General features: G+C 33.7%; 1 protein-coding gene and 1 long non-coding RNA gene across 2 annotated transcripts; both read right to left on the bottom strand.

Annotated features, from left to right (window-relative positions):
- Positions 1-60,600: 60,600 nt before the first annotated feature.
- LOC108218343 (uncharacterized) lies at positions 60,601-62,230 on the bottom strand. Its single transcript, XR_001806366.2, has 3 exons — positions 62,008-62,230; positions 61,871-61,923; positions 60,601-61,780 (listed from the first exon to the last, which is right to left on the bottom strand). It is a non-coding gene; the product is annotated as an uncharacterized LOC108218343 (long non-coding RNA).
- Positions 62,231-79,827: 17,597 nt separating this feature from the next.
- Positions 79,828-81,147, bottom strand: LOC135152012 (uncharacterized). The gene is made up of 4 exons (XM_064091337.1): positions 80,950-81,147; positions 80,779-80,871; positions 80,381-80,518; positions 79,828-80,266 (listed from the first exon to the last, which is right to left on the bottom strand). Exons 1-4 carry the CDS (start codon positions 81,112-81,114, stop codon positions 79,886-79,888), a joined length of 777 nt encoding a protein of 258 aa, XP_063947407.1. The 5' UTR covers positions 81,115-81,147; the 3' UTR covers positions 79,828-79,885.
- Between the last annotated feature and the right edge of the window lie 23,864 nt (positions 81,148-105,011).

Below are 105,011 nucleotides of genomic sequence, written 5' to 3'. Positions count from 1 at the left end.
GGAGGTCCTCCTTTTCTTTTTCAACATCATGTCCTTGAACTTAACGTTAACATAGATTTTTTAACGAAATAGTGATTACGGGTTATAATTTGCAAGCGAATATTAAATGTAGAGTGCATATTGTCATGTTTTAAAGTCCTGGTACAAAACTGTGTTTGGAGCAAACTTAAAGGTTTCAAAGTGTAATTAACTCTTTAAATAATTAATGGTAACTATTTTATAATTACAATTAATAAAGTATCAAGAGAGCATGAGATCTAGAAAGAGAATCGAAAATGATAAAATACGGTTTGGATGTAAATGGTATGAAAATCAAAGAAGCAAAGGTTATGATTTAACTTTAGCATTACCAAACATGAAGAGCCTTTAGCTAAATAAAAAATATAGTCAATCTCTTCGAAAAATTCACACTCCAATTATATCCACCTCTTATCTATAATTTTAGCCAATCATGACTATATTTATCGAACCTCTGTAGGCATGTAAGAAGATTACACATCATTTATTATCATATTAAACTGATATATTTTATTTATAACAATCTAAATATTAATATCATACCATTTTTAAATTATAACCAACGAATATAGCATATTCCATGAAAGGCACAATGTGTTACAACAAATTTTATATAATGTCTTGCAAGTTAAATTTCCAACGATTATAGCCAACCTCATCAGAGATACTCTGAAAATATTGGAGTTCCCATTCCATACCATCAAAGAACTAATCCAAATAGTTAGGTCGTTCTCATTCCATACAATCAAATAACTAATTTAAATACTTATGTTATACATATGATTGAAGTTCCAATTCTCCTTAATCAGGCTTATTAATCATGAATAAATATCTTTCAAATGTTATATCAGGACCATGTGGTTTAACTTAAAAAATTGTTTATTATTTATAAGTAAAATGGTATTTAAAAATAAAAATAATTTTTATTTCATTTGATTGGAAAATTTATTAATATTTATATTTTTTTAGATATAATATCATTAATATAAAAATTAAATTATAAACCAAGGATATTAATAGACTAATTCCAACTTGTAAATCACAAGTCACATAAAAGAAGTTTAGTTTAACAACCCATTTCTTTAACTTCATTTACATTATTATTAATTATTATAATCCTTTTGGAAGTTAGAGATTTGAAAATGATATAAAATAGAGATTTTGGTCATACTAGAGATTTGACCACACTAATAAGATAATATTAGTAATATTAGTGTTTGATAGTTAGCATATTGACATAACTTTTTGGACTCAAAAGAGTAATTTTCAAAAAACTAATTGGAATAATTTTTTGGATCAGAAAATTGATATATGTTTAGTTGAGATATAAAAAACTAATCTAACTGCTATTTACCAAACAGTTTCATAAAAAACAACTAATTGAATCAGTTAGTCAAAATATTTAATTTAACGGTTTTTCTCGTAAATACCCATGTACCAAACTTTTTTATGCAAAAATATTATATCTTTTTCAAATATTTTGCAAAAATACCAAAATTTGAAAATATTTGTAAAAATACTGTATGCAACTCGTTGCAACTACAAGCAACTATAGTTACAACCAGTACACTTGCAACCGGGTCAATTACTTAAACTTGCATCTCGTCGCATTTAGTTGCAGATAGTATTTTTACAAATATTTTCAGAAAAAAATTAGTATACTTACAAATATTTTCAAAAGATTAGTAAAATCACAAAAAAACTTAAAAAAAGTGGTAGTTTTGGTAAATTTCCTTAATTTAATTCTCTAATAACTAAACACTAACCACTATATTGTACAATATTATAGAATTATTTAAGTAAAAATAAAGAGAAAAATGAGAGAGAAGGTATTGAATTTTTTATTTTGAAAAAGGTATTGAAATTTTTTGTTGAGTGTGAAACTTTAAGCTTAAAATTCATAATAATGTTTTAATTAATCAAGATGCAATTTACATGATAAATTTAAATAATTACATGTGTAGTAAGATCAAAACTATTTTTTTAAAAAAATTGGGGGCCTTAGCTGGGGTAACTAATAAAGAAAAATGAAAACAATTACCTCATTCCCTTTGTTGGTAGTATTTGTTTTATAAAAGAATCATTCTCTTCTCCTATCTTGAGTTTTAGGTTTACCCAACATCTCTCATAATCCATTCCTCGCCTTCTATCAGGTATTTTTTTTCCCTTTCATGTTTTCTTTTTTATTTTTATTTATAATTTATTTTAGAATTCATTGAAATTAAAAGTAATATGTAAAATATTTTTGAAAATCAAAAATAAATTTTAAGTTTTTTTATATATTTAAATTAATTTTTATATAATTTATAAGTCAAGATATGTAAAACATTAATGATATTTCTAAATAATAATTTGTATTAAATTATGAACATATAAATAAACTATATTATTATAAATATAAATATATATGAATCTTTTGATATTATTTAATATCTAAAAAATCAAATATAGTTCCGTTTCTGACTGGTAGTACACTTCTAACATCCTGTTTCACTGGGTCGAACATCACCTTATATATAATAAATGAAAGATATACTAGAAAATTGAGGATGTATTAACAAGAGTACATTCTAACAATGACATTTTTTCTTTTTTGAATTCTGGAATACAAAATAATTCTATTTCTTTCCTTTTCTTGTAAATTTGACAGATATAAATTATTTTTATAAATAATACTATTCTCTTAATGTCCTTTCTCCTTTCTTTTCTAAATAATAAAAGTGTAAATTAAGAGTACAAACTTGTAGATATTCATATATCTTTAATTTCAAATATATACGTTTAAACAAAAATATCTTCACATCAAACATTAAATTTTTATTGTAAATCTGTAGCTCTTCTGCAACAATGTTAAATTATGAAATGTCATAAAAAATTAATCACCATATATAATTAGCTACCACTCACCCACCAAAATGAGACACATAAGTTAACAAAATAGTTATGAATAATATTTATATATACCAGCATTGTTAGCAACACGACTCCATTTGCCTGAGCATTTATATTTAATGTTCTTGAATGTAAGACGGCAGCTTGTGATCCTGTATAGGAGTCCCATTAGTGACGGAATCTGAGGGTCGCTAATTAAAATACCAAACAAAATATTCAAAAACTTATTTAGATGTATTAATTAATTATCACAAAACTATTAGTCTTTTTAAGTATATCCAAAATTTCGGGTTTCAGATCGGGTCTTTTTGCCATCCCTATATATTATATTATTCAGCAAGATTGGATTGTATCTAAATTCTTTTGAAATGCCGACTACCTTTTAATACACATGGAGAAGTAATGAATAAAAGAGAAATTTAAGAGAATGGAGAAAGAAAGGGGCCGAGAATGTACTTATGAGAGAATGGAAATTTATAGGTGGAGAATTGGAGGTTGGAACATATATAAAGTAATTTATGGGGCAGGATATTAAGAGATATTATGAAATTTAAGAGTTTTAGATATTTTAGAATATATACAAAATCTATTGGCATTAAATTATAAAATCTCTTTAATCTTTACATCATTAATAATTTGGGAAAATTCTTTACAAGCGAAATAAATTATACATATTTGATTTTATGGTTTATATTTTAGAAACTGAAGAATATAAGAACTCTTAAATCTTTAGATTAATAATAATTTGAAAATATAAATTCAAATATAAACGTAACAACTAGTATAATTAAGTAGTATCACTATTTTTTTTACTCAAAAAAAAAAAAACCATCACTATTATTTGGCCAATCTCTTATTTTTCTGCTCGACTTTTTTCCTCTTTTTTGCTCTCTCACTAGTATTATTTATTCATCTATTGGGAAAGGGAGTTCATCAGATCGGATGAAGGTTTCAAATGGATGGTTGCCTAACTTTTAGGCCGCAAGGGGTTGAAGGATATGGCAATTTACTACCGACGGAGTTGCAGAGGTTGAGAATGGAAAGATGGAGGGTTGTTGTGGATCGGAAAGGATGAGTGATTACAGTGACAGCAATGCTGCGAGGTGTTAAGAATTAATGGTTACCGTACCTCACGGGGGACGGGGGGCGGGGCGGGGAGAAGGATGGACCAAGGAAGTGGCATTGGTAGTTTCGTCTAGTAGGCGGGAGTACCGTCGCCGTCCCAGACAGTTGGTGAGGCAGCGAGAAATGTCGAAAATAATTAAATATCTATTTCGTGACCATTGTTTATATTAGAGAGATGAGTTAGAGCGGTAGATTATTTTTGGGTGGATGATTTTCCGATGGTGAACTGGAGTCATCCAGCTGACGTAGAATTAAGAATGAAGGAATTAATGTGTCTAATTAAAGTGATCTAAATTGATTCAAATGAAATGATATAATTAATTGGGCTCAAGGATATAAACTATCATAAGATGACATAAATAAATATGTTATCGTTAACTTTACACATTTTGGGCTGCACATGTATGGGCCCAAATTTAGTATACTTATGTAAACCCTAAATTGTTATCTTTGCCCCCAAATACAACTTATATACCGCCCCACATTACATCTGAACAGATACATAGCATTGGTTTTTTTCTTCTATTTCACTTAATCACAGCCTGCTTCCTCTCTCCTCTAATCAGTGTGATAGAAATCACGTAATTGCAAAATCCGCCGTTCTTCACCGTGAAAGACGAATCTTTTGTTGGGAGATCTGGGTATCAAAACTGAGTTTAGTCTGGCGTTCCATGTTTACATGACTAGACATCTTCTCTTTGGCACTCTCTAGAACAAGTTTAGTATCTTCAAGGCTATTCTACTATGTTGGTGATTTTTACTTCCTTTTTAATTAATTGAAAAAGTATAATACAATTTCAGGAAATAATGAAGAAGATGCTCCGAATACATCGACAAACAACACATGTTATGAGGTAATATTTTTTTATTAAAGTTTTATGTAGTATCTTCATATGACTAATTGATCACAAGGTTACCAAGTTATTTTCATATTTAGATAATTTCATTTTTTGTCATTTAAATGTTTATTATGTATGAAATAGATAGTTTTAAACAAGTCCCACCAACGGTTCAGAAATACAAGTGTCAAGGGACTTCACTTGGATACATTGTAATTTTATGTTATTCACTCTCAGGCGATAGCATTCTGAATAAGATTGGGGTTTCGGCGCCTCCATCTTGCCATTGTATGCACAGGAGTAGTTGCTTACAAAAGTGAGGCGAAGGAAAGAGAGAAAGCAACGACCAAGCATTTGGGATTCATAGGAACTTTTTTTATGTTCTTCATCGCCGTTCTTCACTTGTATCAGCCGTTGGATAAGTGACCAGAGTAAGATCACCAAATTGAGACCGGAGAGAGAGAGAGAAAGACGAACAAGCGTTCTTGAGCGGGATACGTTGGGATTCGAGCTTTTTTCTGTTTCTGTGCACTGTTCTTCACTTCATTAGCTGAAAATCATGAATCAAAATGAAGCTCTCGCTGCTGAGGACAACATCGAAGCAGTTTTAGAGAAAGTGAGGGATATGACCTCAGAAGAAGCTGATGCAGCTGTCCACAAAGCACTTGAAAAGTGCTGTGTGGCAGTGCGGGCGGCGCAGGACGCAAGCAGCAAGGCAAAAATTTAATGGCCTTCTTGTCTAGTGACGGAATGTATGCCAAATAAGATATTCAAAGACTTATTTAGATGTATTAATTAATTATCACAAAACTATTAGTATTACCAATATTAATTAATTAGGTGTCCAATCGAATGATACGGGAATCAGGAGGACAACATTTACAATAAAACATGATTAATCCCGTCCACGGGAGAGATTGAAAAACTGCTCCTTGAAGATCCTTCTGCTCCTTTTCCTACTGTTCCTCTTCCTGCTCCTGCTCCTAGTACTAGTACTGGTACTGGTACTGCACTTAAGCATGAGTATCATGACCAGCTGCTTGTTGGGAAATTAATCTAAACTTGTGTTATTGTTTTAATTGTTTTAAAGTTTTATGTGTTTTGTTTTATCAATAACACTAGGTCTTAGGAAGTTGAGGGTTTCTAGGAGTTGAGAAAAATAAGGAAACTTGGTTTACTGAATGGGTTGGTTCCTATCTTTTAGTCACCACCTCCTGGTAGTTAGTTTATTTTTTGTTATATTAACGTTGCTTGTAATTAGTTCAGGGTGTTACAACAGAATGTAATTTTCTTTCATCTCATATGTACAAAAACGAGCTTGCTCATTCTTTGTGTTCTGTTGCATTTACTCTTTTGTGTCATGACTGGAACTCATTCAGCCTAGTTTACTGATCACTGGATCAGTAAATTCATGTGCTAGTAACTCAACATTTATAAATGCTACGAGGTCTGGATTTCATGGCTAAAACTTTCTTTTCAAGTTGTAGTTGGTGGGTTAATGCCCTGGTGGTTATATTTATTTACTTTTTTATTGCTGTTGAATTTTGATTTCCCAGGATTATTACCAATAACCAAAATAAACATTCAAGTATAGTACCTTTTAATCAATGAAAGGAACTAAGCATAATATTTAAGTGTAGTTCTTTTCTTTTGGTTAATTATGGATTAATGGTTGTTTATGGGGGGACGAATTATAGTTAATCTGTCAAAGCACCCAAATAACAAAAGAACTAGTATTCACAATTGTTGTGTTAAAATATACATGGTGTCTTCTCTTCTTTAAATCAGCTGAGAATTCAACACTACTGCATTTCAACAAATCTAAACAAAGAGTAGACTGTCACTTGTTAGTGCAGCTGAGAATTTAACATTTCTACATTTCATGAAATGTAAACAAATAATAGCCGGTCAATTATTAGTCTGACTTAAGCCACTTACAGCTATATATACATAGCATGCATAATAAAAGACCAACAAGTGAGTTACAAAATTGCACACAGCGAGACTTAAAACCTCACCCTTATTCGACAAATCATCTAATACCATCACTATTACACAATCCAACAAGTGCACACCAAAGTGAAAATAATATATGGGCGTACCTGGATCGATCGTGAGCTTGCCTAGGATTTGAATGAGAGCCTTGACCACTGGCCGGAGCGCCATGGTAGCTCAGGTGCTACCAAGTAATATCAGATGTAATAGTGTTTTATTTTAGAACTTGCTCATCACTTAATATTATTTAATTAAAAATGAAAAGTATCTTTAGTTATGACTTATGAAATTTTATATAATATGTAAGTTGTACAAGGAATAAAAATGAATATAAATAATTTTATAAAATGAAATAATTTAAATTAAAATAAGTCAATTCAAAAAGATATATCTTATAAAAAGGATATTCAATTTAGATAGATTCTCAAGAATTATGTAACTAGGATTAAAAGTGTTGATCATAATCCTATGGTATTGACTAAGAAATAATCTTGTAAAATCCCGAGAAATCTAATAAAAATATAAATTATTTTTAAAAATCTCAAACATTACATTATGAATTTACAATTTTTTTTTAAAATTGATGATATTCAAATAGCGACGAATTTTGTGTGTGTTATAATTATGAATTCTGATGTATTTGCTAGTGCATTTTATAGTCTTAAAGATCTCTCCAAAATCTAAGAGATTTTATAAAAATGTGCTAAAATCGATGAAACTCATGTTTATTATACAAGATTTTACGTCAACTCTAGATTTTAGGTCGAATCAAAATAAGCTACAATTCCTATAATGTTATTAATCAATAAAAATCACACTTTCTTATTTCTTATGCCAGAGACAAAAAAAAAATTAGGTAAAACCGATTCCTTAAACTCAACACGTACCATGTATGGAATCGACTGACGTTGCTCGGTTAGTTACGACGTAGACCATTGTGCTGACTTGTCGATGGCGGGTTTCAATATTGACGTGTCAAGATTTAAACTCACCACCATAAGGGTTAGTTATATGTTTGATGGCTAAATTGGTTTTTTGAAATTCAATTTCAATGAATTAGTAAGGTCGAATTACGTTGTTCGATTTTAAACACGGAATCGACTGTCGCATATGGGTGGTTATAAGTATTTAAGTAATAATTTTATCATATATAATTAGTTTAAAAAGGAAAATATATACATTGTAGATGGGGTATGATGTTGATTTATGTTAAATCTCATAACAGACCGCTTGATTTAGACCGCTAGTCGATTTTGTACTGACTAAAAAACCACCTTTTACTTTGTTCATTTATTGACACTCTTTAAACATTAAAAAAAGAGAGAGGAGAAAGTGGAGAGGATATGAGAAGAAGAAAGAGGTGGAAAGAGAATAAAAAATAAAGTAGATATGTTAAATTCATGATTTGTTCGAATTTGTATGCATGTTATTTATTTCATTTTTTTAGATAATTAGTAATATATTTGATGTTCATGCGCTTGTGCACATATTGATCGATGTTAGATATGTAATCGGTTACAAGCAGATAGAATTATTATAAATCATGAATCAAGAATATTGAGAAGGTGTAGAGGATTATTTATAAATTTTCAAGTTTAAAAATGGAGGGGGATATGATTAATAGCCTTGTAAAGGTGATATCAAACGGAATGATGGAGGGTATACCAAATGAACTTTACACCGTGAAGCTTTACGAAAAAGAGATAGTTAAAAATCATAACAAACTCGAGAATATCAGAAGGTAAACCAATCGTCTGATATCAACCTTATGTTATATATTTCGGTTAGAGCAAGTCCAAGAGATGCCCTATATAATGTCCTAAGTTATAATTTGAGGCATTAGATGAAAAAGGTTGATCCAACAATGTCCTAGTGATGCCTTATATCACTAGGACAACCTCCTAAAGCCCTATTTTTGAGGCACATCTCTTGTTGCCTACCCTATATTTTATTATATATTCTCACGAAAGCCAATTAAATGTCCTAGCGACCTTTTTGCCAGTTATCCATCGATTTTACACATCATCTTTTACGCGATAAGTGAGGTGGAGTCAAACTCTAATCAATGGCCATGAATTTTTATTAATGTTTAGTCCCTAGTTTGCAAGATTTAATTGGTTTTGTGATGAATTTGAAAGATTTTTGAATTTGATGATCCACTTGCAACTTGGATGTCAGTAGAGTGATGAAAATGCCATTTAACTCGATGAAAAAGATTATGAAAAGTCTGAGTGTGGAATATGAAAAAACTGATTTATGCGAGAATGATTATATGCTATTTTATGGAATTGACAAAGAGATTTTTTTTTTTTTTTTTGTGATATATGTAGTTGTAATTGTTATTGGGTAAATCAAGAAAGTGATTGAAATTTTCGAGACATATTTTAAGACATTTTCTCTTGTTCCTCAAGTACAACGGTTATATATGTTGGTACATACATTAAACCATTTGAGGTGATACAAAAACCAAGAGGTAAATGAAGGAGAAATTAGTCATCCCGCGTATGGAGACAAATGGAAGAAATTTGACCTCTATATCCATCAATGACTCATGATATAAGACTTGGCTTTCTAAATGATGGTTTCAAACCATTTGGTCAAACGGGTAACAAAATATATAGCGTATGGCCGTTGATATTGACATGTGCAATCTTCGAACTTCTATGTGTATGAAGAAACTATATATGTTCTTGACCAATATTATACTAGATCTGGATATTATCAGTAAGATATTAATATATATATATGAAAACTCTCATTGATCAATTGAATTTTTTTAATACCAGAGTTCCACAATATGACCAGTCTCTGAAAGAAAATTTTACAGTGAAAGCGGCCCTTATGTGGACCATTCGTGATTTCTTCGCCATGAGTATGATTAGTGGTTGGTCAGGTTAGAAAGCGTACAGGGGTTTCATTTAAAATATCACGAGAAATGTCCTTTTTCACGGAATAATCGAATTTTCCTCGAACCTAATTGATCCATTGCGTAAAAATAATGGTTTGTTTGACCATCTAGAAAGAAGGCTATTTCATGGACGTTTATTCTGAGAGGAAGTCAGAGATTGTATTAACATTATAATTTCCCCCACCTAAAAGATTAATATATAAAAAGACAAGGAGTTATGAATATGGGGTTGATTATCATTGGGCTCATGCCCCATTGTTCTATTAGCTCCCTTATTGATCATCACATAGTTTGGGACATTGCATTAAAATCATGCATACAAAAAAAGTATGCTTGAAAACATATTTTTTTTACCATTGTGAATGGTAAGAAGTCAAAAGGTCACTCCAAAGGGTTGCAAAACTTTGGTGTGTTGCCTTATTTGTGGGTTGATGAAAATGGTAAAACATCGAAATCATCAGACTCCCGTACTAGAAAACGACTCAAACTTTTGTGTCAGTGGACCGAGTCATTAAAATTTTCAAATGGTTATATTTGAAATATATCTTGTTGTTGTAATGTGAAGGAGTGTAAGTTCTTTGTAATTAAAATGTGTGATTGTCATATTTTTCTTCAAAATTTATACCTATAGCAATTTACGAGCTTCTACTAGGACCTAATCTGGTGGCCTAGACAACGATTTGCAATTTCTTTCAAGATTTATGCTCATTCATGATTATGAGATCCGACTTTGAATTAATTAATAATGGAATCGGTCATAGAGCATTATGCTTGTAGAAAACTATTTTTTCCTCAAACGTGTTTGATTCAATAGAAGATATGTTAATATATATAAAGAAGAAATTAGACTAGCAGGACCCTCTTATTGGCATTGGATGCATCTAATCAAGCGCTTGTTAGGAAAATAATACAAAAAAGTTGTCAATAAAGCGTGAGTTGAGGGTTCAATTATTGAACAATATACGAACAAGGAGATTCTAACTTTTCTTTTCCTTTTCCTTTACCTATGACTTCGTTCATAATAAAATTACAAGTTTTTTAGTATCCAATTGAATATATTGGTAAATAAGGAACTCGCTATATGGACGATAAAGATCGAATGACGGATAACTTATGACAAATCTACTGCGCGTGTGAACTTAGGATATAAAATAGGAATATGTCATAAGATATTATGACGGAAATCAAATTTGTCATAAGTAAAGTATTTTAATCATGAAATTATGGCGTAAAGCAATAAACAATACGAATTTTTACCATGAGGAAATACGACATCATCGTGTACTTATGTTGAATGGTCCTTCCCGTCGTCGACACAATTGTGCACCATTTATGCACGATGGGATAAATTCTTTATATACATGTATCCCTCAAGTTCAGGTTAGTGGTTGTCGAATATAAATAGTCATGTTTTATTTTTTTATTAGTTTCAGTTTTCTTTTATCTATGGTTATTTAGAACTTTATCTAAAAATCTTTTAGAGAAATGCATAAATATTTTTTGCTAATTATAGTCATTACAAATAAACATCATATATCACGAATATGTCTCATATGCTAAGTTCTCACTTGCCAATATTTCAAGATTAAATATCCAAAAATGTTGTGTAATTTATTCGTAATCACATGTATGTTTTAGCCATATGGTTGTGAGGCACGAGAGATATCTATAAGAAATCTCCAAATTTCTGGCATACATGTACTTATGAGTTTTTGGTGTATCGTTTCTTTATATATCTTTTTAATTTAATCTAATTCTATCAATATATATCGTGATTGTTAATGGTCCATATCTTTTATTTTTTAGCGCTACTACACATGGAATCCAAAAGTTTCCATTGAAAAGGAGGCAATGGCTTCTATACCTGCGTCGAACAGTTGCTAAGAAAGGGAAAGAAATTATGGGTGGATTTCTATTAAAGGTGGGACTTAAGAAGATTATTGGACTCCTTATATGTAACCCGATATTGGGTTACCGAAGAATTCAAAAAGAAAAGTAGGATGCTAGCAAGGTAGCTTGGGGGGTGGGGGGGTGTGCGAGAACCTCACACCTCAGCGCTTTCCTTTGAACCTGTTGCATGGATACTGCTTTATTTTATTAAATATTTTTATAGTGTAAGATAGACTAATAATATATTCGCGGCGCCACCACCTCATTATTGCTCAAATTCGTTATTTTTCGTATTTCATGGCAAATCGAAAAGAAAAACAAGTATATCTTTGCATTAATCTTTCACGTTGTTATGCACCCTCATATCCTATTAACTTGCTTCTTTTATAGAGTTGTCCTTTTGAATATCTTAAACATGTCAAATATTTTGATATACACAATACATGATATTAATATTACTTAGTAAAAAGATATTTATGCAAAAAAATATCTTTTTTAAGTACTTGTTTGTATATCCATTAAGAGTTTATTTATTAGAAATATTATCAAACATTAATCTTAATTTATAGATGACACTTTTTTGGGCAATATCTTTTCTCACAATACTAGGAGTCTAAATAACAATCACTGAAGGAGGCTTATATTACAACTTAAGATTTGAGTTGGATTTCTAATATTATGCAATTCTAATTATTTTAATATTAATTTATTAAAATAATTTGGTGACACATTTTCGATAAGTTTAATATTGGATTTTCTTGCCTAAAAACATTTTACTGTAGATTAACTACATGTCTCAAACATTGGTTAAGAAGCCAATCTATTTGACACAAATTTGACATAAATGGATAGTGGGATTGAGAGGTGAATATGCATCATAATTTATATATGTATACATTGTTTATTTTGTTTGTACAATGAAGTTGTATATAAAATTAATGCACCTTAAATAATAACGCGGCCAACAACGAGAATATAATACCTGCATTAAAAATGATAATGACATCTAAGTGTCGCCATTTCAAGGTCTCGGACTGAATTAAAGATGTACTTAATGTAATTTAGGAAAACATTTATAGATTATAAATTTGTGGAGCATTGCAATCACTAATATGTTGAGAATCTTTGTCAAGGATGGGACATTTCTATGCGGTCATTTTGTAACAATTTTTTGATTTGAATCGGTTTTCAAGCATTGCTGTTAGTAATAACTGTCTGAATTGTAAACAACAACCACCACATGCCATACTGTATAATCTCTCGCATGTGCATCACGAAAGGGATCAAATCCATCAGAAGAAAGTCCGAGTCTCACATTTCGAATCTCTTTTGAAAATTTTGGAAACCTGCAGTCAAATTTTTTCCACTCATCTCCATCTGCCGGGTGACTTAATTCACCTTCAACCACATTTCTGTCATGATGCCATCTCATACATTTTGCAGTCTTCCCAGCCATGAACAAACGTTGCAGTCTCGGGGTAAGAGGAAAATAGCGCAAGACTTTCCGTGGGATCTTTTTTTTGTTAAGATCTTTTGGTTCTTTGTATCGACTTTCATTGCATATGTCACAATGCATCTTCTCGCTATTTTCCTTGTGAAATAACATACAGTCATTCTCACAAGCATCAATCTTTTCATATCCCAAATTCAATCCCTTAAGCATATTTTTCACAGCATAGTAGGTTTGGGGCAGTTTATGATTGTCAGGCAAGACTGATCCAATGAGCTTAAGCAACTCATCAAAGCCATTGTTACTACAATTATGCTTGTTCTTGAAATGAAGTAACTCGTTCACAAACTCAAAGGTTGTATAGTTGACATTATTTGGATAAATCGGTTTTGAAGCACTATGCAGCATCTTATAAAATTCTTTGGTGTCTGGATTCGGTTCATCCTCCACATTCTCACAGTACTTATTTGCCTCCCCAAAATCTCTTAACATATCATCGGCGTCATAATACATATCATCATCCCCATCACCAACATTTCTACTACTCGTCCCGATATTTTCTGCCGGCATTGTCTCCCCATGTGCAGTCCATATGGTATACCATTGCATCATACCATACCGATACAAATCAAGTTTAACGGCAATAGGAGTCTTGTAGTGCTTATTTTTACAATGTCCACACGGACACCTAATAACCCCACCATTTCTTTCACGAGAATTTTCACAAGCAAATTTAATGAAATCTTCAACATCATTTTTGTATTAATTCGTTAAATATCTTGACTCGTTATATCGACTACGACTAATCCAACTACGATCGGATGCCATCTACAAAAAATACATACATTGAATTTATTTTAAAGCATTTCAACACAAATACCCTAATTAAAATGTGCAAATATATCATAACTATAGAAACATGAAAATTCATAAACATATGAAAAAAAAAATCTACAATTACAACAATTGACAAAGATAAGTACATATATAGATATTAAGTGACTAAAAAAGATTACTTGATGATTTATGAAGATTTCATATGGAATTCATGAGCTTGGGGTGCAAAAAGAGAGAGAGAATGGGGAAAGCTAAGTTGGACAACGGCTACTGGAGAGGAAAGGGGGAGTGGTCTTATTTTTATGCGCATATTTTCGACCGTATCTGGTCGAATTTATAAATTTCGACCGAATTTGGTCGAAACCGAAATTGCGACAATATTTGGTCGAATTTAAACCTTCGACCGGATACGGTCGCAATTATATTTTCGACCAAAAACAGTCGAATTAATATTGTCGGCTAGATATGGTCGTATTTATTCCTTCGACCAGTTACAGTCGCATTTATATTTTCGACCGAATTTGGTCGAAAATATAATTTCGACCGAAACGCGCTACACGTACAAAAAAATTCAAAATTCAAAAGTGCGGCAATTTTCCCGCCCACGAAATATTTTCGACCGGAGATTATTTTCGACCAAAACCATGGCGGGAATAAAATGGAGGGACCGGTCGAAAGCATGCGGTCGAAAATAACTTTTTTTTCGACCGGCTTTTTTCGACCGGTTTTATTTGCGACCATATACGGTCGAATTATTTAATTTCGACCACTTATTTTCGACCGGAAATAATTTCGACCGAAAACAGTCGAAAAAATGTTCCAATCGAAAAAAACAGTCGAAATTACCCTTTTTTCTTGTAGTGTTAAGTAGCTACTGCCTATGCCTATGTTTATACAACTCGTAATTCATAATTCTATTAAATAAAAAATATAATATTTTCTATATAATATAGAATATATATATATATATATATATATATATATATATATATATATATATAATATTTCATTTCCGAATTATTAAGCGAATAGCGAATACAAATATTTATCTATTCGAATTTGTATTTGTTAATTACAAACCAAATATTTTTTAAGATTTGAATTCGTATTTGTATTTGTATTTATTAATAAGCGAACACGAATAATATTAAACGAATTCGAATACCAAATAATTCATTAAATATTCGTTTCGTTAACAACCCTCGTGTTATAGTATGAGGGTATTTATTAAAACTACTATTTCTAATAAGATTTTTTTTTTACAATTTTACTATCTTTTGAAAATAATTGCGAAAATGTTGTTCAACTCAAAACAACCAAATGCAAAATTTGTATTTTTGCAACCGTCAGTATTCTACAAACTTGCTATCCCCGATTCAACCTACAACTATACAATTTTGGGTATTATGTGTGAAGTGTGAACAAATGAATTCAACGAGAGGTAGAGAGAGGGAGATAGAGAAGTCGAGATCCAAGCAGTGCTGGGGAAAGCCCAGCAACAAATGCATCGCTCAAAGCTCCCAAGCAGGGCCGGCCCTTGAGTAAGGCGACCAAGGCGAACGCCTAGGGCACCACAATCTCAGGGGCACCAAAAAAATCTATGCGTAATTAGTATTAAAACAATGTTTTTATCATGTTAATGTATTATCTGAATTTATTGTGTTATTAATATTAAAACAATGTTTTTATCATGTCAATGTATAATTTGAATGTATGTAAATTTTTCTTTTACGATTTTAAAAAGTAGGGGCACCATTTCAAAATTCGTCTAGACACCCAAATCTATAGGGCCGGCTCTGCTCCCAAGGATTTTAAAATGAAGGAAAGCACTGGCAATGACAATGACAATGCATGGGTATGTTGGAATCATCTTTACTCATAGTGAGAGACTTGGTAAGTGAGGTGAGCCAGGGCTGACCCGCTAGCCTTGGACTTGGGTGGCTTGTTGTCGAGTGAAAATTTGACGGAGAGCGTAAGTGAGTGAGGTGGTTGATGAAATGGTGGGTGGTTTTTGGACAAGTTTTAGGGGATAGGAATGGGGAAGAGTGACAGAGATGAGATAGAATGGTAACTCAAATTTTTTGTTTAATTTGTTTTGGCTTGTTTATTTTATATAGTTACTTCCATGTAGAGATACTTATTTTTGGACATTTGCAATCACTTGCAAGTTATTATGCAATTAAACCTAATTTTGAACAAAGATTTTTAAAATTTCATTTGTGGTTGCTGACATATGATTGCCAATGCAACTTCCATATTTTTGCAAAAAGATTGAAAAAATAGTATTTTTACAATTTTTAATTGGAAGATTGTAATTTTCCAAATTTATTAAAAAAAAACTTACATTATTTTTACGAAACTTACAATATTCTTATAAAAAACTTTCTAGGCTTACGTATATATAAAAAAACCGTTGTAATATATTGAGTATGACAATGTGTAAAATGTCAAGGTGATTTAAATTTATTTTTTTGACAGAACTAAGGTGATTTAAATTGATTCAAATGGAATGATATAATTAATTGGGCTCAAGGATATAAACTATGAAAATATGACATAAACAAATATGTTATTGTTAACTTCTACACATTTTGGGCTGCACATGTATGGGCCCAAATTTAGTTCTCCTCTAATCAGTGTGATAGAAATCAGGTAATTGCAAAATCCGCCGTTCTTCGGAGTGAAAGAGACGAATCTTTAGTTGGGAGATCTGGATCACAAAACCGAGTTAGGTCTGGCTAGACATCTTCTCGTTGGCACTCTGTGGATATTTTGAAGACTTTTATTTCCTTATTAATTGAAAATGCATGTATAATACAATTTCAGCGAATAATGAAGAAAATGCTCTAAAAACATGGACAAACAACACATGTTATGAAGTAATATTTTTATTAAAGTTTATTCATGTAGTATCTTCATATATAGGACCTATTAATCACAAGGTTACCGAGATATCTTTCATATTTAGACAATTGCCTTTTTTGTCATTCAAACGATTATTATGTATGAAATATATCATCAATTAGTTGTTAAGTATTGTTTATGGGAAGAAAGTTATATGGAGTTCCATCATTTTTTCTGGAGTTCCCGGAGTCCCAATCCCGACTCTCCATTTACTCTCATCCAAAGGCTATAGTTTAATATAAATTTTATAATATTTGAATCAATAGGTGCACTATCTTTCCAAATTGAGCGCGTCTCTTTTTATGTTTTGACCCAGTTTGCTCATCTCTACCAAGATTGTAGCAACATTTTTTTGTTGCTTAGTTTGTGGGAGAGAGATTATCTTGCCATTTGTTCTACAACATTTTCGTGAGTTATTTCTTTCTGTGTAGGTTTCTCCAACGGCATACTTTGTAAGAAACGACAACATGTCTAACAATGAAGAAAAAGCACGTATGTTAATCTCTTATGGATCGTAAATTATCATACCTTCATCGGATGTGTGTCTCATGAAAGTCAATTAATTAATCTAAATTTGCAAAACATTTTGTTTCACAATGTTCCACGAGTATTGACTTTATGATATGTATCAAAATGCTGCTAATGATTTCGCAATAATGAAGTTGTTATTTTGCATTGTGTCTTCAAGTATTGTCTTTTAATTTTATTCCATTCATGTCTTAAACGTTTATAGGTTTGATGCCACATATAGAAAGCTCAGACTCAAAACATTCATACATTGATAGTTCTTGATAGCTTTGCTGGGGTTTTCTCTGACGATTCGTCTGGAAGTTCGAATCTAATGATAGTATATCTGTTGGAAGCCAATATGCTGTAGAATTTAACCTTCCAAACATAGAAGAGCCACCTGTTTTTGTATGTCCAAATGGTGTTGTTTACTCCTAATTAAAAAATTTATAAACCTGACACATCAACATTTTCCTACCATCATACGAGATGCTTTTACTTTTTAGCGGGAAAATGGGAAGCAATGCGGCCTTGATGTACGTAAGCCTTCTAAAAAATCCAATCGAAGGGGTAAACTGGTGTCAAAGGTACTTCAGTGTAGCTGCGGTGGATAACATTGTGAAAGCTGAGATTGAGCCAACTGAGAAGCTTGAGCATCAAAAGAAGAGCATGCCAATGTTGTTCCTTCGATTCTAGTGACCACAAATGACTAGTCTACTGCAAAAACATCCCAAGTTGAAGCTCAAGACCTCATATAAGAGAAAGAGGTGTCGGCGAAGGTTGATAGTTGGTTGTAGATTCTAGCCGGTGTACATTTTTCGCGATTGTTTGGATGCATATGTTTTGTACCCCGTCTCTCTCAAGTCTCAACTTCCAACAATATTGTTAATTGTTTATAATGCTAAAGAATAATACCGATTGTGTTTTGATCTGATGTACTCTGTTTATGAAAGTCTCCTCAGTCTGCATTTTGTAATGTATGAGGTGCTTATATATGTATATGAATCTATATATATTTATTATATTGTATACTCTTTAGAGCAAATGATGTCCATCTATATATGAACACATGGAAGCTCTGCTCAAAAAATAATTTTTTTTGTATGAACCAACTAAAAGTACATTGTATTACTTTATAAAAACACTAGGACCTATTCCTGCTTATTTAATTAAACTAAACATAATTTAAATTTTTATGTATCTTTGTTTAATTTTTGCATAACTATTTTTTCTCAAAAATAGATTCAATACAACTAGTAAGGGGTGTAACTTAATGAAAGAGATTTGTTACTTTAAGAGATTAAGTGTATTATAGTCATAAGCAAATATTTACATAAACTTTATTGAGTATTTCATAAATATAAATTTTCCATTTAAATAAATTATAATTTCTTTTAGTATCAAATTATTTAATACATAAAATTTTCGTCAAGACTTTAATATTTAATTGCAGTATGGAACCCAAATTACTAAAACGTGATAATAGTAGCAATAAAATCATTAAAACTACAAAAATTACAACGAAACAAAACTTAAATTTAAAACATTTGAATTTATAATTAAAACTAGATTAAACAACATAGATGTTGAACAAGAAGGCCTGTATAATTATACAGGATTAAGTCATATTGACAGTTCTATATTTTTTAGTTTATTTGTTATAAAGCCTAGAGATCGCTCAAGGTGAAAACCCAAAACTTGAGTTGTCCATAAAAGAAAACTTCGTTCATACCAAATTCTCAAGCACATGGCATGGTCCAATATTGATTTCGAGTTTTACGTATAGTGTAATCTAGGGGTGAGCATTCGGTTAACCGAAACCGAAATAAGCAGAAATTAGCTACCGAAAACCGAACCGAAATTTTTTCGGTTTGTAACCGAAACCGAAATTATTATTTCGGTAATAACCGAAAACCGATATTTAAAACCGAACTTTAAAGCATTTATCTGCTGGTATCTACTGCAACTACTGATATTTTATATATGATACATCCAGATTTACAACACTAGTTCACTTGTCCAAAACTAAGCAAATACTAAGTGATATCTTATGCAATTAGAGCTAACACACGAACGTCAGCCAGAGGACTACTCCAAGTTTCAAATGCATTGCTCTGTGCATCGGTAAAATCTGAGCAGAGTGATTGCAAAATGAAGCTACTGAAGATAGTGAATTGCAAATGAATTACAGCTGGATTGACGATACAGATTATAACAACTATAAAAAGTAGAATACTGCTTATATATGACTCATATGTATATATTATATATTATTAACACTAATAATATATTATTAATATTAAAAATTCTGTTAACTGTGGTTAAAAACCGAATAACCGAGAAACCGAATTTTTGAATTTTTCCTACCAAAAACCGTTGCGAAATATATAATTCGGTTAACCGAACCAAATTTTTTTTGGTTATTCGGTTAACTGAACCGAATGCTCACCCATAGTGTAATCTATAGAAGTCTTTGTAGTTATGTAAGTAAAGCTTGTAGGAAAGTGTGGGGCTCCATCAAATATTGTTACTTATGCTTGCAGGAAAGAGAAGTGTATTACAAGTCAAGTGTCCTACTCCAAAGTCAAGATATTGCCACAAGTCAAATGCACTACCACCAAGTCGGAGTTTACAACATGAGTATTCTCCAAAGGTGTTGTGTAATTTATTCGTAATCACATGTATGTTTTAGCCATATGGTTGTGTAGGCATGAGATATATTTATATGAAATCTCTAGATTTCTGGCATAAATGTACAAAGGAGTTCTTGGTATATCATTTCTTTGTAAATCCATTTTATATAATTATATAAATATTTATCTTGATTGTTGATGGTCTATTTCTTCTATTTTCTAAACTACACATGAGATCATATCAAAAGGTTTCCACACCGAGGGGTTCTAAATTGATTCAAATGAAATGATATAATTAATTGGGCTCAAGGATATAAACTATCATAAGATGACATAAATAAATATGTTATCGTTAACTTTTACACATTTTGGGCTGCACATGTATGGGCCCAAATTTAGTATACTTATGTAAACCCTAAATTGTTATCCTTGCCCCCAAATACAACTTATACACCGCCCCACATTACATCTGAACAGATACATAGCATTGGCTTTTCTCTTCTATTTCACTCAATCACAGCCTGCTTCCTCTCTCTTCTAATCAGTGTGATAGAAATCACGTAATTGCAGAATCCGCCATTCTTCACCGTGCAACACGAATCTTTTGTTGGGAGATCTGGATAACAAAACTGAGTTTAGGTTGGCGTTCCATGTTTACATGGCTAGACATCTTCTCTTTGGCACTCTCTAGAACATGTTTAGTATCTTCTTGGCTATTCCACTATGTTGATGATTTTTACTTCCTTTTTAATTAATTAAAAACGTATAATACAATTTCAGGAAATAATGAAGAAAATGCTCCAAATACATCGACAAACAACACATGTTATGAGGTAACATTCTTCTGGAGAAGACAGATTGTTCTGCATCCTTTACTTATCTGAGGCTCAGCAACCCCTTAATATCTGACATCTTTATAATAGGTAGCAGTAACGGTCTTGTGTGCGCTAAACTTGAGACCCTCGCGGATCAAAGTGAATAAAATATGTTGATCTGGAACCCTGTTACCAGAGAAAACCGATTCGTTGCTGAACCAAAGAGTCATTCCCGGCCTACCAAGCGAAACCGGTGGTTTCTTAGACACGGCCAGCTAAAGCTAAAGAATGATGGTTCACACTTTAAAATGTTCTTGCTCATGCATTTGGTTTCACACCCGGAACCAATGATTACAAAGTGGTAAGAATCACTTCTTATAAGGAGCCCGGTGAGGCTATAGACATTAAACTGGAGATTTTTAACATGAGTACTGACAAGTGGAGTACGTACCAGATAAAAACTCTACAATGTCGTGAGATCGATCATATGCCCCCGCAGGTAAATCCCTCTATGCTCTTAAAAATGATTCGGTCCCACAATACCCGGTGTTTAAAAGGGGCATTTCATTGGCTTTGTGATGCCTCACTAGGTGCAAGTGGGAATGATACAGCAATCTTGTCATTTGGCCTTGAAGAAGAGCAATTGAGATTGTTCACAGTGTTGGATTCTAATAAAATTCCTCGTCTAAAGTCTGGGAAGCTAGATTGTATGAATGACTCGCTATCATTAATTGTTCCTTATTATTCAAGTCCTTTCACAATCATTGATATATGGGTGATGAATGAATGTGGGGATCGGAACTCCTGGGTTAAGAAGTACTCTGTCGATCAGTTTCAAGGACGTGGAATGGAGCCAATAGGATACTCATACAAGATGCTTTTACTTTTTAGCAGGAATATGGGAGGCAATGCGGCCTTGATGTACGTAAGCCTTCTAAAAATCCAATCGAAGGAATAAACTGGTGTCAAAGGTACTTCAGTGTAGCTGCGAGTGGATAACATTGTGAGAGCTGAGATTTAGCCAACTGAGAAGCTTGAGCATCAAAGGAAGAGCATGCCAATGTTGTTCCTTCAATTCTAGTGACCACAGATGACCAGTCTACTCCAAAAACATTCCAAGTTGAAGCTAAAGACCTCAAATAAGAGAAAGAGGTGTCGGCGAAGGTTGATAGTTGGAATTGTAGATTCTAGCCCATCTGCATTATGTAATGTATGAGGTGCTTATATATGTGTATCAATCTATATATATTTATTATATAGTATACTCTTTAGAGCAAATGATGTCCATCTATATATGAACACATGGAAGCTCTGCTCAAAAAATAAATTTTTTGTATGAACCAACTAAAACTACATTGTATTGCTTTATAAAAACACTAGGACCTAATCCTTCTTATTTAATCAAACTAAACATAATTTAAATTTTTATGTATCTTTGTTTATTTTTTGCATAACTATTTTTTCTGAAAAATAGATTCAATACAACTACTAAGGCAGTCTTGGGTGTAACTGTGATGACCCAGATTTTTGAAAATTTATTTTGTTAGTTTATTTGTGATTCTTTAGAAAATATGGAATAAAAATTTAATATTAGAGTATCGAAATTATGTTGTCTGTTTTGAATTGAATACCATGTTAAATATGTGAATTACTTGTTCTATGGTTTAAGTTTATCATCTGAATATAATTTATGCATGTGTGTATTTTTTTTTACTAACTGCTGTGTTGTTTTATGATTATTTATGATTTTCTTAAAAACGGATTTTAGGAAAATGAATTTATAAAAATACAAAAAAAATGATTTGTAAAATTCATTTAATTACTTGAAAATGATAATGAATATTTTAGGAGTTTTTAAAATATTAAAAATATTATGTTTGTTAAAGTTTGACTTTTAAATTATTTTTTTAGAATGCAGTTAATTTCTAAATTGTGTATAAATTTCATATGTACTTGATAAATCTCAAAACTTTTGTTTTATTAGTTTTGTCATATTCCGAGATTTATAAAAATATTTTGATAATTTTTAGAGAAAATTTGAAGACGAGTTATTCCGTAAACTGAGTAATTGCGGGTATATTCTGGAGGCCAGTAACTATATTCAGATACATGGCAACCTTATGTAGAGCCACGTATCACCCATTCCTTTTCCACCGCCTTATTACTTCGTTTCTTCATCTTTCCGCACCTTTCTCTCTCAATCTCTCAACTCTCCCGACCTCTCTACCCGATCTCTCTCGATCAGTCTCTCCGCCTCTATCCCTTCAACCCTGATGCTACCTCTTCTCCACTTTCTTTCCGGCCAGTCGCCGCTTCTTTCCGGCCAGTCGCCGCCGCTGTTTCTAACGAGCAAACTGAATCAGGTCATTCTTTGCATTTCTGCCGAATCACTCCATCGTACTTTCTATTCGAATATCAATGGGTATAAAGTTTATTCTCCCCTTGTTGAATCAGTGCATATATGCGTGTATTTACATGTCGGATAATCGAAATTATATTCGAGTGTACGGTGTTTATACGTGTATAATATGATTTATGTGTGTATAATCTGATTTATATGTGTTTGTATGTATATAAACTAATTATATGCTTGTTATACGCAAAAATCACCATGAATACCCGGCCCATAAAAGAAGACTATGATGGGCTCAAGAGTGGACCAAGCCCAAGCTAGGCATGTCAGTCACAAGGGACCACTACAAGAAGATTGGGCGTGCCCCATCTTAGGGCGCACCAAGTTGAAGCTTACAGAAAAAGATCATCATTTGAAGGGCAGAAGGGGACATATTTTACCTAGGGGGACGCCCTTGGGTGTGTATAGATCCTACTGTTAATTTGTCGAAGACTCTACCTTGTAGTATGAGGAGTTGCCCTCCTTAGGAGATAGAGAATGAAGATTAGAGGAGGCCTTGCCCTGTAGTCTGACGAGTTTTCCTTGTCGGGGAGCTTGTGGAACCTTCTCGAAGATCACCTTGAAAGGCTCCATCTCTGTAGTCTGGCGGGTTGTCCCTCTCGGGGAGTAGAGAAGCGTCTTTGCATTTGGGGTAAGTCTTGGGTGCTCGAGAGTTTACAAGGCCCAAGTCTAGGCCTCATCCTATTGGGCCCCTTTCAGGAGGAAGACAGGAGAAGGGGAAACCTAATCCTATTAGGTTTCTTAGGAGAAAAAAACTACGTACTGGCTTGATCCCCTATAAATATAGGGGTACATAGGAAAATTAGGGGGACATGAGTTGGGAGCATCTGGAGGCAACTCGAAACCCTAATCTCAGCCACCCCTAAAATTTCATCACCGCCGCTCAGCCACCATCATAGATCTTGTTTCCGGTCACGAACCTCGAATTTTGTTAACTACCAAATTCCTCCGTTAACACTTGTAATTGAAGGATTGAATTTTTGAAATTGAGATTGGTGTTAGTAATTGTATGATTTAATTGTGTGCTTAATTGATATTTGAATTGGTTGTTGTAGCTTGATTATAATTAGTACGCAAACTAGTAGTATAATCGGATGACTCATGTACATGAATTATGAGGATATATAACAGAGTATTCAAGCTTTCAGGTTAAGATTTTGTGTAAATGTTTTCAAAATGGTGTTTTAGGAGTTTAAGTATTGGGCTAAAAATTTAGATTTACACATAATCCGTTAAATTCTAGGTTGCTGCTGATCTGTTTTGCAGTACAATTCCGGGCTCATAGAGTCAAATTATATGCTTAATATTTGTGTGGTTATGTGCTCCTCAGAGTCTAGTTTATGTGCTCGAAAGAATCAAATCGATTCGATTAGCGAGCTAGGAGATATGACCGTTCTAATATGGTGTGCGCTTAAAATTCTGGGCAGGTTTGTCCTGTTCCATACCCTGTTTTACTACTTTAAACTTGGAGTTTATTTCTGAAAATTTTACTGTAGGTTGGAATAATATGTAGGAGTGTCTCATAAAAATTTCGTATTGAAACGATAAATTTATAATTTATTAAAAATCATAGAGTGAGGGCTGATTGAACCATTTGTTGTAGTTTTCTTTCTTTCTTTGTTAGTGCATTGTATGAAGTTATACTTGCTTAATTGCATATAATTGATTACTAAATTTATTGGCTCGTTTGACCTTGTATATCTTATTAAACGTATTTTATATATAACAAATTAGCAATCCTGCGAAATTTTTTTATTATATGTTTACTGCAAGTCAAGGCAGATTTTCTTATGTGATTACTGCAAGTCAAGGCAGATTTTCTTATGTGTTTACTGCAAGTCAAGACATATTTTTATAATAGTAATTCATGTGTTAGCAACGGTATTGGCTAGTTGTTGGTATTGCAAACAGGTGGATAGTCCGATAAACAGAAGAAATGCTGCCGAATTTTCATTAGAAATTATATGTATTTAATGGCTATAAAAAGAGTAATTGTGCAATTATGTGCTATGTGTTTATCTGCCTAAGTGGTATGTATATGCGAAGGGTAGATATATATAGGTCTTAATGCTTTTCAGAGTTAGTTAATCCGTCTGATTCGACGATTAAAATACTATTTTACTATCGTATAGAATTGAAGACATTGACCGAGTCATTGATCGAGAAGTGATTGAAATGGGTATCCAGAATTAGCCAAGTAGTGTTGCAAGTTGAAGTAGGGCGAAGATTTGTTATAGATAAAAGCTTGTCAGTAGCCGGCGGAAGGAATGATATGGCACTATATAGTGTTAGTAGAAATCTGAGCTCGACACCGGAGTTAAGGCAAGTATATATCCAACCTACTTTCTCTTTAAAAGATTTTGCTCCTGCAATGCTTTTGTTATGCTTTGAATATTGAAAAACTCTTTATAGAATTAGACTTCTGCTAATTAACTAGTATTCTGGAATTACCCAAGTATGAAATGGAATACCCTTTGTCACTTATATCTTGCAAATATATCAACTTAATTATCATCCTTATCTTCTTCAACTGCCAGTTACTTAATATTGAGCTTAGAACCTTTTCTTACCTCCCTCTTAACTACAAAAAATTGTGTTCTTGCTTAATTATAAATTAGTTCGCTTGTTTGTTTCTGACCCATAAATGAAACCCCATTACTTGAAAGACCTTAGTTATCATCATACAACCTACCCTGCCATTATTATAAAATACACTGATACACTTGATTCAGTAACCTATACCCTTGATAAAGAATACTTAATTAGTAGAACTCTAATGCTAAGGTGTTGAAATGAATATTTGGTTGAGAATCATTGTTGCTTACAGATTTTGAACCTTGGTTTTGAAATGAAAAATGATTTGATTTATCAGTTTTAGAAAGGGAATTGGATGAAAATGTTTTATGACCGAGGCGCCGGTCCCAATTGAATTATTAAAGGCCAAAGTGTGCCTAGGATCCTTTATATTTGAGAACTCGTATTGAATATGCGGGTTCGGAGCTATGTCGTGGGCTGATCACCCAGCTTAGCTCGTAGCGTCTTATTTGGTTCCAATTCCATAAAGGAGAAACTGTTTTGTTTAAATCATATTGTGTTGGTATCATTATCTTTATATCATTGTCAGGTTTTACATACTGTTTGATTTATTGTTGGTTTGGATATTATATACTTGCTGAGCATTCTTTTGCTCATTCTTGTTATTTCTTCTAACCCCTTTGAGATAATATTAAAGATGGTTCGCCTATTTAGGCTAAGCATAAGAGTAAGGCTAGGCCAGGATTGCAAGTGACTAAGAAGAGTATCCAAGATCGAGTCTTTGGGACTAGTGGTAATTAGAGTTGTCTAAATTTGATTTAGTTGTAAGAACATGTAATAAGATTTATTAGTTTTACTTTTTTGATTTCAATACTATACCCTGTTTGCGATCCTCTTTTAAAGGGGGTTAAACTTTGTTCTTTTAAATCTTTTATTAAAGCTTTTAGGTTTTAAATTCTTTGATTTTTATTAGCTTTTCAACAGTACATGTTTCAAAAGTGTAAATCATTTTTTTTAATATCCAGGTTTGAAATACTTGTTTTTACTTTCTTTAAAAAAAATACAGGTTTTCAATTATTTTTTGGCACCAAATCCAGACCACCGGATTTGAGGGCTGTCCCGGTAACTTAAAGAAATATATTTGTTACTTTAAGAGATTAAGTGTATTATAGTCATAAGCTTTATTGAGTATTTCTTAAATATAAATTTTCATTTAAATAAATTATAATATCTTTTAGTATCAAATTATTTAATACATAAAATTTTCGTCAAGACTTTAATATTTAGTTGTAGTATGGAACACAAATTACTAAAATGTGATAATAGTAGCAATAAAATCATTAAAACTACAAAAATTACAACGAAACACAACTTAAATTAAAAACATTTGAATTTATAATTAAAACCAGACTAAACAACATAGATGTTGAACAAGAAAGCCTGTATAATAACAGGTTAAGTCATATTGACATTTCTAACTTTTTTTAGTTTATTTGTTATAAAGCCTACCTATCCCTCAAGGTGAAATCCCAAAACTTGAGTTGTCCATAAAAGGAAACTTCGTTCATACCAAATTCTCAAGCTTATGGCATGATCCAATATTGATGTCCAGTCCTTTTACTTATAGTATTATCTATTATGTTATATATAGAAGTCTTTGTAGTTAAGTTAGTAAAGTTTGTAGGAAAGTGTGGGGCTCCATCAAATACTTATGCTTGCAGGAAAGAAGTGTATTACAAATCAAGTGTCCTACTCCAAACTCAAGATATCGCCACAAGTCAAATGCACTACCACAAGTCGGAGTCTACAACATGAGTATTCTCCAAGGGCGTTGCGTAATTTTTTCGTAATCACATGTATGTTTTAGCCATATGGTTGTGTGGGCATGAGATATATTTATATGAAATTTCTGGCATACATGTAGAAAGGAGTTCATGGTATATCATTTCTTTGTATATCCATTTTATATTATTATATCAATATTTATCTTGATTGTTGATGGTCTATTGGTTCTATTTTCTAAACTACACATGAGATCATATCAAAAGGTTTCACTGAGCAAGAGGCAAGGGCTTCTAAATTGATTCAAATGAAATGATATAATTAATTGGGCTCAACGATATAAACTATCATAAGATAACATAAATAAATATGTTATCGTTAACTTTTACACATTTTGGGCTGCACATGTATGGGCCCAAATTTAGTATACTTATGTAAACCCTAAATTGTTATCCTTGCCCCCAAATACAACTTATATACCGCCCCACATTACATCTGAACAGATACATAGCATTGGTTTTTCTCTTCTATTTCACTCAATCACAGCCTGCTTCCTCTCTCCTCTAATCAGTGTGATAGAAATCACGTAATTGCAAAATCCTCCGTTCTTCACCGTGAAAGACGAATCTTTTGTTGGGAGATCTGGATAACAAAACTGAGTTTAGTCTGGCGTTCCATGTCTACATGGCTAGACATCTTCTCTTTGGCACTCTCTAGAACAGGTTTAGTATCTTCTTGGCTATTCCACCATGTTGATGATTTTTACTTCCTTTTTAATTAATTAAAAAAGTATAATACAATTTCAGAAAATAATGAAGAAAATGCTCCAAATACATCGACAAACAACACATGTTATGAGGTAATATTTTTTTATTAAAGTTTTATCTAGTATCTTCATATGACTATATAATTGTTCACAAGGTTACCATGTTATTTTAATATTTAAATAATTTCATTTTGTGTCATTTAAATGTTTATTATGTATGAAATAGATCATCAATTGGTGGTTTAGTATTGTTTATGGTATATAAATAAGTCTAAGGTTCTTGTTGTTGTCAATTAAGGATCAAGATTTTAGATCCAATTTTTATTATTATTATTATTTTTTTGTTTTATTTAAAGGCTCATGGATAATGTAAAGGAGGTGATTAGATGCAAAGATCAGCTCTAGATTCGGGAATCATGTGAATTTGAGGTGGATGGACATTTGACATATAATAGCACTAAAAAAGAGGTTGATAACGTTAAGAAAGCTGAGATTCAGCCCACTGAGAAGCTTGAGCATCAAAGGAAGAGCAGGCCAATGTTGTTCCTTCAATTCTAGTGCCCACAGATGACCAGTCACCTCCAAAACTACATTCCATGTCGAAGCTAAAGACTTCAAATAATAAGAGAAACAGGGGTCAGTGAAGGCTGATTGTTGGAATTGTAGGTTCTATAGTATGCCCCTGTACATTTTTTGGGATTGGCTGGATGCATATGTTTTGTACCCGGTCTCTCTCAAGTCTCAACTTCCAACAATATTGTTAATTGTTTATTTATAATGCTAAAGAATAATACAAATTGTGTTTTGATCTGCTGTACTCTGTTTATGAAAGTCTCCACAGTCTGCATTATGTAATGTATGAGGTGCTTATATATGTATATCAATCTATATATATTAATTATATAGTATGCTCTTTAGAGCAAATGATGTCCATCTATATATGAACAAATGGAAGCTCTGCTCAAAAAATAAAATTTATCTGTGAATACATTGTATTACTTTATAAAAACACTAGGATTTGTTGGTCCTTATTTAATCAAACTAAACATAGCATTTGTTTGGGAAGCAAAAGCAACTTCTACTTCTGGCTTCTACTTTTCCTGACCCATTTGTGTAAAGGAGTAGAAGAACTTTTAAGATACTGAGAATGCTAGCTTCTTTCTCACAACTTCTGCTTTTTTTTCAAACCCGAGTCAATCCATAAAAATACTCTCTCACACAAGAGCGATCCGTATATTAGAACATAATTTGGTGGAAGGTTACACTTCATTTCCTGCTCACCATCCAATTATGACATGCAATCATTCGAGTGGCAGTTGAGGTACTCGATAATATGTACAAGACAAGTGGACCGGGAGCTGCTAAGTTAAATGTCAATTAGTTATTTTCTTTTCCTTTGAATTCACATGTAAAGAGTGGCTAGTTATTATATGTAGTCATTCTTTTTCAGTGTTCACTAATTGTTACTTATGATTACACGTATGGTTGTAGAAATCCTCCAAGTAGAAGACAGTCTAGCACTTAATTAGGTGCTATGTGAAACACTTTTATTTGTATAATATGCATGTTACACAAGTTTAATTGGAGCAACATAGTGTTAAAGATGTTCCATAAAATATAAGTCAAATGGTTGTTAGTTAAATGTAAAGTGTAACCAGGTCTAAATAAAGTATATCCAAAATTTCGGGTTTCGGATCGGATATCCGTGAGATCGGGTCTTTTTTGCCATCCCTATATATTATTCAGCAATATTGGATTGTATCTAAATTCTTTTGAAATGCCGACTACCTTTTACTACACATGGAGAAGCTATGAATAAAAGAGAATTAAAGAGAGTAGAGAAAGAAAGGAGCCGAGAATGTACGTATGAGAGAATGAAAATTTATATGTGGAGAATTAGAGTTTGGAAAATAGATAAAGTAATTTATCGGGCAGCATATTAAGAGATATTATGAAATTTTAGAGTTATAGATATTTTAGAATATATACAAAATCTATTGGCATTAAATTATAAAATCTCTTAAAATCTTTACATCATTAATGTTGAAATATAATCTCAAACTAGGTGTTTTAGTTAAATAATTAACGTGTCATTATGTTTGCATGTGTTTTCAGTCATTGCAGTGCTGTATGACTTGGTCATATCAGGAGTAGTTATTTTGTAGGATCGTGCAGAATAATGGGCTTGTGACAGAGGCCAGTTAGCAAAGCAGTTTTCATGTGTCCTAGTTTTTAGGCAGTTGCTTTTTATTCCTTTACATCATGTATTGTTCCATTATTGTTTTTTAAGGCAAGCAGTTCTCAGGCAAGCATCTGGTGTTTTTGTTTTATCAGTTTCAAATCAAACACTTATATATATATATATATATATATATATATATATATATATATATATATATATATATTATATAGTACTCGATTAAGCAAACTGTTTACAAGAATTAATACTATGGGAAAATTCTTTACAAGCAAAATAAATTATACATGTTTGATTTCATGGTTTATATTTTAGAAACTAAAGAATACAAGAACTCTTAAATCTTAAGATTGATAATTATTTGAAAATATAATTTCAAATATAAACGTAACTACTAGTATAATTAACTATCACTATTTTTTGGCCAATCTCTTACTTTTTGCTCTCAACTTTTTTCCTCTTTTTTGCTCTCTCGCTAGTATTTTTTTTTCATCTGTTGGGAAAGTAAGTTCATCAGATCGGATGAAGGTTTCAAAGGGATGATTGCCTAATTTTTAGGCGGCAAGGGGTTGAAGGATATGGGGATTTACTATCGACGGAGTTGCAGGGGTTGAGAATGGAAAGATGGAGGGTGGTTGTGAATTGGAAAAGATGAGTGATTGTAGTGACGCCAATACTGCAAGGTATTAAGAATTAATGGTTACGGTACCTCGGAGGGAGGGAGGGATGGATGGAGGGAGAGAGAGGGGGAGGGAGTGAGAAGGATGGTCCAAGGAAGGAAGTGGAATTCATAGTTTTGTCGAGTAGGCGGCAGTGTCGTCGCCGTCCCAGACAGTTGGTGCCGCAACGAGAAATGTCGAAAATAATTAAATATCTATATCATGACCATTGTTTATATGACAGAGATGAGTGAGGGCCGTAGATTTTGTTTGGGTGGATGATTTTCCGATGGTTAACTGGAGTCATCCATGAATTAATTGTGTCTAATTAAAGTGATCTAAATTGATTCAAATGAAATGATATAATTAATTGGGCTCAAGGATATAAACTATCATAAGATGACATAAGTAAATATGTTATCGTTAACTTTTACACATTTTGGGCTGCACATGTATGGGCCCAAATTTAGTATACTTATGTAAACCCTAAATTGTTATCCTTGCCCCCAAATACAACTTATACACCGCCCCCACTTTACATCTGAACAGATACATAGCATTGGTTTTTCTCTTCTATTTCACTCAATCACAGCGTGCTTCCTCTCTCCTCTAATCAGTGTGAAAGAAATCACGTAATTGCACAATCCGCCGTTCTTCACCGTGAAAGACGAATCTTTTGTTGGGAGATCTGGATAATAAAACTGAGTTTAGTCTCGCATTCCATGTTTACATGGCTAGACATCTTCTCTTTGGCACTCCCTAGAACATGTTTAGTATCTTCTTGGCAATTCTACTATGTTGATGATTTTTACTTCCTTTTTAATTAATTGAAAAAGTATAATACAATTTCAGGAAATAATGAAGAAAATGCTCCAAATACATCGACAAACAACAAATGTTATGAGGTAATATTTTTTTATTAAAGTTTTATCTAGTATCTTCGTATGACTAATTGATCACAAGGTTACCAAGTTATTTTCATATTTAGATAATTTCATTTTGTGTCATTTAAATGTTTATTATGTATGAAATAGATCATCAATTGGTGGTTTAGTATTGTTTATGGTATATAATGAAGTCTAAGGTTCTTGTTGTTGTTAATTAAGGATCAAGATTTTAGATCCAATTTTTATTTTTATTTATTTATTTTGTTTTAATTAAAGGCTCATGGATAATGTAAAGGAGGTGATTAAATTCAAAGATCAGCACTAGATTCGGGAATCATGTGAATTCGAGGTGGATGGACATTTGACATCTAATAGCACTAAAAAAGAGGTGGATAACGTTAAGAAAGCTGAGATTCAGCCCACTGAGAAGCTTGAGCATCAAAGGAAGAGCATGCCAACGTTGTTCCTTCAATTCTAGTGCCCACAGATGACCAGTCACCTCCAAAAATACATTCCATGTAGAAGCTAAAGACCTCAAATAATAAGAGCAACAGGGGTCAGCCAAGGCTGATAGTTGGAATTGTAGGTTCTATAGTATGCCCCTGTACATTTTTTGGGATTGGCTGGATGCATATGTTTTGTACCGTCTCAACTTCTAACAATATTGTTACTTGTTTATAATGCTAAAGAATTATACAAATTGTGTTTTAACCTGCTGTAATCTGTTTAAAGTCTCGTCTGTCTGCATGCATAATGTAATGTATGAGATGCTTATATATGTATAGCAGTTTATATATATATTTATTAGGAGTATATAGTATGCTCCTTTAGAGCGAATGATGTCCATCTATATATGAACACATGGAAGCTCTCTTAAAAAAATAATTTTTTTTTTAAAAACCAACTGAAACTACATACCTGCTAGTTTAATTAAACTAAACATAATTTAAAATTTTACCTATCTTTGTTTATTTTTTGCTTAACTACTTTTGCTCAAAAACATATTCAATACAAATATTAAGGAGATTTATTAGTTTAAGAGAATAAGTGTGATATAGTTATAAGCAAAATTAAATTTATTGAGACAGAAATATAAAATTTCATTTAAATAAATTATAATTTCTTTTAGTATCAAATTATTTAGTATATAAAGTTTAAGGCAAGACTTTAATTTTAATCGCAATGCGGAATTAAAATTACTAAAACTTGATAATAGTAGCAATAAAATCATAAAAACTACCAAAATTACAATGAAACACAACTTAAATTAGAAACATTTAAATTTATATTTGAAACCAAACTAAACAACATATGTGTTAGAACAAGATAGGCGTGTATAATAACATTGTTAATTCATATTGACAGTACTAATTTTTTTAAATTTATTTGTTATAAAACCTACCGAACGCTCAATAATAATCGGTTAAAAATACTCGGTTTTTCTTGTTGTGAGTTGAGGACGCGAAACTTGGGTTGTCGATAAAAACACTGCATCACATGTATGGAAGTGTATGTGTGTGTGTGTGTGGCGGTGTGTGTATGTGTGTTGACTGGGAGTGTGGGTCGAAGCCCCACCGCAGGTGGTGGTGGGGAGGGGAGGAGGGAGGGAGAGGCGGCGGTGAGGCTGTTGGAGTAGTTCCGGGTGACAAGGAAAAGGAAGACGGCGAGGAAAAAGGAAGAGAGGAGAGAGATGAGGGTAGAATGGTAATTTCACAAATAGAAAAAATAATAATTAAAATGAATTGTGATCATAGAATATAAGGAATAACATTGTTAAGGAAAAGAATAATGAAATGGTTGAGAATATTGAAAAGTGAATAATGAAAAAGAAATTTAGGTTGTTAATATATTTAAAAAGAATAATTAAAGCCTCTAATAAAGATCAAGAGATAGAAGAGATTAATTATCAAATAATAAATAAATAAAGGCTTTAGCTTTTGAGAAAAATGATGGAATATTTGGTAATGTTTGATAAAGAGAATTATAAAATATACTTCGGATCTAGTTTGTAATTCTTATCTTTTTAATAACAGTGTATATATTTTAATATTTCTATATAATCAAGTTCAGATATTAAACTGAAAGAGATTACTGAAATCACTCACGGTTGAAAAGCAAGCACAACCGCCTAAACCAGAGATGAGATTTTTATATCGAATAAAGCCCGATAAGTTTACTCTTATCTATGCATTATGGTGATGAGTTGCATGTTTGCTGATCAATTAAATGTGATCTTCAATGAATGTCGAACCCCTCGAAGAAAACTTTAACGTACGAAGGTCTTCCTTATTTACTTGAAGATTAAATAAGAGAATTTTGTTCGCACTTCGAGTCAATCTATCGTTCAAATGGGCTTTTGACTTGTTAGAAATCTGAACCTTGTTTCAAATTTTTGATATTTTATTCAACCTTGTTGAAATTTATCCATACCTTGTTGAATCTCGAGTCAGAATTATTCTTATCTTTCTTTAAGTTACACCCAAGACTGTCTTAGTAGTTGTATTGAATCTATTTTTGAGAAAAAATAGTTATGCAAAAAATAACCAAAGATACATATAAAAATTTAAATTATGTTTAATTTGATTAAATAAGCAAAATTTATTTTTTGAGCAGAGCTTCCATGTGTTCATATATAGATGGACATCATTTGCTCTAAAGAGTATACTATATAATAAATATATATAGATTGATACACATATATAAGCACCTCATACATTACATAATGCAGACTGAGGAGACTTCATAAACAGAGTACAACAGATCAAAACACAATTGTATTATTCTTTAGCATTATAAACAATTAACAATATTGTTGGAAGTTGAGACTTGAGAGACACCGGGTACAAAACATATGCATCCAGACAATCCCGAAAATGTACACCGGCTAGAATCTACAATTCCAACTATCAACCTTCGCCGACACCTCTTTCTCTTATTTGAGGTCTTTAGCTTCAACTTGGAATGTTTTTGGAGTAGACTGGTCATCTGTGGTCACTAGAATCGAAGGAACAACGTTGGCATGCTCTTCCTTTGATGCTCAAGCTTCTCAGTTGGCTGAATCTCAGCTCTCACAATGTTATCCACCGCAGCTACACTGAAGTACCTTTGACACCGGTTTACTGCTTTGATTTGATTTTTTAGAAGGCTTACATACATGAAGGCCGCATTGCCTCCCATATTCCCGCTAAAAAGTAAAAGCATCTTGAATGAGTATCCTATTGGCTCCATTCCACGTCCTTGAAACTGATCGACAGAGTATTTCTTAACCCAAGAGTTCTGATCCCCATATTCATTCATCACCCATATATCAATGATTGTGAAAGAACTTTAATAATAAGGAACAATCAATGATAGCGAGTCATTCATACAATCTAGCTTCCCAGACTTTAGACGAGGAATTTTATTAGAATCCAACACTGTGAACAATCTCAATTGCTCTTCTTCAAGGCCAAATGACAAGATTGCTGTATCATTCCCACTTGCACCTAGTGGGGCATCACAAAGCCAATGAAATGCCCCTTTTAAACACCAGGTATTGTGGGACCGAATCATTTTTAAGAGCATAGAGGGATCCACCTGTGGGGGCATATGATCGATCTCACGACATTGCAGAGTTTTTATCTGGTACGTACTCCACTTGTCAGTACTCATGTTAAAAATTTCCAGTTTAATGTCTATTGCCTCACCGGGCTCCTTATAAGAAGTGATTCTTACCACTTTGTAATCATTGGTTCCGGGTGTGAAACCAAATGCATGAGCAAGAACATTTATAAAGTGTGAACCATCATTCTTTAGCTTTAGCTGGCCGTGTCAAAGAAACCACCGGTTTCGCTTGGTAGGCCGGGAATGCCTCTTTGGTTCAGCAACGAATCGATTTTCTCTGGTAACAGGGTTCCAGATCAACATATTTGATTCACTTTGATCCCCGAGGGTCTCAAGTTTAGTGCACACAAGACTGTTACTCCTACATATTATAGAGATGTCAGATATTAAGGGGTTGCTGAGCCTCAGATAAGAAAAGGATGCAGAACAATCTGTCTTCTCCAGAAGAATGTTACCTCATAACATGTGTTGTTTGTCGATGTATTTGGAGCATTTTCTTCATTATTTCCTGAAATTGTATTATACGTTTTCAATTAATTAAAAAGGAAGTAAAAATCATCAACATAGTAGAATAGCCAAGAATACTAAACCTGTTCTAGAGAGTGCCAAAGAGAAGATGTCTAGCCATGTAAACATGGAACGCCGGACTAAACTCAGTTTTGTTATCCAGATCTCCCAACAAAAGTTTCATCTTTCACGGTGAAGAACGGAGGATTCTGCAATTACGTGATTTCTATCACACTGATTAGAGGTGAGAGGAAGCAGGTTGTAATTGAGTGAAATAGAAGAGAAAAGCCAATAACCAATGCTATGTATCTGTTCAGATGTAATGTGGGGCGGTATATAAGTTGTATTTGGGGGCAAGGATAACAATTTAGGGTTTACATTATAAGTGTACTAAATTTGGGCCCATACATGTGCAGCCCAAAATCTGTAAAAGTTAACGATAGCATTTTTATTTATGTCATCTTATGATAGTTTATATCCTTGAGCCCAATTATTATATCATTTCATTTGAATCAATTTAGATCACTTTAATTAGACACAATTAATTCCTTCATTCTTAACTCTAGGTCGGTTGGATGGCTCCAGTTCACCATCGGAAAATCATCCACCCGAAAAAAACTACCGCCCTCACTCATCTCTGTCATATAAACAATGGTCACGATATAGATATTTAATTATTTTCGACATTTCTCGCTGTGGCACCAACTGTCTGGGACGGCGACGGCCCTGCCGCCTACTCGACGAAACTACCAATGCCACTACCTTCCGTGGACCATCCTTCTCACTCCCTCCCCCCCCCCCCCTCTCTCTCTCTCTCTCTCTCTCTCTCTCTCTCTCTCTCTCTCTCCCCCTCCCTCCCCCTCTCTCTCGCTCTCTCTCTCTCTCCCTCCGTAGTCCCTCCCTCCATCCATCCCTACCTCCGAGGTACCGTAACCATTAATTCTTAACACCTCGTAGTATTGCCGTCACTGCAATCACTCATCTGTTCCAATCCACAACCACCCTCCATCTTTCCATTCTCAACCCCTGCAACTCCGTTGATAGTAAATCACCATATCCTTCAACCCCTTGCGGCCTAAAAATTAGGCAACCATCCCTTTGAAACCTTCATCCGATCTCATGAACTCACTTTCCCAACAGATGAATAGATAATACTAGCGAGAGAGCAAGAAAGAGGAAAAAAGTTGAGAGCCAAAAGTAAGAGATTGGCCAAAAATTAGTGATAGTTAATTATACTAGTAGTTACGGTTATATTTGAATTTATATTTTCAAATAATTATTAATCTTAAAATTTAAGAGTTCTTATATTCTTCAATTTCTAACATATAAACCATATTGAAATCAAACACGTATAATTTATTTCGCTTGTAAATAATTTTCCCAGATTATTAATGATGTAAAGTTTTTAAGAGATTTTATAATTTAATGCCAATAGATTTTGTATATATTCTAAAATATCTAAAATTCTGAAATTTCATAATATCTCTTAATATCCTGCCCCATAAATTACTTTATATATTTTCCAAACTCCATTTCTCCACCTATAAATTTTCACTCTCTCATACGTACATTCTCGGCCCCTTACTTTCCCCATTCTCTTAAATTTCTCTTTTATTCATAGCTTCTCATTGTGTAGTAAAAGGTAGTCGGCATTTCAAAATAACTTAGATATAATCCAATCTTGCTGAATAATATATAGGGATGACAAAAAGACCCGATCCGAAACCTGAAATTTTGGATATACTTTATTTAGACGTGGTTACACTTTACATTTAACTAATAACTATTTGACTTATATATTTTGTGGAACATCTTTAACAGTATGGTGCTCCAATTAAACTTGTGTAACATGTATATTATACAAATAAAAGAGTTTCACAGAGCACCTAATTAAATGCTACACTGTCTTCTACTTGGATGATTTCTACAACCGTACGTGTTATCTGAAGTAACAATTAGTGAAGCCACTCTTTATTTGTGAATTCAAAGTAAAAGAAAATAACTAATTGACATTTAACTTAGCAGCTCCCGGTCCATTTGTCTTGTACAGATTATCGAGCACCTCAACTGCCACTCCAATGATTGCATGTCATAATTGGATGGTGAGCAGGAAATAAAGTGTAACCTTCCACCAAATTATGTTCTAATATACGGATGGCTCTTGTGTGAGAGAATTTTTATGGATTGGCTCGGGTTTGAAAAAAAAGCAGAAGTCGATCTAATTGTGTGATTCATTCCAACAAATTCTTTTATTCTTTTTTATCCGATATCGTACAATTAATCTTTAATGTAATTAACAAGTAACTTCTAAGATTTTTTTATTTTTTTTTAACGTAGAAACCTGCAGCCGCTACCTTTCGAGGGCGCACTAGGTAAACCCACGAGCTCACACAATAGCCTGCAAACCACATGAACCAAGGTAATCCGAATTTAAGCGACATGCTCTCGTCGAGGAGGCATAATCACAAATTCTCCTTCCTTCGGGAATCGAAACTGTGACCAAGAGGATACAAGTCCCCTCTTTAACCAGCTGATCGGTTGTGCAACTGAGCTTGAATATGAACGACGAGTCAAATAATATGAATTTGGTTTTCATTTTCTAAAAGAAACTGATTCTTTAAGAATAAATCTGACTCGAGATTCAACAAGGTATCGATAAATTTCAACAAAGTTGAATAAAATATCAAAAATTTGCAACACGGTTCAGATTTCTAACAAGTCAAAAGCCCATTTGAACGATAGATTGACTCGAAGTGCGAACAAAATTCTCTTATTTAACCTTCAAGAAAATAACGAAGACCTTCGGACGTTAAAGTTTTCTTCGAGGGGTTCGACATTCATTGAAGATCACATTTAATAAATCAGCAAACATGCAACTCATCACCATAAGGCATAGATAAGAGTGAACTTATCGGGCTTTCTTTGATATAAAAATCTCATCTCTGATTTAGGCGGTTGTGCTTGCTTTCCAACCCTAAGTGAAATATTTCAGTAATCTCTTTCAGTTTAATATCTGAACTTGATTATATAAAAATATTAAAATATATTCTCTGATATTGAAGAGATAAGAATTACGAACTACATCCGAAGTATATTTTATAATTCTCTTTATCAAACATTACCAAATATTCCATCATTTTTCTCAAAAGTTAAAGCCTCTATTTATTTATTATTTGATAATTAATCTCTTCTATCTCTTGATCTTTATTAGAGGCTTTCATTATTCTTTTTAAATATATTAGCAACCTAAATTTCTTTTTCATTATTCACTTTTCAATATTCTCAATCATTTCATAATTCTTTTACTTAACAATGTTATTCCTTATATTCTATGATCACAATTCATTTTAATTATTATTTTTTCTATTTCTGAAATCACCATTCTACCCCCATCTCTCTCCTCTCTTCCTTTTTCCTCGCCGTCTTCCTTTTTCTCACCGCCCGGAACTACTCCAACAGCCTCACCGCCGCCTCTCCCTCCCTCCTCCCCTCCCCACCACCACCCACGGTGGTGCTTCATCCCACACTCCCAGTCAACACACATACACACACCGCGACACACACACACACTTCCATATCCCCTTATCCCCGCCATCAAATCTCTCTCCCCATCCTCTTCTTCATATCCACCGTGAGTAACCCTTGACGAGCATCGCATGGCGGTGCTCTGGCCACCCAACATCAACAATCAATAGATTATAAACGGCACAAATCCTTTACATATCCAAACTAAATTAGCAATCCAATTGATTTAATCGAAAAGCCCTAAAATCACTGGAACCTAATTCTATATTTGGGGAAAACCCCAAATGATCATAAACATATGTAATTAGAACATGAAATACATGTATGTAAGTTAAATTATATGAATTAATGTTCTTAACACCTCTATCATGTGGGACCTTACAAGAGAAATAAAGATATAACAAGAATATTCTTATCATTAATGCATCTACTTTCCACTATATAATCAAAAATAGTAAGATTAAATAAATATTTTTTACCTTTTATCACTACGCCATAAGTGGCCTATTGCGATGCCTCTCTGCTATTACAATAGGGTAGAAAATCATTACAATAGGTCTGTTTTAATGTTTATAACTTGATGAATTTCATAGTACTTGCCATGAAGCTATAGACCATTTATTAGCTTGTTAAACCTTTCAACTACATCTGTCATATTGTACCTTGATTCTTCCATGAACCCTTCATATTGTTTAAGAAGGATTTACCTTTGCTTTGGCCCTCACTTTATAAGCCCATTCACATAGAAATTCTATTTTCTCGATTATCTACTTTGTAGTTGATAATGTTATTGCATATTACATTATCACGAGACTCAATCAGTTTGATCTACAAACCATATCCATATATAGACATATTCTTCTTTATGGAACATGTAAACTTCGAAAGCTCTTTGGGTACATAGTGTACATGAATAACCTTATTACCTATAGTTGTTTGTAGGAACGAGGGTCATGGGAGTAAATGGTTCATTCTTCAAGATTTCAAGATAAATATGGTTTGCCATGTTTACAAAAACATCATCTTCATTTTTCATAGAGTGAAGTTGCTCTGTCAAGTGGTGGGATTTTGATGTTCCATGCTTTCTGTGAACTCATTCTTTAGGATCTTTGATTGTATATGTTAAGTGATACCACTTGTTGGAAATCAGTTGAACTCACAAGGAGGGTGATTGTGTGTGTTTGAGTTCTGTTTAGATTTTCTTGATCTTAAGCACATCAAGCACAAATATAAAACAAGAACTATGAACTATGAAGACTCCCAGAAGATAGCTATTAATATACCTGCAAAAATGTTAATATATGATAATGCACAACATATAAAATCAAACAAAATTTTATTTAGTTAGAATATTAGTAAAATCTAGCTTTTCTTTGATGACAAACCCAACTTCCTTTTCATGAAACTTACAGAGATAAAGTCTTTACCAAATGCTTTAAAAGTTATAGAATGAAAGTGATGGATTTATAGACCAGCACATGCACTCGTAATAATATTTTCTGAACAAACTAATTAAGGAATGCACAATCGGTTTGTTGTTGATTGATTAGGAAATTGCAACATGAACCATAACATTTTTTCCAATCAATTTGCCTTGTCCCACAATCAGTAGTGCATTTAACTTCTCGATATCTTGAGTTTTGGAGTAGCATACTTGAATTGTCATATACTTGTTACCTGTAAGCATAAGTATTTTGTAGAGCCCCCTGCTTTGCACATGCTTTACTAACTTAACCATAGAGACTTCTACATAAAATAACAGACTCTACTACATTAACGGACTCGATATCAATATTTGAATTTGCTATAAGCTTGAGAATATGGTATGGATGAAGTTTGTGATATAGTGTTTTTATCGACAACCCAAGTTTCGGGTCCTCAACTCACTACAAGAAAAATCAGGTACTTTTTAACCGATTATTTTTTACCGTTCGGTAGGTTTTATAACAAAAAAATTTTAAAAAATTAGTGTTGTCAATATGAATTAATCATGTTATTATACATGCCTGTCTTGTTCTAACACATATGTTGTTTAGTTTGGTTTCACATATAAATTTATATGTTTCTAATTTAAGTTGTGTTTCATTGTAATTTTGGTAGTTTTTATGATTTTATTGCTACTACTATCAAGTTTTAGTAATTTTTATCCCACATTGCGATTAAATATTAAAGTCTTGACTTAAACTTTATATACTAAATAATTTGATACTAGATGAAATCATAATTTATTTAAATGAAATATAATATTTCTGTCTCAATAAATTTAATTTTGCTTATAACTATATCACACTTATTCTCTTAAAATAATAAATCTCTTTCTTTAAATTTAGAAAGCTGCCCTAATAGTTATATTGAATCTGTTTTTGAGCAAAAGTAGATAAGCAAAAAATAAACAAAGATGAGTAAAAATATAAATTATGTTTAGTTTAATTAAATTAGATGGTATAGGTCCTAGTGTTTTGATAAAGTAGTACCATGTAGTTTCAGTTGGTTCATATAAAAAATTTATTTTTTGAAGAGAGCTTCCATGTGTTCATATATTGATGGACTTCATTTGCTCTAAAGGAGCATACTATATACTCGTATTAGATATATATAAACTGGTATACATATATAAGCATCTCATACATTATTACATCATGCATGCAGACGAGACTTTAAACAGATTACAGCAGGTTAAAACACAATTTGTATTATTCTTAAGCATTATAAACAAGTAACAATATTGTTAGAAGTTGAGACTTGAGAGACCAGGTACAATATATATGCATCCAGCCAATCCCAAAAAATGTACAGGGGCATACTATAGAACCTACAATTCCAACTATCAGCCTTCGCTGACCCCTGTTTCTCTTATTATATGAGGTCTTTAGCTTCGACATGGAATGTATTTTTGGAGGTGACTGGTCATCTGTGGGCACTAGAATCGAAGGAACAACGTTGGCCACTGATTCAAATATCTTAAGAACATGGCACAGCCACAGGCATGCTTATGATAATGAGAACAAAAGCAGACTGAGGAGACTTTCATAAACGGAGTACAACAGATCAAAACACAATGTGTATTATTCTTTAGCATGATAAACAATTAACAATATTGTTGGAAGTTGAGACTTGAGAGAGACCGGGTACAAAACATATGCATCCAGACAATCCCGAAAAACGTACACGGGCTAGAATCTACAATTCCAACTATCAACCTTCACCGACACCTCTTTCTCTTATTTGAGGTCTTTAGCTTCAACTTGGAATGTTTTTGGAGTAGACTGGTCATCTGTGGTCACTGGAATCGAAGGAACAACGTTGGCATGCTCTTCCTTTGATGCTCAAGCATCTCAGTTGGCTGAATCTCAGGTCTCACAATGTTATCCACCGCAGCTACACTTAAGTACCTTTGACACCAGTTTACTCCTTCGATTGGATTTTTTAGAAGGCTTACGTACATAAAGGCCGCATTGCCTCCCATATTCCCGCTAAAAAGTAAAAGCATCTTGTATGAGTATCCCATTAAGTCCATTCCACGTCCTTGAAACTGATCGATAGAGTACTTCTTAACCCAAGAGTTCCGATCCCCATATTCATTCATCACCCATATATCAATGATTGTGAAAGGACTTTAATAATAAGGAACAATCAATGATAGCGAGTCATTCATACAATCTAGCTTCCCAGACTTTAGACGAGGAATTTTATTAGAATCCAACACTGTGAATTTTATTAGAATCCAACACTGTGAACAATCTCAATTGCTCTTCTTCAAGGCCAAATGACAAGATTGCTGTATCATTCCCACTTGCACCTAGTGAGGCATCACAAAGCCAATGAAATGCCCCTTTTAAACACCGGGTATTGTGGGACCGAATCATTTTTAAGAGCATAGAGGGATCCACCTGCGGGGGTACGTTCTCCACTTGTCAGTACTCATGTTAAAAATCTCCAGTTTAATGTCTATAGCCTCACCAGGCTCCTTATAAGAAGTGATTCTTACCACTTTGTAATCATTGGTTCCGGGTGCATGTGAAACCAAATACATGAGCAAGAACATTTTTAAAGTGTGAACCATCATTCTTTAGCTTTAGCTGGCCGTGTCGAAGAAACCACCGGTTTCGCTTGGTAGGCCGGGAATGCCTCTTTGGTTCAGCAACGAATCGGTTTTCTCTGGTAACAGGGTTCCAGATCAACATATCTTTGATCCCCGAGGCTCTCAAGTTTAGCGCACACAAGACCGTTACTGCTACCTATTATAGAGATGTCAGATATTAAGGGGTTGCTGAGCCTCAGACAAGAAAAGGATGCAGAACAATCTGTCTTCTCTAGAAGAATGTTACCTCATTACATGTGTTGTTTATCGATGTATTTGGAGCATTTTCTTCACTATTTCCTGAAATTGTATTATACGTTTTCAATTAATTAAAAAGGAAGCAAAAAACATCAACATAGTAGAATAGCCAAGAAGAAACTCAACCTGTTCTAAAGAGTGCCAAAGAGAAGATGTCTAGCCATGTAAACATGGAACGCCAGACTAAACTCAGTTTTGTTATCCAGATCTCCCAACAAAAGATTTGTCTTTCACGGTGAAGAACAGCAGATTCTACAATTACGTGATTTCTATCACACTGATTAGAGGAGAGAGGAAGCAGGCTGTGATTGAGTGAAATAGAAGAGAAAAACCAATGCTATGTATCTGTTCAGATGTAATGTGGGGCGGTATATAAGTTGTATTTGGGGGCAAGGATAACAATTTAGGGTTTACATAAGTATACTAAATTTGGGCCATACATGTGAAGCCCAAAATGTGTAAAAGTTAAGGATAGCATATTTATTTATGTCATCTTATGATAGTTTATATCCTTGAGCCCAATTAGTTATATCATTTCATTTGAATCAATTTAGATCACTTTAATTAGACACAATTAATTCCTTCATTCTTAACTCTAAGTAGACTGGATGACTGCAGTTCACCATCGGAAAATCATCCACCCAAAAATAATCTACCGCTCTCACTCATCTCTATAATATAAACAATGGTCACGAAATAGATATTTAAAGAGGAAAAAAGTTGAGAGCAAAAAACTAAGAGATTGGCCAAAAAATAGTAATAGTTAATTATACTAGTAGTTACGTTTATATTTGAATTTATATTTTCAAATTATTATTAATCTAAAGATTTAAGAGTTCTTATATTCTTCAGTTTCTAAAATATAAACCATGAAATCAAACATGTATAATTTATTTCACATGTAAAGAATTTTCCAAATTATTAATGATGTAAAGATTTAAGAGATTTTATAATTTAATGCCAATAGATTTTGTATATATTCTAAAATATCTAAAACTCTGAAATTTCACAATATCTCTTAATATCCTACCCCATAAATTACTTTATATATTTTCCAACCTCCAATTCTCCACCTATAAATTTCCATTCTCTCATACGTACATTCTCGGCCCCTTTCTTTCTCCATTTTCTTAAATTTCTCTTTTATTCATTGCTTCTCCATGTGTAGTAAAAGGTAGTCGGCATTTCGAAAAAATTTAGATACAATCCAATCTTGCTGAATAATATAATATATAGGGATGGCAAAAAGACCCGATCCGACGGATATCCGATCCGAAATCCGAAATTTTGGATATACTTTATTTAGACATGGTTACACTTTACATCTAACTAATAATCATTTGACTTATATTTTGTGGAACATCTTTAACAGTATGTTGCTCCAATTAAACTTGTGTAACATGCATATTATACAAATAAAGAGTTTCACAGAGCACCTAATTAAGTGCTGGACTGTCTTCTACTTGGAGGATTTCTAAAACCGTACGTGTTATTAGTAGTAACAATTAGTGAACACTGAAAAAGAATGACTACATAAAATAACTAGCCACTCTTTATTTGTGAATTCAAAGTAAAAGAATATAACTAATTGACATTTAACTTAGCAGCTCCCGGTCCATTTGTCTTGTACATATTATCGAGTACCTCAACTGCCACTTGAAAGATTGCATGTCAAAATTGGATGGTGAGCAGGAAATGAAGTGTAACCTTCCACCAAATTATGTTCTAATATACGGATCGCTCTTGTGTGAGAGAGAATTTTTTATGGATTGGCTCGGGTTTGGAAAAGAAGGAGAAGTTGTGAGAATTTTGTCACAATTAGGAGTAAACAACACCAATTGGACATACAAAAATAGTTGGCTCTTCTACATTTGGAAGGTTAAATTCTACATCATCTTGGCTTCCAATAGAGATACTATCATTAGATACAGAACTTTCAGACGAATCCTCAGAGAAAACCCCAGCAAAGCTATCAAGAACGATCAATGTATGAATGTTCTGAGTCTGAGCTTTCTATATGTGGCATCAAACCTATAAACGTTTAAGACATGAATGGAATAAAATTAAAAGACAATACATGAAGACACAATGCAGAATAACAATTTCATTATTGCGCAGCATTTTGACACATAGCATAAAGTCAATACTGGTGGAACATTGTGAAACAAAATGTTTTGAAAATTTAGATTAATTAATTGATTTTCATGAGACACACATCCGATGAAAGTATGATAATTTACGATCCATAAGAGATTAATTAACATACCTGCCATTTCTTCATTGTTAGACATGTTGTCGTTTCCTAAAAAGTATGCCATTGTAGAAACCTACACAAAAAGAAATAACTCACGAAAATTTTGCAGAACAAATGGCAAGATAATCTCTCTCTCACAAACTCAGCAAAAAAAATTGTTGCTACAATCTTCATAGAGATGAGCAAACTGGGTCAAAACATAAAAGGAGACGCGCTCAATTTGGGAAGATAGTGCCGTTACCGATTTAAATATTATAAAATTTTAATTAAACTATAACCCTTTGATGAGAGTAAAATGGAGAGTCGGTGATGGGACTCCGGGAATTCCAAAAAAAAAATAATGGAACTCCATATAACCTTCTTCCCATAAAGAATACTTAACAACTAATTGATGTTATATTTCATACATAATAATCGTTTGAATGACAGACAAGGGCAATTATCTAAATATGAAAAATATCTTGGTAACCTTGTGATTAGTAGGTCCTATGAATATACTACAAAAATAAACTTTAATAAAAAATATTACCTCGTAACATGTGTTGTTTGTCCATGTTTTTAAAGCATTTTCTTGATTATTTGCTGAAATTGTATTATAAATGCATTTTCAATTAAAAAGGATGTAAAAGTCATCAAAATAGTAGAATAGGCCACAAGATATTATACCTGTTCCACAGAGTGCCAAAGAGAAGATGTCTAGCCATCTAAACATGGAAAGCCAGATCAAACTCGGTTTTGTGATCCAGATCTCCCAACAAAAGATTCGTCTTTCACTCCGTAGAACGGCGGATTTTGCAATTACCTGACATTAGTGGTATTAGTCAATAATTAGATACTAAACAGACTCTTGTAATATGATGAAAAAAATTCTCCTAACATGTCAGAAGTACATACCTTCAATTCTTAGACACCGAAGTCGACATTAGTATAGACTGTCCTGTGTTACTGGTGTAACATAAGACATCATCATGAATGAAATGACCTCCATAATACATTTAGACCTCATATATAACCGTTTCTTCCATAATTTTAACAAAATAAAGGCCTTGAATGATTGTACATGAGGCCTAATATTCAAACCCCGAAGGAAAAGTATTAACTAAATTGAGTTCCAAGGAACATACATTAAACTCTAATATTAAAGTCAAAAAAGGAAAAATATAAATTAACAAAATTAGATATCAATTATTTTCAGAAAATAATAAATTGTAAAAAAAATATTATAAAACCTAGTATATTTGATAAATATACCCTTCATTACCCAGATATGCCTTCACTGGTAAGCACAAAGAAAAAGAAGAGGTGGAGTTCTCAATGTGAGCATTTGGATGACTGCTGAAGGATGTCATATATGCTGCTGTCTGCTTTCAGCTATCAGCATATCGGTTCCTTACTGGACTGTGGTCTCTCCTTCCCCCTTGATGTCAATGCTTAGAACTTTGTGAATTCTTTTTATTGCAACTTTCATTCGCTCGTCAAATAAAAAAAAAATAAGTATTCCATAATCTAGCAACTCGGGAAGGGTACTGCACCTGATTGCATACTTGGTGGGTTTTTTTTCTTCGTCCAATAAAGTCTTAAATTTATCTAGAATTCAGATTTTGTAAAATTGTTCATTTCAGCTGAAACTTGTACTCACAAACAGTTTCTATTTCTCCTCATTTTTTGCTTTATAGCTTTTTTATTGTAACTGCATAAACACGGTGGATAAGATGGTTTAAAATAACTTAAGGCATAATGTAAAAGTATTGGTTCTTAAATTTTTCAATCAAATTAGGGCGCTTATATATGTTCTAGGAAATCAAACTAATCTGACAGCTGATATATACTCTAACTACCAGTTTCTTGTATTTTTCTTATGAAAAAATAAATAAATTATAATTTATTATAGGGTTTTTCCACAAATACCCAAATCTAAAAAGTTTTTTACAAGAATATGTAATTTTTTTAAGAAAATTGTAAAATTATAATCTTTCACATAAAATTTACAAAATTACCAATTTTTTTAAACTTTTTTTGTAAAAATACTGATCATAGCAACCCCATATGCAACCATAAATATAATGTTGAAAATTACATTTAATGGCATAATGAAATATAATGTTGAAAATTATATTTAATTGCATAATGAGTTGTAAGTGCAGGGTTGCAAAGGTGAAAAACTAAGCACCCGCCAATAAGCACGCCAATACTAATATGAGAAAAACAATAAGAAAATTAACTAAAAGCAACCACAAGATTAATTAAAAGCAACCAACAATATTTGCTTCTATGTTCAATATCCAGTATACCAGGAATGTAGATTTTTGCATACAAATAACAGAATGTTATAGTTCTACAAGACAAAAAGAATTTTGAAGCAAATTCACAGCAATCACAAAACAACTAAACTAGCCACAAGGATTACCTATGAGCAGATTCTATTCATCATGCTATAGCAACTCTGTCATTAATTTTGGCCAACACATCTCTTAATTGATTCCTTAACTATAAGGCTTTGATTCAGTCTTGCCCTCTATAGTAAGCCAAGGCACTTAATCCAGCAAAGGCTCAAATCTCAATGCCACCACTTTGAGCCAAAACCTCCTTCACAATCTCTTCTTCCATGCCCTGGTTAACCAACTTCGTTAAAGCCAGAAGCAATTGAAGAGCAAAAGAGTCGACCATCCTTTTCAGAATGATGTTCCAGTAAGCAGTTGGCTTCGTCTCTAACACTCGGATAATCACTCATATGACCAACATCAATCTCACCAAAACCTTCAATGTTTACTATTGTCGAATGACCATCAATAAAACACGCTTTGAATGCATTGCCTGAGGTCATGAACTTACTCCACACTACCATGTACTCTGAGTCACATGTGTAGTCTGCCCAACATTTACCCGCACGATGAGATTGGACAATTGCTCTACTGCTCTCTAATAAGATTCCGCGTCTCTAAACAAACCCCCAATCTTAATATTAAGATAATATATTTTTACAAAAATATTAAAGTTGTATTTGGTTGCATTTAGTTGAATAGTATATTCGCAATTATTTTCATAAGATAAGAAATTGTAATTTTTTTTATAAAAACTAGTATATTTGATAAATACCCTTTATTATGTGGCATTTATTTTTTTAAAGAAAAGGGCTTGATCGGCACTTGGATTAAGAGACAGTACCGATATTATTGGCTAATTTAATTTTTGACCACCAATTTCAAAACTTCAAATCTTCTATAGGTGAGAACGTCCTATCTTATCTTCAGTCTTTCCTTTGTCCTTGAATTTGACCAACTTCGTCTAGCCGCTAACCTATTTCTTATAAGTATTATTTTTCCTTGCAGACAGTAGAGCCTTGGGAAGATCTCTGCCTTATTTCGATGATTTAGGCCATCTCCTTTCACTCGAAAGTCTAGAAACTTAATCGCTCTCTCCCTCCGTTATAACATACTTTCTCGCCAGAATGGCTCCTCTTTGGAAGAAAAAACAACTCTATGAGCAGAACTAAGTTATTTTGTGTCCATCAAATTGTGTGATTCATTCCACTGAAAAATTCTTTTACACCTGTAATATTGCACCTTAATTTTTCCATGAACCCTTCATATTGTTTAACAAGGATTTACCTGTGCTTTGGCCCTCACTTTATAAGTCGGTCCACATAGAACTTCTATTTTCTCGATTATCTACTTTGTAGTTGATAATGTTATTGTATATTACATTATCACGAGACTCAATCAATTTGATCTGCAAACCATATCCATAGACCTATTCTCCTTTTTGGAATATGTAAACTTCGAAAGCTCTTTGGGCACATAGTGTACATGAATAACCTTATTACCTTTAGTTGTTTGTAGGAACGAGGGTCATGGGAGTAAATGGTCCATTCTTCAAGATTTCAAGATAAATATGGTTTGCCATGTTTACAAAAACATCATCTTTATTTTTCATAGAGTTAAGTTGCTCTGTCAAGTGGTGGGATTTTAATGTTCCATGCTTTTCTGTGAACTCATTCTTTAGGATCTTTGATTGTATATGTTAAGCCTCTACTTTGATACCATTTATTGGAAATCAGTTGAGGTCACAAGGAGGGTGATTGTGTGTGTTTGAGTTCTTTTTAGATTTTCTTGATGATCTTAAGCACATCAAACACGAATATAAAACAAGAACTATCAACTATGAAGACTCCCAAAGATAGCTATTAATATACATGCAAAAATATTAATATATGATAATGCACAACATATAAAATCAAACAAAATTTTATTTACTTAGAATATTAGTAAAATCTAGCTTTTTTTTGATGACAAACCCAACTCCCTTTTCATGAAACTTACAGAGATAAAGTCTTTAGCAAATGCTTTAAAAGTTATAGAATGAAAGTGATGGCTATATAGACTAGCACATGCACTCGTAATAATATTTTCTGAACAAACTAGCTAATTAGGGAATGCACAATCGGTTTGTTTGTTGATTTATTAGGAAATTGCAACATGAACCATAAAAATTTTTCCAATCAATTTGCCTTGTCCCACAATCGGTAGTGCATTTAACTTGTTGATATCTTGAGTTTTGGAGTAGCACACTTGACTTGTCATACACTTGTTACCTGTAAGCATAAGTGTTTTGTCGAGCCCCCTGCTTTCCACATGCTTTACTAACTTAACCATAGAGACTTCTACATTATATAACAGACTCTACTACATTAACGGACTCGACATCAATATTTGAATTTGCGTTAAGCTTGAAAATATGGTATGGATGAAGTTTGTGATACAGTGTTTTTATCGACAACCCAAGTTTCGGGTCCGCAACTCACTACACGAAAAACCGGATATTTTTAACCGATTATTTTTTAGCGTTCGGTAGGTTTTATAACAAATAAGTTTAAAAAAATTAGTACTATAAATATGAATTAATCATGTTATTATACAGGCCTGTCTTGTTCAACACATATGTTGTTTAGTTTGGTTTGAAATATAAATTTAAATGTTTCTAATTTATGTTGCCTTTCATTGTAATTTTGGTAGTTTTTATCATTTTATTGCTACTATTATCAAGTTTTAGTAATTGCTATTCCACATTGCGATTAAATATTAAAGTCATGACTTAAAATTTATATACTAAATATTTTGATACTAAAAGAAATTATAATTTATTTAAATGAAATTTTATATTTCTGTCTCAATAAATTTAATTTTGCTTATAACTATATCACACTTATTCTCTTATAATAATAAATCTCTTTCTTTAAATTCATAAAGCTGCCATAATAGTTGAATTGAATCTGTTTTTGAGCAAAAGTAGTTAAGAAAAAAATAAACAAAGATAGGTAAAAATTTAAATTATGTTTAGTTTAATTAAATTAGCAGGTATAGGTCCTAGTGTTTATATAAAGTAGTACCATGTAGTTTCAGTTGGTTACATCATTTGCTCTAAAGGAGCATACTATATACTCGTCATAGATATATATAAACTGGTATACATATATAAGCATCTCATACATTACATCATGCATGCACACTGACGAGACTTTAAACAGATTACAACAGGTTAAAACACAATTTGTATTATTCTTTAGCATTATAAACAAGTAACAATATTGTTAGAAGTTGAGACTTGAGAGACCGGGTACAAAACATATGCATCCAGCCAATCCAAAAAAATGTACAGGGGCATATTATAGAACCTACAATTCCAACTGTCAGCCTTCGTTGACCCCTGTTTTTCTTATTATTGGAGGTCTTTAGCTTCGACATGGAATGTATTTTTTGGAGGTGACTGGTCATCTGTGGGCACTAGAATCGAAGGAACAACATTGGCCACTGATTCAAATATCTTAAGAACATGGCACAGCCACAGGCACGCTTATGATAATGAGAACAAAAGCAGATGCTTTGCAAACTCCATGCCGTCAATATGATGATGAAGCACCTCCATATGATGATGAAGCGCCTCCGCTCTCACAGTCAGTCATCGGACGTTTTTCACGAGCCTTATCTATGGGTTCAACAAGCCTTTTTGCATTGACTGCCACAGGTAATGAAGCTTGTAGCACCTGCGCTGCAGCATCACACTTTGCAGTTGCTTTGTCAGCAGCTTCCAACAAAGTTTGATGACTGTGCATGAGCCTTTATATAAAACAAAAAAAAATAAAAATAAAAATTGGATCTAAAATCTTGATCCTTAATTAACAACAACAAGAACCTTAGACTTCATTATATACCATAAACAATACTAAACCACCAATTGATGATCTATTTCATACATAATAAACATTTAAATGACACAAAATGAAATTATCTAAATATGAAAATAACTTGGTAACCTTGTGATCAATTAGTCATATGAAGATACTACATAAAACTTTAATAAAATAATATTACCTCATAACATGTGTTGTTTGTCGATGTATTTGGAGCATTTTCTTCATTATTTCCTGAAATTATATTATACGTTTTCAATTAATTAAAAAGGAAGGAAAAATCATCAACATAGTAGAATAGCCAATTAGAAGATACTGAACCTGTTCTAGAGAGTGCCAAAGAGAAGATGTCTAGCCATGTAAACATGGAACGCCAGACTAAACTCAGTTTTGTTATCCAGATCTCCCAACAAAAGATTCGTCTTTCACGGTGAAGAACGACGGATTCTGCAATTAGGTGATTTCTATCACACTGATTAGAGGAGAGAGGAAGTGATTGAGTGAAATAGAAGATGTAATGTGGGGCAGTATATAAGTTGTATTTGGGGGCAAGGATAACAATTTAGGGTTTACATAAGTATACTAAATTTGGGCCCATACATGTGCAGCCCAAAATGTGTAAAAGTTAACGATAACATATTTATTTATGTCATCTTATGATACTTTATATCCTTGAGCCCAATTAATTATATCATTTCATTTGAATCAATTTAGAAGCCCTTGCCTCTTGCTCAGTGGAAACCTTTTGATATAATTTCATGTGTAGTTTAGACAAATAGAACAAATAGACCGTCAACAATCAAGATAAATATTGATATAATTATATAAAATCACTACGCCATATATGGTCTACGGCAACATCCAAAAAAATTTTTAAAAATGCTTTAAAATGTTGCTATAAGGTTTAAGGCAACATTTTTGTCAAAATAGTGGGTGTTGGATATCGGCTGGTAGTAAGCCAACATATTTTAACAAGCTACTGCAACACCCAAAAAATGTAGTGTTAGGTCCATATGGCTACATTTTGTTTATAATAGCAACACCAAAGTGGGTGTTGCCATAAGATCTATGGCAACACAGTTCATTTTTCAGCAACAAAAGGTTGATGTTGCCATTAATTCAATAGCAACATCTTACTCACTCTATGGTAACATCCATTTTCTAACACTGATCAGGTTTTAGTAACATTTTTTATTAAATATGGCAACACATTTATTGAAGAAATTTTGACATGTTCTTATCTAAAATATAACATCCCAAAACAAATCAAGCCAACTAATCACAAATTCAGATTCAACCATAAACCAAACATCCAAATTTTGCAACAACCATAATTCAACCATCCAAGTAAAATAGCAGTTCAAAGTCTTAAAATTCCTACGTCATCATGCATTACATTACAAGTTAAACTTTGCAAAATATGATTAGAGTATTTAAGTGCATCACACATCAAGTCAAGTAGTCTCCATGGTGGCTGTGTTCGCTCCACTTGCAGAGGCATCATACGTCGGCTCGACACTGAGGTCTACTTGAATATCAATCTTGAGGTCTGGATTCTTTTCTGCCAACTTGGACACCATTGCCTTGACATTCTCCCGAACCTTCTGATCCATTTTTTCTTCCATCTCTTGAGAAAGTTGTTCTCGGATCTTTTCTGTCAAACTGGCCAACAACTGATCAGAGATAGTAGCCTCAGTGTGTGTCACAGATTTCCCCTTTGCTTCCCTTCTCTGAATAAGTCTACCTAGTAGGTACGATCGGCTGTGTTTCTTGTCACCATATACAAGTTTGTTAGCATCCTCAACGGTTCCCGTTTTAAGAAGTTTTTCAACATCTTCCTACAATAAGGATGTTAAACAATATCACAATCTTACTAAAGTACATCAGGATATAAAAATAGAAACTATAGGCACATGTTACATTTTACATATATATACTAATACAAAACTCACAATCTTTTTTTCAACCGCATCAGTAGGTAGCTTATACTCTCGTGCAGAGTCTCTTTTGCGTGTTTTCACATAAATGTCAGCATCTGATATTGGTGGTGCTGGTTCATCCGGTTTAGCCGCCTGTTCCCTAGCAATTGCCTTGCGTATAAAACCCCAATACCACAATCAGTAAAAAAAAAAGAAGGCATAAACATAACCTTACAACACCATAGTGAGTATTTAAAACTGGTACTTCTCACCCACAACAAAACTTAGTCATATTAGCTACCAATAAATTACCTAAATCTATATCACTATTTATTTTACATTTTACCAATAAATTGCCAAATTATACCAACTTTCATTTTTAGACAGATTAATTTCTAAAACTTACAAAGCGAGGCTAATTGCTGACATACCATTTTGTGGCAGACTTGGGCGAAACTCCTAGGCCCGACGGTATGTGTTTCACTTACAAAGCTTCGAGCCCTTATATTTTTTATCACCTTGTCCTACGGAGGGCAAAAAAGAACAAATCAAAGCACATAATTAACATAAGTGATGCATTGGCAAATAAGAAGAATTCTTACCTTTATTTTTTCATCAGCCCAATAAATTAAAAGCATTTTAAAATCTTTCAAAGGGACATCCCTCGGCCTGTTCTCGAGCCTCTCCTCATCAGTACCATACTTACTATAATGTTCCCTCTTGATGCGAGCCTTGTATGCCCTATACTGATTACGCATCGTTGTCATTACCCATTTATAACCCTCCTCAAGAATGATGTATTTATCCTAAAATAATGTAGGGGAATTTTATTTGTCAAAAGATAAATATTTCATAATGCAGATGTAGATTAAAGTGGTAAAAAATAAAAATATTATGTTACCTTCACATACTGCCATAGGATGTCTTTTTCAGGAACTTCACTCCAACTACGACATGTTAGAGAAACAAACTCCCTTACCGTTGTTCCTAAGAAATTACTGAACTCAGATAGCAAATGATCGTCATCATCTGATATAGGTTGGCCTAGATCCGACAGCTTGATCTCCTTCTTCTCACCTCGCGTATGGACATGACCTAGTTTGGATTTTCCACTCTTTCTCTTCTCTACTTCAGTTGGTGCATCTTATATACATCATATAAAAGCACTGTAAAAATATAATTTAAGCAACTAGAATTCACAACTAAACTAAACTATAATTTCAGTTGGCTTTACCACTTTCTGGTTGGGACTCTTGATTTTCTGGTTGGGATTGGGACTGCAGGATCGCAGCCTGCTTTTCTTGCTCACGTAACTCCAAATATTTCACCATTAAACCAGGAGCACTACTTTTTAGCAGCTTGAGCTTCTCCACAGTAGGAACATTATTTGATTCATCCTTTCCCTACAAAATGATAGTATATAAAATAGATATACTCATCATATATTTATAATTTAGGTGAAATTGATAAAAAAATTCAACTGAAGAATAAAAGGTAGCAACCTGATGATCAGTCTGAACCTCAACTCTTTTCACTTCCTTGTCACATGGCTTAGGCATTTTAGTTGCTCTTGAACGAGTTCTGGGACCATCAGTTTGAACCACAACTCTCTTGGCCTTTTTCTTTGCCTAAACAAAATATACATGTTTATAGTAAATTTTGGAAATTAAAAGATGCTAGAACAAATTTTGTGAAAAAATCACAAAAATATACCTTTGACACAACTATATCCTCTTCATGATCACTCTGTTGCTCTTGGTCATTTTCGCGGCACATATATTCACTTCCATCTTCATCACTCAACACATTATTGGGTTTGTCTTCATTCAGTAGTTGGACAGAATTCCTAGTCCTCCGCTTTAAACCAAGTTCCTCAAAAAATTTCTCGTTTTCCTCAATGTTTCTAATTCGACGCATTTCATACCCATTCACTTCACCTTCCTGGACTTCCCTAGCTCCTTCCTCCAAATCCTCATGTACGGAAGAATCTCAAATCTTTTCATATATTCATCCAATCCCATCAGTCCATCTTCCCGCTTTGTTGAAATTGCATCTTCCCGCTCTGTTGACTTCAAATCTTCACCAGCCTTTTTTGTTGGAATTACAGAAGTAGAACTTATTTGTTTTTCCTTCCGAGACTTGTTCAACCTTCGTTCCTTCTCCTGATTGATTTCCTTTATAGTCACAAATTGACGCTTTTTAGGAATCCTCTGCATAGCCTTAACAGGGCATGTTTTTGGCCTTACAATAACATGAGGTTGCATTTGCTTCACCGGCTTGACACTGCTATCAACATCACAGTCAATATACAAGTCCAAAGAAGAAGAATCAGTCGTGAGAATAACCTCATTTATATCCGCATCATTACACAATAATGCCCACTTATTTTTTTCCTCTGCTCTCATATAAACCCCACTAATCTCTTTATAGCCTATCTCTAGCACCCACTCCATCAGTACAGAATATGAAAACAAATCAAGATCATGGACATCGTAAATTACTTCCTCCCCTCCAACATACTTGTCTTTGGTGAAATACCCCTTGTGATGCAGCCGGAAACTCATACCATTACATGCCATCCTGTAGTTAATCAAACAGTCAGCACAAATAGAACAAAAAAATTGATGCAGATGATTAAAAAAACAAGGACATATTTCAATGAAGCATATAACTAAAAAAACAAGGACATATAACTAAAACAATGAGGCAGTTTATCAAAAAAAATAATGAAGCATATAACTAAAAATAAAAGAACAAGGACATGTTTATAAGCTAGCTATCTACTATATTTTCAGTATATTTTAATATTAATCCTTTTAATATAAGATTATATTAGATAATTACTCACTATTAATGTTGTTTCTTCAGCTACAAATTCTCTTGTTGCGACATCTGCTCTAGACCAGCTACCTTCACCTTCACCATCTTCATTTTCTATTAATGAATGATAACCTGAAGTCTCATGTGTAAACTGCCCATTAATGTCATCATCACTTGCATTTATATGGTGTTTATCATCGTATGGGTCATAAAACTCTGCTGACAGCCTCTTGACAGGATAGTAAAATTGTTTTTCAACAGGATCTTGAATGTAAAACAATTGATGGGCTTGTGTTGACATAACAAAAGGGGTCATTTTTATGACAAATCTTGTTAAAGTTGACTCGAGTGAACCCTAAGGAATCCTTGTCAGCAACATACCATGTACACCTTAGTACTCCAACGTGACAACATGCCATAACCGGGAAAATCGCTGATCGTCCACAAAACTGATGCCCTTAGCATAAAATTCTGATTCCTCGAAGCGTCGTAAGTTTCTACACCTACATCCCATAACTCTTTCAACTCCTCAATCAAAGGTTGCATATAAACATCAATATTATTTCTGGGATCATTGGGACCTGGTATAATTGTGGACAAAATTAGATTTTCACGTTTCATGTTGAGCCATGGAGGCAGGTTATAGTTGACTAGGATAATTGGCCACGTGCTATGACTAAGGCTCATTGTACGAAAGGGATTGAACCCGTCGGAAGCTAAATCTAATCTGACATTACGATTTTCGGATGAAAACATTGGATATTTAGCATCCATCGTCTTCCAAGATACACCATCTGCCGGATGCCGCAATTTTCCGTCTTTCTTTCGATCTACTGCATGCCACAACATTAGCTTTGAGATTTCTTCGCACATGTACAGTCGCTGCAGCCTTGGTTTTAAAGGAAAATATCTCATAACTTTTGGTGGAATTTTGTTCTTTTTATTTTCTTCTTGCTTATCACTCCACCTTGAGACACCACAGCTTGTACAAGAAACTAAATCCTTATTTTTACCCCAGTAAATCATGCAGTCATTTGGACATGCATGTATTTTCTCGTAGTCTAGACCTAAATCCCTAATAACTTTCTTAGCAACAAAAAAAGAACTAGGTACACAGAACTGTCTTGGCTATGTCAACCTTATCAAAATTAAGGTTAATGTTTTTTTTTGTTTCTGCAGATTTTATGATGACTGTCAAAAGTCAGAACAAGTTCTTAAAAGAATGGCTACACAGAAGGATTTTACCAAAGGTAATAACTCACAATTGTAAGGCCCTTTCGATTGTTATGTAATGATTATGACCACTTAATTAGGTACAAACTAGTAGGCCTTTATTGTATCATGAAAACAGATCACATTTGTGTAGTTAGTCTGATTGTCTAACTTGTCAATTTATGAAATTATTTGGTTTGCCAATTTTCATTGTGGATTGTTGGTTTGATATTCTGTTGGTTTGGTGCTTCTACTCGACCGATTGATGAGAATGCTTTTACCGTGGTAAAATCATCATCTATTTGACTTTGAGTTCTCAAGAACTTTGATGTTGCGACTTGATGTCTCTTCTTAGAATAGATGATGGGTTTACCATTGCAAAAACAATCTTGCGGAGGACATACAAATGGCTTGCGTTGGCTGCAGAAAATTAAAGGACTCTGGATGGTGTTTTCCAACTGCTGATAGTAGGCCTTTCAAATCTTGGCTAAATCAGATTTCTCTTAATTAAGGTTAATGTCTTATTTTTTTTCTTTTTGCAGATTTGATGATCAGTGTCAAAAGTCAAAAGAAAGGCCTTGGAAGAATGGCTAAGCAGAAGGATTTTACTTGGAATTAATAACCGGGAATTGAAATGCCCTTTTCCATTGTAATGTTGATTTTGGCCACTTAATTACAAACTAGTACGTCTTGATTGTATCATGAAAAGTGATCAAATTTGTGTAGTTACTCCGATTGGACTAACTTGTCAATTTATAAAAGTATTTGGTTTGCCAAATTTCATTGCCGATTTTTGGTTTGATATGTTGTTGCTTGCTGGATTCTGGTTTTGCAAATTTGTTGGTTTAGTTTGTGTTGGGATGTAATATTTAGAAACCATAGTTTGATAATTAATCAAATAACGCTGCCAGTATACACTTGTCTAACTTACACAACACAAATGGCTAAAAGTGTAGTCTTATAATGAAATTAATTTGTTCACATACAATTGTTTTACAAGCTTGTCTTAAAAGATTTTTAACAATAGCATATGAAAGACCTGTTGTCTATTCTGATCAGAGGACGTCCCTTACACAACACGATTAAAAATGACCTATAACCATTGTCATATGAACATCTAAACAACAGTTTTGTAAGCACAACAAAGTCCCAGTTGCTTGTTAATTTGGGACAACGGAATAGTTTTTGACAGTTGTCTAATAACTGTTGTGTGAATATGATTTTCTTGTAGTGCGCATTTGACTTGTGGCAATATCTAGAGTTTGGAGTAGGACACTTGACTTGTAATACACTTCTCTTTCCTGCAAGCATAAGTAATATATTGATGGAGCCCCACACTTTCCTACAAGCTTTACTTATAACATAATTACAGTATACGTAAAAGAACTCGACATCAGTATTGGACCATGCCATGTGCTTGAGAATTTGGTGTGAACGAAGTTTCCTTTTATAGACAACTCAAGTTTTGGGTTCTCACGTTGAGCGATCTGTAGGCTTTATAACAAATAAACTAAAAAATGTTAGAACTGTCAATATGACTTAATCCTGTTATTATACAGGCCTTCTTGTTCAACATCTATGTTGTTTAGTCTGGTTTTAATTATAAATTCAAATGTTTTTAATTTAAGTTTTGTTTCGTTGTAATTTTTGTAGTTTTAATGATTTTATTGCTACTATTATCACGTTTTAGTAATTTGTGTTCCATACTGCAATTAAATATTAAAGTCATGACGAAAATTTTATGTATTATATAATTTGATACTAAAAGAAATTATAATTTATTTAAATGAAAAATTTATATTTATGAAATACTCAATAAAGTTTATGTAAATATTTGCTTATGACTATAATACACTTAATCTCTTAAAGTAACAAATATCTTTCTTTAAGTTACACCCAAGACTGTCTTAGTAGTTGTATTGAATCTATTTTTGAGAAAAAATAGTTATGCAAAAAATAACCAAAGATACATATAAAAATTTAAATTATGTTTAATTTGATTAAATAAGCAAAATTTATTTTTTGAGCAGAGCTTCCATGTGTTCATATATAGATGGACATCATTTGCTCTAAAGAGTATACTATATAATAAATATATATAGATTGACACACATATATAAGCACCTCATACATTACATAATGCAGACTGAGGAGACTTCATAAACAGAGTACAACAGATCAAAACACAATTGTATTATTCTTTAGCATTATAAACAATTAACAATATTGTTGGAAGTTGAGACTTGAGAGACACCGGGTACAAAACATATGCATCCAGACAATCCCGAAAATGTACACGGGCTAGAATCTACAATTCCAACTATCAACCTTCGCCGACACCTCTTTCTCTTATTTGAGGTCTTTAGCTTCAACTTGGAATGTTTTTGGAGTAGACTGGTCATCTGTGGTCACTGGAATCGAAGGAACAACGTTGGCATGCTCTTCCTTTGATGCTCAAGCTTCTCAGTTGGCTGAATCTCAGGTCTCACAATGTTATCCACCGCAGCTACACTTAAGTACCTTTGACACCAGTTTACTCCTTCGATTGGATTTTTTAGAAGGCTTACGTACATAAAGGCCGCATTGCCTCCCATATTCCCGCTAAAAAGTAAAAGCATCTTGTATGAGTATCCCATTAAGTCCATTCCACGTCCTTGAAACTGATCGATAGAGTACTTCTTAACCCAAGAGTTCCGATCCCCATATTCATTCATCACCCATATATCAATGATTGTGAAAGGGCTTTAATAATAAGGAACAATCAATGATAGCGAGTCATTCATACAATCTAGCTTCTCAGACTTTAGACGAGGAATTTTATTAGAATCCAACACTGTGAATTTTATTAGAATCCAACACTGTGAACAATCTCAATTGCTCTTCTTCAAGGCCAAATGACAAGATTGCTGTATCATTCCCACTTGCACCTAGTGAGGCATCACAAAGCCAATGAAATGCCCCTTTTAAACACCGGGTATTGTGGGACCGAATCATTTTTAAGAGCATAGAGGGATCCACCTGCGGGGGTACGTTCTCCACTTGTCAGTACTCATGTTAAAAATCTCCAGTTTAATGTCTATAGCCTCACCAGGCTCCTTATAAGAAGTGATTCTTACCACTTTGTAATCATTGGTTCCGGGTGTGAAACCAAATACATGAGCAAGAACATTTTTAAAGTGTGAACCATCATTCTTTAGCTTTAGCTGGCCGTGTCTAAGAAACCACCGGTTTCGCTTGGTAGGCCGGGAATGCCTCTTTGGTTCAGCAACAAATCGGTTTTCTCTGGTAACAGGGTTCCAGATCAACATATCTTTGATCCCCGAGGCTCTCAAGTTTAGCGCACACAAGACCGTTACTGCTACCTATTATAGAGATGTCAGATATTAAGGGGTTGCTGAGCCTCAGACAAGAAAAGGATGCAGAACAATCTGTCTTCTCTAGAAGAATGTTACCTCATTACATGTGTTGTTTGTCGATGTATTTGGAGCATTTTCTTCATTATTTCCTGAAATTGTATTATACGTTTTCAATTAATTAAAAAGGAAGCAAAAAACATCAACATAGTAGAATAGCCAAGAAGAAACTCAACCTGTTCTAAAGAGTGCCAAAGAGAAGATGTCTAGCCATGTAAACATGGAACGCCAGACTAAACTCAGTTTTGTTATCCAGATCTCCCAACAAAAGATTCGTCTTTCACGGTGAAGAACAGCAGATTCTACAATTACGTGATTTCTATCACACTGATTAGAGGAGAGAGGAAGCAGGCTGTGATTGAGTGAAATAGAAGAGAAAAACCAATGCTATGTATCTGTTCAGATGTAATGTGGGGCGGTATATAAATTGTATTTGGGGGCAAGGATAACAATTTAGGGTTTACATAAGTATACTAAATTTGGGCCATACATGTGAAGCCCAAAATGTGTAAAAGTTAAGGATAACATATTTATTTATGTCATCTTATGATAGTTTATATCCTTGAGCCCAATTAGTTATATCATTTCATTTGAATCAATTTAGATCACTTTAATTAGACACAATTAATTTTTTCATTCTTAACTCTAAGTAGATAAGTAGACTGGATGACTCCAGTTCACCATCGGAATATCATCCACCCAAAAATAATCTACCACTCTCACTCATCTCTATTATATAAACAATGGTCACGAAATAGATATTTAAAGAGGAAAAAAGTTGAGAGCAAAAAACTAAGAGATTGGCCAAGAAATAGTAATAGTTAATTATACTAGTAGTTACGTTTATATTTGAATTTATATTTTCAAATTATTATTAATCTAAAGATTTAAGAGTTCTTATATTCTTCAGTTTCTAAAATATAAACCATGAAATCAAACATGTATAATTAATTTCACATGTAAAGAATTTTCCAAATTATTAATGATGTAAAGATTTAAGAGATTTTATAATTTAATGCCAATAGATTTTGTATATATTCTAAAATATCTAAAACTCTGAAATTTCATAATATCTCTTAATATCCTACCCCATAAATTACTTTATATATTTTCCAACCTCCAATTCTCCATCTATAAATTTCCATTCTCTCATACGTACATTCTCGGCCCCTTTCTTTCTCCATTCTCTTAAATTTCTCTTTTATTCATTGCTTCTCCATGTGTAGTAAAAGGTAGTCGGCATTTCGAAAAAATTTAGATAAAATCCAATCTTGCTGAATAATATAATATATAGGGATGGCAAAAAGACCCGATCCGACGGATATCCCATCCGAAATCCGAAATTTTGGATATATTTTATTTAGACATGGTTACACTTTACATCTAACTAATAACCATTTGACTTATATTTTGTGGAACATCTTTAATAGTATGTTGCTCCAATTAAACTTGTGTAACATGCATATTATACAAATAAAGAGTTTCACAGAGCACCTAATTAAGTGCTGGACTGTCTTCTACTTGGAGGATTTCTAAAACCGTACGTGTTATTAGTAGTAACAATTAGTGAACACTGAAAAAGAATGACTACATAAAATAACTAGCCACTCTTTATTTGTGAATTCAAAGTAAAAGAATATAAATAATTGACATTTAACTTAGCAGCTCCCGGTCCATTTGTCTTGTACATATTATCGAGTACCTCAACTGCCACTCGAATGATTGCATGTCAAATTTGGATGGTGAGCAGGAAATGAAGTGTAACCTTCCACCAAATTATGTTCTAATATACGGATCGCTCTTGTGTGAGAGAGAATTTTTTATGGATTGGCTCGGGTTTGGAAAAGAAGGAGAAGTTGTGAGAATTTTGTCACAATTAGGAGTAAACAACACCAATTGGACATACAAAAATAGTTGGCTCTTCTACATTTGGAAGGTTAAATTCTACATCATCTTGGCTTCCAATAGAGATACTATCATTAGATACAGAACTTTCAGACGAATCCTCAGAGAAAACCCCAGCAAAGCTATCAAGAACGATCAATGTATGAATGTTCTGAGTCTGGGCTTTCTATATGTGGCATCAAACCTATAAACGTTTAAGACATGAATGGAATAAAATTAAAAGACAATACATGAAGACACAATGCAGAATAACAATTTCATTATTGCGCAGCATTTTGACACATAGCATAAAGTCAATACTGGTGGAACATTGTGAAACAAAATGTTTTGAAAATTTAGATTAATTAATTGATTTTCATGAGACACACATCCGATGAAAGTATGATAATTTACAATCCATAAGAGATTAATTAACATACCTGCCATTTCTTCATTGTTAGACATGTTGTCGTTTTCTAAAAAGTATGCCATTGTAGAAACCTACACAAAAAGAAATAACTCACGAAAATTTTGCAGAACAAATGGCAAGATAATCTCTCTCCCACAAACTCAGCAAAAAAAATTGTTGCTACAATCTTCGTAGAGATGAGCAAACTGGGTCAAAACATAAAAGGAGACGCGCTCAATTTGGGAAGATAGTGCCGTTACCGATTTAAATATTATAAAATTTTAATTAAACTATAACCCTTTGATGAGAGTAAAATGGAGAGTCGGTGATGGGACTCCGGGAATTCCAAAAAAAAAATAATGGAACTCCATATAACCTTCTTCCCATAAAGAATACTTAACAACTAATTGATGTTATATTTCATACATAATAATCGTTTGAATGACAGACAAGGGCAATTATCTAAATATGAAAAATATCTTGGTAACCTTGTGATTAGTAGGTCCTAAGAATATACTACAAAAATAAACTTTAATAAAAAATATTACCTCGTAACATGTGTTGTTTGTCCATGTTTTTAAAGCATTTTCTTGATTATTTGCTGAAATTGTATTATATATAAATGCATTTTCAATTAAAAAGGATGTAAAAGTCATCAAAATAGTAGAATAGGCCACAAGATATTATACCTGTTCCACAGAGTGCCAAAGAGAAGATGTCTAGCCATCTAAACATGGAAAGCCAGACCAAACTCGGTTTTGTGATCCAGATCTCCCAACAAAAGATTCGTCTTTCACTCCGTAGAACGGCGGATTTTGCAATTACCTGACATTAGTGGTATTAGTCAATAATTAGATACTAAACAGACTCTTGTATTATGATGAAAAAAATTCTCCTAACATGTCAGAAGTACATACCTTCAATTCTTAGACACCAAGTCGACATTAGTATAGACTGTCCTGTGTTACTGGTGTAACATAAGACATCATCATGAATGAAATGACCTCCATAATACATTTAGACCTCATATATAACCGTTTCTTCCATAATTTTAACAAAATAAAGGCCTTGAATGATTGTACATGAGGCCTAATATTCAAACCCCGAAGGAAAAGTATTAACTAAATTGAGTTCCAAGGAACATACATTAAACTCTAATATTAAAGTCAAAAAAGGAAAAATATAAATTAACAAAATTAGATATCAATTATTTTCAGAAAATAATAAATTGTAAAAAAAATATTATAAAACCTAGTATATTTGATAAATATACCCTTCATTACCCAGATATGCCTTCACTGGTAAGCACAAAGAAAAAGAAGAGGTGGAGTTCTCAATGTGAGCATTTGGATGACTGCTGAAGGATGTCATATATGCTGCTGTCTGCTTTCAGCTATCAGCATATCGGTTCCTTACTGGACTGTGGTCTCTCCTTCCCCCTTGATGTCAATGCTTAGAACTTTGTGAATTCTTTTTATTGCAACTTTCATTCGCTCGTCAAATAAAAAAAAATAAGTATTCCATAATCTAGCAACTCGGGAAGGGTACTGCACCTGATTGCATACTTGGTGGGTTTTTTTTCTTCGTCCAATAAAGTCTTAAATTTATCTAGAATTCAGATTTTGTAAAATTGTTCATTTCAGCTGAAACTTGTACTCACAAACAGTTTCTATTTCTCCTCATTTTTTGCTTTATAGCTTTTTTATTGTAACTGCATAAACACGGTGGATAAGATGGTTTAAAATAACTTAAGGCATAATGTAAAAGTATTGGTTCTTAAATTTTTCAATCAAATTAGGGCGCTTATATATGTTCTAGGAAATCAAACTAATCTGACAGCTGATATATACTCTAACTACCAGTTTCTTGTATTTTTCTTATGAAAAAATAAACAAATTATAATTTATTATAGGGTTTTTCCACAAATACCCAAATCTAAAAAGTTTTTTACAAGAATATGTAATTTTTTTAAGAAAATTGTAAAATTATAATCTTTCACATAAAATTTACAAAATTACCAATTTTTTTAAACTTTTTTTGTAAAAATACTGATCATAGCAACCCCATATGCAACCATAAATATAATGTTGAAAATTACATTTAATGGCATAATGAAATATAATGTTGAAAATTATATTTAATTGCATAATGAGTTGTAAGTGCAGGGTTGCAAAGGTGAAAAACTAAGCACCCGCCAATAAGCACGCCAATACTAATATGAGAAAAACAATAAGAAAATTAACTAAAAGCAACCACAAGATTAATTAAAAGCAACCAACAATATTTGCTTCTATGTTCAATATCCAGTATACCAGGAATGTAGATTTTTGCATACAAATAACAGAATGTTATAGTTCTACAAGACAAAAAGAATTTTGAAGCAAATTCACAGCAATCACAAAACAACTAAACTAGCCACAAGGATTACCTATGAGCAGATTCTATTCATCATGCTATAGCAACTCTGTCATTAATTTTGGCCAACACATCTCTTAATTGATTCCTTAACTATAAGGCTTTGATTCAGTCTTGCCCTCTATAGTAAGCCAAGGCACTTAATCCAGCAAAGGCTCAAATCTCAATGCCACCACTTTGAGCCAAAACCTCCTTCACAATCTCTTCTTCCATGCCCTGGTTAACCAACTTCGTTAAAGCCAGAAGCAATTGAAGAGCAAAAGAGTCGACCATCCTTTTCAGAATGATGTTCCAGTAAGCAGTTGGCTTCGTCTCTAACACTCGGATAATCACTCATATGACCAACATCAATCTCACCAAAACCTTCAATGTTTACTATTGTCGAATGACCATCAATAAAACACGCTTTGAATGCATTGCCTGAGGTCATGAACTTACTCCACACTACCATGTACTCTGAGTCACATGTGTAGTCTGCCCAACATTTACCCGCACGATGAGATTGGACAATTGCTCTACTGCTCTCTAATAAGATTCCGCGTCTCTAAACAAACCCCCAATCTTAATATTAAGATAATATATTTTTACAAAAATATTAAAGTTGTATTTGGTTGCATTTAGTTGAATAGTATATTCGCAATTATTTTCATAAGATAATAAATTGTAATTTTTTTTATAAAAACTAGTATATTTGATAAATACCCTTTATTATGTGGCATTTATTTTTTTAAAGAAAAGGGCTTGATCGGCACTTGGATTAAGAGACAGTACCGATATTATTGGCTAATTTAATTTTTGACCACCAATTTCAAAACTTCAAATCTTCTATAGGTGAGAACGTCCTATCTTATCTTCAGTCTTTCCTTTGTCCTTGAATTTGACCAACTTCGTCTAGCCGCTAACCTATTTCTTATAAGTATTATTTTTCCTTGCAGACAGTAGAGCCTTGGGAAGATCTCTGCCTTATTTCCATGATTTAGGCCATCTCCTTTCACTCGAAAGTCTAGAAACTTAATCGCTCTCTCCCTCCGTTATAACATACTTTCTCGCCAGAATGGCTCCTCTTTGGAAGAAAAAACAACTCTATGAGCAGAACTAAGTTATTTTGTGTCCATCAAATTGTGTGATTCATTCCACTGAAAAATTCTTTTACACCTGTAATATTGCACCTTAATTTTTCCATGAACCCTTCATATTGTTTAACAAGGATTTACCTGTGCTTTGGCCCTCACTTTATAAGTCGGTCCACATAGAACTTCTATTTTCTCGATTATCTACTTTGTAGTTGATAATGTTATTGTATATTACATTATCACGAGACTCAATCAATTTGATCTGCAAACCATATCCATAGACCTATTCTCCTTTTTGGAATATGTAAACTTCGAAAGTTCTTTGGGCACATAGTGTACATGAATAACCTTATTACCTTTAGTTGTTTGTAGGAACGAGGGTCATGGGAGTAAATGGTCCATTCTTCAAGATTTCAAGATAAATATGGTTTGCCATGTTTACAAAAACATCATCTTTATTTTTCATAGAGTTAAGTTGCTCTGTCAAGTGGTGGGATTTTAATGTTCCATGCTTTTCTGTGAACTCATTCTTTAGGATCTTTGATTGTAAGCCTCTACTTTGATACCATTTATTGGAAATCAGTTGAGGTCACAAGGAGGGTGATTGTGTGTGTTTGAGTTCTTTTTAGAATTTCTTGATGATCTTAAGCACATCAAACACGAATATAAAACAAGAACTATCAACTATGAAGACTCCCAGAAGATAGCTATTAATATACATGCAAAAATATTAATATATGATAATGCACAACATATAAAATCAAACAAAATTTTATTTACTTAGAATATTAGTAAAATCTAGCTTTTCTTTGATGACAAACCCAACTCCCTTTTCATGAAACTTACAGAGATAAAGTCTTTAGCAAATGCTTTAAAAGTTATAGAATGAAAGTGATGGCTATATAGACTAGCACATGCACTCGTAATAATATTTTCTGAACAAACTAATTAGGGAATGCACAATCGGTTTGTTTGTTGATTTATTAGGAAATTGCAACATGAACCATAAAAATTTTTCCAATCAATTTGCCTTGTCCCACAATCGGTAGTGCATTTAACTTGTTGATATCTTGAGTTTTGGAGTAGCACACTTGACTTGTCATACACTTGTTACCTGTAAGCATAAGTGTTTTGTCGAGCCCCCTGCTTTCCACATGCTTTACTAACTTAACCATAGAGACTTCTACATTATATAACAGACTCTACTACATTAACGGACTCGACATCAATATTTGAATTTGCGTTAAGCTTGAAAATATGGTATGGATGAAGTTTGTGATACAGTGTTTTTATCGACAACCCAAGTTTCGGGTCCGCAACTCACTACACGAAAAACCGGGTATTTTTAACCGATTATTTTTTAGCGTTCGGTAGGTTTTATAACAAATAAGTTTAAAAAAATTAGTACTATAAATATGAATTAATCATGTTATTATACAGGCCTGTCTAGTTCAACACATATGTTGTTTAGTTTGGTTTGAAATATAAATTTAAATGTTTCTAATTTATGTTGCCTTTCATTGTAATTTTGGTAGTTTTTATCATTTTATTGCTACTATTATCAAGTTTTAGTAATTGCTATTCCACATTGCGATTAAATATTAAAGTCATGACTTAAAATTTATATACTAAATATTTTGATACTAAAAGAAATTATAATTTATTTAAATGAAATTTTATATTTCTGTCTCAATAAATTTAATTTTGCTTATACACTACGCCATAAATGGCTTTCAGCAACATTACAAATACGTTGCCAGATGCCCATAAATTGTTGCAGCAGGCTGAAAATTTGCAATGGCAACGGTTTTGGGCTGTTAGTATTTTCGGCGTTGCCGTAGCCTTCAAAGCCAACAGTTTATATGAAAAGGCAACATCGGAAAATCCGTTGCCAAAAAGGCACAATTTTGAAAAAAAAAGTGGGACCCACCAAGCAGTGGGTCCATATATTAGATCCACTGTTTGGTGGGTCCCACTACTGTACCGTGGGGTCCAGCACAATTGCAACAATTTCTAACATATAACAATAAGTATAAAGCACACTGCAATAGTTTTTAAATTATCAAATTAAAAGCACCTGTTTGAATACAAAAATTTTCTTACATTCCAAAATCAACATCCACAATATACATCCCTACTACTACTTAATGCCAACACTTAACCAAGCATAAAGAATCCGATCATCACAAACATTGCAAGTCTTCTTGACCTCCTTTACCTTGAGAAGTGTAAGCAATTGGTAATCCTGTAGTACTCTGCGCCACCAAGAAGAACAACCTCAGCAACAATAGCAAGTACAACTGATTAGATGACAAAATTCAGATTAGATGCTATTCGTATATTGCTCAATTGTAGTGGCTTAACAACTGATAGAGAGAAATAATTACACTGTATAGTATTTTATTTTGGAGTAGTACCATTTGTTCAGTTCTTATTTGCCTTAATTGTTTTAGCATTAAAATTATCAGTATTCAACTTGCATTATACAAATTCTTTTACTTTTACAAAAACATAAGAGTTATAATCTAAAGGTATCTAAGTTAGTAATATTAATTTTTTCTAATCAGTATTCAGTTTTTGTATTATGCAATCTCTTCCCGTAACTTACTGCAATTGATTTTGTTGTATTAAGAACAGATGCAGTAAGAATTAATACTGTAAAGAAAAATGCTTACCAGTTGATTTGGTACATAAAGATTCCCATCCTTGTACTTCAGCCTAAACGAGTCTTCAATTCCTGTCGCACTACCATTTGAGATCAGATGGGAAAACCAGTCAAGTAAGCTTGTTGGAGATTATTATAGATCAGAAGAATCAATATATGCTCAATAGCAGAACTCTTTTTGAAACATACAAGTTTGGGAATGAGAATCGGGGATGGACTTGATTAATTGTATTTGTATTTCTTTATGGTTAATATGCAGTCCCGAGTTCTAAAATATCAAAGATGAAAATCTTCTTTCGGGTTTAAGAGCACACAAATTTCCTTAAGCCAGATCCTGATTGCGAATGAGTTGCATACAGTATTAAACATGCAGTGTATTCATAAAGGACGACGACGTTCCATATAAACTATAATCCCCGATTTTTATTTTTTGGTGTCTTGCAGTACTAAGTGCTTGAACTTCGCATTTAACAAATACACTATACGAAGCTTGCTCAAGTCACCTTAAGCATTTGAATTCTGTTCTGTCTTGCTCTGCTTACTGGAGTCTACTACCACCCCTAACCACCTTGTTTTCACATTTGCCGCTTACACCACTTTTCAAGACCAATAACAGTTTATTTTCGGGCTAGATTTCTCCCGCCAATTCCTAATTAACTACTCTACTAATAGTCTTTTATTAAAATTAAAGATTATAATTTATATCAATCCCCATATACTTTTCTGTTTGTATAGAGGTTCACTTATTTAAGGACAGAACCTAAAACAAAGATAATTATACCAATGGTAGCCATCTAAATTCATACAAAATGATAGTTGGTCAGCAAGCAAATGACAAATACTAAAATAAATATGGGACAACATTCCACAGTAGTACCAGAAATTAGACAGCTATTTCTTACCATATTATTTTGAACATAGAGCTCTCCTTAAAAAATAATCTGCAACCAAATAAAATGATCAAATTAGAGTAGGCAATGAAGGATTTGAGCTGATATATAACTCACTCAGAAAGCAATAAATGAAAACGTAATATGGGAAAACTGAAGTTGTTCTTATTTCCTCTCAACTGAAATGAAATTACATGCATAATATATAAGCTTACCTGATAATTGTTCACTCCTAAAAACCAGCAACTAGTTTCCTGGTTACAATACTACACTACGCATACTTATCAGAAATAACTGAAACTACTACTAAGACTAATCCTAGCTGAAACTACGGATAGCCAGCTGGCTTATTCAAAACAAACCAAATTCAGATTACTATACTAACATACACCCCCTTAATTTAAATTTGGTTTCTGCAGATTCTTAATTCCCAGCAACGCGCGTAGTCTTTCAAACTTCACAGTAGCCATAGCTTTTGTTAGTACGTCTGCTCGCTGATCACCTGTTCCAATGTGCTTAACCACAATTTCACCACGTTCCACACACTCCCTGATAAAATGATATCGAATGTCGATGTGTTTACTACGCCCATGAAACACCGGATTCTTAGCTAAGTCTATAGCTGATTTATTATCTATATACAGAATCACCGGTCCTATATCTCCACCAGTGAGCTTCCCCAGTAAATTACGCAGCCAAATCGCCTGACAAGCAGCTGCTGTGGCTGCCATAAACTCAGCTTCACAAGATGACAAAGCTACGCAACGCTGTTTTTGTGACACCCAAGTAATCAGACTCTCGTTAAGATAAAACGCCATCCCCCCTGTACTCTTCCTGTCATCAACTTGTCCACCTAAGTCACTATCAGAATATCCAGATAGCATATTATTACTGCCACCTTTCGAGTACACCAAACCATAATCTAGAGTTCCCTTCAGATATCGGAGGATACGTTTCACAGCATTCCAATGCATAACAGTGGGTCGCTCCATATAACGACTCACAAGCCCGACAGCATATGCTATATCTGGTCGTGTATGTACCAGATATCTTAAACCTCCCACAACACTCTTGTACTGAGTTGGATTTACCGGTGTTCCATTATCATCTTTATGAAGTTGTAGAGTTGGCTCCATAGGATATTTTGTAGGCTTGCACTCAGCCATACCACTTCTCTCCAATACTTTCTTTGCATAAGACGCCTGCTTTAGCTCAATGAAATCACCTGTCTGGTTCACCTCTATCCCAAGATAATGGGACAATTTCCCCAGATCACTCATATCAAAAACCTTACTCATTTCCGCCTTGAATCTTTTTATGAGTGATATATTTGTCCCTGTAACTAACAAGTCATCCACATATACACCAACTATTAGTACCTCAGTTTTCTCACGCTTTGTATATACTGCATGCTCATATGGGCATTTAGTAAAACCCAATTTCTCCAAACACTGATTTAATTTAGCATACCAGGCCCGTGGGGCTTGGCGTAACCCATACAAAGCCTTTACCAACTTGTACACCAAATGCTCCTTTCCCGGCGTCAGAAAACCTTCTGGCTGCATTACATATACATCCTCTTGCAAGTCACCATTTAAAAACGCCGATTTAACATCCAGGTGGTGCACTTCCCAATCATTTTTCGCTGCTAAAGCCAATAACAATCTTACAGTCTCCAATCGTGTGACTGGTGCAAATACTTCTTCAAAGTCCACCCCTTGTTTTTGTACATATCCCTTCGCAACTAATCGAGCCTTGTACTTGACAATATCACCCTCAGTGTTCTTCTTTAATTTATAAACCCATTTTAAACCGATCGGCTTGTGACCTGATGGCAACTCCACAAGTTTCCAAGTGTTATTTTTCTCAATGGCCTCTAGTTCAGTCTTCATGGCAGCTCTCCAAGAATGTTCTTTAACAGCCTGTTGATATGTGACTGGTTCCTCAATACCCAGGAGCAACAATTCTTCTTCTAATTCAGTTTCTTCTGTGTTCTCATAAATATCACTTATCAATCTGAGCCTTCTTGGTGTGCTGCGTTCATCTGATGCTTTTGAGTTGTATTCCCTCGTCTGTGGAGAATCTGGAGATTGAATAGGTACATCAGTCTCCCCCGTATAAGCTTCATTAGTCTCCCCTGTATCAGCTTCATTTGTTAGCTGATCATGGGCCTCCTCGACCATAAACTCTGCCTGTGCTTTCTCAACACCGCTATCATCATATCCACTTGTGTCATTCCAGGCCCATGACTTAGACTCCACAAATACTACGTCTCTGCTAACATGCACCCTTCTCTCAACTGGATCAAACACACGATGAGCTTTTGTACCGGGCTCTCTTCCAAAATATACCACGTACTTACTGCGATCATCCAGCTTCTTAGTATATACAGATGGAACCTTCATATAAGCACAACACCCAAACACCCTTAGGTGACTAATATCAGGTTTTAACCCGGACCAAATTTCATATGGGGTGCAGCTAGACAGTGTTCGTGTGGGTAATCTATTAAGCACATACACCGAGTGATTTACTGCCTCACCCCAAAATTCTGTAGGAACTTGTTTTTCTTTTAGAAAGCTACGTGCCATTTCTACAACTGTCCTGTTCCTCCTTTCCACCACACCATTTTGTTGTGGGGAATAAGGAGCGGTGTAATGTCTAAGAATACCAGCATCCTCACAAAAACTTGTAAATTGAGAAGAACAAAATTCACCACCTCTGTCTGTACGTAAAGCCTTAATTTTTTTCTCAGACCCATTTTCTACAAGTGCTTTAAATTTTTTAAACGCTTCAAATGCTTCATCTTTAGTTGATAAAAAATATACCCACATCACACGACTAAAATCATCAACCAAAAGTAGAAAATACCTCTTTCCAGATGGTGTTGGCGGTGAGATTGGTCCACATATGTCACCATGTACTAACTCCAACGCTTTCTTGGACACGTAATTTGACTGAGAGGGAAAAGCTGTCCTTGTTTGCTTGGCCATAAGACACCCTGTACATGCTTCTTTAGGTTGTACCAAACTTGGAAGACCTACAACCATCTCGTTTTTCTTCATAAAGTTCATTGCATTCCAGTTCACATGTCCCAAACGGGCGTGCCACAATTGAGAATTTTCTTCTGACTTGGTAAGCAAACATCGTTTGTGGGATTCTTCCAACATAATTTTATACAATCGATTTGCTGATCTCTTAACTTTCATTAACAATCTTCCATCATTACCATATACCCATAAGAATTCTCCATCCAATACTACCTTGTTACCCTCTTCTGACATTTGTCCGAGACTAATGATGTTATTGCAGAGCGTTGGGATATAAAACACATCACTGAACACTTTTTCTTCTCCAGTTTTACACATGAACGAGACTGATCCCTTCCCTTTAATACATACTGTCGACCCATCACCAAATTTCACCTCACCTGTCAGGCCTTCATCTAATTGTGAGAATTTCGTTTTGTCCCCAGTCATATGATTACTGGCTCCATTATCCAAATACCATAACTGAGAAAATTTCTTTTTATCTCCGGTTACCTCTAACTTCGGGATCACATTTTGTTCATTCAACAGCACCATCTTACTTTCGTTTTCATTTAACTCAGACAACAGCAGTGCAGGTTCGTTGTCATTTATTTGTACCAGATTTGCCTCCTGTTTTTGGTTTCTTTCTCGTCGTGGTCTCTTGCATTCAGCAGCATAATGTCCCAACACATTACAGTTGAAACATCTTACGGTACTCCTATCACGACCAGCCCCTTGAGAACGTGTGTTGTCCTCAAACCTGCCCTGAAAACTACGACCACCCCGTCCCTTGGAACTTGTCTGTCCATCAGTAACCTCCTTGTTAGTTCGTTTCAGCCATTCTTCTTGAGTGAGTAGCAGTTTGTTCTCCTCACTCTTCTCTCGCCTGGACCATTCCTCCGCAGTCAACAGCAACTTGCTCCCAACTGTCTCCTTTTGACCCTTGATCCTCTCCTCATGAACTTGTAAGGAGCCCACAGCCTCTTCAACTGACATTTTTTCTAAATTCCCAAACTGTTCTATCGTGGAAGTGATTTGGAGAAATCTCGACGGAACAGCCCGTAGTAGCTTCTTGACAACATAGGATTCTTTCATTTCTTCACCCAAAGCCCGTATAGTAGACACCAGGCCATTCAATTTCATGGAAAAAACATCCAGTGCTTCGTTATCATCCATTCGCAGAGCCTCGAATTCTGCTTTCAACGTCTGGATCTTAGCCTTCTTTACACGATCATCCCCTTGGCACATGACTTTAATGGCTTCCCAGCCATCCTTTGCTGTTTGTTTCACAGCAATTGACAGTAACATATCCTCCGGTATGCCTTGGTAAATCATTGCCAAAGCAATCTTGTCTGTTTTCTCATCGATCACAGCCGTAGCATCAACTGGTTCTACTGCAGTCCACACTCCCTGGGCCTGCATGAAAACCTTCATTTTCAATGCCCATGCCGTATAATTTCCCCGGGTCAACAGTGGATAGGTTAGCCCAAAAGAACCTCCTTTACTCTTTCCCGCGTCCATATCGTGGCTATTCTGTATACCTGCTCTGATACCAAATGAAGGATTTGAGCTGATATATAACTCACTCAGAAAGCAATAAATGAAAACGTAATATGGGAAAACTGAAGTTGTTCTTATTTCCTCTCAACTGAAATGAAATTACATGCATAATATATAAGCTTACCTGATAATTGTTCACTCCTAAAAACCAGCAACTAGTTTCCTGGTTACAATACTACACTACGCATACTTATCAGAAATAACTGAAACTACTACTAAGACTAATCCTAGCTGAAACTACGGATAGCCAGCTGGCTTATTCAAAACAAACCAAATTCAGATTACTATACTAACAGGCAAATAACTCTAATTAGAAGATTAAGAAGGGCAAAAACTAAACACAGATTTGAAACTATTTCAGGGGATTTTGAGAAAGGTAGAAGAAGAAGTATAAAGTAGCTTATACCTCCTTAATCAACTTTATCACAATATTACGGAAATCAACTTAATCATAGTACCCTGTTTTCCAATCATGTTAGATATCAAAACGTAAATGAATATACTAACTTTTAACTTCATACCACCTGGAGATCAACAAACCATACAGTGAGATGGATATACATTCATATCCACACAGTACAAAATTAACAAAAGAATAACTTAGTTACATACATATCTGTATACATATACACATGTAAAACACAAAATCGACTACAAGTGAGTGAGAAAAGTACCTCCGTCTTAAATTGTAGACCTAATTAAACCCAATCTGAAGCTTCAACCTTGAATCAGAACCCTAATTGAATCGCTGTTGAAGCTTTAGCCTTAAATCAAAGCCCCTAATCTTGATTTCCTAAACTTACTTGAACCCCTTCAAGCCCCTTATTCTCCAGCCCTAATCGAAGCCCTTTTCTTGAGCTTTCAGCAGCGGTTGTCTGGACTGATTGAGCCCAAAATGTTATTCAAGAAAATGCTTTTGTTCAACAATGTTTTGATCTGGACGAATTGTTTTCACCAAAAATTGGATAAGGCGGCAATAATACCGCCCTTGTGTGGACCAAATCTTTTTAACCTGTTTATGTATGTATCTGGTGTCTAGTTGTTTTTTTTAAAACTCATATTTTGAGTTTTTCATCAATTATATAATTTTCTAAAAAATATATTTAATTATTTTAAAATTATATTATAAATGATTAAATACATAATATATATGTATATATATATATATATGTATATCATCTTTCACTCCTATTTCAAATTGATTAATAGTTTTGATAAAAATATAACCAATTTACAAGTTTTTTATTTACTTTTTTGTAAGAAGAATATATGTATTGTTTTTATTAAAATTTAAACAATTTTATTTGTAGTCAAACAATTTTATTTGTAAAAATAATATTTTTAAATTAGTTTTTTATTTTCACAAATAAAGTTTTAATATTTTTTTTATAAAATTATTTCACCTTTCGGGCTACTATTCTATTAACGGGAAATAAATAGGCAATGATTTGATCATGAAATTGACACTAAATAAAATGCCAATTAGAGTGGCCTCAAGTGACACCTTATAAATAAAATAATAAATATTATTTTTGGCAACATTTCTTCATATCTATGGCAACATTTTAGAATATTGTTGTGATAGAGAAGAACATATATACCTACGACAACAATTAGCAACGGCAACAGCATGCTAAAACGTTGGGAAAAGCCATCTATGGCGTAGTGATAACTATATCACACTTATTCTCTTATAATAATAAATCTCTTTCTTTAAATTCATAAAGCTGCCATAATAGTTGAATTGAATCTGTTTTTGAGCAAAAGTAGTTAAGAAAAAAATAAACAAAGATAGGTAAAAATTTAAATTATGTTTAGTTTAATTAAATTAGCAGGTATAGGTCCTAGTGTTTATATAAAGTAGTACCATGTAGTTTCAGTTGGTTACATCATTTGCTCTAAAGGAGCATACTATATACTCGTCATAGATATATATAAACTGGTATACATATATAAGCATCTCATACATTACATCATGCATGCACACTGACGAGACTTTAAACAGATTACAACAGGTTAAAACACAATTTGTATTATTCTTTAGCATTATAAACAAGTAACAATATTGTTAGAAGTTGAGACTTGAGAGACCGGGTACAAAACATATGCATCCAGCCAATCCAAAAAAATGTACAGGGGCATATTATAGAACCTACAATTCCAACTGTCAGCCTTCGTTGACCCCTGTTTTTCTTATTATTGGAGGTCTTTAGCTTCGACATGGAATGTATTTTTTGGAGGTGACTGGTCATCTGTGGGCACTAGAATCGAAGGAACAACATTGGCCACTGATTCAAATATCTTAAGAACATGGCACAGCCACAGGCACGCTTATGATAATGAGAACAAAAGCAGATGCTTTGCAAACTCCATGCCGTCAATATGATGATGAAGCACCTCCATATGATGATGAAGCGCCTCCGCTCTCGAAGTCAGTCATCGGACGTTTTTCACGAGCCTTATCTATGGGTTCAACAAGACTTTTTGCATTGACTGTCACAGGTAATGAAGCTTGTAGCACCTGCGCTGCAGCATCACACTTTGCAGTTGCTTTGTCAGCAGCTTCCAACAAAGTTTGATGACTGTGCATGAGCCTTTATATAAAACAAAAAAAAATAAAAATAAAAATTGGATCTAAAATCTTGATCCTTAATTAACAACAACAAGAACCTTAGACTTCATTATATACCATAAACAATACTAAACCACCAATTGATGATCTATTTCATACATAATAAACATTTAAATGACACAAAATGAAATTATCTAAATATGAAAATAACTTGGTAACCTTGTGATCAATTAGTCATATGAAGATACTACATAAAACTTTAATAAAATAATATTAACTCATAACATGTGTTGTTTGTCGATGTATTTGGAGCATTTTCTTCATTATTTCCTGAAATTATATTATACGTTTTCAATTAATTAAAAAGGAAGGAAAAATCATCAACATAGTAGAATAGCCAAGAAGATACTGAACCTGTTCTAGAGAGTGCCAAAGAGAAGATGTCTAGCCATGTAAACATGGAACGCCAGACTAAACTCAGTTTTGTTATCCAGATCTCCCAACAAAAGATTCGTCTTTCACGGTGAAGAACGACGGATTCTGCAATTAGGTGATTTCTATCACACTGATTAGAGGAGAGAGGAAGTGATTGAGTGAAATAGAAGATGTAATGTGGGGCAGTATATAAGTTGTATTTGGGGGCAAGGATAACAATTTAGGGTTTACATAAGTATACTAAATTTGGGCCCATACATGTGCAGCCCAAAATGTGTAAAAGTTAACGATAACATATTTATTTATGTCATCTTATGATACTTTATATCCTTGAGCCCAATTAATTATATCATTTCATTTGAATCAATTTAGAAGCCCTTGCCTCTTGCTCAGTGGAAACCTTTTGATATAATTTCATGTGTAGTTTAGACAAATAGAACAAATAGACCATCAACAATCAAGATAAATATTGATATAATTATATAAAATCACTACGCCATATATGGTCTACGGCAACATCCAAAAAAAATTTTAAAAATGCTTTAAAATGTTGCTATAAGGTTTAAGGCAACATTTTTGTCAAAATAGTGGGTGTTGGATATCGGCTGGTAGCCTTAGAGCGTAAGCCAACATATTTTAACAAGCTACGGCAACACCCAAAAAATGTAGTGTTAGGTCCATATGGCTACATTTTGTTTATAATAGCAACACCAAAGTGGGTGTTGCCATAAGATCTATGGCAACACAGTTCATTTTTCAGCAACAAAAGGTTGATGTTGCCATTAATTCAATAGCAACATCTTACTCACTCTATGGTAACATCCATTTTCTAACACTGATCAGGTTTTAGTAACATTTTTTATTAAATATGGCAACACCTTTATTGAAGAAATTTTGACATGTTCTTATCTAAAATATAACATCCCAAAACAAATCAAGCCAACTAATCACAAATTCAGATTCAACCATAAACCAAACATCCAAATTTTGCAACAACCATAATTCAACCATCCAGGTAAAATAGCAGTTCAAAGTCTTAAAATTCCTACGTCATCATGCATTACATTACAAGTTAAACTTTGCAAAATATGATTAGAGTATTTAAGTGCATCACACATCAAGTCAAGTAGTCTCCATGGTGGCTGTGTTCGCTCCACTTGCAGAGGCATCATACGTCGGCTCAACACTGAGGTCTTGAATATCAATCTTGAGGTCTGGATTCTTTTCTGCCAACTTGGACACCATTGCCTTGACATTCTCCCGAACCTTCTGATCCATTTTTTCTTCCATCTCTTGAGAAAGTTGTTCTCGGATCTTTTCTGTCAAACTGGCCAACAACTGATCAGAGATAGTAGCCTCAGTGTGTGTCACAGATTTCCCCTTTGCTTCCCTTCTCTGAATAAGTCTACCTAGTAGGTACGATCGGCTGTGTTTCTTGTCACCATATACAAGTTTGTTAGCATCCTCAACGGTTCCCGTTTTAAGAAGTTTTTCAACATCTTCCTACAATAAGGATGTTAAACAATATCACAATCTTACTAAAGTACATCAGGATATAAAAATAGAAACTATAGGCACATGTTACATTTTACATATATATACTAATACAAAACTCACAATCTTTTTTTCAACCGCATCAGTAGGTAGCTTATACTCTCGTGCAGAGTCTCTTTTGCGTGTTTTCACATAAATGTCAGCATCTGATATTGGTGGTGCTGGTTCATCCGGTTTAGCCGCCTGTTCCCTAGCAATTGCCTTGCGTATAAAACACCAATACCACAATCAGTAAAAAAAAAAGAAGGCATAAACATAACCTTACAACACCATAGTGAGTATTTAAAACTGGTACTTCTCACCCACGACAAAACTTAGTCATATTAGCTACCAATAAATTACCTAAATCTATATCACTATTTATTTTACATTTTACCAATAAATTGCCAAATTATACCAACTTTCATTTTTAGACAGATTAATTTCTAAAACTTACAAAGCGAGGCTAATTGCTGACATACCATTTTGTGGCAGACTTGGGCGAAACTCCTAGGCCCGACGGTATGTGTTTCACTTACAAAGCTTCGAGCCCTTATATTTTTTATCACCTTGTCCTACAGAGGGCAAAAAAGAACAAATCAAAGCACATAATTAACATAAGTGATGCATTGGCAAATAAGAAGAATTCTTACCTTTATTTTTTCATCAGCCCAATAAATTAAAAGCATTTTAAAATCTTTCAAAGGGACATCCCTCGGCCTGTTCTCGAGCCTCTCCTCATCAGTACCATACTTACTATAATGTTCCCTCTTGATGCGAGCCTTGTATGCCCTATACTGATCACGCATCGTTGTCATTACCCATTTATAACCCTCCTCAAGAATGATGTATTTATCCTAAAATAATGTAGGGGAATTTTATTTGTCAAAAGATAAATATTTCATAATGCAGATGTAGATTAAAGTGGTAAAAAATAAAAATATTATGTTACCTTCACATACTGCCATAGGATGTCTTTTTTAGGAACTTCACTCCAACTACGACATGTTAGAGAAACAAACTCCCTTACCGTTGTTCCTAAGAAATTGCTGAACTCAGATAGCAAATGATCGTCATCATCTGATATAGGTTGGCCTAGATCCGACAGCTTGATCTCCTTCTTCTCACCTCGCGTATGGACATGACCTAGTTTGGATTTTCCTCTCTTTCTCTTCTCTACTTCAGTTGGTGCATCTGATATACATCATATAAAAGCACTGTAAAAATATAATTTAAGCAACTAGAATTCACAACTAAACTATAATTTCAGTTGGCTTTACCACTTTCTGGTTGGGACTCTTGATTTTCTGGTTGGGATTGGGACTGCAGGATCGCAGCCTGCTTTTCTTGCTCACGTAACTCCAAATATTTCACCATTTAACCAGGAGCACTACTTTTTAGCAGCTTGAGCTTCTCCACAGTAGGAACATTATTTGATTCATCCTTTCCCTACAAAATGATAGTATATAAAATAGATATACTCATCATATATTTATAATTTAGGTGAAATTGATAAAGAAATTCAACTGAAGAATAAAAGGTAGCACCCTGATGATCAGTCTGAACCTCAACTCTTTTCACTTCCTTGTCACATGGCTTAGGCATTTTAGTTGCTCTTGAACGAGTTCTGGGCCCATCAGTTTGAACCACAACTCTCTTGGCCTTTTTCTTTGCCTAAACAAAATATACATGTTTATAGTAAATTTTGGAAATTAAAAGATGCTAGAACAAATTTTGTGAAAAAATCACAAAAATATACCTTTGACGCAACTATATCCTCTTCATGATCACTCTGTTGCTCTTGGTCATTTTCACGGCACATATATTCACTTCCATCTTCATCACTCAACACATTATTGGGTTTGTCTTCATTCAGTAGTTGGACAGAATTCCTAGTCCTCCGCTTTAAACCAAGTTCCTCAAAAAATTTCTCGTTTTCCTCAATGTTTCTAATTCGACGCATTTCATACCCATTCACTTCACCTTCCTGGACTTCCCTAGCTCCTTCCTCCAAATCCTCATGTACGGAAGAATCTCAAATCTTTTCATATATTCATCCAATCCCATCAGTCCATCTTCCCGCTTTGTTGAAATTGCATCTTCCCGCTCTGTTGACTTCAAATCTTCACCAGCCTTTTTTGTTGGAATTACAGAAGTAGAACTTATTTGTTTTTCCTTCCGAGACTTGTTCAACCTTCGTTCCTTCTCCTGATTGATTTCCTTTATAGTCACAAATTGACGCTTTTTAGGAATCCTCTGCATAGCCTTAACAGGGCATGTTTTTGGCCTTACAATAACATGAGGTTGCATTTGCTTCACCGGCTTGACACTGCTATCAACATCACAGTCAATATACAAGTCCAAAGAAGAAGAATCAGTCGTGAGAATAACCTCATTTATATCCGCATCATTACACAATAATGCCCACTTATTTTTTTCCTCTACTCTCATATAAACCCCACTAATCTCTTTATAGCCTATCTCTAGCACCCACTCCATCAGTACAGAATATGAAAACAAATCAAGATCATGGACATCGTAAATTACTTCCTCCCCTCCAACATACTTGTCTTTGGTGAAATACCCCTTGTGATGCAGCCGGAAACTCATACCATTACATGCCATCCTGTAGTTAATCAAACAGTCAGCACAAATAGAACAAAAAAATTGATGCAGATGATTAAAAAAACAAGGACATATTACAATGAAGCATATAATTAAAAAAAACAAGGACATATAACTAAAACAATGAAGCAGTTTATCAAAAAAAATAATGAAGCATATAACTAAAAATAAAAGAACAAGGACATGTTTATAAGCTAGCTATCTACTATATTTTCAGTATATTTTAATATTAATTCTTTTAATATAAGATTATATTAGATAATTACTCACTATTAATGTTGTTTCTTCAGCTACAAATTCTCTTGTTGGGACATCTGCTCTAGACCAGCTACCTTCATCTTCACCATCTTCACCATCTATTAATGAATGATAACCTGAAGTCTCATGTGTAAACTGCCCATTAATGTCATCATCACTTGCATTTATATCGTGTTTATCATCGTATGGGTCATAAAACTCTGCTGACAGCCTCTTGACAGGATAGTAAAATTGTTTTTCAACAGGATCTTGAATGTAAAACAATTGATGGGCTTGTGTTGACATAACAAAAAGGGTCATTTTTATGACAAATCTTGTTAAAGTTGACTCGAGTGAACCCTAAGGAATCCTTGTCAGCAACATACCATGTACACCTTAGTACTCCAACGTGACAACATGCCATAACCGGGAAAATCGCTGATCGTCCACAAAACTGATGCCCTTAGCATAAAATTCTGATTCCTCGAAGCGTCGTAAGTTTCTACACCTACATCCCATAACTCTTTCAACTCCTCAATCAAAGGTTGCATATAAACATCAATATTATTTCTGGGATCATTGGGACCTGGTATAATTGTGGACAAAATTAGATTTTCACGTTTCATGTTGAGCCATGGAGGCAGGTTATAGTTGACTAGGATAATTGGCCACGTGCTATGACTAAGGCTCATTGTACGAAAGGGATTGAACCCGTCGGAAGCTAAACCTAATCTGACATTACGATTTTCAGATGAAAACATTGGATATTTAGCATCCATCGTCTTCCAAGATACACCATCTGCCGGATGCCGCAATTTTCCGTCTTTCTTTCGATTTACTGCATGCCACAACATTAGCTTTGAGATTTCTTCGCACATGTACAGTCGCTGCAGCCTTGGTTTTAAAGGAAAATATCTCATAACTTTTGCTGGAATTTTGTTCTTTTTATTTTCTTCTTGCTTATCACTCCACCTTGAGACACCACAGCTTGTACAAGAAACTAAATCCTTATTTTTACCCCAGTAAATCATGCAGTCATTTGGACATGCATGTATTTTCTCGTAGTCTAGACCTAAATCCCTAATAACTTTCTTAGCAACAAAAAAAGAACTAGGTACACAGAACTGTCTTGGCTATGTCAACCTTATCAAAATTAAGGTTAATGTTTTTTTTTGTTTCTGCAGATTTTATGATGACTGTCAAAAGTCAGAACAAGTTCTTAAAAGAATGGCTACACAGAAGGATTTTACCAAAGGTAATAACTCACAATTGTAAGGCCCTTTCGATTATTATGTAATGATTATGACCACTTAATTAGGTACAAACTAGTAGGCCTTTATTGTATCATGAAAACAGATCACATTTGTGTAGTTAGTCTGATGGTCTAACTTGTCAATTTATGAAATTATTTGGTTTGCCAATTTTCATTGCGGATTGTTGGTTTGATATTCTGTTGGTTTGGTGCTTCTACTCGACCGATTGATGAGAATGCTTTTACCGTGGTAAAATCATCATCTATTTGACTTTGAGTTCTCAAGAACTTTGATGTTGCGACTTGATGTCTCTTGTTAGAATAGATGATGGGTTTACCATTGCAAAAACAATCTTGCGGAGGACATACAAATGGCTTGCGTTGGCTGCAGAAAATTAAAGGACTCTGGATGGTGTTTTCCAACTGCTGATAGTAGGCCTTTCAAATCTTGGCTAAATCAGATTTCTCTTAATTAAGGTTAATGTCTTTTTTTTTTTTCTTTTTGCAGATTTGATGATCAGTGTCAAAAGTCAAAAGAAAGGCCTTGGAAGAATGGCTAAGCAGAAGGATTTTACTTGGAATTAATAACCGGGAATTGAAATGCCCTTTTCCATTGTAATGTTGATTTTGGCCACTTAATTACAAACTAGTACGCCTTGATTGTATCATGAAAAGTGATCAAATTTGTGTAGTTACTCCGATTGGACTAACTTGTCAATTTATAAAAGTATTTGGTTTGCCAAATTTCATTGCCGATTTTTGGTTTGATATGTTGTTGCTTGCTGGATTCTGGTTTTGCAAATTTGTTGGTTTAGTTTGTGTTGGGATGTAATATATGTATAAGTCAATTTTTTTTCCATCCTTAATAAACAGACAACAGTGATTATGAGAATGTGTGAAACTGTCTTCTGAACAAGGTATTTATACAAGAGTTTTGATAAACTATTGTATGAATCCAATTTATCTCTCAAAGTTAATAACCATAGACTATCAACTTTCAAATATTTGTGGTATTTAGAAACCATAGTTTGATAATTAATCAAATAACGCTGCCAGTATACACTTGTCTAACTTACACAACACAAATGGCTAAAAGTGTAGTCTTATAATGAAATTAATTTGTTCACATACAATTGTTTTACAAGCTTGTCTTAAAAGATTTTTAACAATAGCATATGAAAGACCTGTTGTCTATTCTGATCAACAAAGTCCCAGTTGCTTGTTAATTTGGGACAACGGAATAGTTTTTGACAGTTGTCTAATAACTGTTGTGTGAATATGATTTTCTTGTAGTGCGCATTTGACTTGTGGCAATATCTAGAGTTTGGAGTAGGACACTTAACTTGTAATACACTTCTCTTTCCTGCAAGCATAAGTAATATTTGATGGAGCCCCACACTTTCCTACAAGCTTTACTTACTTAACTACAAAGACTTCTTATATATAACATAATTACAGTATACGTAAAAGAACTCGACATCAGTATTGGACCATGCCATGTGCTTGAGAATTTGGTATGAACGAAGTTTCCTTTTATGGACAACTCAAGTTTTGGGTTCTCACCTGCGTAGGCTTTATAACAAATAAACTAAAAAATGTTAGAACTGTCAATATGACTTAATCCTGTTATTATACAGGCCTTCTTGTTCAACATCTATGTTGTTTAGTCTGGTTTTAATTATAAATTCAAATGTTTTTAATTTAAGTTTTGTTTCGTTGTAATTTTTGTAGTTTTAATGATTTTATTGCTACTATTATCACGTTTTAGTAATTTGTGTTCCATACTGCAATTAAATATTAAAGTCTTGACGAAAATTTTATGTATTATATAATTTGATACTAAAAGAAATTATAATTTATTTAAATGAAAAATTTATATTTATGAAATACTCAATAAAGTTTATGTAAATATTTGCTTATGACTATAATACACTTAATCTCTTAAAGTAACAAATATCTTTCTTGAAGTTACACCCAAGACTGTCTTAGTAGTTGTATTGAATCTATTTTTGAGAAAAAATAGTTATGCAAAAAATAACCAAAGATACATATAAAAATTTAAATTATGTTTAATTTGATTAAATAAGCAAAATTTATTTTTTGAGCAGAGCTTCCATGTGTTCATATATAGATGGACATCATTTGCTCTAAAGAGTATACTATATAATAAATATATATAGATTGATACACATATATAAGCACCTCATACATTACATAATGCAGACTGAGGAGACTTCATAAACAGAGTACAACAGATCAAAACACAATTGTATTATTCTTTAGCATTATAAACAATTAACAATATTGTTGGAAGTTGAGACTTGAGAGACACCGGGTACAAAACATTTGCATCCAGACAATCCCGAAAATGTACACCAGCTAGAATCTACAATTCCAACTATCAACCTTCGCCGACACCTCTTTCTCTTATTTGAGGTCTTTAGCTTCAACTTGGAATGTTTTTGGAGTAGACTGGTCATCTATGGTCACTAGAATCGAAGGAACAACGTTGGCATGCTCTTCCTTTGATGCTCAAGCTTCTCAGTCGGCTGAATCTCAGCTCTCACAATGTTATCCACCGCAGCTACACTGAAGTACCTTTGACACCAGTTTACTCCTTCGATTGGATTTTTTAGAAGGCTTACATACATGAAGGCCGCATTGCCTCCCATATTCCCGCTAAAAAGTAAAAGCATCTTGAATGAGTATCCTATTGGCTCCATTCCACGTCCTTGAAACTGATCGACAGAGTATTTCTTAACCCAAGAGTTCTGATCCCCATATTCATTCATCACCCATATATCAATGATTGTGAAAGAACTTTAATAATAAGGAACAATCAATGATAGCGAGTCATTCATACAATCTAGCTTCCCAGACTTTAGACGAGGAATTTTATTAGAATCCAACACTGTGAACAATCTCAATTGCTCTTCTTCAAGGCCAAATGACAAGATTGCTGTATCATTCCCACTTGCACCTAGTGGGGCATCACAAAGCCAATGAAATGCCCCTTTTAAACACCGGGTATTGTGGGACCGAATCATTTTTAAGAGCATAGAGGGATCCACCTGTGGGGGCATATGATCGATCTCACGACATTGCAGAGTTTTTATCTGGTACGTACTCCACTTGTCAGTACTCATGTTAAAAATTTCCAGTTTAATGTCTATTGCCTCACCGGGTTCTTTATAAGAAGTGATTCTTACCACTTTGTAATCATTGGTTCCGGGTGTGAAACCAAATGCATGAGCAAGAACATTTATAAAGTGTGAACCATCATTCTTTAGCTTTAGCTGGCCGTGTCAAAGAAACCACCGGTTTCGCTTGGTAGGCCGGGAATGCCTCTTTGGTTCAGCAACGAATCGATTTTCTCTGGTAACAGGGTTCCAGATCAACATATTTGATTCACTTTGATCCCCGAGGGTCTCAAGCTTAGTGCACACAAGACCGTTACTCCTACATATTATAGAGATGTCAGATATTAAGGGGTTGCTGAGCCTCAGAAAAGAAAAGGATGCAGAACAATCTGTCTTCTCCAGAAGAATGTTACCTCATAACATGTGTTGTTTGTCGATGTATTTGGAGCATTTTCTTCATTATTTCCTGAAATTGTATTATACGTTTTCAATTAATTAAAAAGGAAGTAAAAATCATCAACATAGTAGAATAGCCAAGAATACTAAACCTGTTCTAGAGAGTGCCAAAGAGAAGATGTCTAGCCATGTAAACATGGAACGCCGGACTAAACTCAGTTTTGTTATCCAGATCTCCCAACAAAAGTTTCATCTTTCACGGTGAAGAACGGAGGATTCTGCAATTACGTGATTTCTATCACACTGATTAAAGGTGAGAGGAAGCAGGTTGTAATTGAGTGAAATAGAAGAGAAAAGCCAATAACCAATGCTATGTATCTGTTCAGATGTAATGTGGGGAGGTATATAAGTTGTATTTGGGGGCAAGGATAACAATTTAGGGTTTACATTATAAGTGTACTAAATTTGGGCCCATACATGTGCAGCCCAAAATCTGTAAAAGTTAACGATAACATTTTTATTTATGTCATCTTATGATAGTTTATATCCTTGAGCCCAATTATTATATCATTTCATTTGAATCAATTTAGATCACTTTAATTAGACACAATTAATTCCTTCATTCTTAACTCTAGGTCGGTTGGATGACTCTAGTTCACCATCGGAAAATCATCCACCCGAAAAACACTACCGCCCTCACTCATCTCTGTCATATAAACAATGGTCACGATATAGATATTTAATTATTTTCGACATTTCTCGCTGTGGCACCAACTGTCTGGGATAGCGACGGCACTGCCGCCTACTCGACGAAACTACCAATGCCACTACCTTCCGTGGACCATCCTTCTCACTCCCTCCCCCTCTCTCTCGCTCTCTCTCTCTCTCCCTCCGTAGTCCCTCCCTCCATCCATCCCTACCTCCGAGGTACCGTAACCATTAATTCTTAACACCTCGTAGTATTGCCGTCACTGCAATCACTCATCCGTTCCAATCCACAACCACCCTCCATCTTTCCATTCTCAACCCCTGCAACTCCGTCGATAGTAAATCACCATATCCTTCAACCCCTTGCGGCCTAAAAATTAGGCAACCATCCCTTTGAAACCTTCATCTACACTTTCCCAGCAGATGAATAAATAATACTAGCGAGAGAGCAAAAAAGAGGAAAAAAGTTGAGAGCCAAAAGTAAGAGATTGGCCAAAAATTAGTGATAGTTAATTATACTAGTAGTTACGGTTATATTTGAATTTATATTTTCAAATAATTATTAATCTTAAAATTTAAGAGTTCTTATATTCTTCAATTTCTAACATATAAACCATGAAATCAAACACGTATAATTTATTTCGCTTGTAAATAATTTTCCCAGATTATTAATGATGTAAAGTTTTTAAGAGATTTTATAATTTAATGCCAATAGATTTTGTATATATTCTAAAATATCTAAAATTCTGAAATTTCATAATATCTCTTAATATCCTGCCCCATAAATTACTTTATATATTTTCCAAACTCCATTTCTCCACCTATAAATTTTCACTCTCTCATACGTACATTCTCGGCCCCTTTCTTTCCCCATTCTCTTAAATTTCTCTTTTATTCATAGCTTCTCCATGTGTAGTAAAAGGTAGTCGGCCTTTCAAAATAACTTAGATATAATCCAATCTTGCTGAATAATATACAGGGATGGCAAAAAGACCCGATCCGAAACCTGAAATTTTGGATATACTTTATTTAGACGTGGTTACACTTTACATTTAACTAATAACTATTTGACTTATATATTTTGTGGAACATCTTTAACAGTATGGTGCTCCAATTAAACTTGTGTAACATGCATATTATACAAATAAAAGAGTTTCACAGAGCACCTAATTAAATGCTACACTGTCTTCTACTTGGATGATTTCTACAACCGTACGTGTTATCTGAAGTAACAATTAGTGAAGCCACTCTTTATTTGTGAATTCAAAGTAAAAGAAAATAACTAATTGACATTTAACTTAGCAGCTCCCGGTCCATTTGTCTTGTACAGATTATCGAGCACCTCAACTGCCACTCCAATGATTGCATGTCATAATTGGATGGTGAGCAGGAAATAAAGTGTAACCTTCCACCAAATTATGTTCTAATATACGGATGGCTCTTGTGTGAGAGAATTTTTATGGATTGGCTCGGGTTTGAAAAAAAGCAGAAGTCGATCTAATTGTGTGATTCATTCCAACAAATTCTTTTACTCTTTTTTATCCGATATCGTACAATTAATCTTTAATGTAATTAACAAGTAACTTCTAAGATTTTTTTACTTTTTTTTAACGTAGGAACCTGCAGCCCCTACCCTTCGAGGGCGCACTAGGTAAACCAACGAGCTCACACAATAGCCTGCAAACCACATGAACCAAGGTAATCCGAATTAAAGCGACATGCTCTCGTCGAGGAGGCATAATCACAAATTCTCCTTCCTTCGGGAATCGAAACTGTGATCAAGAGGATACAAGTCCCCTCTTTAACCAACTGATCGGTTGTGGAACTGAGCTAGAATATGAACGACGAGTCAAATAGTATAAATTTGGTTTTCATTTTCTAAAAGAAACTGATTCTTTAAGAATAAATCTGACTCGAGATTCAACAAGGTATCGATAAATTTCAACAAAGTTGAATAAAATATCAAAAATTTGCAACACGGTTCAGATTTCTAACAAGTCAAAAGCCCATTTGAACGATAGATTGACTCGAAGTGCGAACAAAATTCTCTTATTTAACCTTCAAGAAAATAACGAAGACATTCGGACGTTAAACTTTTCTTCGAGGGGTTCGACATTCATTGAAGATCACATTTAATAAATCAGCAAACATGCAACTCATCACCATAAGGCATAGATAAGAGTGAACTTATCGGGCTTTCTTCGATATAAAAATCTCATCTCTGATTTAGGCGGTTGTGCTTGCTTTCCAACCCTAAGTGAAATATTTCAGTAATCTCTTTCAGTTTAATATCTGAACTTGATTATATAAAAATATTAAAATATATTCTCTGATATTGAAGAGATAAGAATTACGAACTACATCCGAAGTATATTTTATAATTCTCTTTATCAAACATTACCAAATATTCCATCATTTTTCTCAACAGTTAAAGCCTCTATTTATTTATTATTTGATAATTAATCTCTTCTATCTCTTGATCTTTATTAGAGGCTTTCATTATTCTTTTTAAATATATTAGCAACCTAAATTTCTTTTTCATTATTCACTTTTCAATATTCTCAATTATATCATAATTCTTTTACTTAACAATGTTATTCCTTATATTCTATGATCACAATTCATTTTAATTATTATTTTTTCTATTTCTGAAATCACCATTCTACCCCCATCTCTCTCCTCTCTTCCTTTTTCCTCGCCGTCTTCCTTTTCCTCACCGCCCGGAACTACTCCAACAACCTCACCGCCGCCTCTCCCTCCCTCCTCCCCTCCCCACCACCACCCACGGTGGTGCTTCATCCCACACTCCCAGTCAACACACATACACACACCGCGACACACACACACTTCCATATCCCCTTATCCCCGCCATCAAATCTCTCTCCCCATCCTCTTCTTCATATCCACCGTGAGTAACCCTTGACGAGCATCGCATGGCGGTGCTCTGGCCACCCAACATCAACAATCAATAGGTTATAAACGGCAAAAATCCTTTACATATCCAAACTAAATTAGCAATCCAATTGATTTAATCGAAAAGCCCTAAAATCACTGGAACCTAATTTCTATATTTGGGGAAAACCCTAAATGATCATAAACATATGTAATTAGAACATGAAATACATGTATGTAAGTTAAATTATATGAATTAATGTTCTTAACACCTCTATCATGTGGGACCTTACAAGAGAAATAAAGATATAACAAGAATATTCTTATCATTAATGCATCTACTTTCCACTATATAATCAAAAATAGTAAGATTAAATAAATATTTTTTACCTTTTATCACTACGCCATAAGTGGCCTATTGCGATGCCTCTCTGCTATTACAATAGGGTAGAAAATCATTACAATAGGTCTGTTTTAATGTTTATAACTTGATGAATTTCATAGTACTTGCCATGAAGCTATAGATCATTTATTAGCTTGTTAAACCTTTCAACTACATCTGTCATATTGTACCTTGATTCTTCCATGAACCCTTCATATTGTTTAAGAAGGATTTACCTTTGCTTTGGCCCTCACTTTATAAGCCCATTCACATAGAAATTCTATTTTCTCGATTATCTACTTTGTAGTTGATAATGTTATTGCATATTACATTATCACGAGACTCAATCAGTTTGATCTACAAACCATATCCATATATAGACATATTCTTCTTTTTGGAACATGTAAACTTCGAAAGCTCTTTGGGTACATAGTGTACATGAATAACCATATTACCTATAGTTGTTTGTAGGAACGAGGGTCATGGGAGTAAATGGTTCATTCTTCAAGATTTCAAGATAAATATGGTTTGCCATGTTTACAAAACATCATCTTCATTTTTCATAGAGTGAAGTTGCTCTGTCAAGTGGTGGGATTTTGATGTTCCATGCTTTCTGTGAACTCATTCTTTAGGATCTTTGATTGTATATGTTAAGTGATACCACTTGTTGGAAATCAGTTGAACTCACAAGGAGGGTGATTGTGTGTGTTTTGAGTTCTTTTTAGATTTTCTTGATCTTAAGCACATCAAGCACAAATATAAAACAAGAACTATGAACTATGAAGACTCCCAGAAGATAGCTATTAATATACCTGCAAAAATGTTAATATATGATAATGCACAACATATAAAATCAAACAAAATTTTATTTAGTTAGAATATTAGTAAAATCTAGCTTTTCTTTGATGACAAACCCAACTTCCTTTTCATGAAACTTACAGAGATAAAGTCTTTACCAAATGCTTTAAAAGTTATAGAATGAAAGTGATGGATTTATAGACCAGCACATGCACTCGTAATAATATTTTCTGAACAAACTAATTAAGGAATGCACAATCGGTTTGTTGTTGATTGATTAGGAAATTGCAACATGAACCATAACATTTTTTCCAATCAATTTGCCTTGTCCCACAATCGGTAGTGCATTTAACTTATCGATATCTTGAGTTTTGGAGTAGCATACTTGAATTGTCATATACTTGTTACCTGTAAGCATAAGTATTTTGTAGAGCCCCTGCTTTGCACATGCTTTACTAACTTAACCATAGAGACTTCTACATAAAATAACAGACTCTACTACATTAACGGACTCGATATCAATATTTAAATTTGCTATAAGCTTGAGAATATGGTATGGATGAAGTTTGTGATATAGTGTTTTTATCGACAACCCAAGTTTCGGGTCCTCAACTCACTACAAGAAAAATCAGGTACTTTTTAACCGATTATTTTTTACCGTTCGGTAGGTTTTATAACAAAAAAATTTTAAAAAATTAGTGCTGTCAATATGAATTAATCATGTTATTATACATGCCTGTCTTGTTCTAACACATATGTTGTTTAGTTTGGTTTCACATATAAATTTATATGTTTCTAATTTAAGTTGTGTTTCATTGTAATTTTGGTAGTTTTTATGATTTTATTGCTACTACTATCAAGTTTTAGTAATTTTTATCCCACATTGCGATTAAATATTAAAGTCTTGACTTAAACTTTATATACTAAATAATTTGATACTAGATGAAATTATAATTTATTTAAATGAAATTTAATATTTCTGTCTCAATAAATTTAATTTTGCTTATAACTATATCACCCTTATTCTCTTAAAATAATAAATCTCTTTCTTTAAATTTAGAAAGCTGCCCTAATAGTTATATTGAATCTGTTTTTGAGCAAAAGTAGATAAGCAAAAAATAAACAAAGATGAGTAAAAATATAAATTATGTTTAGTTTAATTAAATTAGCAGGTATAGGTCCTAGTGTTTTTATAAAGTAGTACCATGTAGTTTCAGTTGGTTCATAAAAAAAATTTATTTTTTGAAGAGAGCTTCCATGTGTTCATATATTGATGGACTTCATTTGCTCTAAAGGAGCATACTATATACTCCTATAAGATATATATAAACTGGTATACATATATAAGCATCTCATACATTATTACATCATGCATGCAGACGAGACTTTAAACAGAGTACAGCAGGTTAAAACACAATTTGTATTATTCTTAAGCATTATAAACAAGTAACAATATTGTTAGAAGTTGAGACTTGAGAGACCAGGTACAAAATATATGCATCCAGCCAATCCCAAAAAATGTATAGAGGCATACTATAGAACCTACAATTCCAACTATCAGCCTTCGCTGACCCCTGTTTCTCTTATTATTTGAGGTCTTTAGCTTCGACATGGAATGTATTTTTGGAGGTGACTGGTCATCTGCGGGCACTAGAATCGAAGGAACAACGTTGGCCACTGATTCAAATATCTTAAGAACATGGCACAGCCACAGGCATGCTTATGATAATGAGAACAAAAGCAGATGCTTTGCAAAGTCCATGCCGTCAATATGATGATGAAGCACCTCCATATGATGATGAAGCGCCTCCGCTCTCACAGTCAGTCATCGGACGTTTTTCACGAGCCTTATCTATGGGTTCAACAAGACTTTTTGCATTGACTGTCACAGGTAATGAAGCTTGTAGCACCTGCGCTGCAGCATCACACTTTGCAGTTGCTTTGTCAGCAGCTTCCAACAAAGTTTGATGACTGTACATGTTCTCTGACTCAGTCATTTTATTGTTTCTGAGAGACTCCATCAAGGCATTTTTGCCATTTTTGCCGTGCTGCTTGCGTCGTGCGCCGCCCGCACTGCCACACAGCACTTTTCAAGTGCTTTGTGGACAGCTGCATCAGCTTCTTGTGAGGTCATATCCTTCGCTTTCTCTAAAACTGCTTCGATGTTGTCCTGAGCAGCGAGAGCTTCATTTTGATTCATGATTTCCAGCTAATGAAGTGAAGAACAGTGACACAGAAACGGAAACAGAAAAAAGCTCAAATCCCAGCGTATCCCGCTCAAGAACGCTTGTTCGTCTTTCTCTCTCTCTCCGGTCTCAATTTGGTGATCCTTCTCTGGTCACTTATCCAACGGCTGATACAAGTGAAGAACGGCGATGAAGAACATAAAAAAAGTTCCTATGAATCCCAAATGCTTGGTCGTTGCTTTCTCTCTTTCCTTCGCCTCACTTTTGTAAGCGACTACTCCTGTGCATACAATGGCAAAATGGAGGCTCCGAAACCCCAATCTTATTAAGAATTGACTGTCGCCTGAGAGTGAATAACATAAAATTACAATGTATCCAAGTGAAGTCCCTTGACACTTGTACATCTCTGAACCGTTGGTGGGACTTGTTGAAACTATATATTTCATACATAATAAACATTTAAATGACAAAAAAATGAAATTATCTAAATATGAAAATAACTTGGTAACCTCGTGATCAGTTAGTTATATGAAGATACTACATAAAACTTTAATAAAAAAATATTACCTCATAACATGTGTTGTTTGTCGATGAATTTGGAGCATCTTCTTCATTATTTCCTGAAATTGTATTATACTTTTTCAATTAATTAAAAAGGAAGTAAAAATCATCAACATAGTAGAATAGCCAAGAAGATACTAAACCTGTTCTAGAGAGTGCCAAACAGAAGATGTCTAGCCATGTAAACATGGAACGCCAGACTAAACTCAGTTTTGTTATCCAGATCTCCCAACAAAAGATTCGTCTTTCACGGTGAAGAACCGCGGATTTTGCAATTACGTGATTTCTATCACACTGATGAGAGGAGAGAGGAAGCAGGCTGTGATTGAGTGAAATAGAAGAAAAAAATCAATGCTATGTATCTGTTCAGATGTAATGTGGGGCGGTATATAAGTTGTATTTGGGGGCAAAGATAACAATTTAGGGTTTACATAAGTATACTAAATTTGGGCCCATACATGTGCAGCCCAAAATGTGTAAAGTTAACGATAACATATTTATTTATGTCATCTTATGATAGTTTATATCCTTGAGCCCAATTAATTATATCATTTCATTTGAATCAATTTAGACCACTTTAACTACACAATTAATTCCTTCATTCTTAACTCTACATCGGCTGGATGACTCCTGTTCTCATCCACCCAAAAATAATCTACGGCTCTCACTCATCTCTGTAGTATAAACAATGGCTACAAAATAGATATTTAATTATTTTCGACATTTCTCTATTTTCGACATTTCTGGCTTTGAAATAGATATTTAATGACCATCCCTTTGAAAACCTTCATCCGATCTGATGAACTCCCTTTCCGAATAGAAGAATAAATAATACTAGCGAGAGAGCAAAAAAGAGGAAAAAAGTTGAGAGCAAAAAAATAAGAGATTGGCCAAAAAATAGTGATAGTTAATTATACTAGTAGTTACGTTTATATTTGAATTTATATTTTCAAATTATTATTAATCTAAAGATTTAAGAGTTCTTATATTCTTCAGTTTCTAACATATATAAACCATGAAATCAATCACGTATAATTTATTTCGCTTGTAAATAATTTTCCCAGATTATTAATGATGTAAAGTTTTTAAGAGATTTTATAATTTAATGCCAATAGATTTTGTATATATTCTTTTTTTTTTTTTTGGAAATTATTTTTTGTATATATTCTAAAATATCTAAAGAGGTTGGAAAATATATAAAGTAATTTATGGGGCAGGATATTAAGAGATATTATGAAATTTCAGAGTTTTAGATATTTTAGAATATATACAAAATCTATTGGCATTAAATTATAAAATCTCTTAAATCTTTACATCATTAATAATCTGGGAAAATTCTTTATAAGTGAAATAAATTATACATGTTTGATTTCATGGTTAATATTTTAGAAACTGAAGAATATAAGAACTCTTAAATCTTTAGATTAATAATAATTTGAAAATATAAATTCAAATATAAATGTAACTACTAGTATAATTAACTATTACTATTTTTTGGCCAATCTCTTAGTTTTTTGCTCTCAACTTTTTTCCTCTTTTTTGCTCTCTCGCTAGTATTATTTATTCATCTATTGGGAAAGGGAGTTCATCAGATTGGATGAAGGTTTCGAAGGGATGGTTGCCTAATTTTTAGGCCGAAGGGGTTGAAGGATATGGCAATTTACTATCGACGGAGTTGCAGAGATTGAGAATGGAAAGATGGAGGGTGGTTGTGGATTGGAAAGGATGAGTGATTGGAGTGACGACAATGCTGCGAGGTGTTAAGAATTAATGGTTACGGTACCTCGTGGGGGGTGGGGGGGAGAGAGAAGGATGGACCAAGGAAGGAAGTGGCATTGGTAGCGGCAGTGCCGTCGCCGTCCCAGATAGTTGGTGAGGTAGCGAGAAATGTCGAAAATAATTAAATATCTATTTCGTGACCATTGTTTATACTACAGAGATGAGTGAGAGAGGTAGCGAGAAATGTCGAAAATAATTAAATATCTATTTCGTGACCATTGTTTATACTACAGAGATGAGTGAGAGAGGTAGATTATTTTTGGGTGGATGATTTTCCGATGGTGAACTGGAGTCATCCAGCCGATGTAGAGTTAAGAATGAAGGAATTAATTGTGTCTAATTAAAGTGATCTAAATTGATCCAAATGAATTGATATAATTAATTGGGCTCAAGGATATAAACTATCATAAAATGACATAAATAAATATGTCATCGTTAACCTTTACACATTTTGGGCTGCACATGTATGGGCCCAAATTTAGTATACTTATAATGTAAACCCTAAATTGTTATCCTTGCCCCCAAATACAACTTATATACCGCCCCACATTACATCTGAACAGATACATAGCATTGGTTTTTCTTTTCTATTTCACTCAATCACAGCCTGCTTCCTCTCTCCTCTAATCAGTGTGATAGAAATCACCTAATTGCAGAATCCGCCGTTCTTCACCGTGAAAGACGAAACTTTAGTTGGGAGATCTGGATAACAAAACTGAGTTTAGTCTGGCGTGCCATGTAAATTGGCTATTCTACTATGTTGATGATTTTTACTTCCTTTTTAATTAATTGAAAAGGTATAATACAATTCCAGGAAATAATGAAGAAGATGCTCCAAATACATCGATAAACAACACATGTTATCATGTAATATTTTTTTATTAAAGTTTTATGTAGTATCTTCATATGACTAATTGATCACAAGGTTACCAAGTTATTTTCATATTTAGATAATTTCATTTTTTGTCATTTAAATGTTTATTATGTATGAAATATATAGTTTCAAACAAGTCCCACCAACGGTTCAGAAATACAAGTGTCAAGGGGACTTCACTTGGATACATTGCAAGTGTCAAGGGGACTTCACTTGGATACATTGCAATTTTATGTTATTCACTCTCAGGGGACAGTCAATTCTGAATAAGATTGGGGTTTCGGAGCCTCCATCTTGCCATTGTATGCACAGGAGTAGTCGCTTACAAAAGTGAGGCGAAGGAAAGAGAGAAAGCAACGACCAAGCATTTGGGATTCATAGGAACTTTTTTTATGTTCTTCATCGCCGTTATTCACTTGTATCAGCCGTTGGATAAGTGACCAGAGAAAGATCACCAAATTGAGACCGGAGAGAGAGAGAGAGACGAACAAGCGTTCTTGAGCGGGATACGTTGGGATTCGAGCTCTTTTCTGTTTCGGTGTCACTGTTCTTCACTTCATTAGCTGGAAATCATGAATCAAAATGAAGCTCTCGCTGCTGAGGACAACATCGAAGCAGTTTTAGAGAAAGTAAAGGATATGACCTCACAAGAAGCTGATGCAGCTGTCCACAAAGCACTTCAAAAGTGCTGTGTGGCAGTGCGGGCGGTGCAGGACGCAAGCAGCAAGGCAAAAATGGCAAAAATGCCATGATGGAGTCTCTCAGAAACAATACAATGACTGAGTCAGAGAACATGTACATTTATCAAACTTTGTTGGAAGCTGCTGACAAAGCAACTGCAAAGTGTGATGCTGCAGCGCAGGTGCTACAAGCTTCATTACCTGTGGCAGTCAATGCAAAAAGGCTTGTTGAAGCCATAGATAAGGCTCGTGAAAAACGTCCGATGACTGACTGTGAGAGTGGAGGCGCTTCATCATCATATGGAGGTGCTTCATCATCATATTGACGGCATGGACTTTGCAAAGCATCTGCTTTTGTTCTCATTATCATAAGCGTGCATGTGGTTGTGCCATGTTCTTAAGATTTGAATCAGTGGCCAACGTTGTTCCTTCGATTCTAGTGCCCACAGATGATCAGTCACCTCCAAAAATACATTCCATGTTGAAGCTAAAGACCTCAAATAATAAGAGAAACAGGGGTCAACAAAGGCTGATAGTTGGAATTGTAGGTTCTATAGTATGCCCCTGTACATTTTTGGGATTGGCTGGATGCATATATTTTGTACCTGTCTCTCAAGTCTCAACTTCTAACAATATTTTTACATGTTTATAATGCTAAAGAATAATACAAATTGTGTTTTAACCTGTTGTAATCTGTTTAAAGTCTCATCAGTCTGCATGCATGATGTAATGTATGAGATGCTTATATATGTATACCAGTTTACATATATCTAATACGAGTATATAGTATGCTCCTTTAGAGCAAATGAAGTCCATCTATATATGTACACATGGAAGCTCTCTTCAAAAAAATAAATTTTTTTTTAAGAACCAACTGAAACTACATGGTACTACTTTATAAAAACACTAGGACCTATACCTGCTAATTTAATTAAACTAAACATAATTTAAATTTTTACCTATCTTTGTTTATTTTTTGCTTATCTACTTTTGCTCAAAAACAGATTCAATACAACTATTAAGGCAGCTTTCTGAATTTAAAGAAAGAGATTTATTATTTTAAGAGAATAAGTGTGATATAGTTATAAGCAAAATTAAATTTATTGAGACAGAAATATTAAATTTCATTTAAATAAATTATAATTTCCTCTAGTATCAAATTATTTAGTATGTAAAGTTTATGTCAAGACTTTAATATTTAATCTCAATGTGGGATAAAAATTACTAAAACTTTATAATAGTAGCAATAAAATCTTAAAAACTACCAAAATTACAATGAAACACAACTTAAATTAGAAACATTTAAATTTATATGTTAAACCAAACTAAACAACATATGTGTTAGAACAAGACAGGCATGTATAATAACATGATTAAATCGTATTAATAAAACCTACCGAACGCTCAAAAATAATCAGTTAAAAATACACGATTTTTCTTGTAGTGAGTTGAGGACCCGAAACTTTGGTTGTCGATAAAAACACTGTATCACAAACTTCATCCATACCATATTCTCAAGCTTATCGCAAATTCAAATATTGATGTCGAGTCCGTTAATGTAGTAGATTCTGTTATATTATGTAGAAGTCTCTATGGTTAAGTTAGTAAAGCATGTGGAAAGCAGGGGGGGCTCGACAAAATACTTATGCTTATAACAAGTGTATGACAAGTCAAGTATGCTACTCCAAAACTCAAGATATCGACAAGTCAAATGCACTACCGATTGTGGGACAAGGCAAATTGATTGGAAAAAATGTTATGGTTCATGTTGCAATTTCCTAATCAATCAACAAACAAACCGATTGTGCATTCCTTAATTAGTTTGTTCATAATATATTATTACGAGTGCATGTGCTAGTCTATAAAGCCATCACTTTCATTCTAAAACTTTTAAAGCATTTGGTAAAGACTTTATCTCTTTAAGTTTCATGAAAAGGAAGTTGGGTTTGTCATCAAAGAAAAGCTAGATTTTACTAATAATATTCTAACTAAATAAAATTTTGTTTGATTTTATATGTTGTGCATTATCATATATTTACATTTTTGCATGTATATTAATAGCTATCTTCTGGGAGTCTTCATAGTTCATAGTTCTTGTTTTATATTTGTGTTTGATGTGCTTAAGATCAAGAAAATCTAAAAAGAACTCAAACACACACAATCACCCTCCTTGTGAGTTTAACTGACTTCCAATAAGTGGTATCAAAGTAGAGGCTTAACATATACAATCAAAGATCCTAAAGAATGAGTTCACAGAAAGCATGGAACACCAAAATCCCACCACTTGACAAAGCAACTTCACTCTACGAAAAATGTAGATGATGTTTTTGTAAACATGGCAAACCATATTTATCTTGAAATCTTGAAGAATGGACCGGGAGCTGCTAAGTTAAATGTCAATTAGTAATTTTATTTTACTTTGAATTCACAAATAAGGAGTGGCTAGTTGTTTTATGTAGTCATTCTTTTTCAGTGTTCACTAATTGTTACTTTCGATAACACGTACGGTTGTAGAAATCCTCCAAGTAGAAGACAGTCTAGCACTTAATTAGGTGCTCTGTGAAACTCTTTTATTTGTATAATATGCATGTTACACAAGTTTAATTGGAGCGATTAAGTTTCTAGACTTTCGAGTGAAAGGAGATGGCCTAAATCATCGAAATAAGGCAGAGATCTTTCCAAGGCTAGCTCTACTGTCTGCAAGGAAAAATAATAATTATAAAAATAGGTTAGCATCTATACGAAGTTGGTCAAATTCAAGGACAAAGGGAAGAATTAAGATAAGATAAGACGTTCTCACGTACAGAAGATTTGAACTTTTGAAATTGGTGTTCAACAATTAATTTAACCAATAATATCAGTACGGTCTCTTAATCCAAGTACCGATCGAGCCCTTTTCTTTAAAAAAATAAATGCCACATAATAAAGGGTATTTATCATATATACTAGTTTTTATAAGTTTTCTTTAATTTATTATCTTATGAAAATAATTGCGAATATACTATTCAACTGAATGCAACCAAATACAACTTTCATATTTTTGTAAAAATATATTATCTTAATATTAAGATTGGGGGTTTGTTTAGAGACGCAAAATCATATTAGAGAGCAGTAGAGCAACTGTCCAATCTCGTCGCGCGGGTAAATGCTGAGCAGACTACACATGTGACTCAGAGTACAAGGTAGTGTGGAGTAAGTTCATGACCTCAAGCAATGCATTCAAAGCGGGTTTTATTGATGGTCATTCGACAATAGTAAACATTGAAGGTTTTTGTGAGATTGATGTTATTTATATTAGTGATTATCCGAGTGTTAGAGACCAAGCCTTTGACTTGAAGATGAGACCAACTGCTTACTGGAACATCATTCTGAAAAGAATGGTCGACTCTTTTGCTCTTCACTTGCTTCTGGCTTTAAAGAAGTTGGTTAACCAGGGCATGGAAGAAGAGATTGTGAAGGAGGTTTTGGCTTAAGGTGGTGAAATTGAGATTTGAACGTTTGCTGGATTAAGTCCGGATTAAGTGCCTTCGCTTACTATAGAGGGCAAGACTGAATCAAAGCCTTATATTTAAGGAATCAAGAGATGTGTTGGCCAAAATCAACGACAGAGTTGCTATAGCATGATGAATAGAATCTGCTCGTAGGTAATCCTTGTGGCTAGTTTAGTTGTTTTGTGAGTGCTGTGAATTTGCTTCAAACTTTTTTTTGTCTTGTAGAACTATAACATTCTGTTATTTGTATGCAAAAAGCTACATTCCTGGTATGCTAGATATTGAATGAAGAAGCAAATATTGTTGGTTGCTTTTAATTGATTTTGTGGTTGCTTTTAGTTAACTAGTTGAGAAACCGCGCGTTGCGGCGGCCTATAAAAATTATATTAATGATTTAAAATTAATATTTGTAGAATAAAATAAATTTACGGCAATCTATAAAAATCATATTATTGATTAAAAATTAATATTTGTGGACTACATAAATTTTATATTATAAGTATCTCGATGCAATACCAATATTAATATTTAAAATTGCAAAATTGGACTATAACTCATGAGTGAAAAAAATGAAAATAAATTTCTTCATGTAATTAACGATATAAAACACAACAAATTTTAATTTTAGTTATGGTCTTTTTTGAAAAGTAATCATGTTTATTAGTGATATTGTCATTAACTTTTCCAAACACTACTTTTTTACATCACACATGCATATAAAAAGCATACGGCTCTTTAACACTGATTAATGACATCTAGTCATATACATCGATTGGTGAATAAAACATACAGCAAATCTTGCAAAAACATGGGTGTGTAAAAGTTTAAAAGATATTAAGATGCAAGCGGTCTATAACTATCCGTGCTTGCAATAATTTATATTTTTTTAATATTGTATAAATACCCTTCACTTAAAAGATGCTTGAACTGAGCAAACAGATATCGTGGAAGTGTTGCATGAATAATATATTCCTGTAATTAACAACAAACATGTCCAATGAACAAAACAAATATTATAAAAGAATAAGGAACAAACATATATTACTGACAGTTAATTTATTGACCTTTTCATCCATTAATATCATGTCAAGACTATATTGTTCTCCCGCGTTTGGATTCGTCGACTCTCACATCCGACAAACTCTTACATTTATCGGTCAATCATCTCTATCGCCATCCAAAACATCTAGCATATTGTAACTCATTATTGTATTAGATGGAGAAGACAAATAAACTCGAAAAAAATTGTGCGTGTTAAATTTTACGATGTCCGGCCTCAATTTATAGGGGTTGATTTGAGAAAAGACCGGCTTTTCAAAAATACTTTCTGTTTTTGATACACACCTTTTTCCAAAAATATGACGATAGTTTCAAATTCTGATTTGATTTTGATATTTTGAAAAAGGTAGTTCTAAAACTTTCTTCAAATATATCCAAAACTAAAAAAAAATTATTTTTGATATTTGAGAAAAGATTGGCTTAACAAAAATACTTTTTGTTTCAGATATACACATTTTCCAAAAATATGATGATAGTTTAAAATTCTGATTTGATTTTGATATTTCGAAAAAGGTAATTCTGAAACTTTCTTCCAATATATCTGAAACTAAAAAAGACAGTTTTTATTTTTGATATTTTTGAATCCAAAAATTCCAGAAAATTAGAAAAATAGAACAGAGCTCTCTAAGAGGCGCCACCTAAACGAATCATGCTTCTCCTTTATATAAGTATATTGGGGATAATTAATTCTATCATCCATCAACTATAGGCTGTATATTATCTAGGTCCCTATCCTATTTTTTGTAATAATATGATCCTTAAACTTTCAAACTTTTCTGATTCGGATCCTTCTGTTAAAAGTCAACTAACATACGTTAGTCAATACTTACATGGCAAACACAAAAAATTAAAATTAGAACAATAATAGCTGACTCATCACAAACTCATCACAACAGAATTTTGTTTTCCCCAAATATGAACTGGCCAGGGCTAGGGATTTAAATTGAATCTGAGAATTTATATGTAATCAAAGTATTGATAAATTTGTGAAGTTAAAAATATACCCAGTGCGCACCCGAAGGGTAGCGGCTGCGGGTTCCTACGTAAAAAAAGAGAGAGAGAGAGAGAGAGTTGTGTTGGAAAGAAGGGGAAGAGTGGGGCTGGCCAGAGCTCTCACGTCGGTGACGACGGAGGCTCCTGACGGTGCTGAACGGAGGAAGGTCAGGGAGGGAAGAAACAGTTAGGGTTAGAGAAAAGAAAGGAGAAATAGGAAGGGTGCGTGCGAGTGAAAGGAGAGAGGCGAGGGAGCCACCGTCGACTCCGACGACGGGGTTCTCGCGGAGGAAGAAAGTGCCGAAGGAGGGAGGAATACAGCACGCGAGGGAGATGAGTTGTGTGTTGTGATTGTGGTGAGGTAGCTGTGGGTGATGGTGTCGACGGACGGCAAAACCGCCGACCATGGCGGAGTCTAGTGAGAAGAGGGAGGGGGAGAGAGGGAGGGGGAGAGAGGGAGAGAGAGAGAGAGGGGGGGGGGAGGGGGGGAGAGAGAGAGATGCTTACCCGGAATAAATGTATTTTCGATTTATTTTTAAACTTGCCACATCAGCAAAACGTAACGGACGTTCATAAAAATTTAACAGAAGGATTTTGATAGGAAAAATTCAAAAGTTCAATTACTTATCTATTTTTATTTATAGATCAGGGACCTTGAAAAA

Source organism: Daucus carota, chromosome 4 (genome assembly GCF_001625215.2).
Source record: "Daucus carota subsp. sativus chromosome 4, DH1 v3.0, whole genome shotgun sequence".
In the NCBI taxonomy this organism is placed as follows: domain Eukaryota; kingdom Viridiplantae; phylum Streptophyta; class Magnoliopsida; order Apiales; family Apiaceae; genus Daucus; species Daucus carota.
This window is presented reverse-complemented; position numbering and strand designations above follow the sequence as displayed.

Bases quoted from the DNA above. Each gene is read 5' to 3' on its own strand.
- LOC135152012 (XM_064091337.1), bottom strand. From the start codon at position 81,114: ATGACAACGATGCGTGATCAGTATAGGGCATACAAGGCTCGCATCAAG. The intron at 80,519-80,778 runs GTATGTCAGCAA...TTTATACGCAAG, and splicing joins CCCAAGTCTGCCACAAAATG to GCAATTGCTAGGGAACAGGC. The intron at 80,267-80,380 runs GTGAGTTTTGTA...TCCTTATTGTAG, and splicing joins ATGCGGTTGAAAAAAAGATT to GAAGATGTTGAAAAACTTCT.